The sequence below is a fragment of the Dermochelys coriacea genome, chromosome 14 (genome assembly GCF_009764565.3).
Source record: "Dermochelys coriacea isolate rDerCor1 chromosome 14, rDerCor1.pri.v4, whole genome shotgun sequence".
In the NCBI taxonomy this organism is placed as follows: Eukaryota; Metazoa; Chordata; order Testudines; family Dermochelyidae; genus Dermochelys; species Dermochelys coriacea.
This window is the reverse complement of record NC_050081.1, coordinates 30816411-30960589: the sequence shown is the minus strand read 5'-3', so window position 1 is coordinate 30960589 and position 144179 is coordinate 30816411. Positions and strand designations below refer to the sequence as shown.

Here is a 144179-nt window from a genome sequence, read left to right as displayed (position 1 = left end):
CATATCTGGTAACCAGTCCACACGCACTAAGGAGGAGGTGATGGACTTACTCCAAAGGTGGGGGTGAGAAGAAGCAGAGTGAAGAGGTGATCAGAGAGCCATCCCATGGCATTCCTCCTAGAGTCACTCCAACAACCACCTGGCTCTTTCCTGCCGTAGGCCGCAACCCCTAATTTCCACAGGGAATTTCTGAATTAACCCTCTAGAAAGCTGCCTCTGGCTTTCTACAAGCTCTCACACAGCCCTGTCACGAGAGGTAAGGAATAAGGTCCTGGCTCCCCCAACTGCTCGGGGGAATCCTCTCAGAGAAAACAGTGCAGGGCTTTATGCATCTCTACAAACATCACTTTGTGTGGTGTTGTCAAGCTGCACACTCCTTGGCCGCTCTTTTTAGAGCAGCATTAACTCCCACAGGGATTTCTGCTTTAAATGCTCCGGGCGTGAGGGAAGGATTCTGTGGAAAACAGGCCTTTCCCTTACTCCAATCCAGGCTCTGCTAGAGATCTTTGACAAGGTCTCTCCCCAAAGGCTCTGAAGCAAAATGGGATAAGATGGAAGGTCCTCTCTGGGATAGGTAACTGGTTCAAAGGCAAGAAAGAAAGGGTCTGACTAAGTGGTCAGTTTTCAGAATGGAGAGAGGTAAATAGTGGTGTCCCCTTGGGGTCTGTACTGGGACCAGTACTGTTCAACATATTCCTAAGTGATCTGGAAAAAGGGATAAACAGTGAGGTGGCAACATGTGCAGATGATACAAACCAACTCAATTAAGTCCAAAAGAGAGTGTGAAGTGTGACAAAGGTATCTCACCAAACTGAGTGACTGGGCAACTAAAAGGCAGATGAAAGTCAGTGTTGATAAAAGAAAAGGAGTACTTGTGGCACCTTAGAGACTAACAAATTTATTAGAGCATAAGCTTTCGTGAGCTACAGCTCACTTCATCGGATGCATTTGGCCAAATGCATCCGATGAAGTGAGCTGTAGCTCACGAAAGCTTATGCTCTAATAAATTTGTTAGTCTCTAAGGTGCCACAAGTACTCCTTTTCTTTTTGCGAATACAGACTAACACGGCTGCTACTCTGAAACCTGTCATTATGCAAAGTGTTGATAAATGCAAAGTAATGCACATTGAAAAACATGATCCCAAATCTACATCTAAAATGATGGGGTCTAAATTAGCTCTTACAACTTAAGAAAGAGATCTTGGAGTCATTGTGGACAGTTCTCTGAAAACGACCACTCAATGTGCATGGGCAGTCAAAAAAGTGAGCAAAATGTCATTAGGAAAGGGATAGATAGCAAGACAGAAATGTAATATTGCCTCTCTATAAATCCATGGTATGCCCACATCTTGAATACTGAAGCTGGTCCCCTCATCCAAAAAGATATATTGGAATTGGAAAAGGTACAGAAAAGGGCAACCAAATGATTAGGGGTATGGAACAGCTTCTGTATGAGGCGAGATTAATAAGAAGGGGGTGGGGAGAGGGAGTTTTCAGCTTGGAAAAGAGATGACTAAGGGGGAATAGGATAGAAGTCTATAAAATTATGATGGGTATGGAGAAAGTAAATTAAGGAAGTGTTATTTACTCCTTTTCATAACACAAGAACTAGGGGTCACCAAATGAAATTAATAGGCAGCAGTTTTAAAACAAACAAAAGGAAGTATTTCTTCACACAACACTCAGTCAACCTGAGGAAACTCTTTGCCAGAGGATGTTGTGAAGGCCAAGATTATAACAGGGTTCAACAAAGAACTAGATAAGTTCATGGAGCATAGGTCCATCATTGGCTATTAGCCAGGATGGGCAGGGATACAAAACCATGCTCTTGAAGTGTCCCTAGCCTCTGTTTGCCGGAAGCTGGGAATGGGCGACAGGGAATGGATTGCTTGATGACTACCTGTTCTGTTCGTTCCCTCTGGGGCACCTTGCATTGGCCACTATGGGAGAATAGGATTCTGGGCTTGATGGACCATTGATCTGATCCAGTGTGGCTGTTCTTATGACCAATAGAGGGCAATCCCAACCAGCAATATTTATATTTGGTGCACTAGGGCTAACTTTCCAAAGCTGACCAAAACGATTAGTGAAAGTGTTTTGGAGAAAAACACTAAACAGAACAACGTGAATGAAAATTGGGAGCTATTGTTTAAGGAGCTTGTTAGATAGGGCATACATCACATTGCATAATTAGCTGGGCTTGCAATGGCCTTCCACTCAACTTGCTGACATTTCTCCATCTGCAAATATGGTAATGGTTTTAAAATCTAGATCCAATCAATTACAACACGTCAGGGAAGATTCTAAGCATCAGTGATCTGATCATTGGGCTGATGGCGGTAAACAAGAGATTCCCATAAGGCTTCCTCTCTCCCTCTTCCCAAGAGCCACCATCATCCTCTCTCCCCTTTCTGCTCTCGCATCCTCTGCAAACTTTCAAAGACAGATGCCTCATGATGGACTTCACTTGTGGGGATGTTGCCTAGTGGTCAGGGTTTTGGCCCTTCACGTGGGAAGGGAGCGGCAGATGGTGGGAGAGCCAGAGCAACACAAGGGGGTGACACTTCCTACCACCCCGCTATTGTCCAAACTTCGCAGTTTATCACAGGAAGCTCTGAAGGGTGTCAACTCACTGCTTGGCACCTCTTTGCGGCCGGGCATGGCATGGCAGCTTTCTCCTTCGTGGGGTGGCAGCTGCCTCTGTAATGCTGACAGATCCCGGTCGTCGACTCGTCCTATATTCATTTGTATGTAAAAACTGTGCCAAGCACCAGATCATTAATATTTTCCCTCCAGATCTGTACACTTTGACAAGGCACAAAGCAAGGAGAGGACATACTTACCACGCTGGGGTCTGCCACACTGATTAAAGCATTATACAAGGCTTCTAACTTCTCTCAGGTCTTGCCATATAACACTAACCTAGCTCCTCCAGAGTGAAAGACTCGAGAGCATTCTGGAAAATAAATATATTAATAAGAAATAGTAAAAAGTCAGTTGTAGTAATTTCACTTTGAAATGATTGTTCTGCTGTTGATGAATTCAATGTTTTTTTTCAAACTTCATTAATTTTGGAAAAAGCAAACAAAAAATAACAAAGAAACATAAAACCCCTTCATGGTACAGGAAATGTATACATGAACAGTAAGTACAAAACTGATTAACATCTTTTACAATATTAAAAGCATGCAGAATGGTGCAGTCTAGCCCCATGATCTAATCAAACACTAAATAGCCAAAAAGAAAAGGAGTACTTGTAGCACCTTAGAGACTAACAAATTTATTTGAGCATAAGCATCACGGGACTCAGGGCAGGAGGTCGGGGTGCAGGGTGGGACAGGCTGCAGCGGGTGGCCCAGAGAAGGGGGTTTGGTGCAGGAGGGGTGCAGGGTGCAGCAGGGGGCTCAGGGCAGGGGGTTGGGGTGCAGGAGGGGTGCAGAGTGCGGCACGGAGCTCAGGGCAGGGGTTGGGATGCAGGAGGCATGCGGGGTGCATGAGGGGTTTGGTGCAGGAGCATGGTTTGGTGCAGGGGTTTGGTGCAGGAGGCATGCGGGGTGCACGAGGAGGCTCAGGGCAGGGGGTTGGGGTGCAGGTGGGGTGTAGGGTTTGGTTGGGGGCTCAGGGCAGGGGGTTGGGGTGCAGGGTGCAGCAGGGGGCTCAGGGCAGGGGTTTGGGGTTCAGGTGGGGTGTGGGGTGCAGCAGGGGGCTCAGGGCAGGGGGTTCAGCTACAGGAGGGGGCACAGGGATCTGTGTGTTGGCCTGGTCGCGCCTCCAGGTACCTCCCCCAAAGCTCCTATTGGCCGGAAAAGGGAAACTGCGGCCAATGGAAGCTTCGGGGGAGATACCTAGAGGAGCGGCAAGTAGGCCCGCCCAGGTTTCGGCCACTTCCCGGAGCGGCACAGGGGCAGGGAGCCTGCCCTGCCCTTGGTGTGCGCCGGGCTGGAGCCGCACTAGGTAAATGCTGGGGGGAGGCCCACGGGGAGCTGGCAGGCCTCAGAAAATAACCCCGTGGGCCGCATGCGGCCTGTGGGCCACATGTTTGAGACCCCTGCCCTAGGTTATCATTCACCTAAAGAGTCAAAAACCAAGTGTTTTGAATTCCATATGGTGGGGACTGGCTAAATCTATATAAACCAACCATGGTGAGAAATGCATCCGATGAAGTGAGCTGTAGCTCACGAAAGCTTATGCTCTAATAAATTTGTTAGTCTCTAAGGTGCCACAAGTACTCCTTTTCTTTTTGTGAATACAGACTAACACGGCTGCTACTCTGAAACATGGTGAGAAAAACATCTTTGAAGAAAAGACTTTAGTTTGTTGGGGGAGGGGGGGGTTCTTAGAAGCATATTTTTACTTTCATTTGTTTGTAACCATTACTTATTCCTGATGTAAGCAGAGTCAGGATGAGCTCTACCCTGACATCTGGTGGCGAGTCATGGTGGGTTGTGGAAAAGAACTTCAGGGACTGATCTCATTTGCATAGGCACACCCACCCTGCCTAGATGGTCACTTTGGCTGCTCTAGGAGCCCCAGTTTCTCTGTTATTGGGGCAGGAATAAACTGTTATTATCCTGATTATGTGAATCAAGGACAGTGGAACTGTACTTGGCCTTTTGTTATGATGGAGGGACTCACCATCAACTGAGCAGCACTCGCTAGGCAAGGGTCATGGGTTCCAAAACCCAGTGAATAGAGAGAGGCTAGGGAAAAGTATTAATGTCTGGTGGTGAGGGTCTTATATGTTAATTGCACTGACTCATCTCTCCACTGTGAAATATCAGAGCTAATTTTGATTTCTTTAGGAGTCTACTTATAGGCTGCTGAGCTGAATTCACTTTAGGCCAATAGTGCACTAGGACTGAGGCTCCCCTACTACAAGCTGAAATCACAAAAGAGCTAAACTTACTAAAAGCTGAAATCAGTGAGTGTTGTGTTAAGTAGTGTGGGAGCTTGAAAATATATTGTGGAGAAGTTTGCAGGATGGCTGGCAGAGCAGAGTGGCTGGTGGAGTGAAACAATTTGTGGGATGCCTGGAGCAGCTTATGGGGGCGGCTGGCAGAGTGGAGCGATTTGTGGGACAGCTGGTGGAGCAGAGTGGAGCCCCATGGAGAAGTGGGGCAATTGGCTTTTGACCACGTAAAGTGCCACTTAATACCCCACCTCCCATCTCCACCCAGGTTGGGAGGTAAAACTCTGCAGATAAACTTCTGAACTCTGGGGCTGCACTGAGGAGGGACAGAGACTTTTGGGTTGTTGGACTTTTGGGACTTTGGGTGATTTTGGGTTGCTGGACTCAAGAACCAAAGGGAAAGGACATGCCCCAACTTGCTTGGGGTGGGTTTTTTGCTCATTGGTTGTGTTATAAATCCCGTTGGTGATGTTTCCCCAACATAATGCCACATTGTTTCTCTCTGTTATTAAAAGGCTTTTGCTACAAGACTCTGTGCTTGCGAGAGGGGAAGTATTGCCTCTTGGAGGCACCCAGCAGGGGTGGAATATAGTTGTCCCAGGTCACTGGGTGGGGGCTTGAGCCGTTTTTGCATTATGTATTGAAATGGAACCCCTAAATACTGAACCCAGCCCTTGTTGCTGCCAACTCTGACGGGCAGAAGGGTTACATTTATATTTGGTATCACATAAACCTATGTCCTTTTGTGAATAAACTAAGTTAATAAACTGCTGTGAACTGTCTCTTTGAAGGCACAACAAATTTGATAAGGTTTGTGGATGCTAAAGTAAGAAGAGCTGAACAGTGCAGAGAAAGGCATCTATGAGGAACTGGGGAATTGAGGTTCACTGACTATTACATGCTAGGCAAGGTTATGACTGGCAAGCCCTGAAGAGTTTGCTGGCAAGGCAGACAGGCTAGAGAGTCAGGAAGCTGACAATATGCAGAGCTTAGCAGCAGCAAAGTTCTCACTTGCTGAAGCAGAGGGGGTAATACAGTTGTGGTAATCCTGACGGATCATCACACTCACTAAATTGCAGTGAGACTACAGTTCCCACAGCCTTCAGCTTGGGCTGCACAAGCCCACTGGCACCCCTGTCTATGTACTCACATACTAGTAGTTGAAATTATTCCTTCCAGTGTGGGAATATCTTGCATTTGTTGATATAGAATGTCATCTGCCCTCAAGTAGCCCATTCACTTGTCTTGAAAAAAGAAAAGGAGGACTTGTGACACCTTAGAGACTAACAAATTTATTTGAGCATAAGCTTTCGTGAGCTACAGCTCACTTCATTGGAAATGCATCCGATGAAGTGAGCTGTAGCTCACGAAAGCTTACGCTTAAATAAATTTGTTAGTCTCTAAGGTGCCACAAGTACTCCTTTTCTTTTTGCGAATACAGACTAACACGGCTGCTACTCTGAAACCTGTCACTTGTCTTGGTTATGTCCCTTTGAAATTTTTTGCAGTCTTCCTTAACCTTGACTAACTAAATAATTTTGTATGCAGTGTTGCTATAGCTGATCTCACACCCCTTGTTGTCACCTAACATCCCACACTGGAACCTATATGGGCTATCTCAAACAACTACAACCCATAGTCAATGAAAAGAAATCTTCTCTCCTATCCTGAAAGAAATCTTTCCTGAACCCTCTTTTCTGACCTTCAGACAACCCCCCAGTCTCTCCAAGCTCATCATCAGAAGCAAGTTCCCCACCGATCAGGACACACTAACTCAAAGTGGACTCTGCCAGAACAACAGACGCAAAACCTGCAGACATATCTCCACTGCTACAATGATCAAAACTCCCCGACAACACTCCTTTCAAGATCTATGGGTCCTACAAATGATTATCACGTGGTGAATCTCCTCCAGTGTACTCAATAACAACTAGCAGATAATCACTATGTTCTCAAATGAACACACACAGGAAAATGATATAAAACAAAAAAACACCCTATCTCCTGTGGGTGAACACTTTTCACAAAGCAATCACTCTCATTTTATCAGTCCTTATCCTCAAAGGAAACCTACAAACCACTTTTAAAAGACAAGCCCAGGAACTTACATTTACAACTTTGCTAGATACTAAAAATCATGGTCTTAATAAAGACAGGTTTCAGAGTAGCAGCTGTGTTAGTCTGTATTCGCAAAAAGAAAAGGAGTACTGGTGGCACCTTAGAGACTAACAAATTTATTAGAGCATAAGCTTTCGTGAGCTACAGCTCACTTCATCGGATGCATTTGGTGGAAAAAACAGAGGAGAGATTTATATACACACACACAGAGAACATGAAACAATGGGTTTATCATACACACTGTAAGGAGAGTGATCACTTAAGATAAGCCATCACCAGCAGCGGGGGGGGGGGGGGGGGAGGAGGAAAACCTTTCATGGTAACAAGCAAGGTAGGCTATTTCCAGCAGTTAACAAGAATATCTGAGGAACAGTGGGAGGTGGGGTGGGGGGGAGAAATGACATGGGGAAATAGTTTTACTTTGTGTAATGACTCATCCATTCCCAGTCTCTATTCAAGCCTAAGTTAATTGTATCCAGTTTGCAAATTAATTCCAATTCAGCAGTCTCTCGATGGAGTCTGTTTTTGAAGCTTTTTTGTTGAAGGATAGCCACCCTCAGGTCTGTAATCGAGTGACCAGAGAGATTGAAGTGTTCTCCAACTGGTTTTTGAATGTTATAATTCTTGATGTCTGATTTGTGTCCATTCATTCTTTTACGTAGAGACTGTCCAGTTTGGCCAATGTACATGGCAGAGGGGCATTGCTGGCACATGATGGCATATATCACATTGGTAGATGCGCAGGTGAACGAGCCTCTGATAGTGTGGCTGATGTGATTAGGCCCTATGCTGGTGTCCCCTGAATAGATATGTGGACAGAGTTGGCAACGGGCTTTGTTGCAAGGATAGGTTCCTGGGTTAGTGGTTCTGTTGTGTGGTGTGTGGTTGCTGGTGAGTATTTGCTTCAGATTGGGGGGCTGTCTGTAAGCAAGGACTGGCCTGTCTCCCAAGATTTGTGAGAGTGATAGGTCATCCTTCAGGATAGGTTGTAGATCCTTGATGATGCGTTGGAGAGGTTTTAGTTGGGGGCTGAAGGTGATGGCTAGTGGTGTTCTGTTGTTTTCTTTGTTGGGCCTGTCCTGTAGTAGGTGACTTCTGGGTACTCTTCTGGCTCTGTCAATCTGTTTCTTCACTTCAGCAGGTGGGCATTGTAGTTGTAGGAATGCATGATAGAGATCTTGTAGGTGTTTGTCTCTGTCTGAGGGGTTGGAGCAAATGCGGTTATATCGTAGAGCTTGGCTGTAGACAATGGATCGAGTGGTATGATCTGGATGAAAGCTAGAGGCATGTAGGTAGGAATAGCGGTCAGTAGGTTTCCGATATAGGGTGGTGTTTATGTGACCATCGCTTATTAGCACCGTAGTGTCCAGGAAGTGGATCTCTTGTGTGGACTGGTCCAGGCTGAGGTTGATGGTGTGATGGAAATTGTTGAAATCATGGTGGAATTCCTCAAGGGCTTCTTTTCCATGGGTCCAGATGATGAAGATGTCATCAATGTAGCGCAAGTAGAGTAGGGGCATTAGGAGATGAGAGCTGAGGAAGCGTTGTTCTAAGTCAGCCATAAAAATGTTGGCATACTGTGGGGCCATGCGGGTACCCATTGCAGTGCTGCTGATTTGAAGGTATACATTGTCCCCAAATGTGAAATAATTATGGGTGAGGACAAAGTCACAAAGTTCAGCCACCAGGTTAGCCGTGACAGTATCGGGGATACTGTTCCTGACGGCTTGTAGTCCATCTTTGTGTGGAATGTTGGTGTAGAGGCTTCTACATCCATAGTGGCTAGGATGGTGTTTTTAGGAAGATCACCGATGGACTGTAGTTTCCTCAGGAAGTCAGTGGTGTCTCGAAGATAGCTGGGAGTGCTGGTAACGTAGGGCCTGAGGAGGGAGTCTACATAGCCAGACAATCCTGCTGTCAGGGTGCCAATGCCTGAGATGATGGGGCGTCCAGGATTTCCAGGTTTATGGATCTTGGGTAGCAGATAGAATACCTCAGGTCGGGGTTCTAGGAGTGTGTCTGTGCGGATTTGTTCTTGTGCTTTTTCAGGGAGTTTCTTGAGCAAATGCTGTAGTTTCTTTTGGTAACTCTCAGTGGGATCAGAGGGTAATGGCTTGTAGAAGGTGTTGGTGTTGGAGAGCTGCCTAGTAGCCTCTTGTTCATACTCCGACCTATTCATGATGACGACAGCACCTCCTTTGTCAGCCTTTTTGATTATGATGTCAGAGTTGTTTCTGAGGCTGTGGATGGCACTGTGTTCTGCATGGCTGAGGTTATGGGGTAAGCGATGCTGCTTTTCCACAATTTCAGCTCGTGCACGTCGGCGGAAGCACTCTATGTAGAAGTCCAGGCTGCTGTTTCGACCTTCAGGAGGAGTCCACCCAGAATCCTTCTTTTTGTAGTGTTGGTAGGAAGGTCTCTGTGGGTTAATATGTTGGTCAGAGGTGTGTTGGAAATATTCCTTGAGTCGGAGACGTCGAAAATAGGATTCTAGGTCACCACAGAACTGTATCATGTTCGTGGGGGTGGAGGGGCAAAAGGAGAGGCCCCAAGATAGGACAGATTCTTCTGCTGGGCTAAGAGTATAGTTGGATAGATTAACAATATTGCTGGGTGGGTTATGGGAACCACTGTTGTGGCCCCTTGTGGCATGTAGTAGTTTAGATAGCTTAGTGTCCTTTTTCTTTTGTAGAGAAGCAAAGTGTGTGTTGTAAATGGCTTGTCTAGTTTTTGTAAAGTCCAGCCATGAGGAAGTTTTTGTGGAAGGCTGGTTCTTTATGAGAGTATCCAGTTTTGAGAGCTCATTCTTAATCTTTCCCTGTTTGCTGTAGAGGATGTTGATCAGGTGGTTCCGCAGTTTCTTTGAGAGTGTGTGGCACAAGCTGTCAGCATAGTCTGTGTGGTATGTAGATTGTAATGGATTTTTTACCTTCAGTCCTTTTGGTATGATGTCCATCTGTTTGCATTTCAAGAGGAAGATGATGTCTGTCTGTATCTGTATGAGTTTTTTCATGAAGTTGACAGATTTCCACTCTATACGGCTAAATTCAGTGCCTTGCATAATGACAGGTTTCAGAGTAGCAGCCGTGTTAGTCTGTATTCGCAAAAAGAAAAGGAGTACTTGTGGCACCTTAGAGACTAACAAATTTATTAGAGCATAAGCTTTCGTGAGCTACAGCTCACTTCATCAGATGCATTTGGTGGAAAAAACAGATGGGAGATTGATATACACACACAGAGAACATGAAACAATGGGTTTATCATACACACTGTAAGGAGAGTGATCACTTAAAATAAGCCATCACCAGCAGCGGGGGCGGGGGGGAGGAGGAAAACCTTTCATGGTGACAAGAAATGAGGCATTCTTCATATTTTTCAAGATATCTTTTCAAATGAATCCTTGTCTCCATTCATGGAAAAGATAAGCACAATGTATGGATTATGTTAGACAGCAGCAGCCACAGCATGTCACTGGTTTTTAACAGTTTCAATAGAAAACTTAGCTTGAAAATCAATGGTATAATATGGCCCTATTTTTATCAGATAGGCTTCATTTTCCTCCTCACTATTACACATTATAGTCAAAGCCTTTTGTCATTTTATTTGTGACAGTTCTCTTCTAGAAACAGAATTGCACAGTTGCAAGAGTAAATTCAGTTTAACCAAAGGGATGCAAAATTATGTTACATTAATCTCTGATACATTTTCCTATTCTATTGGAACTACATAGATAAAAGCTTTTTATTGTTATCAACAGATAAAGAATAAGAGAATATACACATTTCACATGTTACAGAAATACTGAGAAGACAATAACTTACTATGAATATGAAGCAGTCAAGGAGCAGATAAGTAACTAATTTATTCTAGGATTTTAATCAAATTCTTTCAGCATTTCTGGAAAGCAGTCTATGTACTGAGGCCACTTGTCTTGAAGGAGAACAGCTATGTATAGATCTCAGCTGCACAAGAGATTTAAAAAAAAATAAATATAGTATCCACTGCAGATCCACATGCCTGACCTATTTAGTTTCATGGGGCTGGAAAGTGTTTTTAGAGCCCTTTGCACTGTCCTAATTCAACTGCACAAAGAAGCTTCTATGTTTTTGTGTCTTGCCTTTATGATAAAATGGAAATATGTTCCTTGGATCACCTTGTTGTTTGGTTTAGGCCTTCAACTGATATGCATGAGAACAATTTGTACAAGGCCAATAACACTAGAAAGGTTCTGGTATCTTTTTCTTTTTCAAAAGTTGCAGTGGAAATAGTTTGTTCAATCTGCATATTCACTCATCTGTCTACTATCTAATCACCCAGCTAGCTGTCAGGAGAGAGTTCATTCAGAGCCACGCCTTTGGCTTCGAACAAAAATTCTTAATCATTACAACATCTGTCTCGCCACCAAATTGAAGATCTACAGTGCAGTGGTTTTAACATCTCTCCTATATGGATCTGAGACGTAGACTCTTTATAGACGCTACAAAACAATCCTGAGAAGGGAAAAGCTCAGGGGGCACCCATAGGAGAGGGGATAAATTCAGCTGAGAGAACTGGGCACCTGAGTTGGAATGAGCTGTGACATGGATTAGAGAAGAGTTAGGGAGAATCAGAGAACTAAACCAATGGAAAACAAGTGCTGGGAGCCGTGGGAAGCTCCGCAAGGACCCCGCACTCCGAACCCTCTCCTGCACCCCAACTCCCTGCCCCAGCCCAGAGTCCCCTCCCACACCCAAACTCCCTTCTGGAGCCCACACCCCCCCAACACCCTGCCCCAGCCCAAATGCCCCTTCTGCATCCCAAACAATTCATCCCTGATCTGCCTCCACAGCCCATACCCCTAGCCGGAGCCCTTACCCTCCTCCCACATCCCAACCCCCTGCCCCAGCATGATGAAAATGAGTGAGGGTTGGGGAGAGCAAGTGACAGAGAGAGGGGGGATGGAGCGAGTGGAGGTTGGGCCTCAGAGAAGGGGTGGGGCAAGGGTGGGACCTCGGTGAAGGGGAGGGGCAGGGGGTCCCTGAAAATTTTTAAATCAAAATAGGGGTCCTCAGCTTGCCAAAATTTGAGAACTGCTGGCTTATGCTAAAAATACCTGTGATAAAAATCTTGGGAGTGTCACTGGATGTGTGTGTGTGGGCCACTGTGGGGGGGGGGTACCTGGGGCCAACGGCAACAGCTGCCAGCGGCCGTGGATCACAGCTGCTCCGGCAGGCCAGCTGGGGACTGCTGCCTGGGGCTGCGGACCATGGCTGCTTTAGATGGTCATGAACTGCTGCTCGGGGTTGCAGACCATGGGTGCTATGGCCGACTGACTGGGGATCGCTGCCAGGGGCCACGCACTGCAGCTGCTTCGGCTGGCCAACCGGGTACCACTGCCGGGTGCCGCCAGAGCAGTAGGTGGTGTGGCTGTACTCAGGGCCATTCCAGCCGTGGCTTGTGTGGCTGTCCCGGGGGCCACCTGAGCAGCTAGCCCCAGAGCAACTCTGGGGTCGGCCACATTGGCCCCTGCAGAAGTCACGGAGGTCACAGAAAGTAATGGAATCTGTGAATTCCACAGCCTCCATGACAGACCCAAGTCCTATACATAAGACTTCAGATTCTATATATCAGTTCTTAGCAGAATTGGTGAGTTGGCTGGCTTGAAAGTCCCTCTGGAACACATCCAAAACTTGGATGGGTCATTCAGTCCTTTGTTTAATGCTTCAGTTTGTAGAGTAGTTGCTCCAGAGATAAGAAGCAGGATTGAAGACAAAATAGAGAAGATACAGCTGCCTTTTTATATTCTTTGCCATGTGGCTTGTACTTCCTTTGTCCCAAACACAAATTCACAGCATATGGGCATGGAAAAGCACTTGCAGTCCGCTGTCCACAGGCATGGAGAAAGTGGTTCGGGACTATTTAGAAAATCTGGACGAGCACAAGTCCATGGGGCCGGATGCGCTGCATCCGAAAGTGCTAAAGGAGTTGGCGGATGTGATTGCAGAGCCATTGGCCATTATCTTTGAAAACTCATGGCGATCGGGGGAAGTCCCGGACGCCTGGAAAAAGGCTAATGTAGTGCCCATCTTTAAAAAAGGGAAGGAGGATCCTGGAAACTACAGGCCAGTCAGCCTCACCTCAGTCCCTGGAAAAATCATGGAGCAGGTCCGCAAGGAATCAATTCTGAAGCACTTAGAGGAGAGAAAAGTGATCAGGAACAGTCAGCATGGATTCACCAAGGGCAAGTCACGTCTGACTAATCTAATTGCCTTCTATGACAAGATAACTGGCTCTGTGGATGAGGGGAAAGCAGTGGACGTGTTGTTCCTTGACTTTAGCAAAGCTTTTGACACAGTCTCCCACAGTATTCTTGCCAGCAAGTTAAAGAAATATGGGCTGGATGAATGGACTGTAAGGTGGATAGAAAGTTGGCTAGATTGTCGGGCTCAACAGGTAGTGATCAATGGCTCCATGTCTAGTTGGCAGCCGGTATCAAGTGGAGTGCCCCAAGGGTTGGTCCTGGGGCTGGTTTTGTTCAATATCTTCATAAATGATCTGGAGGATGGTGTGGATTGCACCCTCAGCAAGTTTGCAGAGGACACTAAACTGGGAGGAGAGGTAGATACACTGTAGGGTAGGGATAGGATACAGAGGGACCTAGACAAATTAGAGGACTGGGCCAAAAGAAATCTGATGAGGTTCAACAAGGACAAGTGCAGAATCCTGCACTTAGGACGGAAGAATCCCATGCACCGCTACAGACTAGGGACCGAATGGCTCGGCAGCAGTTCTGCAGAAAAGGACCTAGGGGTTACAGTGGACGCGAAGCTGGATATGAGTCAACAGTGTGCCCTTGTTGCCAAGAAGGCCATTGGCATTTTGGGATGCATAAGTAGGGGCATTGCCAGCAGATCAAGGGACATGATCATTCCCCTCTATTTGACATTGATGAGGCCTCATCTGGAGTACTCTGTCCAGTTTTGGGCCCCACACTACAAGAAGGATGTGGAAAAATTGGAAAGAGTCCAGCGGAGGGCAACAAAAATGATTAGGGGACTGGAACACATGACTTATGAGGAGAGGCTGAGGGAAATGGGATTGTTTAGTCTGCGGAAGAGAAGAATGAGGGGGGATTTGATAGCTGCTTTCAACTACCTGAAAGGGGGTTCCAAAGAGGATGGATCTAGACTGTTCTCAGTGGTAGCAGATGACAGAACAAGGAGTAATGGTCTCAAGTTGCAGTGGGGGAGGTTTAGGTTGGACATTAGGAAAAACTTTTTCACTAGGAGGGTGGTGAAACACTGGAATGCGTTACCTAGGGATGTGGTGGAATCTCCTTCCTTAGAAGTTTTTAAGGTCAGGCTTGACAAATCCCTGGCTGGGATGATTTAGTTGGGGATTGGTCCTGCTTTGAGCAGGGGGTTGGACTAGATGACCTCCTGAGGTCCCTTCCAACCCTGATATTCTATGATTCTATGTCCCTATATGTCCTGCTGACTTATAGGTGTAACCCCTGCCTTCTCTCAGTGGGATCATTGTATAGCTGATTGCCTTTGATATGCCATCAAGCAGGCTGGATAGCGCTGATGTCAATCTGTTTGGTGGTGTCACCAGAAACACAGCATAGGTTAGATACAGATATTCCACACATATTTATAACGCACAATACAAAGATGATACATTGACTTCATCTGATCTTAGGCAACTGATAACTCCTGAAGATGTGGCCAGTTACAGAGCAGCCTATGTAACTACCTGCATCCCCAAGAGCATCTCCAATCAGTGCTTCCTTCCCACGGGGTCAACTTCCTTTTCCTGGTCCCAGGAGGCTGCTCCCCAGGCTCCCTTAGTCAGTCCCCAGATTCCCTTTCTGCAACTAAATAGACAAGTGGCCAGAGAGCCATGAAGACTGGAGGTCTCTGTTCATCCTGGATCTTGTATAAGAGCAGGAGCCCCAGGGCTGGCTGCCCCCTGCAGAGTGCCAGGACTTTGCTAGAAGTGGGACCCTGGCAGTGGACCAGAAGTAGTACCCAGGACAAGAACAGGCACCAGAGAGAACCAGAGGCCAGGTGAGGAGGGGACAGTTGCAGTCAGCAGATGTAATTCTCCCCCTCTTCCCTATACTCCTCCATTTTGCCCCTTTTCATTTTCTTTGGTGGAGCTTTCAGCTCAGTAACTGCCCCAAACTTGTTTTCCTTTCTTCTGTGCATGGGATTCAGATCCCTTTCCCCTCCCATGCTGCTGCTGTTCAAAGCATTCTGGGAATCACTGTGTTTGCACCAATAGCTGCAAATGGCACAGACTGTGGCATTCATCTCTCCAGTCTCCTCCCCACTGTTCCCGGATGCCACAGAAAAGCAGGCAGAACTTCTCTGATAGGGACAGCAAAATAAAATAACTCTTGGGTCTGTTCCCCTTAGGCTGGGGGTGAAGCTGATCCTCCTGTCAATGAGACCCCCCAGATAGAATATCACTCTGTTTCTATGATAAAGGCTGTTATTCACCCTTCATACCAGCACCATCATATGTTAACTCTGAATATGATCTTTACTCTTTCACTTTCACACTCACCTCACCAGAAACAGTACAAAGGGGGCATTCACCTGCTGATGAAAGTCATTAGAGTTAAAATCCTGAGGACAGATGAACGCCGCACACTCAGAAGAGAAAATCTGTAGCTTAGAATAAAAGTTGAAAGACTTCACTAATAAGTTAACTTCTGGATTGACTTTAAATTCCAGGAGCCTGAAACTACTGAGGAGTTTCTAGTACATTCATGAGATCGCTAAAGAGTTCTCCCATCTTCCCCCTCCCTGAGACTTGTGAGCTGAGTCTGTGTTCTGTTCAGGAGGAATAGTACCATGTCAAGCTGAGCACAGGACAAAGGATCTCCCCGGTACTAGTCAGTGGAACTGGAACAGGGGAGGGAGGTGCAAGGACACAGGCCAGGGGCTGCTCTCAGCAGGTCCCCCGCATCACAGGCCGGTGGAGGGTCTGCCATGGCTCCCCACAGCTGCCAGCACAGCTTTTATCATGGCTGGGCTGCGGCTCTGAGTCGTCCCCCCAGCCAGAACCAGGTCGGGGAGAGACGTGCGGGCAGCTGTGGGGAGCCTGGGTCCCTCCACCTGCCCTGGGTGGGGCTGGGAAACAGGGATACAGGCAGGGGCTGCTTTCGCCCTCCACGGGAGAGGGCAGGCGGGTATGGGCGGCCTCCCCAGCCATGCTCCAGCTTCTGGCTTCTCTGTGGGCAGGGATCTCTGGGGGAAGAGGAGGGCCGGGACCTTGGGGGGAAAGGGGACAGGCCTCAGTGGTGCGGGGCCCCCTCACTTTTGGGAAGTCTCCAACACCCTTGGTGCTAATTTCTGTTCTGCCCCTCTGGGTGAAACCCACCCACAGACTGGAGAGCCACTGTAACCCCGACCCTGACAATCCTTAACCTGGGGCTGCAGGGAGGGGAAGTAGCTCCAGCACACCATGGAAGGGGAATCCAGCTCCACCGAATGGTGCAGAGGGGCTGCAGTCAATCTTCTAATGCTGGAGTCCTATGGCCTGGTCCCAGGATGGGGGTGGCTTTCACCTTCCGCTGGGTGCTGGGGAAATCAAGTATTAGGGATCATGGGATAAGAGAGGAGAGTACGGGGAAGTGTGGTGCTGCCTCCTATCACCCCCCCTGCCCCTTTTCCTTGCCCCCTCTGCATTCAGAAAGCACCACTGAGAGGGACTGATTTCCACAGGCTCTTCTGTGGGAGGCTTAAAGGCCTCAGGATCCCACCTCTGCCTCTTCAGCATCAGCCGCAAAGGGTCTGTCTGTGGTGGGAAATGTGGCTGGGATTAGCTAGCAAATCTCCCCCGACCCTCCCTCACTTTTCTTTGTCTAGACTCACCACAACCATCTTATGTATTCTGATCCCCCCATTAGCAGAGTGATTGTTAGAGTCACTGAGTTGCCCCTTTGGGGATAGATTGTCTCATTCCCACATAGTTTCACATTGCTCCAGGCTATGCCAAAAACATTTATTTTTTGTACATTGACTCCCTTAGAGACCAGAATTAAATAGATTGTAAAAGTGGTGGAGCAGGGATAGGAAAATGTGGTGTTTTGGGTTCTATGTTAGTAAAGGGTGATAGGGAGAGTTGGAGGGATTCCCTTCTCCTCCCTTCACTGTCATTCTCCACCCTGACACAACAGCCTCTGGCTGAGCCTTGGAGAGTTTATTCTCTCCCCATTCTACTGTCCACCTCCCAGCACGGCACTTCCACCAGTGTTCTTTGCTCTCCATGCTTAAGAATCACACTTTGATTTCTTTGATCCTGACTCAGAATCATGAAGGCTAGAGGTGAAAGTTTCCCAGACCTGGAAAGGGATTCAAGTGAACCCTAAAGCTTTGTTTCAGCTTTCTGAATTTAAATCCCCCTTTCCATCTATTGGTAAAGTGGCTTCAGAGCTTACATGAGCCAAGTCCAGAAGATTTGTAGATGAACAGATTTTGGCTTTCATTTGCTTTTGTTTCTTTTTTTCTTTTTTGCATTACGACGATGTTGCAACTTTTGTAAATGACACAATGAAATAATGAGAAGGTTCTGAGTACAACAGGTTTAGCCAGTTCAGAAGAAAAAGGATGATTCCCCCCCCCCCTTCTTTTGGGAGTTATGATTCTGTGGGATTTCACTTTATGAACCTGTAAAGGTCTTGTAACCCACCTTGTAGTGTTGGTTTGTCTCACTTCCTGAAGGCTGTTTGGTCACATACTTTGATATTAGTTTAGTTTGACAGGATCTAGCACAGCTTTATTGAGGACTTTATGATATAAATGACAACAGAAGAGTCCTTTTTAAATTTTATTTTAACGTTTCTTTACCCTTTGTCATGAAAATTTTGTGTTGTTTGAATAATGAAAATTATCAACATTTCTCAGCATGAAAACCAAGGGGGTGTGCTAGATTCACACTCTGAAAGGCCGAGCCTGAACAGGGGATGGAGTTATATACCCATATACCCAGGTCAATATATAACTCAGATCTTACCAAATAATCATGATTTTGCCAATCCTTTAGTAACTAATATCTAAAGGTTTATTTAGAAAGAGAAAAGAAAGAGGAGAGAGTTAAAACGGTCAAAGGAATCAAATACATACACTCATCGCCAAGATCTTGTATGAGGCTTGAATCAGTGATGTAATAAACTGCTGGCTTGTAAAGTCTCTGATAACTTCCAAAAGATTGGAAAGTCCTCAGTCCACTGGCTGGAATGCTCCTTTTAGTGTAAGTCCACAGTCCATGTGATGGGTTGGACCCTTTGGATGTCACCTGATGAGCTGAGATACCACTGAGCCCGCCTTTTCTACCAGCCTGGGTCCCCTTTACCTGGTCTTGCTGTGGTCCAGGCTCACAAGACTCTTCCAGCCAAGCACACAGGCAGGGCCGGATCCAGCTGCAGAACAATACAGACACTGAGATCAGCTTTGGGAAGACTCAGCTTAAGGGACCTGCCACAGCCCCAGGTGTTCACCTCCCTTGGTGTACAAACCCAAAATTATATGAAATTTGCCTCTTCCCTCAATGTGGAGGAAGGTATGCACAACTTCCTTCCCCCCCAATTAGAAATTATATAAACTGGGTTATAGTATAAACCAGAAATAAGTTTATTAACTACAAAAAAGGTGGATTTTAAGTGGTTAAAGAGGTTGCAAACAGAACAAAGCACATTACTAAGAAAATAATACAAAGCACGCCAACTAACTTAGATTCACTACAGAAATTGGTTACCAATAATAATTCCTCACCCTACATATTGTTTTAGGTAGAGTCCTTCACAGACCAAAGGTGTCTTTCTAGCCTGGGTCCAGCAGTTCTTCTCTCCCCCCAACCCAGTTCAAGTCCTTTTGTTTCCAGGTGTTTTCAAGTGTCCCTTTGGGTGGGGAGGCGGGGGAGAAGCAAACTGAAGACCTTGATTGTTTTCTTCCCCAGCCTTATATAGGATTTCCATAAGGTGGGAATCCTTTGTTTGATTCCCTCACCTCCCTGTGGAACAGTTCAGTAGTCCAAGATGCAGGTTAGTATCAGGTGACCAGGTCACCTGACTCTGTAGCATCACAGCATTCATGAGTCAGTAGCAGTATGGAGTGTCTGCAGGAAGGCCAAGCCTTTTCATAGTCTATTGTCCTTGCTGATGGGCCATCAGCCCTGTCTGGCTTTTTCATTGTTGTACCTGAAGTGTTAGCAGGGGGCATCACCCAAAGCAGCATAGTTGAAATATAGACACATTAGTCAATATTCCTAACTTCAGATACAAAAATGATACATTCATACAAATAACATAATCATATTCAGTAAATCATAACCTTTCCAATGATACCTTACATGAGCTATCTTGCCTAAAGCATATCTTAGTTATGTCATATTCATATCATAAGCATATTTACATAAAGAATATGGAGTGTAATGTCACAGTTCAGAGATCAGAGTAGGAAAGAAGGAAAATGTAGATTCTTCCAGGGCCTTTTATACTTTCTCCCATGTGGAGGGAAAGATCTTCGTCTTAGTTTGTGGAAAAGTACAGGCACAAGATGGATTTCAGGGTCACATGAGCAAGTCACATGTCCTTGCATACTTCTATGACTCATAGCAAGAGCCATTACTCATATTCTGGTTAAAACATACTCAGGAAGGCACATCGGTCAGATACTGCTTTGATATCCATTGTGGGAGCTAAGTGTTCTTTGATGGGCCATCAACTTGAACAGTCCATTTACAATGTGCTGGCTAGACTGTAAACTATCTGGTGGGTATTACCCCAGGAGCAAACACATTTCAAATACTGATACAAGGTCAATATTCATAACTTCAGATACAAAAATGATATATGCATACATACAGGATAATCATACTGAGCAAATGGCTATGTATACACTGGAACTTGAGCGACAAAACTTTTGTCGTTCAGAGGTGCTAAACCCTCCCCCACGCCGAATGATAAAAGTTTTGCCCTGGCAAGTGCTAGTGCAAACAGTGTATTGTCAGCAGAAGCACTCTCCTGTTGACAACGCAAACTCCGCTCGTTGGGGTGGAAGTATTTTGTCAGCAAAAGTGACGACAAACAGCATTTACACTGCCCGACTTTTCGTGACACGGCCATGTCGATACAGCCGTGTCGCTATAAGCGTTGTAGTTTAGACAAAGCCATCATAATTTTTCCATTGACACCTTACCTGATGTACTTTTGTATAAGATTTGCTGCAATTGGATAACAGTGGTAGCAACAATATACAGGGCTGAGCCTTGAAGCCAGGCTGACCCCCATCATTGATAGTGGAGATGAAGAGCCTGAGAACCCAGCTGGTCACCTCCACTCCATCTACCACAGTGTCCTGTGGGGATGATAGAAACTATTTTTGCCCCACTCACCCCACACTGCTCTATTGAGTGGCTGGCATAGGGCTTCAACCCACAACCTTGGTGTTATAGTACCATGCTGTAACCAGCTAAGCTAGTCAGCCCACAAACAGCAAGCTCACAAGTGGTCCTTTCGGAAAGAAGCCACGGGCAGACGCATGGATATTGCGCTTCCGGAATGAGATGGGCGGGTCAGGATAGCTAGTCACGGGCAGGGGAATTTGCTCAAGTGACAGAGTGCTTGCTTAGCATGCAAGAGGCAGTGGGACCGAAGCCCGCATTCTCCATTGACAGGGTGTTCCCATCCCATCTCTTCTCCTTCTTTTTGAAGGCACTGCCAACCAGGAGGCTGAGTGCCTCCAGTGGCCCCTTCCCTGTCCCTACTTGTCCTCCCAAAAAGCCAGCCCTTGCTGGGCAGAAAGCTGCGTGGCCCCAGCTCTTCTTTGCCTGGCAGTGGCAGAAAGAGAAGACACTTATCACAGGGTTCTAGTCTCACCCCCATTGTCCCCAGTGGGTTGACCTGATGGCTCTAATTCTTGCCACCTGCGGTGTCCACCCAAATGTACCTTACAGGGGGCAGGCTTTCCAGCCCAAGCCACAGAAGAAAACTTAATAATTGCCATCTAAAGCTAGGGGAGAGGTTTAAGAGTCAGCCTGGGCCAGGTGCATCTGGGGTTCCCCATGACCCCTGCCTCCCAATGCACAGAAAGGTAAGTACGATAAAGCACATGGGGTCTTAAAAACATACAGTTTGTAAACTGTCTTACATAGGATTTTGTAACACTAAGGATCCCTTCCATGCCTTTTTTGTTATGAATTATATTGTGGTTTTTTGTGTGCCACATTAACAACTTGCTTGAGAGTCAACAGGTACAAGTCATCTCATCAGTAGTTGCCACTAGCAATCTGTCAGGCAGAGCAAGACAAATGAAACTGGAGAAGATAAATGTTAACAAGCTTTCATGCCCAACATGGGCAAATCCCATTTTCAGAAAGGCAGTTAAGCACAGTCTTAAGAAACAGCAAAACAAGCTATGTTGGGGAATGACTAATCGTAAGCATGTCCTGAAATTGGGAAATACAATATATTCCACGCTGATTGCTTTGCTTCACAGGCAAGTATAACTGCATTTTTAATTCTTTTTTCAATGACTACAGAGTGGAATTCTTCAAAGTGATATATTATTGCTTCTTTCAATGCACCAAATCACTGGGTTATTGTGGTAAGATGTTTTCCATTGTTATACTTTGGGATTCTCTGCACTGAATGTATTATTACATAGGATTCAAATACAGCTGTGTACCAATGATATAATTTCCTGTACTGTGGGTTTTTAATAACTTTAATCCATGAAAATGAAAATGTAATGTAAGTCTTGAAATTCTGAGGACTGCAGTTTAGAAAATAAAACACTACTGTGAAGACTATGTTATACTATTGGCTATGTAAATATAAAGAATATGCAGTAAAGAAGTGGAAAATACAATTCGGAAGGCCAAAAAAGAATTTGAGGAACAGTTAGCCAAAGACTTAAAAAGTAATTGCCATTTTTTTAAAGTACATCAGAAGCAGAAAGCCTGCTAAACAACCAGTGGGGCTACTGGACAATTGAGGTGCTAAAGGAGCAGTCAAGGACGATAAGGCCATTGCAGAGAAACTAATTTAATTCTTTGCATCGGTCTTCACAGCTGGAGGGAGATTCCCAAACCTGAGCCATTCTTTTTAGGTGACAGATCTAAGGAACTGTCCCAGACTGAGGTATCATTAGAGGAGGTTTTGGAACAAACTGATAAATTAAACAGCAATAAGTCACCAGGACCAGATGGTATTCACTCAAGAGTTCTGAAGGAACTCAAGTGTGAAATTGAAGAACTACTAACTGTAGTCTGTAACCTATCATTTAAATCAGCTTCTGTACCAGATGACTGGAGGATAGCTAATGTGATGCCAATTTTTTAAAAGGGCTCCAGAGGTGATCCCGGCAATTACAGGCCTGTAAGTCTAACTTCAGTACCAGGCAAACTGGTTGAAACTATAATAAAGAACAATATTGTCAGACATATAGATGAGCATAATTTGTTGAGGAAGAGTTAACATGGTTTTAGTAAAGGAAAATCATGCCTCACCAATCTACTAGAATTCTTTGAGGGGGTCAACAAGCATGTGGACCAAGGGGATCCAGTGGATATAGTGTATTAGATGTTCAGAAAGCCTTTGATAAGGTCCCTCACCATAGGCTCTTATGCAAAGTAAGTTGCCATGGGATAAGAGAAAAGGTGTTCTCATGCATTGGTAACTGGTTAAAAGATAGGAAACAAAGGGTAGGTATAAATGGTCAGTTCTCAGAATGGAGAGAGGTAAATAGTGGTGTCCCCCAGGGGTCTGTTCTGGGACCAGTCCTATTCAACATATTCATAAATGATCTGGAAAAAGGGGTAAACAGTGAGGTGGCAAAATTTGCAGATGATACAAAATTACTAAAGATAGTTAAGACCCAGGCAGACTGCGAAGAGCTACAAAAGGATCTCTCAAAACTGGGTGACTGGGCAACAAAATGGCAGATGAAATTTAATGTTGATAAATGCAAAGTAATGCACATTGGAAAGTATAATCCCAACTATACATATAAAATGATGGGGTCTAAATTAGCTGTTAGCACTCAAGAAAGAGATCGTGGAGTCATTCTAGATAGTTCTCTGAAAACATCCACTCAATGTGCAGCGGCAGTCAAAAAAGCAAACAGAATGCTGGGAATAATTAAGAAAGAGATAGATAATAGGACAGAAAATATCATGTTGCCTCTCCATAAATCCATGGTATGCCCACATCTTGAATACTGTATGCAGATATTGTCACCCCATCTCAGAAAAGATATATCGGAATTGGAAAAGCTTCTGAAAAGGGCAAAAATAATTATTAGGAGTATGGAATGGTTTCCATATGAGGAGAGATTAATAAGACTGGGACTTTTCAGCTTGGAAAAAAGACGGCTAAGGGAGATATGACTGAGGTTTATAAAATCATGACTGGTGTAGAGAAAGTGTTGTTTACTACTTCTCATAATACAAGAACTAAGGGCTCTTGAAATTAATGGGCAGCAGGTTTAAAACAAATAAAAGGAAGTATTTCTTCACACAACACATATTTAACCTGTGGAACTCCTTGCCAGGGGACGTTGTGAAGGCCAAGACCATAACAGGGTTCAAAAAAGAACTAGATAAATTCATGGAGGATAGGTCCATCAACGGCTATTAACCAGGATGGGCAGAAATGGTGTCCCTAGCTTCTGTTTGCCAGAAGCTGTGAATGAGCGACAGGGGATGGATCACTTGATGACTACCTGTTTTGTTCATCCCTCTGGGGCACCTGGCACTGACCACTGTCAGAAGACAGGATACTGGCCTAGATGAACCTTTGGTCTGACCCAGTAGGGCCATTCTTATGTTCTAATATAGTCTGTACTGTGGTATTCAAGGAATTGACAATATGATGTTCTCTTGTGTGTTAGTGAGACATTGCAAATCATAAGATCTGCATGCAATGTTTAGAAAATCATTAGAAAATCGTTGAAATCATATTATCAATAACATATATTTATGCATGTACACTTACAGATAACATTAATGGTAACCAAAAAATTGTTAATAATTGACCCCTTGCGTAACAAGATGACATATGAAAGCAATTTCCTGAGGCACTGGAGGTGATTTTGAGATACTTACCTTCAGATTCACATGTAGTGTTATTGTAAAAGTTGTTTTAAAAAAACTGTAACAATGAGGAAAATATTTTCCAGATAGCTACAAAGAGAAATGGAAACACCATGCAGTAGTGCTGACTGTGCTTAATAATGGACATTGAGTAAACTTGAGCGATTTGAGCATGGCTAACTACTTCATTGAATGTGGGCACAAAACACTAGCATTTAACATGAGTCACAAGGTGTTAGTAGCAATCCTGGACACAGTAAATCAAGTAATATATGTAGTGTAAGACTCTGATACAATTATATGAAACCAAGTACATACAATTGAGCATTCAGTGGTTGCAAGTAAAAAAAAGAAAGGGTTACAAAACATGTACAGAATTGTAAGAAAAAGCAAAACCCTTGTATTCAGTTGGCTCCAGTACTCCCTTCACATTTCAGGTCTTTCATCTACCAAGGAACTTGAAAACTCACAGTGCATTGGAAAACCAAAATAGTGGAATACAAGAGACAAAGTGATGGGCACAACTGTGGACCACTAATCCTAAAAGTATTCAATGCCAAATGTTCAATAATGATCATTAATGATGCATGATTATGATGTTTGTGTCTAATTAGAAGTGTTGTTAGTTTACAGAAATTAGTTAAAAGAAAAGGAGTACTTGTAGAACCTTAGAGACTAACAAATTTATTTGAGCATAAGCTTTCATGAGCTACAGTTCACTTGAAGTGAGCTGTGGCTCACGAAAGCTTATGCTCAAAATACAGACTAACACAGCTGCTACTCAGAAATTAGTTGGTATAGCATAAAGACATTGGTACTGTAGAAACCACACAAGAGGCCCTAACTATGTTTAGAAGAAAAATAGCAATTCTTGTAATGAAAGAGTCAGATAATAACTTGGTTACACATACTTAGTGGGCCCATAGCATATGGGAAAATAACAGAAAGAGTGGAATAAAATCATATCACAAAGAGTTATCTTAATACACTTACAGTGGGATATGTCACAGATTTGGTTCTCTAAAGTGAATCTGCATGAATAATGTCTGTAAGTACACCGGACCCTCCCTAGAACGTGTGTCTATATAACACAAATTTGGATAAAACACGGTCACGGCCATGGATCCCAAATTTAAGTACAGTACAGTACAATTTTTTTGAGAATAGACATGATAAATCGACCGCTGAGCACTCTCCTGTCGACTCTAGTACTTCACCAGAACGAGGAGTGCAAGTGCAGTTGATGGGACAGCGTCAGCTATTCATGTAGCTGAAGTTGCATATCTCAGATTGACCCCATGCGGTAGTGTAGACAAGCCCTAAGATGATTGCTGTAGGCCTAGAATGCCATACAAATGTAATGTAATAAAAATGTACAGGTACAGTATTTATCTTTAGAAAGATGTCAAAAGGAAGGCTTACTCGGTGCAGGAGAAATTGGACGCTATCGAACGACTTAGAAATGGCAAAACCCAGGCAAAGATTAGCTGCGATATTGGCATTAACGAGTCCACCTTTCGTGGATGGCTAAAGAATGCTGACAAGCTTGGAATTTACATTTATAATCTGGATGAAGAGTTTGGCCTTCAAAGAAAACAAACCTGTTTAGCGAATTATGCCGACCTTGATTCTGCGGTGTACACGTGGTTTGTGCAAGAACAGCAGAAAGGCATTCTGATCTCTGGTCTGCTTATAGTCATGCAAGTGGAAAAATTTGACCGGGAACTTAATGGCGAATTCAGAAATTTTAAGGCGAGTTTGGGTTGGCTATGGCAATTTCAGAAAAGACACGGAATCTCTCAGATTGCAGTTTCTGGAGAAAAATGCTCTGCTGATGACAACGACGCACAATCGTACCCTGCGAAACTGAGGGAAATTTTACAGGCAAAGGGTTACTCGGAGGAACAGGTTTACAATGCAGATGAAAGAGGAATTTATTATAAAATGTTGCCCGATAAAACCCTGGCTGTCAGAACAGATGAACGTAAGAAAGAAGGATATAAACAGGCAAAAGATAGCCTTACTTTATTGTTTTGTGTGAATGCAATAGGCAAGCATAACTTAAAACCATTGTGCATTGAAAAGTCTCGCATGCCTAGATGCTTTCATCACGTAAATGTGAATTACCTGCCGTTTTTGTACAAAAACTCCAAAATTTCCTGGATAACAAGAGAGATTTTTGAACAATGGTTCTTCACCAAATTTGTCCCTTCTGTGCGAAAGCATTTACGGGCCAAATGCTTAGAAGACAAGGCTACTCTTTTGCTAGACAACTGTCCAAAAATCCTCTGGCTGAAAGACTCAGAACCCATGATGGTAAAATACAGGTTGAATACTTACCTAAAAACATGACTTCCAAAATCCAGCCACTTAAGGAAGATGCTATCGCCATTTTTAAGCAGCACTATCAACGGAACTTGGTAGGACAAATGATAGAAAGCAAGTTGACTATAAAAGACTTATTTTACATTGGCGGTGATTCCTGGAATTTATTATGTGCTGAAACGATAAATCACTGTTGGATGGTGGGACTGAGAGAGTCGTTTGGCCACCCGCTCCTGGAAGAAAATGAAAAAAGCAGATCACAGTCTGATGAGGAATTTGACTTTGAGAGATTTACAGAGGAGGAAGTTGGAAGAACAGACATGGAATGGATGCAGGAGCTGTGCCAGCAACCGTCCAGGCTCGGGGTAACTGTTCTGCCACAAAATATCGAGTCCTGGATAAGAGGTGCCGATGAAACAGAAGAATTTTGTCCCATTGCTGAAAGTCTAACGGATCACCAAATTCTTCAGGCAGTATGACCAAACAACATTCCAGAAGCTGAAGAATTGGTCTTCGCCATTGAAGAAGAAGACGAAGATGACGTGGATATCGTTCCAATGTCAACTGTAACCGTAGCCGGCTTAGAGACTGCTTTGAGATGGCTTGAGATGCAAGACGTTTGAGCCTATACAAATTATGCAGCTACGTAGTCTTTTGCAGTTTGCTAAGCAGAAGTGGTACAGCAGCAAGAAGCAAAAGCAACTCACCAACTTTTTAAAGAAAAACTAGACTAGTTTATTGCAATGTCTACTTTAACTCTCGAAAAAAGCAACACTTTTTTTCTCGTTTATTGTTTCCTTCAAGTAAGAGTTTATTTTCTAAGGTTTTCTATACTTTATGGATGTGACATTTACTGTATACAGTAATTGCATTTTAATGCAGTCCCCACTATAACACAGTACTTGGCATGGATCCCAAATCCCGCTTTCTAGCGAGGGTCCAGTGTAGTTAAAAATGTGGCAGGAGCAAATGGTTGCTATTGATAAAGCAGTGAAATCTATTTGGATATTGTTATATCCACCAGCAGTAAACCAAAATTTGGAGAAACATAGACTGGGGCTCCAAATATAATTTAAAATATAACCCCCCAAAAGAAAAAGTATTTGCAAACCAGTTCATTTTTTGGAGTAATTGATACTAATGAATAAATCAAGATTTCTATTTACAGTTTTGGTCACAATGTAACCATCATTTGACTATATTTTATTGATTTTTTTCAGAGAGCGACTGATCTTTTCAGGAGGACTACTGCTTATACTGCAATTATGTAACTTGCAAAAAAAAATAAAGATGGCATGATGGTAAGAAGCACAAAATGGTATGAGAAACACACACCATATGCTGGAGCAGATAAGTAAAGAGAATGTGATTATTTGCAGTACAAGAACAAAAGTCATGGGCGACGATATAGCCAGTTGCATATTGACCCAACATCATAACCTGCCTAAGGATCAGGATTCTTGTAATTATTCCACAATAGCAAGTATTTCCACCGCTGCTGATAGTCATATCTTGAGTAATGATTATATGTTCAAGGAATATTATTTTGTAAATTTTACCAGTTAATTGAAATTATCTGGACCATTGTTAGTTTTGTGATCTCATTTTCTCATCTATTACTTATCAAAGGTGCAGTGTGACTCTTGTAAGAGGTGGGCACATGTGCTCTGCCTTCCAGAGGGGACCAATGAAGAAAACCTGACTGATGAGAAGAAAGAGTACAGATGCAACAAGTGTGCATAGTTCAGATATTTAACTAAAATGTTCATTGTAGAATTATTTTTTTAAAAGGAGTATTTTGGTTTTCTTCAAATAACACTGCTGAAATATAAATGAGAAGTAGTGAAGTGTAATGTTACCGTACATTAAAGAAAAAAGGTGTTAATAACTGTAACTATAAATATGTCCAGATGCTTGTTTTTAAAAAACTGTTTAAATGAAAACTAAAATGTTCTTGTTTTTATATCTTGTTACAATAGTAAAAGTTTTATATTTTTAAAAATATCTCTCTATAATTGTGTCCACATTTACAATGGAGATTTCACAATGGTAACTGATTGTAACAGGGCATCAATCACCCATAAAGGTTTGCTGCCTCCAAACTTTCTCATGCTGTGCTCTGGAGTTGAAGCCCTGTCACATTCAAAGCAAATTGTGCTGGAGGTACCCCCCTCGCTCACACTTTGCTGCCCCTGGACCAGAGGAGGGGAAAGTTGAGAGGAGAAACTGGAGGCACAGGTGATGTGACTTGCCCAAGGTTACACAGCAAGTCAGTGGAAATCCTGGTTCGCAGTTCCCTGTACTTTTCTGCAAAATCCCAATTTATAAACTTCCCTTGTAAAGTCTCCCAAGGCCTGATTAGTTTAATCTGGTATACTCCCCTGCTGTATTTCCAGCAGCAGCAGCTATTAACGGGCAGATTCACTAACAAACTCTCATCTTTCCATATGTCATCTTGTGTGCATTTGGTTTTGTGCTGAGTGAGAGAAGCCAGATAAAAGTAGGGAGTGTGAATGGACTGGGCATGTGCAGAGCTCATAGGTGCCAATTCCAAGGCTGGAGCACCCATGGGGAAAAATTAGTGGGTGCTCTGCACCCAGCAGCAGCCAAGCTCCCCTCTCACCCCTCCTCCTCCCCTGAACACGCTGTATCCCCACTCCTCCGCCTACCTCCCAGCGTTTCCCACCCAGCCACTGCCAAACAGCTGTTTGGCAGCGTTAGGAAGCTCCGGGAAGGGGGAAAGAAGTGGGAATGTAGCACGCTCAGGGGAGGAGGTGGAGAAGAGACAGGGCCGAGGCAGGGATTTGGGGAAGGAGTTGGAATATTGACAAGGAGGGGGTGGAGTTGGGGCAGGGACTTTGGTGAAGGAATCTTGTGGGGGCGGGGCGGGGGGTGTCGAGCACCCACGGGAAAGAAGGGAAGTTGGTGCCTATGGCAGAGCTGAGCTGAAAACTCTGGGAACAGTAGAGAGCTCTGTGTGATACTTGTTTATATCACATTCAGTCAGCTGCAGGATTCAGCATCAATTATCCTCCTAATGTAAATAGAAGGGTAGGTTTGTTTATTTTGCTAGGCTGCTTCGCTGGATCATGTGTTTGTTCGTGGTTGAAGCCTGAACCTCTAAAGAGCTATTCACCTCACCAAAAATACCATGTCAATTTTTCAATAGAACTCTTTTCCTCCCCATTAAGGTTTGTCTGAGTTTGAGATCCTCATTAGCAGCATTTATAATCAACCTATGTCACGTTTTATAGAGATCATGAGCACTTTACCAACTGCAGGCTCAGTTATGGCTCTAAAGCTTGAGCAATGGTGAGGAGGAAGAGAAGGTGGTACATCTTGGGATAGCTCAGTGGTTTGAGCATTGGCCTGGGAACCCAGGGTTGTGAGTTCAATCCTTGAAGGGGCCATTTAGGGATCTGGGGCAGATGTTGGGGATTGGTCCTGCTTTGAGCAGGGGGTTGGACTAGATGATCTCCTGAGGTCCCTTCCACCCCGATATTCTATGATCTTTAAGCAATGGTGGTAGGAGCAGTGTTTGTGCTGGTAGAAGCCAGGGGAAGCCCTGGGGCTAGCAGGAGCATTGTGGAGTGAGGGTTGCCCTCATCAGTATAGAATAGGTGTAGTGGCATACAATCCACACAGTGCCTGGCTCCTCTGGGGTGCTCAGTACAGCTGGCAGTGCCTTCTGCCCCTACTCATTTGCCATCAGGGTACTTAGACTGCAGAAATATTGTGGCTCCCACATGCATGGGAGTGCTTCGGGAGGGAAAGGACTGCTTGGCCCTCTTCTCACCTCCACCAGCACTAATGCCTCTGTGTGATGGCAGCCATATTTTGACCCTGTAATAAATAAATAGGAACTGCTTCTGCCAGGAAAAATTTTAGGTGAGGATAGATGGCCCTCACTAAGGAAAACAGGAAATGAAAAATACTTCTCTCTCCTTTCTGCCCAGCCCCCAGAGAATAACATATACCTGCACTGAGACAAACCCATCTGGCTCATCTTTACCCTGCAGACTTCAAAATCTCTTTCTGCACAAGCCCTTTCATCTCCAGTGAAATATTACCCCAGGAGCTTGCTGGAATCTACACTCCCTTTGATCAGAAACTTTTCTCAGTGAAGGCAACAGGAGGAGTGCACAGCTGCCTCTGCCTGCCTGCTGAGTTGATGAACAGTAACGGTCAGAGATTGCACCAACCTAGAAGTATATTGAAGGCAAACCCTAAGGAAATAAAGAGTTTCAATTATCCTCCACGTCCCACTAAAATGAATCCAACCCACAGGTCACTTGGGCACAAGAATCGATGTGAGGATGCTACATTGTTAGCACAGTAAATAAAGCTGCAAATTAAATGACCTCACTCTATATTTTATAATCCTCTGTTAAGAGGTAATTGATACATATGTGCCCCAGGCAGGCTTGTTTGGAAGCCAAAGACTTTATGCTTCCATCCCACACTACCGGCAAGATTTAGCAAATTAGGACAAGTCAGCAAATAACAACCACCTTCCTTCCCTATGAGCAACTGTGCTACTGGTAACAATTCACTACCTCTCACTACTACTGATAGCAAATTACATCAGATAGCAGTTTTTTTACAATACCAGTTTTGTTTTGTTTTTTACAATCCCTTGTATATGAGTAACTGCTACAGGTAGCAAATTCCTACAGGCAGCCATTTCTCAGCTCCCACACCCCTATATCACCCAGGTTTTGCTGTTCCAGCCCTCCCCACGGCATGAGATGGCTTAACGCGCCCTGAAAACAATGGGAGCTGGTGGCAGCTTTCCTGGGCACAGGACAGGGAATCGCAGCCAACTCAGCTGGGAGCAGCCTGGGGCCAAACCCTCCCCCAGCAGCCAGGGTGGAACCAGGAGGCATCAGTCCCTGGGGCCAGACGTGGGGGAAGGTCTCTCTTACCTTCCCTCCCTGGGAACAGGGGCTGGGGCCCGGGAACGGGGGTCCTGGCCTGGCTGAGGTCTCTGCATTGGGAGAGGCTTTTCCTGCAGTTAATGAAGCTTTTACCACAGTCCAAGCATTTTCTCTTTTATGTGGATTCTCTGATGTGAAACAAGGTTTGTTCTTTGAATGAAACTTTTTCCACAGTTAAGGTATTTATAGATTCTATCCCATGTGAATCCTCGGATATTTAGGAAGGTATGAGTGGGGATTGAAGCTTTTCCCATTATCCAAGCATTTATGGGGTTTCTCTCGTGTGAATAGTCTGATGTCTAATAAAGTTTGAGTTCTGACTGAAACTTTTCCCACAGTCCAAGCATTTAAAGGGTTTCTCTTTCGTGTGGGTTCTCTGATGTACAATAAGGGCTGATGGTATATTGAAACTTCCCACACTCAAGGCATTTATGTAGTCCCTCTCCCATGTGGATTCTCCCATGACTAATAAGGCTTGAGCTCCAACTGAAACTTTTCCCACAGTCCAAGCATTTAAATAGTTTCTCTTCCATGTGGGTTCGCTGATGTACAGTAAGGGCTGATGGTACACTGAAACTTGTCCCACATCCAAAGCATTTATAGGGTTTCTCTCCTGTGTGGGTTCTCTGATGTTTAATCCGATCTGATGTCTGATTGAAGCTTTTCCCACTCTCACTGCATTTATAGGGTCTCTCTCCCGTGTGCGCTCTCCGATGAGTAATAAGGTGTGAGCTCACACTGAAGCTTTTCCCGCAGTCTAAGCATTTATAGGGTTTCTCTCCTGTGTGGGTTCTCTGATATATAATAAGAGCTGATGGTGCACTGAAACTTTTCCCACACTCAAGGCACGTACAGGGTTTCTCTCCCATGTGGATTCTCCTCTGGCTAATAAAGCCTGAGCTCACACTGAAGCTTTCCCCACAGTCCAAGCATTTACATGGTCTTTCTCCTGTGTGGATTCTCCTATGGTTAATAAGCTCTGAGTGATGACTGAAGCGTTTCCCACAGTCCAAGCTTTTATAGGGTTTATTTTCTTTGTGATTTGTCTGCTGGGCTGTGGTTTCACTGGGATCCTTTCCTCCTCCACATTTGCTGAATTCATCCAGTTTCTTAGTTTGGCAGTTCCTTAGCTTCCTCTCTGACTCATGGCAATTATTCCACACTTTTCTCTGTTCCAAGCACTGGGAAAAATTTCTTTCAGCTCTTCTCAAAAAGGTCCCTTGGAGTTCCACTTGATCAGGACCTTCCTGCTGTGGATTCCCCTCCTCATTCTCACTCACTGTCTCATCACCTGCTGGGGGATTGAGAGAGAATCCAGGCAGGAGTTCATGCCTGAGCTGGTAGAAAGGACAGAAAGAGGAACAGAAAAGAGTGAAAACACAGTAACTGTTGGGGAGACTGAGAAATTGGATTCTGTCTCCACATCCCATCCGAACACTCACGAAAGTGAAGTTGGGGAGAAAATTCTTGACAGCTAACAGGGTGGATGGGAAGGCATGAGCGATATCTGCCATGATGATGTGATATCTTCTGATCACAGCCTCACCTGTGTGAGATGAGGCAGAACAGAGGGGGGCTCACACAACATTTTGGGGATTTTCAGTTTTTTCCTCCATTTGCCATATAGTTTCTGTGTTAGTGTCACTGACTCCCTGACTCACTGACAAATCATGTATGCGGTTAGTTGCATTTTCTCTGTCTGTGTCACAAATTGTTTCTTTTCCTTCTGTTTGTGGTGTTGGAAACTTTAAAACTGGAATCCATTTTCTGGGGCTTTTCTGGACTGAGATGTGAAGTGCAGACTCAGAAATAATAAAATTACATTTCCCATGTTGAACAATAAACTCCCTCTTCATTTTAAGGCTCTGTCATGTCCTGGGTATAATCCAGACCGGAAGCAGACATGCCCACTCTCATGAACTGTTCACCAGATTCACAATTTCTAAGTGCCTGTTTATTTTCCTTTCCTGCCTGCAGTGGCCCTGAATTTCCTCAGAAGTCTCAATTTTTTTTCTCAGCTTTAAAATGTGGAATTTTCTTGGTGTTTGGTTTTAAATATTCTCCTGTGAGAACTATATCTCAGTCACTGTAGTGTTGTGTTTAAGAGCCTTCTGGAAAGTAACTAGCCAACTCTTATGATTTCATCATGAGTCTCATGATAATGATTGTTTTCCTTAAAGCCCCAGCTCCTGGAGTCAAGTGGATATGTGATGATTTCAGCCTTCATTCTTAAACAAAAATGAAGTTTCTAGCCTTTGTGGATATGGAGAAAGCTTCAAAATGTGACCTCAGTGCACCCTAAAGGCTCAAAAAGCAGACGGGAAATAAAAAGAACTCCAAAGCTATTATTTTTACATAATCTCATGATTTCAAAGCCAATCTCATGATTTTTGGTGGGCCTGATTCAGGATTTTTGAACATTTGGGGTTGGCAATACTGTAAAAGTGACTTGAAAGGGTCAGTTTCACTCCTTTTTAAGGTCAATTTATAGTTTATTATTTGCAGTGGGGTAACACCCCTAAAGCCCGAGACAGGTACAGTATAAACTCACAGGGCCTTGCCCTTGTAGAATGTTTCCAAAGGTTAAATGATCTGTTCCATGCTTGGTGAACTACAGGCATCTCTGGCCAATCACTCTGTACATACACCTCAAAATTCCAGTGGCTTTTCCTGATGCAGCTTCGTATACAGGCCATTTCTCCTCAGCAAGAGGGGCCCAGCTCGAGTCCCACCTGCTCTGTCCCAGGTCAGGCTCAAGTAGCCACCAAGCACAGCAGCCCTAGTCCCAAACGCTGTTGCTCAGCGTCAAACCTGCCCCACCAAGGCCATGCTCAGACCAGCTTAGTGGAGCTCATCCCTGTCGCCAAACCCTGACTCTGACTCCATGGGGCTGGGTGGCGACCCCAGACCCCCACTGCAGGGTCTGGCCAGCAGCCCTGGACTCCCAACACCCAGGGCAGGCCAGCAACCTTGGACCCCAGACTCCAGACCCCTGATGTGCTGGGCTGGGCACCTCAACCGCACCACGCCAAGCAGCCGCAAACCCGGACCCCGCCACATGGCCGGCAGCCTTTAGCAGAAAGCTGGGCTACAGCTGTGTGCTAATTGGGTTGCATGCAGCCCATGGCCCCGCGGGTTGAGAATCACTGGCATGGAGACATTCATGTTCCAACAACATTGTCTGGCCAATATGCTGGCCAAGCACAGCTACTTGGTTTTTTATTTAGCGTGTGCATAGTTGTCTAGCCAAGCGATGGCATCTTCAGTGGTATGATGCAGTTCTTCTAGGCCACAGCTGAACCTAGTCAGCAGGCATTCATCGACAATGTGCACGTGTTGTGCCACAGCTGCACAAAGGGCGGTCATGAAGGCCCCAGCGATACTGGTTGGCTGCACAGAGACCTTGCCCAGTCTGCAACCTGTTCAACAGGGACCACTGGTGACGGGGCAGGTCAAAACCAGGAGGGCAAATTGTGGGGTTGGCGACGAGGGACTCGTTGGAGATTATAACAGATATACATTCCTCTTGCCAGAGTGTTTCTGCCCTAACATGTTGGCATGGCAGATGAGACCATAATGAGCGACATGACAGCAAACGTGCAGCTGCTGGTTTAAAAAGGTCATTCTGCAGCATACTTTGGAGTTGGAGCATACTTTCTCCAATAACTTGCCAGTGGCAACCTCTTGTCTGATATGAGGAGAAGCAATATTGCTCAGAACTGGGAGCGATGGGAGTAGAGTCGGACATGAAGTGCCAGAGATGATACACATGGTGGCAAGTAACTGTGTACCCACCAGTTTGGTGTGTGACGATTGGCTCCATACTGTTGCACAGTACTCCACCACCGAATATGAGGCGGCAAGAACTGATGTCCGCAGAGTTGGAGCACAGGCTCCATGACAAACCTGCTAGTTTGCTAAGAAGATTGTTGCGTATCTTAACTTTAGCTGCTGTCTTCTTCAGGCAGGCATGGTAACTCAGTGTGTGGTCTAAGGTCACACCTAGATAGACCGGTTCTACTTCATGCTTCATCTTCTGACCATTTAGATAAACATTCAGTTCTCGGGTTGCACTGGTGTGATGAAGATGGAACAAACTGGAGACTGTTTTTATGATGCATTGCTAGAAGCCCCAAGTCTTACAGTAGTCAGCTAACTTTGTTATGTCCCGGTTTAAGGTGGCATCAAGCTCATGGAACATCTGGGCCTAGGTACCGCAACAGATGTCATCTGCGTAAATGAATTTTTGTGAATCCATTGTTGGCAGGTCATTGATGTAAAGGCTGAACAGGGTTGGCGAAAGCACAGAGCCCTGGGGTAACCACTTGGTTATAGGGCTGTTCAACCTCCCGAGCAATTTTCACCCTATCTGAGACCTTCTGATAGTCTACACTGTCAGTGCTTTAACGTGGCCTGTGTAGTCATGGCAGAGTGCTGGGAGAGCTCTAGCTGAAGAGGGTAAGCTCTCTCCCAGTGCTCTAAAAAACCATCTCCACGAGAGGTGTAGCTACCAGAGTTTGGCGCACAGTGTTTTTTCACCCCCCTGAGCGAGAAAGTTGCAGCGCTGTAAATTGCCAGAGTAGACAAGCCCTAAGTCATCCACACTGGATCTTTCTAAAGTGAGTTCATTGGATCCATACACATCTGAAAGACTCTGGCAATTAGGAACTGAAACGAGTCTCTCAACAAATAAACTATTGCTTTGTACAAACAGTGATTCATTCTGAGCTAACTCAATCAAAATCACTTCCACACCCCACAGTTGCAGCAAACTATTTGCAAAAACCATCATGAGGATTTTTGTCTTCAGGAACCTCTCTAAGCAACAATCCATCTTTCACATAAATTCTGCTCTTACCCTCTTCAGCTAGGGCTTGCTCTAAAGAAACATCTTCCTGAGCAACAACAGACTCTTTCTGGGTTTCAGTTAAATCCAGAACCAATTCTGGGACAACTGACAAGTCCTCAACCAGCATACGCTGAGAGGCACTTTCTGCTTATTCACAGCCTACCTTACGGTCACCAGTCAGGTTAACTTTCCTAACAGATAAACACTTGGAGAAATCCTCTCCCTTGTCTCAGCAGCCATGGCTGTCTACAGACAACTCCATGGATAATGGGATGGCTTCCTTAACAGGCAAGTTGCCACTCCCAACAGACAAACAGTTGGAGACAGTTTCTCCCTTGTCCCAGGACACCTAGCTGTTTACAGACAAATGTTTGGAGCCTCAAACAGATAAAGGCTTGGGAACATTCCCCTCCTTTCCACCATTCTCCACACTGCTAGCAGATAATACAGATGAAACACATTCATATTCTCCCTGTGGTTAGATCATGATATTAACTTGACTGAACGTAGCTTTACTATCATTCCCAATTAACACATCTGCAGGAATTGAATTGTTTACACCAACTACCATGAAATCATCACATTCCTCCTATTTAAGGTGGATTTTAGCTAAAAGCACATTTATAAAATACTCAGCTAGTGCTACAATAGTCACACTCTCATATGGCAAATAATCTTCCTCTCTGACAAGACTTTACCAAAGTAATATCGGCTGCAGTGTCCCTCCATGCCATACACTTTTTTTCATTAATTTCTGCACGGCTAATTAACTCCTTCTTCTTCCTATGGCTGCTACTCTGAAACTTAGCTTTAATATGGTTCCTAAGGCTAATTCCTTCAGAGACAACAGTAACAGCATTTACACACAAGGTGGCAGTGTTGGGCTTTATCTGGTCACTTTCTATGCTTAAAGAGTTATAGAGTTGATGTTGGGGGGCTTTATGGTATTTGGGGTTGCTGGTTTATTTTTTCAAATTTGGACACTCTGGCTTGATTATCAAGTCCACGTGTACCACCCAAATGATAGACCATTTGTCTCCCCTTAGAATAAGAGTTTTATGTTCTGGGCTCCTCTGTGCTTTTCTAATAGAAGTAGGGCTAGACCTATTTTTAAAACCGTCATTCCTTTTAAACTGGGGTTTAGACTTTTCATAATTTCTATTATGTAGATAAGCATCAGCAATTTCTGCAGCCATTTAGACTGAGGGTTCTCTCTCACAAACAGCTGCTCTAATATTTTCAGAAACAATGCCCAAAAATTGTTCCAAAGTGATTAAATCCAAAAATGTCTCAAACTTCCCCTGAGCCTTTGCTCCCACAACCCACTTTTTAACAAAACACACTAATTTATGAGCGCATTCCAAAAAAGTACAGTCATTAAACATTTTAAAATGATCTTTAAAGAGCACATAATCAAATGCTTCTTGCGCTCTTAATTCATTAAATACCACTCTGGCTTTTCCAGTCAACCTGGTTAGCAGGACAGGCATTCATTGTTCGTCTGAGTCTTTGTGAAAACTGGATAGGTATTCAAAGGTAGACAAAAATTCCTCCATGTCTTCAGTATCTTTGTAAATGGGACAAGTCCTTTCCCAATTTTTGCTATTGTGGAGGGCAGATGCAGTTTCAGACTGTGGCAGATTCTTTTCCTTTTCCAAGACTTGGAGCTGAAGGCTGGCAGCTTCTAGCTGTTTTTGATGAGCCCTTTCCTCAGCAGCCATCTGTTCCATCCACCTTTGATGAGCTTCTTATCTTTTGCTTTTCCTGCAATTGAAGATCTGCCCGTTTTTGTTCATATGCAAATTGTTGTTCATTTTCCACTGCTAGAATTCCCACTGCTTCTGCTTCAGCAGCTGCATTTTGGGCAGGTGAGAGTGGAGCCCCTGCTTTCTGATCACTGGCCATGAACAGACTTTTCAGTTCTTGATCAGTAACTTTCTTCCTAAAGGATAACCCCTTTTGTGAGCATAAATCTTCCAGGGTTTTTTATGTAAAGACCCTCATATGGTCATTGCTTACTCATTGAAATTACTCTCTAACCATTAAAACTCTCAGTATCTAATTTCAAATGTTTGAATAGCGTGGCATTCTGATCCAAAGCTTAATTGACCTGTTTCTGTGAATCATGCAAAAAATATGCCAAATGTCCCTGTCCTTCAGTGGGTCACAACTGAAAATACAAAATTCAGGACAAACTGCCGAGAAATGGGGCAGACCCACCCCAAACTGCTGATTATTTTTGTGACTGACTTGGCATATCCTATGGAAAAATAAACTTCTGTCTCATCACACTGGTTAACAAGAAGTTAGAAATACAATCTCTTTAGGTATCCAAACCCTTGTTTCATCACTCAGACACCAGACTTAATGATGAGTGGTTATTTAGAAACAATTTAATCAAATAAAAGGTTCTTCTGATCCCAAGATTTTAGTGCTGGCTAGACTTGATGCAAACTGCCTTGTAGGTGTTTCCCAAGAAACAAACACATTTAAAATACAGGTATATAGTCAATATTCAGATACAAAAATGATATGTGCATACAAACAGGATAGTGATATTTGATAGATTGTAACTTTTCCATTGATACCATACATGACATACTTTGTACAAGATTTGTTGCAATTGTATAATAGTGGCAATATTAATGATATAAATGGTAATGTTCCAATCATATGGCATCACAAGGAAAAGGAGCTAATTTAGATTCATCATTTTGCATAGCTGGGACTATGTTTTTCAATGTGTATTACTTTGTAGTTATCAACATTTATCCAGAAACAAAAAGTCATTCCCACCTTCTCCCTTTCCCAGATTCCTCTCTTCAAGACCTATCTACACCCCATTTTACTATCTCACCTTATTTCCCCTTGACTTTGGGATTACCTCTCCAGTCTTTAATTGAGTCTAAGGAGCTCTGTAGTGAAAGTCGAATGGTGTCTAGGACTCTTTAGGCAGCACCCATACCACCAGATATAACCACCTGTCCCCACCCTCTTTCCCTTTCACTAGGATTTAGCATTCCTACCCCTGTTTAGTTTGGGGGGGGTCACCCTAAATGAAACCTCAGTCAGGGCACGCTATGAACAGTTCTGCTGTCCTTTACCCATACAATCAGGATAACAACATTTCATTACCTCTGTATTCAAGTACTAAAGTTATTTATAACCCCAAACCAGCCATAATTGATCATTTTGGCAAAGAAGCTCAATCATGGTGTGGACCTAGGCAGAGTAGGGTGTCTTTGCAAACATGGTCTGTTCCTGACGTCTTTTCTGCCAGCCCCTCAATAGGAGAGGGGACAGGGGAGAGTTCATTCAGACCCTGTGTAGACTTGGTGTCAAGGCTGAATTCCCACTCTGGCACTTCGAGTGCAGAAGGTGGGCGCCCACAAGGATTCTAAAAGTTAATACTTGCCACTCCAGGCTTGTATTAAACTCCCAAGGTTACAGCTTGGTTACAAGGTTACAGCTTTTCTCTGACTTTGGCTTGGTAAACGCTGCCACCATCCAAATGCAAAAAAAAAAAAAAAAAATCCCTTGGATCCAGGAAGGAGCATTTGGGAATTCCCCACTATGGGGTACCCTCAAGCCCTTTCACCCCACCTCCGGGGAACAGCTGAGAAGAAAACAAAGGAAATTAGCCATTGCCACCAGCTAATCAAACAGCATAGGCACAAAGCTCTTAGGACCCAACAATCCAAATCCTGTTCTTAAAAGTAAACTTTATTAAAAAAGAAACAAAATACATCTGGAACTTAGGCTTTTGCTAGATTTTAAGAGGAATTCCAAAAATTAAGCACCAAAATAGGGTTCAGCTTAAAGATTACAAGCAAACAAAAGCATCTGGGGAGATCTACAAGCCAAAATAAAGAAATAAACCTGATTGCGTTTATCTAAACATTCCCTATCAAATGATTCCTTCTAGGTATGGAAGATAATTTTTCATACCTGGTTCAAACCTTACACAGCACTCCTGCTTATAGCATTTCTGCTCCGTGTCCCTGCAGCCCAGAGAATGACAAAGAGAAAGTTCTTTCCCAATTTTAAAAAGTTCTAGCCTTCCCAGTGGCTCTTTTGGTCAGGTGCCCACTCCTTTTCTTTTTCTTTACCTAGGGGACTTTTTAACCCTTTACAGGTAAAGCAAGCAGAGAACAGCTACCAAGAGGAATTTTACAGCTAACTGGCTGGCTGTGTGTTCATAAAAGGGAGCTCTCGCTCCCCGCCCCCACCCCCGTCCGCCTTCATTTTTCACACTTGGCCTCCAGAATACTAGATGTTAGAAAAATAGCTTGAGTAAATGCTGTGCCATTGTCATTTTCTCCTGAGCATTCATGCTTTCTAGTTTTGAAAGGTACAAAATTCTGGGCCCAGAGAAGTAATCTCTAAATTTTCATAAGTGCCCACTAATTTTGAGTGCGGGCACAAAAAATAATGGACACTTGAAAATGTAGGGCTACCTCTTTTCTCGGTCACACAGTTTGATATATTTTCCTGGAGTTCTCCAGACACAGAAGAAAGGAAAGATTTTCTCATCAGAGAAAGAGACCTCTTTGAAAGTGTATATTGCCACCATGTTATCAGTATCATAAAATGCTACATGGCGCTCTTCAAAGTTCAGAGAAACCCCAATTTTTCCAAGCCGCTCATTCAGGGGCAGATGAGTCACAGAGGAGTCAAGAGCCTGGTATTTACCCCAATCACACTCCACAACCCAGATCTTCTCCACTGGCCTAAAATTGAGCCATCCCTTCCTCCTTACAGACTCTCTGGCAACCCCTACAACCCACCAGTCACCACCATTCCCTACTTCCACCTCCCAGTAATGTATCCCTGATGTGAAACCTTCAGAACCCAGGACACACACAGAAGAATCAAATCTCTCAGGATTGTCTGGCACATTCTGTGCTGTGTCTCCTTTTGTTACACATTTCTGATCCTCAGACAGGATGAGATCAGGATGAGCAGTGATTGGATCCAGAATCACGCTGGCTGCAGAGAGAGAAAAATCAGAGCTTTAGAGGCAGATCTTGGCTCTATGCAAGGTTGTATTCATTTCTGTGACACAATCTGTCTGAGTTGTCAGCCAATTAGTGACTCTTCTTCCTCCAGTTTACCCAGCTCTGAACAAGGAGTAGATCAAAGAGCTCAGGAAAGTGTCAGAATGATTCATTCTACTGGCAGAGTAAAAGCATCAGCTGATTCAGGCCTGAGATTCAAAACCTTCCCTATCTGTCCCTCAGCCTTTCCAGAGAGATGAACCAGCTTTACTATGTTTTCCCATCAGATTATATAGAATGTGATAATAGGGAACAAAGGAAAAGAACCCCACTGCAGAGAAATGCCTCTTCCATGCCCTGAGAGGGTTTGTCTTCCTTACTAAATCAGTCACTGTTAGAGAATGTGCTAACATGCTAGCAGTATTGCCAGCCTCAAGACATCAAAAATCAGGTGCCAGACCCTCAACTCATGAGGCTTTCTTAAAATCAAGTATTGTTTTTAGTCTAGGGTTGTGTGTTTTTTATTTGGTTTGTTTTTCACTGTTGTGCTACCATGACCCAGCAGCAACACTTCTGTCTCCCACTGCCCTAGGACTGGAACCCAGCTGCACCAGTTCCTCTGAGGTCGCCACTCGCCTGCCCTGGGACTCCTCTCTCCAGGTGCCAGCAACACCACTACTCTGACTCCTCACTCCCCTCTTTCCTCTATGGCAAGGCAGTTCTGTGTCCTCAGCTCTTGCACAGAGCTCTGGCTGCATGCCTGCCCTGAAAATGACAGAACGAGAGGAACTTCTTGTGTCATCATAAAAGCTCCTCCTGCAGATGCCAAAATCCTGTGAGTCTTGATCAGTTGGCGAAAACTGGCAACACTATCTTCCTTGGCTGCTGGAAAGGGACTCTCCCCCCACCCCTCAGCTGCCATTCAATCCCCTCCATTTCCCTCCTTATCATAGTCCTCTGCACCCCGCCCCCAGCCTCCCTCTTGCCCCAATTACCTCCCCCCGGGTCCCACTCAGCCTACTCTCTGCCCCACCTTTATTTGATACTGTTGGGTCAAAGGAGTATGGGAGCAACACAGGTTGGCAGCTCGGAGGCAGTCTCATTGGGTTTAGAATTTTTTTTTTTTAAAAAAAGAGGGAGCCCAAAATAACTGTTCTGGGGAGACTCAAAAGAACTCCAAGGATTGCAGGGCAACTGAAAAGGGGTGAGCTGGAGCTGGGATGGGTTGTGGGGAAGGAAAAAGGGGGGGACGACGACAATGCTGAGTGCAGGCTAAATGGGCAGCAGCAAAAATGGCTGGTGGAGTCTGGAGGAAGCTGCCCAATACTGGGAGAAAGAGAGGCCAGTAGCAGAAGAGGCAGCAACCAACATCAGAAAAGAAGGAACCCAGTAAGTGGGGAGCCAGTGGATACAGACCCCAGTAGGCAAGTTGTGTCATCAGAGGGTTTCCAGGATCAGAGCTGAAAGGGAGAAAATCCAGTTCAGGGGGGACAGGACAGACAGAAATAGTAGGAACAGTGACAAAAGGGACAGTACTTTGAAAGAAAAAAGGTAGAAGGGGAAAAGTGGAAACGTTAAAGGAAGAATAGTGCAATTAAACAAGAGGCAAAATAACTAGAGTCTTGATGTAATCTAAGAAATTATTAGAAAAACATTGTTAGAAAACTATTAAGTAAAGCAAGAATGAAATGGGAATGAAATAAACTGCAATAAAAGATAAACTATAATTAAAGACTTAAGAAATAAAGAGGAAAAGAGTTGTAGTGAAAATGAAAAAATAGTAAGGACTGTAAAATAAAACATCTGGACAGCATCTTGAGGTATATTAGATGAAGTGAAAGGAATAGAAAAATTGTCAGAGAGCAAAGGAACTGTAAACCAAAAAAGGAGCAGAGGGATAAATGTTCAATCAAGAAGGCACCACATCACACCAAGGAATCCATATTGATATTTAAGCTGGAACTCAAAACAGTAAACAAAGACTGCACAAGAGGATTGCTCAAGAGTTAACTAAACATCCTAAAAAATTTTCCTCCAAACTCTGGGCTTACAGAGGCTGAAAACTGAGAAAATGAAAAGGGAATGCATAAAGGTGTGATTTATGTTCTAGTGGGTTGTATTTTCTCATTCCAAATTCTGTTATTTCATAAATGTAAATTGTTACCTATAAAGTGAGTTTAATTAAAATAATATTAGATAATATATAGTAGATGCTGTGATAGTCTGTACCACTATATTTCTCACTTGCACACTATTGAAATAATATTTGTACACAGTATGCCTTATGAGGTATTTTCTGAAAACTCATAAATTCTGGTCAATATTCTCCTGATAAAATTTGTGGGGCAACATAGTATGTAAAGATAGAAGGTTCCACTTTATGGTATTATTAACACATGTTCCAAACCACAGTCCTGACCAAACAGAAGTTGGCAAACAGGTCTGTCCTAAACAAAGCAATGTGTGATCTGCTTAATATGCACTTAAGCAGTAAACAGAGTCATCAAGCAGGAAGGGTAGACAAAGAAACCTCAAAGAGGTGACAAAAAATGAGCAGGAAACATCCTTGCCTATGGACACTCCGTCTCCTGAATCTCAGCGGGGAATGTTTTTCAAAGGAGGGACTGACACTACAAAAGACGGACAAACACCCCAAAACCCACCCCTCTTCTTCCTCTCTCATTCTCATCAGTTGACTGCACCAGAAGGAATAAAGGAAGCAGCCATTACACAGAAAAGGGGCTCATGGCTAAGAAGTTTGCCCAGTAAGATGAGAGAAACTTTGCTGTGAATGTAACACAGTTTGTTAAGTTAGGCATTAGTTGCATTTTATCTTTATTTTTCTTGTAACCATTTCTGATTTTTATGCCTCATTACTTGTACTCACTTAAAATCTATCTCTCTGTAGTTAACAAACTTGTTTTATCTAAACCAGTGTGTTTGAATTGAAGTGTTTGGGAACTCCATTTGGCATAACAAGAGTTGTGCATCTCATTTCTATTAATAAAATGACAGACTTTATATAAGCTTGCATTGTCCAGGAGAGAGCTGGACAGTATAAAATGTACATTTCTTGGGGAAGTTAGTCTGAGACTGGGAGCGGGCTGGGGTCACCCTGCCTGTAATTCACGATAGTGCAGGGGTGGCCAAACTTACTGACCCTCCAAGCCACATACAACAATCTTCAGAAGTTCAAAAGCTGGGGCGCACCTGCTGGGGCCGGGTCTTCAGCCCTGCAGGAGGTGCCTCACAGGGCTCAGGACTTCAGCACTGCTCCTGTTGAAGCCCTGAACCCAGGCAGGTGTGCCCCACTGGGCAGAAACCCCGAGACCCCCCTCCCTGCTGGGCTGAAGTCCCTACCCCACCACCCCACTGCAAGGCAAAGGTCCCGAGCTCTCCACCCACCCCCAGTCTGGTAAGTGGAGAATGGAGGGGAGGGCACATGCAGGGCTCTGTGAGCTGCACTTTAGCAGTAAAAGAGTCGCATGTGGCTCGCAAGTCACAGTTTGGCCACCCCTGGGCTAGTGAGAGTCTGAGTGTGACTGGCTGTTTGCAAGTGCACACAGACATAGGTGGGAATGACTTACGTGCTGGAGGCCACTTGTGAGTTGTCCAGACTAGAGGCTACAACAGCAAAGCAGTGTAAAGGGCACCCCAGGTGAGAGGGCATGAGTCACACAGCTACTTACTAGTCTAAAGATACACACAATAAACAAACAGGCACACACGCAAGCTCTGAAGTGCATGCACATCTGAACATACTGATGAATCTCATGCCCACCACGTACACATTTCAAGCTGTTAGCAGATAATTTAAAGATATGACACACTAAAATGGGAAGAAAACGAAAATCTGTATCAGAATAGGTTTCAGAACACAAGAAAGTATTCAAAATTTTAAAAAATAAAAACAGTAGGAAAGGATGAAGTTGAGCGTATGCACTGCAAATGGTGTGGCTCAATTATTAAATGTAAATATTTATAGGCTAATAGTTCTAAGTCTACAACAGTAAACTGTTTATTCAAATGAAAAGTTTTATTTGGGGATTAGAGATGTATTGTTTTCTTAAACTCCAAGGTGGCATTGTGTTTTGAGTTGTGTTTTAGGTCTGCAGCAAAGCACACTGAATTCCATTCATCAAAGCATTAACCTATCAAATACTCTTTTCCCCTGTCCTTCTGTCTACCAAAATAAACCCTGATATTTACCCAGAAAAATTATTAATAGTTTTTTCCACTAATTTTCACCTGTTTTTGTTGTTGTAGTACTAAACACCAATAAATTCCTGGGAAAAATTAAATAAAATAAAAACCAAAAATGAGGGGCCCTATGCATATAGTATCCAGGTGAGAGTGTAACCCACACACCTCCTGGGTGTGGTGTTCTGTCCCATGTAGTGGCACTGGGACCACTTAGAGAGAGAGAGATAAAATAAGTCTGCTCTACAAGCCTTTGCTAACAGCCAAGTGGCTTTTAGCTCATGCAGTAGACGCTCATGCACTAAGCACCAGAGGTCCCAGGTTCAATCCCCCCACCTATCAGCATCACAAAAGCATTCAATTGATTTATATAGTGGCTAAATATTTTTCATATTATTCTCCATTGCATATATATGCATGTGAACATTGTTTGCTTTTTGACCATTGCTGCACTTTAAAAAGAGATTTCCACTGAGCTACACACAATGATGCCCAGAACCCTTTCTCAAGTTGATAAAAGTAAGTTTAGTCCAGTATTAGTATGGAACATTGTAGTACACACTCAACTTCAAGTTGGTATCAAAATTGACCATTTTATCTCACAGTTTACTTTCTATCTGTTAGCCAGTTTGATTCAGTGCCAGAACTTTACATCTCTCCACATGGCTACTCAGTTTTCTTAATACCTTCTTGTAAGGGATTTTTGAAGGTACAAATAAACCAAGTCACCTAGTCCATCTTTATCCACTATGGGTATGATCCAAAGTCCACTGAAGTCAATAGAAAGAGTCCCACTGATTTCAACAAATCAGACGTCAAGAATTATAACATTCAAAAACCAGTTGGAGAACACTGGTCTCTAAGCACCAGGCTTCAGTACAACACAGGAGCAAACATACCAGTGATATCAGTGGCAATGCTCAGTGAGCAATGGGGAATGGCTTGTGCAGCTGCTGACTCTGAAACTACTCTCCATAGCACCAGGGTTAACAGTGAATTCAGTCTAGAACAGCCAGGATATAGGCAGCTGTAATACCTTTCACTTTACTGGAGTCTTCTGGCAGCCTTGTCCATAAAACAGAAAGGTTAGTGGCCAGTAATAAATGAGGGTCATGTAACTGCCAGCCATCAGGCACCTTGTAATGCCATGCTTGTCAGTTCATGCTCTACTCCATGTCACAGTTCATCGCTCTGATGGAACACAATGTAACCCCTCACATTGCTATGGGGCACTCTGAAATAGGGAAGTAATTACACAGGCCTTGCTGTAATAACTGCTAGGGCCATCCTATGGTGTGATTGTCGAGCTCACCTGGCTCACATCATTCCTGAAGTCTTTAAAGGGGTTTACTAACACAGATGCCTCATACAGCCATGACCTGCACTCACAGATAGTCTTTCTCACAAACTCCTCCTCTGGCATTCCACACATGTGGAAGGTGTCCAGAGTCAGGGGGCACCAATGGCCTATGCCCTACACCTGGCCTGGTCACCGAGAGCTCTTCTTAAACCAGTAAATGAGCTCAGAACCACCCAACTGATGGCAGCAATTGTTTTTAGAGCCCCTCCCACATGTAAATACTGGCTCTTGGTACTTATTCCAAGCCACCAGACCTGTCATAAATATAAAGGGAAGGGTAACTACCTTTCTGTATACAGTGCTATAAAATCCCTCCTGGCCAGAGGCAAAACCCTTTCACCTGTAAAGGGTTAAGAAGCTAAGATAACCTCGCTGGCACCTGACCAAAATGACCAATGAAGAGACAAGATACTTTCAAATCTGGAGGGGAGGGAACAAAGGGTTAGTCTGTCTGTGTGATGCTTTTGCTGGGAACAGATCAGGAATGCAGCCTCAGAACTTCTCTTAGTTAGTAACTAATCTAGCTAGAAATGCGTTAGATTTCCTTTTGTTTAATGGCTGGTGAAATAAGCTGTGCTGGGTGGAATGTATATTCCTGTTTTTGTGTCTTTTTGTAACTTAAGGTTTTGCCTAGAGGGATTCTCTATGTTTTGAATCTGATTACCCTGTAAGGTATTTACCATCCTGATTTTACAGAGCTGATTCTTTTATCTTTTCTTTAATTAAAATTCTTTTTTTAAGAACCTGATTGATTTTTCATTGTTCTTAAGATCCAAGAGTTTGGGTCTGTGTTCACTTGTTCAAATTGGTGAGGATTTCTATCAAGCCTTCCCCAGGAAAGGGGGTGTAGGGCGTGGGGGATATTTTGGGGGGAAGATGTCTCCAAGTTGGCTCTTTCCCTGTTCTTTGTGTAACATGCTTGATGGTGGCAGCATATGGTTCAAGGACAAGGCAAAGTTTGTACCTTGGGGAAGTTTTTAACCGAAGCTGGTAAGAATAAGCTTAGGGAGTCTTTCATGCAGGTCCCCACATCTGTACCCTAGAGTTCAGAGTGGGGAAGGAACCTTGACAGGCCCTGTCCCAGCTGGAGCACTCCCTGGTTTTCTGGCTCTTGGTCCTGGGCCCCAGGGAGTTCTGCTGGGGTCAAGCAGAGATTCACTGCTGCTCCCCACTCTCCCTGCCAGCATGGATATATCCTGTTCTATCTACTTATCACCATTTATGGTTTCTATCATCCACATTGTCTCACTCTTCCCTGTATCTCCCTCTAAGGGAAATTTTAACCCCTGAAAAGCAGCTAAAACCTTCCCCACTACATCCACACACTGCTTTACTACTTTCCCCTTTCATTGAGCTTCGAATCTGGCTGGTGGCTCAGTGTTAAAGGGCCCCAAGTCGCTGAAGGTGAAGCTCCCCCATCCCACTGCTGCTCTGGCTGCCACTGCCTCTCACTGCATTCCCAGGAGAGCCAGGCCCTTGTGGGCTCCAGCATGAGGAGAAGTCTGGTGGGTTGTGCCCAAGGTTCCCAGGTACCTGGCATGGGAATAGGGACGATAGTCTGTAGTCTGTCATGAATGAGTGACATGGGTGCATCATATGAGAAACAAATGAATGACACAGTAGCCACTTAAAATATTAGGACATTGTTTTTTTCCTATATTAGGGAGTGTCCCCAGTCACTCCATAAGTAAGGTTGAAACTGAATTTTTATTATAAGCCTGAGTCCACGCCGACCTCACTCCTGCTGCAAAATCCTCCCAAAGAGTTGTATTGGCCTCATCACTGATAGACAAGTTCTCACAGCACCATAGATTAATTCTAGAACATTTGTAGTGAATCCGACAAGGGGCTGTTTAATTCTGCCAGAACTGTCAAACAGAATCCTAAAAGTCTCCTGACATCTATTTACCACTTTGTACCATAAAATGAAAGAAGACGAAACCTCATCTACTGGACTCCTCTAGGAGGGATCTAATGCCCAGGACTAACATTTAGTGAATTAATGTGAAATTACACAAGTTGTTAATGTAGTAGTATTGCTAGGGAACATGTGCAGTGGATGTGTGTGAGTGAGTGACTGGGGCACCAAGACTTAAGTTTCATGGGAACAGGAAAATGAATTTCTTCCTGATTCTTTTCTTACTAAAGACCAGCTGGACCATTTTGCTGAAATCTTTATTTTATAAAAAGGTATCACCTTAGGACAGAGACGGGAATGGAAAATATCAGTCCTAGAGGTGAACATTTCATAAGCAACTGAATTCAGATGCTAGAATGGAAACACTTTGGCAACCTAGGCTAGAAGTGTTAGCAGTGATCTGGCTATAATTTATCAAATTTTTATGTCTTTAAAAATTAAAATCAACACCACAGGTTTTTTAGTTTCAGTTTTTTAAAAATACCACCCTTCACTGCCCTTTTCTGACCTGTCATTTATTCCTTACTTCCTTTTATTTCATAACCATGAGATGCTTTCCATCAAGATTAACTTTTTGCTTTCCCTCTCCAAAGACACCCCTTCTTGTAGGCAGATTGTTGAGTCCTTCCATTTCCATGATTGTGTGGATGGGGTCTTGACTGGAGGCTGAGGCATCTTGTGAGGTGTCATTTCAGAAGCCTCAGGTATATATTTTCTCTATGTCTCCATTTCATCCCTCTCTCTCTCTGGGTTTTCCACCATGTGTCATTTTACTTTATGACTGCCAGGTTTCCTTTTCCAGAATCATGATTTAAATTTAACCCTAAAGATGTGTTGCTTTCTGTGATGATAACAACTTAAACTGCATCTGAGAGCTCCACCCCCCTCTCCTTTTCTTCACTCACCCTCTCTTCTGAGCATGCTTGACACTCTGCTGACAGATACTGAGCCAGAGTGCTGCATGAATGTAGTTCTAGGAAGGAAAGAAGCATTTAAACACTGGCTGCTAAAGCTCTTTCCGTATTTATTGCCCATGTACAATACAGGTGGCAGCAGTACAAGTTTCTCCTACACTATCCTGCCAATCTGCCTCAAACCTGACACATGCAAAATTCATTTCCAAGGGTAATGGGCAGGCGAGTCTCTGTGGTGCGTTCAGCCATGAATATGAGTATTTCAGGATAATGAGCACAGCCATTAATTGTTTGTAACTGAACTATCACCAGCTATTCATTGCACAATGATCCCTAAAATCAGCCTCGCCTGGTGGCATTGAGAATAGTGGCCTATCAGTGAAAGGCTCCACATCTGATTAGCAATCTCGCAACCACTGTACATTGCAAATGTTTAAATATAAGGTAAAATAGATTACCATATTCCCTGGGACCCTCCACATCCCTTAGAGAGTTCAACTCCCCAACACCATGGATGACCAACATGTTCCTTTTTTCCTCATATTCCATTAGAAGGGAATGGAGAGTTAAATCAGGGAGTCTGGGAAATTGCTCTTCAGCAGAGTGTATTGAGCAGTGTAATGGAAATGATCTTGTCAGAACAGTTTAAACCCGGAAAGGTTGGAAATCCCCTCTCACTAATCACCACTTTACCCAAAGGAGAACATCTATCTCATCTCTCTGAAAATACTACTTGAATTTTGTCACTCTTGCTATGAGCCTGTTCATTGCAAAAGGAAAAGGGGCAAAGATCTCCCCAATTTTGACATGAATAAAATATCAGCTGAATTTACCTTGATATATTTGAGCTCTTCTCAATTCTGAAACAAAGTAGATACAGAGAGATGAGAGCTGTCCTGTGCACCAGACCCTCAGAAGGGGAAATAGTTTATAATAAAGTTTATATTAGGGGAAGGTGGGAATGGCACTTACGAAGTTCATTCTGGAGCTTCTCTAAAAACAAATCAATAGAAATAGATATATGGTAAGAAATGTTATTGAAACAAACATACATTTAAAGGGTGGTTTACATTATAAGAATTCCCATGATCTTATCACAAATTAAATCTTTTTTAACTATAAGGGACTATACTTAAATAAGACTAATAATAACAAGGCGTGTCAGAAAGGTTGGAAATGCTCAATTAAAAATTAATGAAATGAAAAAAATTACGCCTTATTTCCATAAACTTAACAGTGAGCGTAATTAACCACTGGAACAATTTACTGAGGATTGTTCTGCATTCTCCATCAATGAAAATTTTAAAATCAAGATGATATGTTTTTCCTGCACTAGGAATTATTTGGGCAGGTCTCTGGCCAGTGTTGTGCAGGTCAGAGTAGATGATCACAGTCGTCCCTTCTGGCATTGCAATTTATGAATTTTTCCAGTTACTCTATCTCTGGCCAGTGTGAACCTCATGGGAATTTTATAACTATTACTACAAGTGAAGAACATTTTCACAGTAGTGATTAAAGGACAGAGCAATACCTACACCTACCCTTCCTCCTGTTCACACAAACTTAAGGGAGGCTGCTTAGACCAGTGCCGTGGGGAGGAAGGGATGATGCTATTGAGCGGGGGACGATCACCAGGGATGGGGCATGGATGAGTGGTGGGGTGTCCCCTGGAGCTCCTCCCGGGCATGGGGAGGAATCTTAGCAGACAGGACGGCTGGCACAGCAGAGCTGGGGAGCCCAGCCCCTTCCTCTCGGGGAGGAGAGGCCTCTGCTGCTGAGCTGTGAGATTCTGCCCTGGCACCACCTCCAACTGCAGCTCCTTCCCTCCCTTCATGCCTGCCTGCTCCCATGACAGTGCTGCCTAGGCCTCACCGCTCTTTCTTGGGATGAAAGGGATATGTGGGGGAACATGCAAGGGGAACATAGGTTGGGGGACAGGGCTGGCTCCCCTGACTTGGTCCATGCTGTGTGGGGAGATGGCAAGAGCAGGGATGGGGAGAGTGGATGGGAGAGATAGTACAGGCAGGGGTCATAAGCAGAGATGGGGTGAGGCTGTGGAGACAGAACTGGCACATCCCTCAGTGCCTCCTTGGGCTCAGGCTGCGAGCTCCATTTCCCCTTCCCCAGGCAAGGAACCCCTCCCCCCGATTAATCCATTCTGCATTAGAATATAAAAGCTTAACTCCTGCCTCACCCTTTCCCCAGCATACACTGGGCCAGAGCAAGCACCTGCTAACTCTGCTGTGGGCAGGGCTAAGGGTTAGTGTGAGTCAGTCAGGGGACTGTGTCACACACAGGGTGTTTCCCTGTCCGTTAGAGGGGACAGGGGGCTACTAGAAAGAATGGGTACCATGATGCATCAGTGTTCAGAGAGTTCTCTGCACTTGTTGTGGGGGGTGGGGTGGGAGGGAGAAATACCATGGGGAAATAGTTTTACTTTGTGTAATGACTCATCCATTCCCAGTCTCTATTCAAGCCTAAATTAATTGTATCCAGTTTGCAAATTAATTCCAATTCAGCAGTCTCTCTTTGGAGTCTGTTTTTGAAGTTTTTTTGTTGAAGTATAGCCACTCTTAGGTCTGTGATCGAGTGACCAGAGAGATTGAAGTGTTCTCCAACTGGTTTATGAATGTTATAATTCTTGACGTCTGATTTGTGTCCATTCGTTCTTTTACGTAGAGACTGTCCAGTTTGGCCAATGTACATGGCAGAGGAATGGATGAGTCATTACACAAAGTAAAACTATTTCCCCATGGTATTTCTCCCTCCCACCCCCCACTGTTCCTCTGATATTCTTGTTAACTGCTGGAATTAGCCTACCTTGCTTGTCACCATGAAAGGTTTTCCTCCTTTCCCCCTCCCCCCCCCCCCCCCCCCCCGCTGCTGGTGATGGCTTATCTTAAGTGATCACTCTCCTTACAGTGTGTATGATAAACCCATTGTTTCATGTTCTCTGTGTGTGTGTATATAAATCTCTCCTCTGTTTTTTCCACCAAATGCATCCGATGAAGTGAGCTGTAGCTCACGAAAGCTTATGCTCTAATAAATTTGTTAGTCTCTAAGGTGCCACAAGTACTGCTTTTCTTTTTGCGAATACAGACTAACACGGCTGCTACTCTGAAACATGAAAGAGAGCAGCATGGCCAGGCCCCAGCCACCTGAGAGTCACAACAAAGCAGACTCACCAACAGCTCACACAACAAAACTGTGCACACACTGTGGTAAGACACAGCACCCAGAGGCTGCCCAGCCTTTGCAGTGATGTCTGCATCAGAAATATAAACAATTAATTCACTATTCTATGAGCAGAGCAACAAACTTTCCCAAAAGACCAAGTCACACGTCTCTGGCTGAACAAGAATATGAGCAATCTCTCTTCTAGATAAAAGAATAAATGGACACAAATCAGACGTCAATAATTATAACATTCAAAAACCAATCGGAGAACACTTCTATCTCTTTGGTCACTCGATTACAGACCTAAAAGTGGCAATTCTTCAACAAAAACACTTCAGAAACAGACTCCAACGAGAGACTGCTGAATTGGAATTAATTTGCAAACTGGATACAATTAACTTAGGCTTGAATAAAGACTGGGAGTGGATGCATCAAATAAATTTGTTAGTCTCTAAGGTCTCTAAGGTGCCACAAGTACTCCTTTTCTTTTTGCGGATGCAGACTAACATGGTTGCTTCTCTGAAACCTTCTAGATACTGTATTACAGGGTAATGGAAATCATACAGCGCATTCAAAACCATCTTGGTATTGTACACTGCATATGAGGAATGTGACTATAAAGCAGTGGTTTCCGACCTTTTCTCTGCTGCGGCACACCTGAATACTGTAGTAGAAAGAGAGATCCTGAAGCATGGGCCTGGTGCAAAGCCTGAGACCTGAACCAAAGTCATCAAAAGTTATGCTATGAGCAAAAATCGGGCCCTGTCAAAAGCAGATGCTTGCCTGCAAGTCAGTGTCTGGTACACAAACTTGGCAACAGTATTGCAGCATTGCTAACACACACTGAATATATAAACACATTCCAGCAGGCCAGCACAAGAACACCACAACCAAGCACACGATAAAATGGTTTCACAAGTCATGAATAGTGATATTTTGTCTGAAATATCAGGAGGAAAGTACAAGGGGAGATAACAAACATGTCAAAAAACACATAAGGTGATACATAAGTTATTTATCCCAGATTGTTTGTCTCAGTCTATAAATGTTGGGATACCTCACCTTAACCCTTCGTCTGGCCTAGGGGGCAGTGGAAAGTCCCGCCACTGACTGAGCAGGTACCATTGTCACGGCCATACATATGTTAGTGTACCTGTAAACATTGAGCTGGGGCATTAGCACGGTGCTTTGATGGCAATAAACCTGGCTTGGTGCCTTCACTACTAAATGGGTCTGTGATTATTGGGCAGTTTGATCGGAACCTGCTGCACGGGCTATCTGGCCAGTGCCAGGGCAGCATGCAGAGAGAACACACAAGCAGCCAACATCTGACCACAGATACATTTCATTATTTTGAGGCACGCCACCATATGTCTCCAAATGAGCTCGCCATTTTATTGCCTCAGTTTAAGCTGTTTACCATCCTTGCCATTCACAGTCTGTACAATAAAGTTAATGATGAGTAGAGCCTGCAGAGTGTGACTCTAACACTAATTAAAATACAAGGAAAAGATTTTTTGTTCTCACATGTAGTCTTTCAAAAAATTCCACAGCACATCTGTTTGGGCCTCACCACGGCACACCAGGTGGGAAACACTGCTATAAAGTTCAAGCTTGACACTAGGGCTGAGGCTAATGTCTTATCAATTCACCTTTTGAAAAGAGACTAGGTTCCATCCAGCTAGAGCAGCCTGAGGTTATACTTATAGCATATGGTAGTTCCAGAACAGACTCTGAAGATATCACCCTAACAGTGGCCCTGGCCAAGGATACGGTCAGTCTTCAGTTCTTCATCACTGAGACATCTACAACACCATTGTTAGGCATAAAAGCTTGCACACAGCTCAACCTAATATGCGGAACAGATATGCAGCACACCAACACACCCAGCAAGAAAGAATTGATTGCACAATACCCAGAAGTCTTCAGGGAGTCTTCGATGAGAAGCATCACTTATCTCGGGGCCCATGAGTCATCCCTGTCGTACATGGTTGCAGAGATATCTCCTTTGCGGTGACAGACAGATTCAGAGGGCCTGATCCTTAGGGAAGGGTTGGAATGACTGACACCAAGAGCCTTTGCATAAATGGAGCAGTGACCTTTGGTAAGCCTATTGGCATGCATAGAAGTTATTTTCTTGTTGTTAATATGTTTTTTCTGTAATACTTTTACCTTAGTGTGACGTATGACTAGAAAGAGTTAAACATCCTGCAAAATAAATAACTCTCAAAAGACATGTGTGGAGATGATGTTTGTGTTTTTGTGTATTTACATATGTATGAGTACAACAATATAATCAACAATCCCTGTCTATGCTGTATGCTGATATCATTTAAATGAATTGTAAACACAGGATATCCTGGTATTCATCTCTCTTTGAAATGTACTGTGAATGGTGGAGGAAAAAGTAAATGGCCTTATGTTAATTCGTATAACTAAGTACCGGTGATGGACCTCCTTCAAAGTCATCCTAATTACCTTTTGTTCCCCGAGGAAATCCCAACTTGTCAAAGAGGACATGAAATTGTATAAAAGATTCTTGAGCCCTGATTCTGTCATCTCAGATCTGCTTAGACTTTATAAGGGGAAATCTGAGTCACAAGACTGAGGTCCCAGTTATGCTGGTACACCCTGAATATGAGATTTGGACATTGGACTATGAACTATGAACTAAATTCTAAAGGAACTCTGCAACTACAAACCTCATCATCTCTGCTATGAATCTGCACCTCAATGAATTGAACTCATGTCTGTATGTATATTGATCTTTTAACTATACTCTCTTTTGTTTTTTAATAAATTTTAGTTTAGTTAATAAGAATTGACTGTAAGTGTGTATTTGGGTAAGATCTGAAACATTCATTAACCCGGGAGGTAATGTGTCCGATCCTTTGGGATTGGTAGAACCTTTTCTTTTATACGATGAAATAAGATTTACAGAAATTTTCATCATATTTGACATGGATATCAGGATGGAGGCTTGAGGCTGGACCACTTTAAGGGATCTGTGTTGTTTGGACTTCTGAGTATTACCAGTAAGGTAATAAAGAAGCTGTTTTATGCTGGCTTGATAAATCTAAGTATTGGAATATCCACCAGTTTGATGGGGATTGTCTGCCCCATTCTTTGCAGTTCACCCTAATTGAGTGACCACAGCAGGCTCCCCACTTGGACCCCAGTCACACTTAGTAATAAACTAGGCTTGCAAAGGAAGTGTTGTGTGGTAGCAGATAATGTACTGGCCCAGTACATCCCAATACACAGAACAACTTATACAAGGATGCAGGGTATGTCAGGAACATAGGTGAGTAACTAAAAAGAACCAATATGGTCTTATGAGATTCCTGATATCCCATGGAAAAAGATATCTGCAAACATTTTTTACTTTGGCAGACACTCATATCTACTCCTATAGGGCTACTTTTCCAAATTTCTAGAAGTTTTCCATTGGTCAGACAAATCAGCACATTCCGTTATTGCTAAACTCAGAGCTGTATTTACAAGACATGGAATCCCAAAAAAGTTAGTGATTGACCAAATTCTGTCTTCAAGCATAGAAGTGGGTAACTTGGCGTGATCTTGGGGCATGAAACACACTCACTTAGTCCTGGATAGCCGCAATCTAATGGAATGACTGAGAGAACCATTCAGATGATAAAATCCATGTTTTACAAAATGGCTGCTTTGGGTAGAGATTCCTACGTAGTTTTTCTGAAGTATGAAACACCACACTGAGAGGCATGGTTGCTGAAGGGAAAGATGTTAAGAACAACTCTTTCATCTTCACATACATTGCTACAACCCAAAATACTGCAGAGGGCTCACACCAGATTAAAACAACTACAAGAATGACAGAAGAAATATTATGACTGGACAGCTAAGCCACTATCTGTGTTCCATCATTGAGATCCACATGCATGGAAACATTACAAGGTTGGCAACCAACATGGGAAATAACTACAGGAGCCATAGTCATATCACATTGAAACACCTACAGGAGAAAGGGACAGATGTTTTTAAGGCCAGCTTGTCAAAGTCCTGGCTAGGATGATTTAGTTGGTGTTGGTCCTGCTTTGAGCAGAGGGTTGGACTAGATGACCGCCTGAGGTCTCTTCCAACCCTAATCTTCTATGATTCTATGTAAAAGAAGGCACCTAAGACTTCACCGTACAATGTCAACAACAAATATGCAACAGATATCTAAATCAGAAGATTCAATGAGCAGTATGCAGATCAGAATCGACACCAAATCTTCTGAGACACAGATTGCATCAGAACCACCAGAAAATAAATTCACAAGAAATTGATTGCAGGTGCTAACGCCAGCATGATACCAGGACTTGTATGACAATTGACTACAGAGACGACATGCAGAAGCAGACTGAGCCAATGGTAAAGATTGAGTGTCAGCAGGTTAAGGGTTAACTATCTCAGACCCACGCAGGTGAAGTTGACCTATCTACTGTCGCTTGGGAAGGTGGATTACCTACAGCAATGGAAAAACCCTTCCATCACTTTAGTCTGCGTCTGCACTATGGGGTTACAGTGGCATAGCTAGAGTGACATGGTTGTGCCACTGTAGCCCGCATAGTGTAGGAAAGCCGTAAGTCACATTCTGTCAGACTTGTGAAGAGGCGCCTTGAGCTGCTTGGGAGCTCTGCCTGAAAAGCTCATGGTGTATTTTTTGCCTCACTGAACATTATCGCACTCTGTGTTGAGCAGTGGAAGCTGAGACCAAAAGGGTGAAATCCAACAAGGTTTATTAAGGCAACAATCAAGCAACTTCAGAAACTATTGCTGCAGCAGCCCCTGGCCCCAACGTGACATGCAAATACTGTGACATTCTATACCTTGGGGGAGTGTGCTTTAACCCCCGTATTTCTCATTTTCATATAATCGTGATCTTACATATAAAGCATGACTTGCAAAGTACCAGGGGAAATGTTATGATCTGCTGAAAGCCATTTCTCTAGCCATATATGTATACCATCAACGCATATGAAGTTATGAGAATTGAGGTGTACGGTTGTCACTAAAACATGCTGTAAATTGGGGGAATCACCCAGATATTAGTTCCCCAGAGGCAACAGCAAGGAAACTAACCAATGCCCAGGCAGGGTGTCAAACAACCCATCAACAGCCATTGTCCAGCAAGGGAGCTACAATGCAATGACTCACCTGCATGAGGCCACACCAGGGGAATTGCTCAACCTTGCTTGGAGAGACTCAGTAATGGTCACCTGACTCTGTATGGGTGGGGGCAAAGCCAAGGTGGAGGAAAGAATATGTGTGATGGGTTCGGTTACAGAGACCCCCTTGGGACAGTTACCTGATGTGCTGAGACTACCTCTGAGCCCGTTTTCCCTGCCAGCTTGGGACTTCAGAACCCTGTCATGTTGAGCCAGACACGCTAGCCAGCTGCAAACACAGACCCAGGTCTGAACCACGTCAATTGTCCTAGTTGATGGGAGCCATCAAGACTCCAAACCACCATTAATAACCCACACTTTACATAACTACAATAGGACCTCAGAGTTATATTTTACATTTCTAGTTTCAGATACAAGAATGATACAGTCATACAAATAGGATGAACACACTTAGTAGATTATAAGCTTTGAATGATACCTTATAAGAGACCTTTTGCATTAAGCATATTCTGGTTACATTATATTCACACTCATTAGATATTTTCATAAAATCATATGAAGTGCAACATCACAACATGATAAAAGGAAGGGACGTTTGCCATGCTCTTCCTCTCTCTTCCACCTACATCTACAGAAACCACACAAAGCGACTGAAGCGCTGATCAAAGGGGAGAGCCGGGCTGAAGATCAACCAGCCAGCTTGTGGTGAGAAGCATCTAAGTTTGTAAGGGCATTGAAAGTGTTAAGATCAGCTCAGAATGTGTTTTGCTTTTATTTCATTTGACCAAATCTGACTTGTTATGCTTTGACTTATAATCACTTAAAATCTATGTTTATAGTTAATAAATTTGTTTGTTTATTCTACCTGAAACAGTGCGTTTTGTTTGAAGTGTGTCAGAGGCTCCCCTTGGGATAACAAGCCTGATACACATCAATTTCTTTGTTAAATTGATGAACTCATATAAGCTTCCAGCATCTGGCGGGCATAACCGGACACTGCAAGATGGAGGTTCCTAGGGTTGTGTCTGGGACCAGAGATATTAGCTAGTGTCATTCGGTTGTATGATCCAAGGAGCAACTTACATGCCAGAGGCTGTGCAAGAACAGCCCAGGAGTGGGGGTTTTCACAGCAGAGCAGGGTAAAGCTGGCTCCCAGAGTCAAGGACTGGAGTGACCTAGCAGATCACCGGTCTGGATAACACCAAAGGGGAACATCACAAACACATTTACACTTCCCATTTCCTGCTGATTTTCTAAATTCACAGACTACAGCTCTCAGCCGGATCTAGATCAGTGGTGGGCAACCTGCGGCCCCCGGGCCACACGTGGCCCTTCAGGGTAATCCGCTGCCAGGCCATGAGTCAGTTTGTTACATTGACTGTCCCCAGGCACAGCTGCCCGCAGTTCCCAGTGACAGCGGTTCACCGTTTCTGGACAATGGGAGTTGCAGGAAGTGGCAGCCAGCACCTCCCTGCAACCAGCGCCGCTTCTTGCCATCTGAAACATTGCACTTTGCTTTTAGTAAGCAGGGGTAAGATGAATAGTGCTCCAGACCAACCATCTGACAGCTTGTAAGTGTGAGGTCCTTGTGACGGGGTCCCTGGGGGGTGCAACCTGGACTGTGGGACCACTGAGCCCTCTGTCTGTCCAACATGGGGTGCCCCTCACACTGTTATGCTGTGTCAAGCCATAAACCCCTGGCAGGCACTACGCTTACACAGACATCCACAGGCAGGGACACACCCAATAGAGTTACATGAATGTTTCTCCCAGACACTCATGAACCGACAATAGAGCGGCTCCAGCCAATTCCCCCAGCTCTCTAGCCTTGCACCCCAGAGCTGTACCATTTTGCCTTTCCTTCTATGTGGAGAGGACACATTCAAGCCTTTCTAAACTGAGCTGAAATTTCCCAAGCACTCCAACCAAAACACTCTGTTTTAGGTAAAATATAAAACAGATTTATTTACTACCGAAAGATAGATTTTAAGTGATTATAAGTAGCAAATGTAGAGATCAAAGTTGGGTATATAAGAAATAAATGTATATTCACAATCGGAGTGAATACACAGGCTGGGACTCTCTTCCAGCCTGAACCCGCCCTCCCGCATACAAAGTCTTTGTCCTCCAAACATGTTTCCAGGTGTTGAGTTGTGGGGGGATTGAGGCCAAGGGATGATGTCACTTCCACTCTTTTATAGCTGCAGCGGCACAGGAGCCAGCAAACAGAGCTGTAAACAGGGGAGTTTGAGTGGGAGTTCTGCTGGAGGAGAAGGTTTTTGTATTTGGTTTTGTATTTGTAGTATTTGTATGTGTAGAGGCTTGTAGGGGCTTTGTGCTGGGAGAGAAGCTGAGCCCTGATTAGGGGGCGGGGCTTCTCTGACTAGGGGTCCTATAAAGATAGCCAGCCAGTCAGGCAGTGGCACAGACAGCTGCAGTGGCACTGAAGCCAGCAAACAGAGCTGCAAACAGGGGAGTTTCAGTGGGAGCTTGCAAGGGAAGTTTTTATTGTAGTGCTTGTTTGGGGTCTGTTTTTTCTGTGGGGGGTGGAGTTTTGGTGTGGTTTGTGTTTCCCAGATTAACAGGATTTAGGTGGGAAGGCTATGACAGATACAGAGGCAGCAGTGGGAGTGACTCATGTTGTGGAAGACACAATGAAGATGACTGGATGTGGAAGCTGTAGTATGTACATGATCCTGGAGGGGGTACCTGGTAAGAGTTTTGTCTGCATGAAATGCTGTCTGATAGAGCTGATGGAGGAAAACATCTGAGGTTTGGAGATGCAAGTGGAAAATCTGGTTGAGTTTAGGAAGGGGTTTGAGCAGATTATGGAGCAAAGACATGAGGTATCTGAATGGAAAAGCTCAGACTTGCAGATGGAAGCAGGACTGGGGAATTCTGAGGGGAGACTGGGCAAGGAAAGTGGTCAGTGGAAGCATGTGACTAAAAGAACCAGGCAGAGGAAAAGACGGGCTATTGAAGGAGAAATAGAGCCCAAGAACAGGTTTGCAGAGTTGGAAAATAAAGGGGCTCAGCAGATAGTCATTGAAGGTGGAAGGGCAAGGAAGAAGAGAAGAGCAGCTAGTCCTATAGGAAAAGGGGAAGAGTCAAGGGAGACTACACCAAATATGAGCCCCAGGAGGATACAGGATGGATGAAGAGGATTACAAGGGAGAATAGGAATGGAAAGAACTTGCAGCCAGAGGGAACAGGGGAGAGACTGGAGAATAGCACTGTCACCAGGAAAAGGCAGGTCTATGTGATTGGGGACTCTTTATTGAGAAGAATAGACAGGCCTGTAACCAGAGCTGATCCAGAGAATAGAAGGGTATGTTGTCTTCCAGGTGCTAAGATACCGGATGTAGACCTGAGGTTGAAAAGGATCCTAAAGGGAGCAGGAAAGAATCCCCTAATTATCCTTCATATGGGAACAAATGATACGGCTAGATTCTTGCTGGAAAGTATTAAGGGAGACTATGCTAGGCTGGGGAAGACGCTTAAGAAAATCGAGGCTCAGGTGATCTTTAGTGGGATTCTGCATCTTCCTAGAGAAGGGCAACAAAGGTTATGACTATCAACAGATGGCTTAGGCAATGGTGCTATAAGGAGGGCTTTGGGATGTATGGCCACTGGGAGGCATTCACGGACAGAGGACAGTTCTCTCGGGATGGACTTCATCTGAGTAGGGAAGGAAATAGACTTCTAGGATCAAGGCTGGCACAACTGATAAAGAGAGCTTTAAACTAGGAATTTGGGGGAGATGGTTGGGAGATGTCCAGGTAATCTCCACACCAGATTTTAGCATTGAGAGGGAAAAAAACAAAGTAAGAAAGGAGACAGCTGTGGGTAGGAGAATGTATATAAGGAGCGAGGGCAGTGTGGATACCAGTCTAATAGGTTATGCTGGCTGTAGAATGACTGTGCCTAATAGGGTACAGAATGTGAGCAAGGCCAAACAACAAAAATTAAGATGTTTGTACACCAATGCGAGGAGCCTAGGTAACAAAATGGAGGAACTAGAGCTACTGGTGCAGGAAGTGAAACCAGATATTATAGGGATAACAGAAACATGGTGGAATAGCAGTCATGATTGGACTACAGATATTGAAGGGTATGTGCTGTTTAGGAAAGACAGAAATAAAGGTAAAGGTGGTGGAGTAGCATTGTATATCAATGATGAGGTAGAATGTAAAGAAATAAGAAGCGATGCAATGGATAAGACAGAGTACGTCTGGGCAAAAATTACATTGGGGAATAAAACTATTAGAGCCTCTCCTACGATAGTGCTTCGGGTGTGCTATAGACCGCCGGGATCTAATTTGGATATGGATAGAGCCCTTTTTAATGTTTTTAATAAAGTAAATACTAATGGAAACTCTGTGATCATTGGAGACTTTAACTTCCCAGATATAGACTGGAGGACCAGTGCTAGTAATAATAATAGGGCTCAGATTTTCCTAGATGCGATAGCTGATTCCTTCATCAAGTAGCTGTTGAACCGACTAGAGGGGATGCCGTTTTAGATTTGGTTTCGGTGAGTAGTGAGGATCTCATAGAAAAAATGGTTGTAGGGGATAATCTTGGTTCAAGTGATCATGAGCTAATTCAGTTCAAACTGAATGGAAGGATTAACAAAAATAAATCTGCGACTAGGGTTTTTGATTTCAAAAGGGCTGACTTTCAAAAATTAAGGAAATTAGTTAGGGAAGTGGATTGAAGTGGAAGAACTTATGGATCTAAAGGTAGAGGAGGCCTGGGAGTACTTTAAATCAAAGCTGCAGAAGCTATCAGAAGCCTCCATCCCAAGAAAGGGGAAAAAATTCATAGGCAGGAGTTGTAGACCAAGCTGGATGAGCAAGCATCTCAGAGAGGTGATTAAGAAGAAGCAGAAAGCATACAGGGAGTGGAAGATGGGAGGGATCAGCAAGGAAAGCTACCTTATTGAGGTCAGAATATGTAGGGATAAAGTGAGACAGGCTAAAAGTCAAGTAGAGTTGGACCTTGCAAAGGGAATTAAAACTAATAGTAAAAGGTTCTATAGACATATAAATAAAAAGAAAACAAAGAAAGAAGAAGTGGGACCGCTAAACACTGAGGATGGAGTGGAGGTCAAGGATAATCTAGGCATGGCCCAATATCTAAACAAATACTTTGCCTCAGCCTTTAATAAGGCTAAAGAGGATCTTAGGGATAATGGTAGCATGACAAATGGGAATGAGCATATGGAGGTAGATATTACCATATCTGAGGTAGAAGCGAAACTCAAACAGCTTAATGGGACTAAATCGGGGGGCCCAGATAATCTTCATCCAAGAATATTAAAGGAATTGGCACCCAAAATTGCAAGCCCATTAGCAAGAATTTTTAATGAATCTGCAAACTCATGGGTTGTACCGTATGATTGGAGAATTGCTAACATAGTTCCTATTTTTAAGAAAGGGAAAAAATGTGATCCGGGTAACTATAGGCCTGTTAGATTGACATCTGTAGTATGCAAGGTCTTGGAAAAAATTTTGAAGGAGAAAGTAGTTAAGGACATTGAAGTCAATGGTAAATGGGACAAAATACAACATGGTTTTACAAAAGGTAGATTGTGCCAAACTAACCTGATCTCCTTCTTTGAGAAAGTAACAGATTTTTTTAGACAAAGGAAAAGCAGTAGATCTAATTTACCTAGATTTCAGTAAGGCGTTTGATACTGTGCCACATAGGGAATTATTAGTTAAATTGGAAAAGATGGGGATCAATATGAAAATTAAAAGGTGGATAAGGAATTGGTTAAAGGGGAGACTATAACAGGTCTTACTGAAAGGTGAACTGTCAGGTTGGAGGGAGGTTACCAGTGGAGTTCCTCAAGGATCAGTTTTGGAACCAATCTTATTTCATCTTTTTATTACTGACCTCGGCACAAAAAGTGGGAGTGTGCTAATAAAGTCTGCAGATGATACAAAACTGGGAGGTATTGCCAGTTTAGAGAAGGACCCGGATATCATACAGGAGGATCTGGATGACCTTGTAAACTGGAGTAATAGTAATAGGATGAAATTTAATAGTGAGAAGTGTAAGGTTATGCATTTAGGGATTAATAACAAGAATTTTAGTTATAAGCTGTGGATGCATCATTTAGAAGTAATGGAGGAGGAGAAGGACCTTGGAGTATGGTTGATCGTAGGATGACTATGAGCTACCAATGTGATATGGCTGTGAAAAAAGCTAATGCAGTCTTGGGATGCATCAGGAGAGGTATTTCCAGTAGGGATAAGGAAGTTTCAGTATCATTATACAAAGCATTGGTGAGACCTCACCTGGAATACTGTGTGCAGTTCTGATCTCCCATTTTTAAGACGGATGAATTCAAACTGGAGCAGGTACAGAGAAGGGCTACTAGGATGATCCGAGGAATGGAAAACTTGTCTTATGAAAGGAGACTTAAGGAGCTGGGCTTGTTTAGCCTAACTAAAAGAAGGTTGAGGGGAGATATGATTGCTTTCTATAAATATATCAGAGGGATAAATACAGGAGAGGGAGAGGAATTATTTCAGCTCAGTACCATTGTGGACACAAGAACAAATGGATATAAACTGGCCACCAGGAAGTTTAGACTTGAAATTAGATGAAGGTTTCTAACCATCAGAGGAGTGAAGTTTTGGAATAGCCTTCCAAGGGAAGCAATGAGGGCAAAAGATCTATCTGGCTTTAAGATTAAACTTGATACATTTATGGAGGAGATGGCATGATGGGATAACATGGTTTTGGTAATTTAAATATTCATGGTAAATAGGCCTAATGGCCTGTGATGGGGTGTTAGATGGGGTGGGATCTGAGTACCCAGGAAAGAATTTTCTGTAGTATCTGGCTGGTGAATCTTGCCCATATGCTCAGAGTTTAGCTGATCGCCATATTTGGGGTCGGGAAGGAATTTTCCTCCAAGGCAGATTGGCAGAAGCCCTGGAGGTTTTTTGCCTTCCTCTGTAGCATGGGGCACAGGTCACTTGCTGGAGGATTCTCTCCTCCTTGAAGTCTTTAAACCATGATTTGAGGACTTCAGCAGCTCAGACATAGGTGAGAGGTTTTTCGTAGGAGTGGGTGGGTGAGATTCTGTGGCCTGCGTTGTGCAGGAGATCAGACTAGATGATCATAATGGTCCCTTCTGACCTTAGTATCTATGAATCTATAGTTTCTTCCAGTTTTCTGGAAAGATTTTTTGCTGTGATGTGGGGCTCAGGTAGTCTCCATTGGTCAAGCACTCTCCATTGTCTACCTGTTCTCTCTGAGAAGTCTCCATTGTATACAGTTTCTGAGATAGTGGATCCTTTCCTTGATGGGTGTTGATGAGCCATTAACCACTGTTTGCCGCCTCCATTGTTGCACCTGAAAGGTTGGTTGTGGGTGTTTCCAACCTCACAACATATTTCAGTAACACACATATAACAAAACTTCACAACTTCCCATACCATGATAGCACATACACTCCAAGAGGATATTAATGTTCAACAGATCAAGACTTTTAAAATGATACCTCAGAAGGCATACTTTGTACAAAACATATCATAATTATATGAAAGTAGTGAATATGGAAGTTCCAGGGTGTTACTCTGAGGTACAGAATGTCACAATCCTTTTTAGCAATAATTTTCTGTGGAGAAGTGAACCTGGGTTCTCCTTTTCATAACATTACAGATTTCCATACTCTTACAAACAAACCACATTTGAATTTCAGTTCTCTGGCCTCACATTTATCTATATCTTAAACAGACTCCAACGAGAGACTGCTGAATTGGAATTAATTTGCAAACTAGATACAATTAACTTAGGCTTGAATAGAGACTGGGAATGGATGAGTCATTACACAAAGTAAAACTATTTCCCCATGTTATTCTCCCCCCCCACCCCACCCCCCACTGTTCCTCAGATGTTCTTGTTAACTGCTGGAAATAGCCTACCTTGCTTGTCACCATGAAAGGTCCCCCCCCCCCGCTGGTGATGGCTCATCTTAAGTGATCACTCTCCTTACAGTTTTCAGAGTAGCAGCCGTGTTAGTCTGTATTCGCAAAAAGAAAAGGAGTACTTGTGGCACCTTAGAGACTAACAAATTTATTAGAGCATAAGCTTTCGTGAGCTACAGCTCACTGTAACCCATTGTTTCATGTTCTCTGTGTATGTATATAAATCTCCCCTCTGTATTTTCCACCAAATGCATCTGATGAAGTGAGCTGTAGCTCACAAAAGCTTATGCTCAAATAAATTTGTTAGTCTCTAAGGTGCCACAAGTCCTCCTTTTCTTTTTGCGAATACAGACTAACACAGCTGCTACTCTGAAACTTATCTTTTTGTTGTTTCCATTGAACTGTTTGTTGGATATCCAGCAGCAATGATATAGCAGATGTAGGCCCATGTAATCCAGCAATGTTTAATTTAGTATGCATCTCTCAACAGATGACTTTTGCGTTGTGGCATGACATGTAGTCCTGTAGATTTATAAGTAATCTGTAGTGAAGGTCGTCCACACTTTTCTTTCCAGCGTAGCTGTCTGCAGACTGTCTTTCAAACTTCTATGGAATTGTTCAATTTCTCCATCAATTTGAGGGTAATACATGATGATTGTGAATTGGGAGTTCTTTGTTCCAGGTGGGCCTTGAGTGCTTAATTGGAGGAAAGGCTTTGAACCAGAGCAACTGTTTTGAGCCAGCAGTCTTATAAAAAGGCAGCCAGTTGCGAACTGAATGAGCTGCAAACAGAGGGGAAGCAAATGGAGTGAGTTTGCCTGGGAGCTCCCCTTGGGGGAGATCCCACAGAGTTTTTTGCCTCTCAGGTTTCTGTGAGCAGTAAATACAACATCTGAAGAGGCTCTTAGAAGGAAAACAATATGGATAGTGAGCAATCAGCTGTTGTGACCTGCACAGGATGTGCCATGTTTCTTTCTCCCACAGGGTAGAAGCAACTTCGTCTGTATGAAGTGCAAGCTGGTCTCCATATTGGAAGAGAAGGTTAAAGGATTATCAGGTTAAAGGTTAAAGGATTATCAATTACCAAATATCAACCCTGCATTGCATCAGAGAAAATGAAGACTTTTTGGATAGAAGTCAGTGTTTCGTACTGCAGGCGCAGCATTCTGAAGAATCAGAGAGGGCAGTGGAGAACGGGGAAGAAAATTGGGAGCAAGTTACCTCCAGAAGAAGAAAGAGGAGTACCCATGTACCCCCAGTGCAGATAGAAGTAAGAAACTGTTTTCAGGCTCTGTGCACAGGTACTATGGTGAAGAATGGTTTGGAAGAGTCATCTGAGGGCAGGGATCAGAAGAAGACCCCATCAACCGGAAGACATGGGATGCATTCATAGGCAGCAAGTTATATGGGCCCGTGGTGCCTGGGCTCCAGCAATATTCAGAGCCCAGGGGCTCTTCCCCCGGCCCCGCCTGCCACCCCCCCTGCACCTTCCCTGAGGGTCCCCCAGCCTCCCCTTGCTGCCCCAAGCTCAATGCTGCCTCCCTGCATCAACTGCTGCCGCAGGGTCCTAGTGCCCCCCACCTCCACTGCCAGGGCAGGCTGACCCTGAACCTGCCTTTCCCCCTCAGGCACTTTCATTTTCCAAAGGGACCCTCCACTAGCACAGAGGGCCCCTCCACCCACAGTCACCACTCCGGCCCCATGCTGGACAAGGGGCAGCCCCACCCCCAGTGAAGCTACAGTGAAGGGCAGCAGCAGGGGAGGAAGTGCACATGTGATGGCAGTCCCCCACCCCCACGGCATCCACTGCAGGGGAAGCGAGGGGGCTTCCTGTACCTGAAAGGGGCCCTAGGAGCATGTGCAATGGCAGTGGTGCGAGGTGAGTGTGGTGCAGGGGGGAAGTGAGGAGGCCCTCCCCTGGAGCTCACTGCTGCCTGTGGGGAGAGGGCTGGGGGGGAATCCTCCTCTCTGGCCCTTGCCCCAGGGCAGCCTGTCTACACCCCAAACACCTCATCCCCAGCCCTGTCCCACCCCAGAGCCCTCACCCCCTGGACTCCAACCCTCTGCCCCAGCCCTGAGCCCCCTCCCACACACCAAACCCCTCATCTACAGCCCTCACCCCAGCCCTCTGCCTGAGCCCCCCACACACCCCCCAAACCCCTCATCACCAGTCCCACCCCAGAGCCCTCACATTTTTACACTATTTTAAAAAATATACAGTAATTCCTCGCTTAATGTTGTAGTTATGTTCCTGAAAAAATGCTACTTTAAGTGAAACGATGTTAAGCAAACCCAATTTCCCCATAAGAATTAATGTAAATGGGGGGTTAGGTTCCAGGGAATTTTTTTTTTGCCAGATAAGACTCATACACACAGTATAAGTTTTAAACAAACAATGTAATACTGTACACAGCAATGATGATTATGAAGCTTGGTTGAGGTGTGAAGTCAGAGGGTGGGATATTTCCCAGGGAATGCCTTACTGCTAAATGATGAACTAGCACTCGGCTGAGCCCCCAAGGTTTTACACATTGCTGTTAATGCAGCCTCACTCTATAAGGCAGCAGGAATGGAGGGGGGAAGACAGCATGTCAGAGAGAGAGACAGAGACACACACCCTGTGTGTGAGAGAGAGACTTTGAGACAGCAGCTGCTGCCAGCAAGTTCCCCCCATTCTGAGCCCTGCCGTGACCCCCCTTGCTCTGTGGAGATGGGGGGGCAGGAACAGGGGAGGGGGACACCCTGACAACAACACCCCTCTTCCTCCTCCCCACCTGCACATAGGGTGACCAGACAGCAAGTTTGAAAAATCAGGATGGGAGTGGGGTTTTATAGGAGCCTATATATGAAAAAGACCAAAAAATCAGGACTGTCCCTATAAAATAGGGACATCTGGTCAATCTACTTGCACAGCAAGCAGGAGGCTCCCAGAGCAGCTCCAAGGCAGAGGGCAGGAGCCGCACAGGGCAGTGCAGGAGGGACACCTGAACTGCCCAGCAATTGGTAGCCTGCTGGGCAGCAGCTGCACAGGGAACTTAGGGGAGCTGATGGGGAGGCTGTCGGCCCACCATGGTTCCAAGCCCTCACCACTAGCGCTCCAATGGGCTGCTCTTTCTGCAAGCAATGGGCAAAGCAGGCGGCTGCCAAACAACACTGTAAGGGAGCATCGGGCAACTTTAAACGAGCATGTTCTCTAATTCAGAGGTTCTCAAACTGTGGTCCGCAGACCACCTGTGGTCTGCAAGCTCCATTCAGGTGGTCTGCACATAGTTTCCTCTAAGGTGCACTCCTGGGTGACTGCACGTGAGAGAATGAAGGGCCACCCACTTAATTAGTGGAACTGCGCAGGTGTGGTTCCTCTCGTTAGGTACCTGGACCCTGGACAAGATGCACATGTAAGGGGAGGTGGTGGCCTTGGGGGGAATAAGGGGTAGGTAGGAGGGGGCAGTGGTGTGAGAAGAGGGGGTGGGGGGAATTTGGGACGTGCAGGGCTACGGCGGCCAGAGAAAGAGGCTCCAGAGCTTCGGCTGCGGGGGAGACACCCCCCCTTCCTTCCCAGCTTCAGCTCAGTGGCTGCTGTGGTAAGGTAGAGAACCCCCTCTCCTTTCCTGCCAGAGCTCAGGGGCTGCTGCAGTGGGGGAGAGAGGGAGAGACCCCCCCTTCTTCCCCAGCTTGGGGGTTGCTGTGGTGGGGGAGAGAGGGCATATCCATCACATTAGAAAGGTAAGACTACTGATATTAAAATGAGTTGTGTGCTTTTATGTGTAGAACAAATAAAGTTTATTATTTAGGGGTTTTTTAATCCAAAGTGCTTTACAATAGTTAGCTAACGGTACAAACAACCTTTGGAAAGATCATTAAGTGGTCCGCCAAGACTCTCAGCAATTTTCAAGTGGTCCGCGGGAAAAAAAGTTTGAGAGCCACTGCTCTAATTGATCAGCAAAGTAACAACAAAACAACGTTAACCGGGATGACTTTAAGTGAGGAGTTACTGTATATTGGCTTACAAGGCAGGTGTGGGGGGTGGGACTTGGACCTGTTCTGGGCACCATCAAAAATTATACAAACCTGCCGCCCCGGATGCATTGTCCTAGGGATGCGAGTTCCACGACCACCACTCCCAAGAGAAGGAGGCAGGTGGTGGTGGTCAGGGACTCCCTCCTAAAGGGGATGGAGTCATCCATCTGCTGTCCAGACTAGGAAACTCAAAGTGTGCTGGTTGCCTGGAGCTAGAATTCAGGATGTGATGGAATGTCTGCTGAGACTGATCAAGCCCTCAGCCCGCTACCCATTCCTACTTCTCCACGTGGGCACCAATGATACTGCCAAGAATGACTTCGAGTGGGTCACTGCAGACTATGTGGCTCTGGGAAGAAGGATAAAGGAGTTTGACACACAAGTCATTTTCTCGTCCATCCTCCTTGTTGAAGGAAAAGGCCCAGGTAGGGACCATTGAATTGTGGAGGTAAATGTGTGGTTGCAGAGGTGGTGTCAGAGAGAGGGCTTTGGATTATTCAACCATGGGATGTTCTTCCAGGAAGAAGGATTGCTAGGAAGAGATGGGATCCACCTAACAAAGAGAGGGAACAGCATCTACACAGGCAGGTTTGCTAACCTAGTGAGGAGGGCTTTAAACTAGGTTCACCAGAGGATGGAGACCTAAGCCCTGAGGTAAGTGAGGAAGTGGGATACCAGGAGGAAACACAAGAACGAGAGTGCAACCAGGGGAGGCCTCCTGATTCATACTGAGAAAGTAGGGCAATTGGCTAGTTATCTTAGGTGCCTGTACACGAACGCAACAAGCCTAGGAAACAAGCAGGAAGAATTGGAAGTCCTGGCACAGTCAAGGAATTATGATGTGATTGGAATAACAGATACTTGGTGCTGTAACTCACATGACTGGTGCACAGTCATGGATGGGTATAAACTGTTCAGGAAGGACAGGTCAGGGAGAAAAGGTGGAGGAGTTGCACTGTTTGTAAGAGAGGAGTATGATTGCTCAGAGCTCAATATGAAACTGGAGAAAAGCCTGTTGAGAGTCTTTGGGTTAAGTTTCGAGGCAAAAGTAAGAATGGTGATATCGTGGTGGGCATCTGCTATAGACCACCAGACCAGGAGGATGAAGTAGATGAGGCTTTCTTTGGACAACTTCAGAAGTTTCCAGATCACAGGCCCTGGTTCTCATGGGGGACTTCAATCACCCTGTCATCTGCTGGGAAAGCGATACAGCAGTGCACAGACAATCCAGGAAGTTTTCAGAGAGTGTTGGGGACAGCTTCCTGGTGCAAGTGCTGGAGGAATCAACTAGGGACTGTACTCCTCTTGACCTCCTGCTCACAAACAGGTAAGAATTGGTAGGGGAAGTAGAAGTGGGTGGCAACCTGGGCAGCAGTGACAGTGAGATGGTCGAATTCAGGATCCTGACAAAAGGAAGAAAGGAGAGCAGCAGAATACGGACCCTCAACTTCAGAAAAGCAGACTTTGACTCCCTCAGGGACCTGATGGGCAGGATCCCCTGGGAGGCTAATATGAGAGGGAAAGGAGTCCAGGAGAGCTGGCTGTATTTTAAGAAGCCTTATTGAGGGAACAGGAACAAATCATCCCAATGTGCAGAAAGAACAGCAAATATGGCAGGCAACCAGCTTGGATTAACAGAGAAATCTTCGGTGAGCTTAAACACAAAAAGGAAGCTTACAAGAAGTGGAAACTTGGACAGATGACTAAGAAGGAGTATAAAAATATTGCTCGAGCATGCAGAGGTGTAATCAGGAAGGCCAAAGCACAATTGGTGTTGCAGCTAGCAAGGGATGTGAAGGGTAACAAGAAGGGTTTCTATAGGTATGTTAGCAACAAGAAGAAGGTCAGGGAAAGTGTGGGTCCCTTACTGAATGGGGGAGGCAACCTAGTGACAGATGATGTGGAAAAAGCTGAAGAACTCAATGCTTTTTTTTGCCTCAGTCTTCACAGACCAGGTCAGTTCCCAGACTGCTGCACTGGGCATAACAGTATGGGGAGGAGGTGAGCAGCCCTCACTGGTAAAAGAACAGGTTAAGAACTATTTAGAAAAGCTAGACATACACAAGTCCATGGGGCTGAAATCGGTTACCTAGGCAGGTGGTGGAATCTCCATCCTTAGAGGTTTTTAAGGCCCAGCCTGACAAAGCCCTGGCTGGGATGATTTTGTTGGGGTTAGTCCTGCTTTGAGCAGGGGGTTGGACTAGATGACCTCCTGAGGTCTCTTCCAACCCTAGTCTTCTATGATTCTATGATCTTCTATTTCTAACGATCCCCTCTGCCAGAAAAGTTTCAAATTCCAGTCAGGTAAATTTTGTTCCATTGTCCAACACTAATTTGGAAAAGACAGTAGGCAAGAACCTGATGAGTGTAGCAGAAGTGACCTGTGACATGTACACCACTTCTGGCTGTTTACTGAAGTAGTTGACCAGGGTGATAGCATAATGATAAAAAGAAAAGGAGTACTTGTGGCACCTTAGAGACTAACAAATTTATTAGAGCATAAGCTTTCGTGAGCTACAGCTCACTTCATCTGATGCATTTGGTGGAAAAAACAGAGGAGAGATTTATATACACACACACAGAGAACATGAAACAATGGGTTTATCATACACACTGTAAGGAGAGTGATCACTTAAGATAAGCCATCACCCACAGCAGGGGGGGGAAAGGAGGAAAACCTTCCATGGTGACAAGCAGGTAGGCTAATTCCAGCAGTTAACAAGAATATCAGAGGAACAGTGGGGGGTGGGGTGGGGGGGAGAAATACCATGGGGAAATAGTTTTACTTTGTGTAATGACTCATCCATTCCCAGTCTCTATTCAAGCCTAAGTTAATTGTATCCAGTTTGCAAATTAATTCCACATATCTATTCAGGGGATACCATCATAGGGCCTAATCACATCAGCCACACTATCAGAGGCTCGTTCACCTGCGCATCTACCAATGTGATATATGCCATCATGTGCCAGCAATGCCCCTCTGCCATGTACATTGGTCAAACTGGACAGTCTCTACGTAAAAGAATGAATGGACACAAATCAGACGTCAAGAATTATAACATTCAAAAACCAGTTGGAGAACACTTCAATCTCTCTGGTCACTCGATCACAGACCTAAGAGTGGCTATACTTCAACAAAAAAGCTTCAAAAACAGACTCCAACGAGAGACTGCTGAATTGGAATTAATTTGCAAACTGGATACAATTAACTTAGGCTTGAATAGAGACTGGGAATGGATGAGTCATTACACAAAGTAAAACTATTTCCCCATGGTATTTCTCCCCCCCACCCCACCCCCCACTGTTCCTCTGATATTCTTGTTAACTGCTGGAATTAGCCTACCTGCTTGTCACCATGGAAGGTTTTCCTCCTTTCCCCCCCCTGCTGTGGGTGATGGCTTATCTTAAGTGATCACTCTCCTTACAGTGTGTATGATAAACCCATTGTTTCATGTTCTCTGTGTGTGTGTATATAAATCTCTCCTCTGTTTTTTCCACCAAATGCATCCGATGAAGTGAGCTGTAGCTCACGAAAGCTTATGCTCTAATAAATTTGTTAGTCTCTAAGGTGCCACAAGTACTCCTTTTCTTTTTGCGAATACAGACTAACACGGCTGCTACTCTGAAACCTAGCATAATGATAGTCACTTGGTGTATTGTTGAATGGACTTATAATATAAATGGCAAGCTTTTCCCATGCTGCATCCGGAAGAGGAACAGGCTGTAATGGTGGCACATGCATCACCATCATCTTGTCATGTAACTGGCTAGTAATGCATGTTTTTACAGCTGCTTCAACCTGAGCATCTATTCCCAGCCCCAATACAGGTCACATAGACACTGTTTCATTGTGTCAATCCTTTGATAGGTGTCACGTGCCAGATGTATGAATGTTGTCTGCAGTGTGTCTGGTACAATCAGCCAGTCAGTACCTCATAATACCCATCCATCTTGTATAGAAACTTTTTGAGTACTCTACAGTAAAGTTGCAAAGCTGGATCAAAAATTTGGGGTCATGTGGCCATTTTGTTATCAGCTGTTCCTGCAATTTTTGTTGAATGGGGCATGCTAAGCAAGCAGCTTTGAATTGTTCTTGTATAACAGCTGTGAGAGTGCCTGTTATAACTGCAACTACATTGTCATCATCTGTCTGTCACGTGAAGGCAAGGGCAGGCAGGATCAGCAATCAGCCATCCCATTTTAAATTCCTAGCTTTTACTCTGTGACATACGTGGAAAAACAGTCGTCTTGCTGACCATCTGACAATTTGGCCTTCCACTTGTCTGAGTCTGCTAGAAGTTAACAGTGTCATCAAAGAGCTATGATGGGTATGCGATTTGAAAGTATGGCCCCAGAAGTAAGTTCTCCATTTTTCCACAGCCGATAGGCAAGCAAGTGCTTTCTTTTCAACAGATGAATACTCCGTCTCAGTTTCTGCAAGTGTTCTTGATGCAAATGCACTGGTCTCCTCCATGTTGTCATGTATTTGAGTAAGTGTTGCTTCCAATCCATATTCTGAGGCAGGATCAAACAGTGTAAGTACTGGACTATTTGCAATCAAATCTTTCACTGTTGCGAAACAATTTCTGCAATAGCCATCCAGGCCACGGTCGAGATTCCCTGAAATATGTTTGTAACGGTGACTGAGGTGTTGTTCAGAATAAACTTGGCATACCATGATGTAAAATCTATGAAAATATGTAAGGTTTATAAGTATCTTGGAGGTGGGTCTTTTGTAACCACCATGATGTGGTCCAAGCCAGGGTTTCAGTCTAGTTTGGAAAATTATGTGCCCCAGAAATAACTCTGTTTGTCTGAACTGGCATTTGGCCAAATTCAGTTTCAGCCCTGCTGTTCTGATGTGGTGTAGTATTGCATGGAAATGTTTTTCATGTTTCTCACAAGTCTTCCCAAACACAATAATTTCATCCAAATAACACTGGACTCCAGGCTGATTCTTCAGAATCACTGATGTCATTCTTTGGAAAGTGCTGGGTTCCAATACAAGTCTGCATGGTGCATGTTTCAAGTGGAATAGGTCCTCAAGCATAATAAATGCTATGAGATCTCTCACTCTTCCTCTAGTATAACTTGGTGATATGCATTCTGTAGATTGAGAGTAGAAAATATCTTTGTGCCACAAAGATCCGCCAATGTTTCTTCTATGTGTGAGTTGATAGCTGTCAATCACAATGGCTTTATTAGGCTCCCTTATGTCTATGCAAAGACAAATACCTCCAGTCTTTCTCTTTGTCACCACTATTGGTGAGACCCATGCACATGTTGCAATCTCTTCAATAACACCATTCTGTACTAATTTTTTAACCTCATGTGATACAGCATCCCTGACTGAGAATGGTAGAGGGGGTAAATTCTGTTGTGTAGGTGTCACCTGAGCGCAAAGTTTAATTTCGTGAGCAAATCCAAACGCACAGCCAAGGCGCTCCTCTGTACCATCCTTGTTAAGAGCAGAGACTGGAGTTTGTATGGTAGTGGTGGCAGGTGGGGTAAAAGCAATGTGCCCGTTGACTGCCTACATGTTTAGTGAGGGAAACAAATCACTGTTTAGCATAGCAGAACCCCTAGGCATAAGATATAATGCATACCGGTAGAATTCTGTATCAAAAGTCATGGTTGCACGCAGTCAACCAAGCACAGGGATGCAGTTCATCAAGTTTCAGAGTAGCAGCCGTGTTAGTTTGTATTCGCAAAAAAGAAAAGGAGTACTTGTGGCACTTTAGAGACTAACAAATTTATTTGAGCATAAGCCTCACTTCATCGGATGCACTCACGAAAGCTTATGCTTAAATAAATTTGTTAGTCTCTAAGGTGCCACAAGTACTCCTTTTCTTTTTTGCGAATACAGACTAACACAGCTGCTACTCTGAAAACTGTTATTATGCAAGGCACTGAATTTAGCCATATGGAGTGGAAATCTATCAACTTCATAAAAAAACTCATACAGATACAGATAGACATCATCTTCCTCTCCAAATGCAAACAGATGGACATCATACCAAAAGGACTGAAGGTAAAAAATCCATTACAATCTACATACCACACAGACTATGCTGACAGCTTGTGCCACACACTCTCAAAGAAACTGCGGAACCACCTGATCAACATCCTCTACAGCAAACAGGGAAAGATTAAGAATGAGCTCTCAAAACTGGATACTCTCATAAAGAACCAGCCTTCCACAAAAACTTCCTCGTGGCTGGACTTTACAAAAACTAGACAAGCCATCTACAACACACACTTTGCTTCTTTACAAAAGAAAAAGGACACTAAACTCTCGAAACTACTACATGCCACAAGGGGCCACAACAGTGGTTCCCTTAACCTACCCAGCAATATTGTTAATCTGTCCAACTATACTCTTAGCCCAGCAGAAAAATCTGTACTATCTCAGGGCCTCTCCTTTTGCCCCTCCACCCCCACGAACATGATACAGTTCTGTGGTGACCTAGAATCTTTTTTCGACGTCTCCGACTCAAGGAATATTTCCAACACACCTCTAACCAACGTATGAACCCACAGGGACCTTCCTACCAACACTACAAAAAGAAGGATTCTGGGTGGACTCCTCCTGAAGGTCGAAATAACAGGAATGCATCCGAAGAAGTGAGCTGTAGCTCACGAAAGCTTATGCTCAAATAAATTTGTTAGTCTCTAAGGTGCCACAAGTTCATCAAGTAACACACCAGGTGTAAGCGCAGTTCTGTAAGTGGCACATGTCCTAAGTATTGCAGACAAATCGATTCAGGTAGTATAGAAACTGCTGAGCCAGTGTCCAACATTCATTCCACCACCTGGGGCTTCACGCCTGCTGCAGCAGAGACATGAACAGCACATGCTATTTTATCTACAATGTATGTGGATCTGCGTTCATCCACACACAATGTACTAACCTCGGGCACAGTAACTGCATGTACTTGTTGATTAGGCTGGTTTGCTTCAGCATACCTTAGCAAAATGTCCCCTCTTTTTGCAGTGCACTAAGCTCCCACTGGAAGCTTTCCTGTGTAGTTTGTAGTGTGGTGTGTACATTCACAGTGGTGACATTCTTTTCCTTGTGTTGTTTTGAAATCATTGGGCCTGTGACTTCTCATTTACATTGTGATTTTTCAACTGTCTTGTTGTAGTCCACATCTGTAGTGGTTGCATGGCTTACATCACACCTGCTGTACTTGAACTCATTATTTTCACCTCCACGATAGCTGCCTCGATATGATTAGCAACAGTTATCATAGAATATCAGGGTTGGAAGAGACCTCAGAAGGTCATCTAGTCCAACCCCCTGCTCAAAGCTGGACTAACCCCAACGAAATCATCGCAGCCAGGGCTTTGTCAAGACGGGCCTTAAAACCCTCTAACGATGGTGTGATAAATGAAGGGGGGGGCATAGCTCCCTTTTATGAACACCCAGCCAGCCGGTTAGCTGTAAAATCCCTCTTGCTAGCTGTTCTCTGCTTGCTTTACCTGTAAAGGGCTAAAAAGTCCCCGAGGTTTTTTAAAAAAAAAAAAAGCGGGGGGGGAATGGGAACCTGACCAAAAAAGCCAATGGGAGGGCTAGAACTTTTTAAAGTTGGAGAAAAAAACTTTCCTTTGTCTGTTGTTGGTTGTTCTCCAGAGAGAGGGGACAGAGCAGGACAGGGCTGAAGTTATGCTGTAAGCAATTTTAAAACCAGGTACGAAAAAACACCAGTTCATACCTCAAACCTACTTATCTGAAACCCAGATGTATAAGTAGTTCAGAAATGTTTGGAAAGAAGTGATTAGGTTATTTTCTTTTATTTCTTATTTTGGCTTGTGGATCTCCTCTGTGCTAAACCCTGATGCTTTTGTTTGCTTGTAACCTTTAAGCTGAACTCCCAAGAAAGCTATTTTGGGTGCTTAATTTTTGGAATTGCTGTTTTAAAATACAGCAAAAGCCTAAGTTCCAGATGTATTTTCTTTCTTTTTGTTTTTAATAAAATTTACCTTTTTAAAGAACACGATTGGATTTTTTTGGTGTCTTAAGAGGTTTGTGCATGTTGTTTTGATTAGCTGGTAGCAACAGCTAATTTCCTTTGTTTTCCTTCTCCCCTCTTCCCCAGGGGAGGTGTGAAAGGGCTTAAGGGTACCCCACAGGGAGGAATTCTCAAGTGCTCCTTCCTGAGTCCAAACGGGTTTTCGCTTTTGGGTGGTAGCAGTGTTTACCAAGCCAAGGTCAGAGAAAAGCTGTAACCTTAGGAGTTTAATTCAAGCCTGGAGTAGCAAGTATTCATTTTTTTTTAAATCCTTGTGGGCCACTACCTTCTCCACTTGAAGTGCCAGAGTGGGGATTCAGCCTTGACATGGTGGCAGAGTGGTGAGATCATTTTGAACCAGAAGCACAGATGTCAGGATTTTAAAAGGACACATTTTTCCTTCTGGCTGCTTGAAAGACAGGGAGAGGTTTCTTTTCTGTTCTTTTCTTTTCTTTTCTTTTCTTTTCTTTTCTTTTCTTTTCTTTTCTTTTCTTTTCTTCCTGAGGGGGAACAGGCATGCCAAAGGATTAGCCTGCAAAGCCAGGGAGTCCAACAAGCAATATATATATATATTTTTCTTTTCTAGCTTTGTGGCAATGAAATAGTTAGGCTGGAGTAGGGCAGCCTGTGCATGAGGTTGAGGTCAGGCACCAAAACCATAGAAAATCCAGTCTTCCCAAAGTGGCATGCCACGGAGAAGACAGACCCAGATCAAGCCCAGACATCCAGCTCCATGATGGAAATCCAGGGAAGGGATGGGGGACCGGAGACTTCCCAGGGGGGAAGGGTCAGCCCTCCCCAATCTGAGATCAGGGAGCCAAGCTGGAGGGATGCCCTTAATCCAGATCACGTTCTGATTGCGGAAGACAGGAATTTCTTCCTAGAGATGAAGTGCTTGGAGGCGGAGGCAGAGGAGAGGAGAAGCGCATGGAAATGAAGCGCTTGGAGGCGGAGGCGAAGCGCTTGGAAATGGAGCTGAAGCGCTTAGAGCTGGAAAGGGCTAAGCTGAACCAACCATAACCTTAACAGTCCTTCTCCAGGTACTGCTCCCCAGTCCAAGAAATTCCCCACATACAAGGTAGGCAATGATACAGAGGCCTTCCTAGAAAATTTTGAACGGGCCTGCCTTGGGTACAACACCCCTACAGACCAGTATATCGTGGAGCTGAGCCCGCAACTCAGTGGACCCTTAGCTGAGATGGCAGCTGAAATGCCTAAAGAACACATGAACGAGTATGAACTTTTTAAACAAAAGGCCAGAATTAGAATGGGGCTCACACCCTAGCATGCCCGTCGGCAGTTCAGAGCCCTAAGGTAGCAACCAGACATGGCATTTTCCCAACACACCTACCAGATTGTGAAAAATTGGGATGCCTGGATATGAGGAGTAAGTGTTAAATCTCGGGAAGATCTGTCTCTCCTCTTGTAAACGGAGCAATTCTTAGAGGGTGTTCCTGAGGAAATAGAAAGGTACGTCCTAGATAGGAAGCCCCAAACTGTAATCGAGGCGGTGGAGATTGGAGCCAAATGGGTGGAGGTGGCAGAGAAGAAGAAAGCTAGTAGCAGTTGGAGAGGATACCAGAAAGGGCAACCTGAAACAACACCCTACTATTGGGGTCAGCCCAAGGCCCCACCACACAAGGAGGAGCCTTCCACACAGCCAGGGAGATGCTCTCTCATTCCATCTCTCCACTCTCCAACCACCCACCTCGCCCCAGCCCACAGTCAGCTGGGTGATGCTTTAAATGTAATGAGCTGAGGCACGTGAAGGCCAACTGCCCCTCTTGTGATGCACTGCACCTGGATCACCAGTGAGTATCAGCCATCCTACTCCTGCACATGCCCTTAGAAGTTGTGCAGCAAGAAACAAGAGCTGATTTTAAAGTATTTTTCTTCACCTTTTTATCTCCTCTTGCTCTTTTCTCTAAGATTAAAGATCTAATAGTCTTTAAAAAAGCTTTCATAGGTTTATTCATAGATTCCAAGGCCAGAAGGGATCGCTGTGATCATCTGGTCTGGCCTCCTGCATAACACAGGCCAGAGAACTGCCCCCAAAATGATTCTGAGAGCAGATCTTTTAGAAAAACAGCCAATCTTTATTTTAAAATTGCAAGGGATGGAGAATCCACCACAAGTCTTGGTAAATTGTTCCAATGGTTAATTACTCTCACTATTAAAAAATTATGCCTTATTTCTGGTCTGAATTTCTCTAGGTTCAACTTCCAGCCACTAGCTTGTATTGTACCTTTCTTTGCTAGACAGATAGAAGGGAATTCTGGATACTGACATGAAAATGAGACACATTAAATTACACCTCAAAATAAATTCTTCTTCTTCTTCTTCTGGGAATTCAAATTAGCAGCCAAGTTACTGACCTGTCACCTTCAGTTCCAGAGTGGCTTCCCCATAAAAGCTGGGTGATCGGAAGAAACAGATAAATTGTCCTTGGTCAGAGGGGGTAATGTTGCGTATATGCAGGGCAACTCTTCCATCCATGATACCGTCCTTCAGCAGCTCTGTTCTGCCCCGATACTTTGATGTTTGCAGCTCAGTCTGATCTTTTCCATGCTGATACAGATAGACAAGTTCAGAGAACTTGGATTGGAACCAGCGCACCTCCATCTCCTGAGCATTCATGCTGGGGGAGAGGTGACAGGGTAACAGGGCATCTTCCCCTGCAGAGACCGTGATGGGATGATCAGGTCCAATCACCTCAAAATTCACTGTTAAGGGAAGCGAGACACACAGAAAGTTAGACCAGAGGGGAGCTGGATTGCTTTCATAGGTAATGCATGCTGATCTCTCACTACCACTTAGACTGCAACTTGACCAGCTAAAACTGAACTCATGGTATCTCACTGTATCTGCACTGGAAAACAGGTGAAGTTAGGACAGGCTTAGCTAGCACGTGTTAGCTGACCCTGCACTAAACTCAGACACTTTTCCTAGTCAAGACCAATCCAGAGAGGATTAAAAAATGAGTGAGCTCTGTCTCTAAATTTTGTGACCTGGCTAATGCCTGCAACCAGAACAATTAACCTGTGGAAGACTGTTTGCTAGACTTGAACCTGTAGTAGGAAGAGAGCCTGAGACATAAGCCCTTGTATCAGAGACCTGGTACAAGGCAGGACCTGCTCACAGAATCTGGCGAGAACAGGGCTAATATTGCAAAAATACACATTCCTAAGAAGTGCTAAGATTGCAAGGGAGAACAAAAGACAAGAGGACTTGCAGCCAGAAGGAAAAGGAGGAAGGCTGGAAAATCACACCAACACCAGGAAAAGGCAGGTCTATATGATTGGGGACTCCCTACTAAGAAGAACAGACAAGGCCTGTGTTGGGACAGTGCTGAATTATTATGAATTGCTGTGACTGATATGAATAAATGTGGCAAGCATGAGTTTGATATGGCTTGGTATGTCTGAATTTGCTAGAGGATTCTGGGAGAAGCATTTGCATTTGCTATATAGATGGTGTGGAAAATGTACTGGAAGTGCTGAAACTGTACTTAAATAGTTAATAAAAGCTCTAGCTGCATATATGTGTCAACATCAAACTTTGGAATATATCAGCTGGGGCAACCAGCTCACCAAAGTAAAGACGACATAAAATCATGTGATCAGTGGACTTGGTACAGGCTGACATAGGGTCAAAATGACCCTTTTTGGATGGCATCATGCTAAAAGCTTAAGTGAATGATTGATGAGAGGATAAAAATTGATTGATCTTTGGTCTGTACCTATTTTGCAGTCCCTTCTAAAATATTAATTAGAGAAAACCGGTAATGAACGCCCACAGAGCATATTTCTGGGAAATGTGACTCCTTTGAGAACAAAAGTTATAAATGCCAAGCAAAGTAAATTAGTTAAGTTAGTTCTCCAATTAACATCTGAAGAGGTTCATGATGCTGTGAGACAGAAAACCTCGGGGTAACCATGACGCTATTTCGAGGGACTTTTGTGGGACTTTTGAACCAGAGGGCCGTGGGGTAACCAAGACCCTGCTTCCGGGGGACATTTGACAGACCAAGTACCTGAGGGGGAAAGAACAGAAGAAAAGAAGTCTCCATCTAGAATCAGTAGCTATACCTGCTTTGTTTGATAATCAGGATACTGTGTAAGGCCAACATAGTTACTGAACATTTATGCTTGGGGAATTGAAGCTTATTAAGGAGAGGTGCATTATGTAACCCTTACTGCTTGTGTGATTCTTTCTCAAATAAATTACTATGCATTAAGCATATTGTTTTCTGAATTTCTACTGGTGCTGGTAGCAATCTGCCCAGCTGTGGGCTATTAAAGATCCGTTTCAACGATCTGTCACCAGAACTGATCCAGAGAATAGAAAGGTGTGCTGTCTGCCAGGAGCTAAGATACAGAATGTGGATCTGAGGCTGAAGAGGATTCTAATAGGAGCAGGAAAGAATTCACTGATTGTCCTTCATGTGGGAACAAATGAAACAGCTAGATTCTCACTGGAACGCGTCAAAGGAGACTATGCCAAGCTGGGGAAGATGCTTAAAGAAATGGAGGCTCAGATGATCTTCAGTGAGATTCTGTCTGTCCCTAGAGGAGGAGAGGGAAGGCAAGACAAAATTATGATGATCAATAGATGGCTCACGCAGTGGTGCAATAAGGAGGGCTTTGGGATATTTCATGAATGAGAGGCATTCATGGACAGAGGACTGTTCTCATGGGATGGACTCCACCTGAGTAGGGAGGAAAACAGACTTCTGGGATGGAAGATGGCACAACTGATTAACAGAGCATTAAACTAGGAACTTGTGGGTAGACAGCTGGGAGAAGCTCATGTAATCCCCACACCTTATCCTAATATTGACTGGGAAGAAAATCAAGAGAGAATACACCAATGGAGAAAGGAAGAGCAGTAGGTAGGAGAATAGACAGTAAGAGGAAAGATAGTGCCAATACCAATGAAGCTAACAGTCAGGTAGGCAATACTGTAAGTAAAATAATTGTACTCAATCAGGTGAGGAATCTGAGTGAAGCCAAGCAGCAACAGTTAAGATGTTTGTACACCAATGCAAGGAGCCTGTGTAACAAAAGAGAGCAACTAGCACTAGAACTACCTGTTCAAAGTTGAAGAAGCTATCTGAAGCCTGAATCCCAAGCAAGGAGAAAAATTTGTAGGGAAGGGTTACAGACCAAGCTGGATGAGCAAGCATCTCAAACAGGCTATTAAGAGAAAGCAGAAAGCCTACAAGGAATGGAAGAGGGGATGAATCATTGTGACACTCTGTACTTCAAATTAGCACCCTGGAACCTCTATATTCACCACTGCCATATGATTATGGTTTGTTTTGTACAAGTATGCCTTGTGAGGTATCATTTTAAAAGTCTGGATCTGTTAGTACATAAAATCCAACAACATATTAAGGTCCATCATTGGATGTGAAGTTATGAAGCATTACTATATGTGTTACTGAAATATATTGTGAGGTTAGGAGATGCCCACTGCTGGCCTTTCAGAAGGGACAAAAGAGCCTCCAATCACTGGCCAGACAGATTTTTAATGGTTCATCAACACCCAACCCACTATCCCAGAGAGTTCTCAGAGAAGGCATGTATGCAATGGGGCAGCCTAACCCATGTCACAGCAAGGATCTGTGTAGCAGCTGGAAAAAAGAGAGACAGTGACATCATTACTTGACCTCTCTCCCCGCCATCTCCATCTCAACTCCTGGAAGATCATCTGGAAGACAAAAGACTTTGAACTAGGGAGATTGGTCCCAGGTTGGAAGGGTGTCCAGTCCATGTATTGAGGAACTGTGAGCTGCCTGTAACATCAGGGTGAGAGACTGCTTGATTCAAATCTTATTTAGTGTTTTAAAGTTAAAATTTAGACTGTGTTTCTATTTTTATTACTTAGGTAAACAACTTTGATCTCTGTGCCTGCTACTTATAATCACTTAAAAGCTATCTTTCTGTAGGTAATAAATGTTTTATACTTTACCTAAAACAGTGTGTTTTTGGTTGAAGTGCTTTGGAAATCTCAGCTCAGACTACAAAGGCTGGTGCACGTCCACTTTCCTACGAGGAAGTGGGGAATTTATTAGTGAGCTTGCACTGCCCAAGGGAGCCTTAAGCAGTGTAACAGTATATTTCTGGGGTGAAAGGCTAGGGGGCTGAGGTGATTGACTGGCGCCTCTCTCTGTATGATTCATGAGTAGCTCAGGGAGCATTCATGTAATACATCTGGGTGTAGGGCTTCACATGTTGATAGCTGAATGATCACAGTGCCCGGAGGTGTGTTGCTGCTTCTCACTAGCATAGCTTTATGAGAGACAACTCAGGCTAAATAGTTAAGGTGGCACAGCAGTCCCACAGTTCCAAGTTGTACCCCAGGGATCTCTGTCACAATCAGCAACGAGGTCAGAAAGTGTAGGGGAAAAGTAGGAACTGCCAAAATCCAAGCAGAGTTGGGCTTGCAAAGGCAATTAAAACCAATAGTAAAATATTCTATAGTCAAATAAATAAAAAGAAAACAAGGAAAGAACAAATTGAACCACTAAGCACTGAAGATGGGGTGAAGATTAAAGATAATCTAGGCATAGCCTAACACAAACAAATACTTTGCCTCAGTTTTTAATAAAAGTAATGAGAAGTAATGAGGGGTAGCGGCAGGGTGGCTAATTGAAAAGAGGATATGAAAGTAGAAATGACCACATCTGAGGTGGAAGTCAAACTCAAACAGTTTAATGGGACTAAACTGGGGGACCTGGATAATCTCCATCCAACAATATTAAAGGAACCGAACATGAAATTGAAAGACCAATAGCAAGGATTTTTAATGAATCTGTAAACTTGGGGATCATACCCTTTGACTGGAGAATTGGAGAAAAAAGTGATCTGGGAAACTACAGGCCTGTTAGTTTGACCCTCAATTGTATGCAAGGTCTTGGAAAAAACTGTGAAAGAGAAAGTAGTTAAGAACATAGAAGTAAACAGTAATTGGGATAAAATACAACATGGTTTTATAAAAGGCAGATTGTGCCAGACCAACCTGATCTCCTCCTTTGAGAAGATAACTGATTTTTTAGACAAAGAAAATGCAGTAGATCTAATCTACCTAGATTTCAATAAAGCATTTGATACAATTCCTCATTGGAAATTATTAGTTAAATTGGAGAAGATGGGGATTAACATGAGAACTGAAAGGTAGATAAAGAACTGGTTAAAGGGGAGGCTACAGTGGGTCATACTCAAAGGTGAACTGTCAGGCTGGAGGGAGGTTACTAGTGGAGTTCCTCGGGGATCAGTCTTGGGATCAATCCTGTTTAACATTTTTATTGCTGACCTTGGCACAAAAAGTGAGAGTGTGCTAATAAAATTTTTGGATGACACAAAGTTGGGAGGTATTGCCAATATGTAGGAGGACCGGAATATCATATGAAAAGATCTGGATGACCTGGTAAACTGGAGTAATAGAAATGGGATGAAATTTAATAGTGCAAAGTGCAAGGTCATGCACTTTGGGATTTTAGGGACTAACAACAAGAATTTTTGCTATAAGTTGGGGACTTTTCAGTTGGAAGTGACAAAGGAGGAGAAAGATCTAATTGGCTGATCACAGAATGACCTTGAGCCGCCAATGTGATGTGGCCATGAAAAAAGCTAATGCAATCCTTGGATGCATCAGGCGAGGTATTTCCAGTAGAGACAGGGAAGTGTTATTACCATTATACAGGGCACTGGTGAGACCCCAGCTGGAATACTGTGTGTAATGGTACCCATGTTTAAGAAAGATTAATTCAAAGTGTAATGGGGCAGAGAAGGACTACTAGGATAATCAGAGGAATGGGAAACCTACCTTATGAGAGGAGACTCAAAGACCTCGGCTTGTTTAGCCTAACCAAAAGAAGGCCGAAGGGAGATATGATTGCTCTCCATAAATACATCACAGGGATAAATACCAGAGATGAAGAGAAGTTATTTAAGTTAAGTGCTAATGTGGACACAAGAACAAATGGATATAAACTGGCCATCAACAAGTTTAGGCGTGAAATTAGATGAAGTTTTCTAACCAGCAGAGGAGTGAAGTTCTGGAACAGTCTTTCAAGGGGAGCAGGGGGGGCAAAAAGCCTAACTGGTACCAAGACTGAGCTAGATAAGTTCATGGAGGGGATGGTATGATGAGAATGCCTACAATGGCATGTAGTTGATTTGCGACTGCTAGTAGCAAATATCGCCAGCGGCCAGTATGGGACACTAGATGGGGAAGGCTCTGAGTTACTACAGAGAATTCTTTCCCTGGTGTCTAGCTGGTGGGTCTTGCCCTCATGCTCAGGGTCTAACGGATCACCATATTTGGGGTTCGGAAGGAATTTCTCCCCAGGTCAGATTGGCAGAGACCCTGGGGTTTTTTTTGCCTTTCTCTGCAGCAGGGGCATGGGCCACTTGCAGGTTTAAACTAGTGTAAATTGTGGATTTTCTGTAACTTGAAGTCTTAAAACCATGATTTGAGGACTTCAGTAACTCAGCCAAAGGCTATGGGTCTATTACTGGAGAAGGTGGGCAAGGTTCTGTGGCCTGTGATGTGCAGGAAGGAAGATTCGACGATCATGATTATCCCTTCTCGCCTTAAAGTTTATGAGTCTGTGATTCTATGTCTATGAGTTGAAGGTAGACAAATTCAGACCAGAAATAAGGTGTACATTTTTAACAGTGAGAGTAATTAACCATTGGAACAATTTACCAACAGGTATTGTGGATTCTCCATTACTAGGAATCTTTAAATCAATATCAGATTATTTTTTTTTAAAAAAGGGTATGTTGTTTTTAAGGAATTTGGGGAAGTTCTCTGGCCTGTATTTTACAGAGGATTACAAGCCTTGGAATTTAGAAATCTATGAAGCTATGAATTAATTCTTGTGGCTTTTAGATATCTCTTCCAATGGTCTATTTTCTTGAATTGCAGCTGTATATATAAATGGGAAGCATACATTTTGTTACTTGTGTGTGATATATCACAGATTTATCAATGGCTATTAGCCAAGATGGTCAGGGATGCAACTGCATGCTATGAGTGTCCCTAGCCGCTGACTGCCAGAAGCTGGGACTGGATGACAGAGGATGGATCACTCGATGATTGCCTGTTCTGTTCATTTGCTCTGAAGCACCTGGCATTGGCCACAGTTGGAAGACAGGATACTGATCTACATAGACCATTGGTTTGACCCAGTATGGCCATTCTTATGTTCTTATATATAATTTTGAAGAAGTTTTGTAAAATATATAGAATTTGCCCAGCCTTTAGACTGGAAATAAAGTGCAAATTTTTAACAGTGAGGGAATTAATCATTGGAAGAGTTTATGAAGGGTCATGGTGGATTCTCCAATACTGGCAATTTTTTAAATCAAGACTTGATGTTTTTCTAAAAGATCGGCTCTAGTTCAAACAAGAATTAATTCAGGGAAGTTCTTTGGCCTGTGTTATACAGGAGGTCAGATTAAATGATCACAATGGTCCCTTTGGTCTTATCATCTATGAATGTATGAATAACCATATTTTCTGTTCTTTCTGAGTTCTCTTTTTGTATCTCTCCAATTCTTTAAGTAAAAAGTAGATTTGTATACAGATCTGTGGAACAGTGACATACAAGCTCAATTTTGAAAAAAATCATAGAATCAGAGAAATATAGGGCTTGGAAGGAACCTCTAGAGGGTATCAAGTTCAATCCCTGTGCTGAGGTAGGACCAAGTAAACATAGAACATCCCTGACAAGTGTTTCAACCAGTTCTTAAAATCCTCCAGTGATGGGGATTCCACAACCTCCTTTAGAAGTCCATTCCAGAACTTATAGTTACAAAGTTTTTCCTAATACATAACCTAAATCTCCATTGCTGACGATTAAGACTGTTACTTCTTGTCCTGCTATAACGGAATACATCCCTGTATTTAAACCCTACACATTATTGTAATAATCTTGGTGCAGGGTATGCCTTGTGAGGTATAATTAAAGACTCAATTTGCTGATCAATATCATGGCAAAATACACGTGGGAGCGTTACATGTGAAATTATAAACATAAGCTGAAATCATAACTTCCAGTTAAGTCTGGGGAGTGACTAAGCTAGTTCCTCAGAGACAAAGAGAAAGTTGATGCCTCAGTCAGGTAAAAACAAAGCTGATGGACCATTACCCGCTAAGTGGCCATTCTTTGGTAGGAAAGGGGGCGGGACAAAAATCTACATCTTAGCAAAGAAACATTGTGGAAAAAGAAAAGGAGTACTTGTGGCACCTTAGAGACTAACAAATTTATTAGAGCATAAGCTTTCGTGAGCTACAGCTCACTTCATCTGATGAAATTTGTTAGTCTCTAAGGAGCCACAAGTACTCCTTTTCTTTTTGCGAATACAGACTAACACGGCTACTACTCTGAAACCAAACATTGTGGAGTTTCCTTTCTTCATTAGACTGCCTGTTGCTTTGCTCCCAGCTGAAAATACTTCTCAAAGTGGGGGAGAGGCAGACACCCCAAGAGACCCCTATCTCTCTCCCTGCCCATCACATTCTTTACACCTGAAAATGCAAAGGAAGCAGCCATTAGACTCTAGGGAATGGGTCCTGACCTGAAGAGTTTGGTCATTAAGACTGCTGAAAGCATGTGATGAAAAATCTTTGCTTTGAATCTAACATAGTTTGATAAGTTAGGCACTGCTGAGTACTTTCTCTTTATTTTTCTTGTAACCATTTCTGACCTTTATGCCTCAATAATTATACTCAATGAAGAGCTATCTCTTTGTAGTTAATAAACTTCTTTTATTGTGTTATCTAACCTGGTGTGATTGAGTTGAAGTGTCTGGGTATCTCTATGTGGGGTAACAAGTTGTGTGTATATTATTCCCTTTAAGGAATAACAAACAATATTTTAGGACATACATTTCTGAAGGAAAATCTGGGACTGGGAGTGTGTTGGGGTCACCCTGTAGCAATCTTTAAGGCTGGTAAGAGCCAATCTTTAAATCTGCACACGCTGGGAGTGACCTACATGCTGGAGGCTGTTTGTGAGCAGTCCAGGTTGGGGGCTACAGCAGCAAAGCATTGTAATGGCACCCCAGGTTACAGGGCAGGGGTGACACTGCTACTCATTTGTCTGGATGGTACCCTGATATGTCACACCTACCTTGGACATCGAGAAAAATTTATCATAGTCCTTTTATAACAGAATTTAACATATTTTAAGACTATTACATCCTCCTCAGTCTTCTTTTATCACGACTGAAAACGCCCAGTTTCTTTAACCTTTCCTCACAGGTCAGGGTTTTTAAACCATGTATCATTTTTGTTGCTCTCCTCGGGACTTTCTCCAATTTGTCCACATTTTTCCTAATATGTGGCACCCAGAACTGGACACAGTACTCAGGCTGTGCCCTCACCAGTGCCAGCCAGAGAAGGACAATTACCTCCTGTGTCTTACATGCAACACTCCTGCTGACACACCCAAGATTGATATTAGCCTTTTTTTTGCAATCTCCATCACATTGTTGACTCATATTTAAGACTAAGATTTTGCTATGGATATTTTTAATAAAAGTCACGGGCAGGACATGGGCAATAAACAATAAATCATGGAAGCCCAAGCCTCGCCATGAGGGGCTGGAGCCTGAGCTCCACTTCCCAGGGCTGAAACTTTAGCTCTTCCTGAGCTGAATCATAATTTTCAGGAAGTCATGGAGGTCTCATAAAATCATGGAAGCTGTGACCTCCATCACTGATTCATAGCCTTACTCATATTCAACTGATGATCCACCATAAGCCCAGATCCTTTTCAGCCCCCAATCCTTTACTAGCATTACCACCTAGTCATTTATTCACCATTTTGTAGTTGTGCACTGGATTTTTCCTTCCTTAGTGAAGTGCTTTGCACTTGTCCTTATTGAATTCCATCCTGTTGATTTTGGACCAATTCTCCAATTTGTGCAGATCATTTGGAATTCTAATCCTGTCTTCCAAAGTGCTACCAACCTCTCCCAGCTTAGTGTCATCTGCAAATTTTATCAACTTACTCTCCAGTCCATTATCCAAGTCATTAATGAAAATATTGAATAGTGATAGGCAGAGTTGCAGAAGTTTAAGATGAGGCAGGAGGAAAGTTTAAGGTGAAATACGATGTAAAAGTCCACTGAGTACAAGTTACACTGAGACCAAGGGGAGTAAAAAGGGAGAAAAATCAATATCTTTCCCCTTCCTCCCCTCCAAAAATAGGATTTTATTGCTCAAATTTACATAAAATGCTCTTATTACGAATTGTTTCAAAATAACAAAAGATCAATGGTATTAAAACTATTGAGAGAAAGCAGAATACACTCTGTGACAAGAGGCTTCCTACCTGATTCCAGTGTAGGAACATGGAGCGTAAAAAAGAAAATGAGGTAACTGCACAGAGAGGGGTTGCTCATGGCACAGTGGGAGTGGAAGGAAATCCTCATCTTGATTGTAACTGGATCCAGACATCAGAAAGAAAAAGAAAAAACAAATCCCGAGTGAGCAACGTGCTATAATTTGGGCAAAATTCATTGAGCACAACATGAACCCTAGGACTCGTGCTAGTTAATAATTGCATCAAAATGTGCATGTTTGCTACTGTTTTTGTCATAAGACGTTACAAGGCAAAGCAAAACTTGGGCTTCCCCGTTCACCATCTCAAATTATAGTCCAATATTCTGGGCAAAGGCCTTAATACTAGCATTTTCAAAATTCATTGAAAAATATTATCACAAAAATCACTAACTTTTGTAGAGTAACAGTCTGGTTGTAAAATGACAAAGAGAAAGTTGCCAAGAAGAAAAAAGAAAAGGAGTACTTGTGGCACCATAGAGACTAACAAATTTATTTGAGCATAAGCTTTCGTGAGCTACAGCTCACTTCGCTTATGCTCAAATAAATTTGTTAGTCTCTAATGTGCCACAAGTACTCCTTTTCTTTTTGCAAATACAGACTAACACGGCTGCTACTCTGAAACCTGTCAAGAAGAAAAAAAAACCCTTAATGTACTTTGTATCTATTTTTATACTGCAGTGTGAGAAAAGGCATTGCAATTTCTGGGTCTGTGTCACTTGGATAAATACAGATCATCTAAAGTCATTAATGCACCCTTTCAAGTAGAAAAATTAGCATTTTAAAAACAAATGAAAGGATGAGAACTTCCTACCACCTACCTCATGAGCCCAGGAGAAACTTCTCAGCAATTACAGGATCACTGGGACATTTCCAGCTTCTCTACAGTCAGTGAAATGGACCCTTAGTCCAGGAGATGCCTTACAATGAAAGAATTAAAGTTACGGTATAAAGCAAAAATCATTTAGGAAAAGAGATTCAGTTCAGTATCGTCTGTCCTTGTGCGATTTTATGATAATGCTTTTTAAATAGCAGCAGAATTTACTCTTTTCTCCTGCATGTAGCAAGATTGAAGATGCAAGTGAAATTGTAAAGCAGAAAGCCAACATTATCATTTAGATGGTGATATGAAATTAAAGAGCCTTATGGAAACCTGCACTCAAGAATGTGCTTATTCTCTTAAACCCAGCAGGTTTAGCCTCATGCACATCCCAGTTTGAGCAGAGTCATTCCCACTTTGGAAGAGGCTGCTCCACCCTGGAATGATGGTAGTCATTCCATAGTTAAGACTGTAATAGTTTTCTTTATAACCCTGGTTTTTGACTCTACATCTATAAACTACAGGAAGATCCTATCAGCCTCAAAATTGGAACATTAGGTCTGGGGCTGAGGCAAATTATTTCTACCAAATTTGATGTGAATTGGACAAGTGGTTGCTGAATTATAACAACCTGGAAGAGTTTTAAAAACATCTTTTTTTGCTGCTTTATAGCATAAAAACAAACACAAACCCCATTTTTTATGGCTGCCTGGCCCCTCTACTCCCCGCATGCTCAACATCAGAGGTTCAAGGCCTGCCCCACATACCCCATCCCTGGCACAGCACCAACCCTCCCCCCATTAGTCTAACCCTCTGAACATTCTGGTTTATGAGACTTGCCCAATGTTTGGCTCTTCCTGCAGCTTCTTGCCTCGTTCACATGGTTGGGCAGATATTGTACAGACAGCATAGCTAAGCACATAGATTTAGCTCACTCATTCCAAAAGGCAGTATGGCTAAGTGGGAGTGACTTGGGTCTGCCCCAGGAGAGACCTGCGTTCTTTTCCAGAGCCCCAAACATGCCGCTTCTTTTCTGCTAGAACTGACCTTAGGTAATATCTCAGGTCCTCAGTTACTGCCTCTATTAGAAGGGGGGGAATGACATTTGTTGGCATCCGAGAATAAGGACATGGGGTGGTATTCACAAAAGTACTTAGGTGCCTGAGTCCCATTTTTAGGCACTGCTGTGACCCACGAAACCGCTGCTTGGCTGCTGCCCAACCCTCTAGGTGCCTTAACTCACTTGGCTGCTCAGCACCTAAGTTTTTGCAGCACAAATTCCCCAGGTGCCTAAGTTTCTGCCTCTGTTCATGTGCACTACTGACTCCCTCAAGGTTTCCAGATGTCTATCTCCTTGCTAACCCCCAAAACAATCCACAACCTGGGGAAGATAAGCAGAGGAGCACCTATCTTGTGTATTAGACCTGATCTGGGAGGCATGCTGAGAGGCTGCCTAGCTCCACACAAAGCAATTGTGGAATGGGGGGGAAGCTCATTTCCTTCACAATGTTTAGCCCCTAGTTAGGGCATACATCATGGGTATGGGAGACCTCCAATTCAAATCCCCCCTCTGCCAGAAGAGTAGAGATTTGACCAAGTCTCCGATAACAGCCTCAGGCTATAGTATATTCTAGTTTAAGCTGTTCCACTTAAATATTAATGGGGCCAGAGGAAAGTGTGACAATCACTCTATGGTGGTTAGAGCATGCCCTGAGAGATGGCAGAGCCACATTCAATCCCTGCTCCTCCTCCAGGAGAGAGGGGGATATAAACCAGGGATTTCCCACATTCCAGGCGTGTCTTCCGAGCTCCTGGGCTAATGATTGTTTTGTGTGGCACTAGCAGCCTCTGAGCCCAGATTAGCCCCATACCCAAGTTAGGCGGGGAAGCACTTATCTTCCCTCAGCTGAGAATCACTAGCAGAGATAAACACATCTTGTTCTTGTTAACTGCTGGAAATAGCCTACCTTGCTTGTCACCATGAAAGGTTTTCCTCCCTCCTCCCCACCCCGCTGCTGGTGGTGGCTTATCTTAAGTGATCACTCTCCTTACAGTGTGTATGATAAAACCCATTGTTTCATGTTCTCTGTGTCTGTATATAAATCTCCCCTCTGTATTTTCCACCAAATGCATCCGATGAAGTGAGCTGTAGCTCACGAAAGCTTATGCTCAAATAAATTTGTTAGTCTCTAAGGTGCCACAAGTACTCCTTTTCTGGTTGAAATAGGGTGCTTTTCTTAAGGGGACATTCAGAGGTGCCCGTTCCTGCTGGGCTGTTTGCCTGTGGCTGAACAGAAATGTTCCCCGCTGTTAGCCACGTGGTGGGGGGAGGCAAAATGCGACCTTGTAACGAAAGCGCATGTGCTACATATGTAATGTTAATGGCAAGGTTTATCGTGAAAGAGTGTACCCATTGTTCTATAAAATGTGTCTTTTTAAATACCACTGTCCCTTTTTTTTCTCCACCAGCTGCATGTGTTTCAAGGATCACAGGATCTTCTCCTTCCCACAGGCTAGAGAAGATTAGAAGGCGAAAAAAACGCACTTGCGATGAAATGTTCTCTGAGCTCATGCTGTCCTCCCACACTGACAGAGAACAGACAAATGCATGGAGGCAGACAATGTCAGAGTGCAGGAAAGCACAAAATGACCGGGAGGAGAGGTGGCAGGCTGAAGAGAGTAAGTGGTGAGCTGAAGAGAGGGCTGAAGCTGAAAGGTGGCGGCGGCGTGATGAGAGGAGGCAAGATTCAATGCTGAGGCTGCTGGAGGATCAAACTAATATGCTCCAGTGTATGGTTGAGCTGCAGGAAAGGCAGCAGGAGCACAGACTGCCGCTACAGCCCCTGTGTAACCAACTGTCCTCCTCCCCAAGTTCCATAGCCTCCCCTCACCCAGATGCTCAAGAATGCGGTGTGGGGGCCTCTGGCCATCCAGCCACTCCACCCCAGAGGATTGCCCAAGTAACAGAAGGCTGGCATTCAATAAGTTTTAAACTTTTAAACTTTTAAAGTGCTGTGTGGCCTTGTCCTTCCCTCCTCCACCACCCCTCCTGGGCTACCTTGGTAATTATCCCCCTATTTGTGTGATGAATTATTAAAGAATGTATGAATGTGAAGCAACAATGACTTTATTGCCTCTGCAAATGGTGATCAAAGGGAGGTGGGGAGGGGGTTAGCTTACAGGGAAGTAGAGTGAACCAAGGGGCGGGGGGTTTCATCAAAGAGAAACAAACAGAACTTTCACACCGTAGTCTGGCCAGTCATTAAACTGGTTTTCAAAGCTTCTCTGATGCGTACCGCACCCTCCTGTGCTCTTCTAACCACCCTGGTATCTGGCTGTGCGTAACCAGCAGCCAGGCGATTTGCCTCAACCTCCCCCCCGCCATAAACGTGTCCCCCTTACTCTCACAGATATTGTGGAGCGCACAGCAAGCAGTGATAACAGTGGGAATATTGATTTTGCTGAGGTCTAACCGAGTCAATAAACTGCACCAGCGCGCTTTTAAACATCCAAATGCACATTCTACCACCATTCTGCACTTGCTCAGCCTGTAGTTGAATAGCTCCTGACTACTCTCCAGGCTGCCTATGTATGGCTTCATGAGCCATGGCATTAAGAGGTAAGCTGGGTCCCCAAGGATAAGTATAGGCATTTCAACATCCCCAACGGTTATTTTCTGGTCTGGGAAGAAAGTCCCTTCCTGCAGCTTTTGAAACAGACCAGAATTCCTGAAGATGCGAGCGTCATGTACCTTTCCCGGCCATCCCAAGTTGATGTTGGTGAAACATCCCTTGTGATCCACCAGTGCTTGCAGCACTATTGAAAAGTACCCCTTGCGGTTTATGTACTCGCTGGCTTGGTGCTCCGGTGCCAAGATAGGGATATGGGTTCCGTCTATGGCCCCACCACAGTTAGGGAATCCCATTGCAGCAAAGCCATCCAGTATGACCTGCACATTTCCCAGGGTCATTACTCTTGATATCAGCAGATCTTTGATTGTGTTGGCTACTTGCATCACAGCACCCCCCACAGTAAATTTGCCCACTCCAATTTGATTCCCAACTGACTGATAGCTGTCTGGCATTGCAAGCTTCCACAGGGCTATTGCCACTCACTTCTCAACTGTGAGGGCTGCTCTCATCTTGGTACTCTTGCACCTCAGGGCAGGGGAAAGCAAGTCACAAAGTTCCATGCAAAGTTTTGCAGCCACTGGAAATCATCCCAGACCTGCAACACTATGTGGTCCCACCAGTCTGTGCTTGTTTCCCGGGCCCAGAATCGGTGTTCCACCACATGAGCCTGCCCCATTAGCATCATGATGCCCACATTGCCAGGGCATGTGCTTTGAGAGAAGTCTGTGTCCATGTCCTCATCACTCTTGTAACCGCGCTGACATCGCCTACTCGCCCGGTTTTGCTTTGCCAGGTTCTGGTGCTGCATATACTGCTGGATAATATGTGTGGTGTTTAATGTGCTCCTAATAGCAAAAGTGATCTGAGCAGGCTCCATGCATGCCGTGATATGACGTCTGCACAGAAAAAAGGCGTGGAACAATTGTCTGCTGTTGCCCTGACGGAGGGAGGGGCAACTGATGACATGGCTTACAGGGTTGGCTTACAGGGAATTAAAATCAACAAAGGGGGTGGCTTTGCGAGAAACTGAATGGCCGCCTCAAGGATAGAACTCAAAACCTCAATGACAGAACTTAAAACTGAGTTTAACATGCTGTTGATTTCACAGAGGGAGGAGAAAATGAATACAAAACAAATCTCGTCTATTTCTTGTTTTGAGCCACTTCATCTATCTTTATACATCTTGCTGGCAGCAGACTGTGCAGTACGACCGCTAGCCATCGTCACCTCCTGGGTGCTTGGCAGAAGACGGTGCAGTATGACTACTGGCCATCATCTTCTGCTGGCTGCAGATTAAAAGACAGTGCACTGCCGGTAGGACTCAATCGCCATGAGATGAAACAAGGGAAATGACCTGGCTGAGTCACTCCCATGTTTGCCCAGGCGCCCGGTTAAAAGAGCACCCAGGACTACGTCAACGACGGCTACCAGTCATACTGGACTGTCTGCTGCCAAAAGGCAATAAACTGCTGCTGTGTAGCAATGCAGTACCATGTCCGCCAGCACCCAGGAGACATACGGTGACGGTTAGCTGAGCGGGCTCCATGCTTGCCATGGTATGGAGTCTGCACAGGTAACTCAAGAAAAAAGGCGCAAAACGATTGTCTGCCCTTGCTTTTACGGAGGGAGGGAGGGAGGGAATGGAGGCCTGACGATATGTACCCAGAACCACCCGCGACAATGTTTTAGCCCCATCAGGCACTGGGATTTCTGCCCAGAATTCAAATGGGCGGTGGAGACTGCGGGAACTGTGGGATAGCTACCCACAGTACAAAGCTCTGGAAGTCGTCGGTTGCCTCGGTACTGTGAACACACTCCGCCGACTACATGCACTTAGAGCATTTGTGTGGGGACACACACGTTCGACTGTATAAAAACGCTTTCTACAAAACCGACTTCTATAAATTCGATCTAATTTCGTAGTGTAGACATACCCTAAGTGCCTTTGTGAATCTAGCCCATGCAGCCTTGATCAATACTCAGACTGTGAAGTGTAGAGGACTATTAACACCAGGCATGAGACTGGACCACATGGTCTCCTGGCTCCCAGCCCAGTACACCTCCCTCTAGCCTGGGGTGTTAAACTCATTCTGTGCAGTTAGCCAAATTCCATTTTTATTATGATCTCTGGGCCAGGGCATCCATTTAGGACTCACCAGTCTCCTCCTTCCAAAGTGGTGCCCTCACCAACCCCAAAGAGATATTAAGAACAGAATGCAGCCTTTATAGAGTAAATTCACTTTTCATTATCATCACAGTGTGGTACTTCTTCAGGGCCTTGTTATCATGCTCAGCATCACGCAGTGGGGAAAATGGTCCCAATTGTGACCACCATTCTCTCTGTCTGTTGTTCCTCTTCCTTCCCCAGCCTCCCTTTTCTTTTTTTCTTTCTCTTTCTCTTCCCTTACTTTTTATGTCTCCTCCTGTCCTTGCTCAGCATTATTTCCAGTCAGCTACCACCATTTCACCTCCACAGCTTCCAACCCACCCCCTTCCCTATCCCAGTGGCTAAAATGGACAGTGGTGAAATAGTTAATGCTAAGGTAATGACAAAAATCATTCAGATTTTTGTCCAGATTCACACCCTACACACCATTGCAATAATGTTTGTACAAGGCATGCCTTCTGAAGTATCGTTTAAAAACTCATCATTTGCTGACCAATCACATCATGGCAAAATACAGCACATAGGAGCATTACATGTGAAGTTCTCAGCATAAACTAAAATCATAACTAAAAGTTCATTTTCCAGGTAAGTCTGGGGAGTGGACAAACCAGTTCCTCAGAGACAAAGGGCAAGCTGATGCCTTGGCCAGATGAAAACAAGGCTGATGGACAATTACCTGCTAAGTGGCCATTCTTTGGCAGGCAAAGGGGCAGGACAAAAATCTACATCCTGGCAAAGAAAAAGCATGCAGTTACATCCACAGACTGCCTGTTGCCTTGCTCCCAGCTGGAAATGCTTCGCAAAGGGGAGACAGGATTATAAAGAGGAGGGGTAGACACCCCTAGGGTCCCTCCACTCTCTCTTCCCCCACCAATCACATTCTCTATACCTGAAAAGACATAGGAAGCAACAGTTGGACTCTGGGGGAGGGGTCCTGACTTAAAGAGTTTGGTCTGTAAGACCGCTGAAAGTATCAATGAAAAACTTGGCTTGAATCTAATATAGTTTGTTAAATTAGACACTAGTAAGCTTTCTGTCTTTATTTTTCTTGTAACCATTTTTGACTTTTATGCCTCATTACTTGCACTCACTAAAAATCTATTTCTTTGTAGCTAATAAGCTTGTTTTAATGTTTTACCTAATCCAGTGTGTTTAAATTGAAGTGTCTGGATAACTCTATTTAAAGTAATAAACTGCTATATTATTCCCTTAAAGGAATAATGGACTTAGTATATTTGTACTCTCCAGGAGAGGGCTGGGCATTACTTTTCTGGGAGGCAGCCTGGGACTGAGAGAATGCTGGGATCACCCGATGGTAAATTTTAAGGCCAGTAAGAGCCAAGGTCTGGCTGGCTGTCTGCAGCACACACAGACATAGCTGGGAGTGACTTACACACTGGAGGCTGTTTGTGAGCAGTCCAGGTTGGAGGCTACAGCAGCAAGGCATTCCAGAGGGCCCCCAGGTTACAGGGCAGGGGTGATGCTGCTGCTCATTGATCTGGATTGTACCCTGATATATCACAAAGGTTTAAAACAGAATTATTGAAAACAAAAGCTGAGATTCTGTACTATTTAAGGATTAGCACTGGGCCGTCTCATTCTGTGGTTTGAAAAATAAGGCATAATGGCTTCTTATTTTAATTATGGTCCTTGGTTCAGGTCCAATTGGCACAGTCTAGGATGCAGTCCATACCAGTGAGATGTGTCACTGCCTGCTCTGCAACCTGGGGTACTTCACAATGCCTTTCCGCTGTAGATCCCAATCTGGGCTGCTCACAATCAGTTTGCCAACATACAGGTCACACCCTGAATGTCTGTGTATCACCACAGCCCTGGTCCAACAACTGTGACCCTAGCAGCCTGGCAGCAACACTCCAGCTACACGCTGGCTTCCATCAGCCTCGGTTACTACCTGCAGAGTGACCCCAACATACTTCCAGTCCCAAATTTTCCCAAAAATGTGTGTTCGGCACTGCCCACCCCTCTCCTGGGCAGTGCAGATATTAAAGATTCATGGCCCTTGTAAGGGGTCAGTGCACAACATTTTATAACTTTAACTGGAGTTACCAAACAGCTCAGTTTAAACACAACACTGGATTAGTTTAAATTAAAAATAAAATAAGTTTATTTAACTATAAAGAGATACATTTTAAGTGAGTACAAATATAAGGATTAAAGTCAGAAATGGTTATAAGAAAAATAAAGATAAAATGCTTACTAGTAGTTAAATTTAACAAGCTAGACTTGGTTCAAGGTAAAATCCTACCACATATTCTCAGCAACAGGAATGAACAAAATCACACGTCAGGCTCTACCTGGAAAGTCAAAGGGCTAGTTCCTCTGTTTTCTTAGGTGGGAGAGAGAGACACGAACTGGGATGGTTTTGCCTCTTTTATAGTCCAGACAATCTTTGAAGTGGATTCTTCAAAGCAAAACAAAGTTTGGTCAAACAGTAAAGAAGGCAACATAGAGTCTGGGGTGAAGTAGGCGCCATGCTTCTTCTTCTCACCCGTGTTTGCTGAAATGCAGATTTGGCTTGTCTCCTGCCATCCCCCCCCTCGGTCTTGAGGACCCTTTTTACTAGTGTACCTATTAGTAAATATTAACCCTTTCAGTTCTTTATTTATAGATAGAAGTAATGGGATTAATCTGCAGCAAGGGAGATTTAGGTTAGATATTAGAAAAGCTTTCTAACTACAAGGGTAGCTAAATTGTGGAATAGGCTTCCAAGGGAGGTTGTGGAGTCCCTATCATTAGAAGCTTTTAAAAACAAGTTGGACAAGCAGCTGTCAGAGATGGTCTAGGTTTACTTTGGTCCTGCCACAGTGCAAGGGGCTGGACTTTATGACTTCCCAAGGTCCCTTCCAGTCTCACATTTCTATTATTCTATTATTAGAATCTTTAGAATCTTTGTCTTCAACAGAGTATGTCCGAACTCTAAGGTCCAGCATACTGGTCCTTCTCTGATAAGTAACCATATTCAGGAATGTTATACATTATGCTATATTTTAACAATCTTGGGCACTTTCATGTCTATAAAACTTCAGATATTCTTGGAAATCATCTCCATTATAAATAAATATAGATATAGATAATTGTTATATAAGCATATATAAACTTGGGAAACTAATAAGGGATGATTGTTACAGCAGATGTTTTCTGTTGGGGAATCCCCAGGGAAGAATGACTGCAGAGTAAGAATGACCCACTGAGAGATGTTATCTTGAAGAATTGTTAGTCCCCTCAGATGTAAATAATCATGCCTTCACACATAAATCAGGTAAAATAAAAATGTATAGAAATGACATCAAAACATATTTTTCTGGGAGTCTTGGCAAAGAGAGTTTCTTTGTCTACAACCCTATACAATGATACTGGAGTGATGAAGTGGGGATTCTCTTAATGTTTTGTTTGAATACTTTGTGTGTGCCTCAGTTTCCCCTATGTGTTGCACAAATATCTAGGTGGTGGAATAAGGGTGTGTGATTATTGCAGAGAATGTAGAGGGCAGGTGTGGCTTCTGCCTTGCTCCCTGGCCCCAGGCAATAGCTGGACACTCTGTATCCCGGCAACTGATGGCCAGGCCCCATATTTTGCAAGGAACCAGCCGAAGGAGTTGGAGAACAAAGCAAGAGGTGAAGATTAGGTGACCAGTTTGCCCAGGAAAGAGACAAAGGACAGAGGAGGGGCAACAGAGCATGACTGAGGGTGGGCTGCTGGAAGCTGGACAGGCTCTTGGTTTGGGACTTGGGGAGAGAGCCCAGGGCTCTGAGCTCTGGATCCCCTCAAGATGGACTTTGCTGAATCTTCCTACTTTCTGCGCTAACAAGAACTGTTCTATGCTGTGTTTCCAACAACTAATAAACCTTCTGTTTTACAACACTGGCTGAGAGTCACTGCTGACTGCAGAATTGGGGTGCAGGGCCCCTTTGGGGGGAGTGTAAGGCTTCCCCAGGTGGACTCACTATGGAAAGCTCACAGAGTGAAACGGGTGCTGAACGCTCCGAGGTCAGATCCAGGAGGCACTGAAGGAGGCTTGTCCTAGTGAGAGTGTGTCCTGAGGGGAGTCACACTACAAGAAGTCCCTGTCTGAACTTCATTCAGAGTGTTCCAGAGCACCGTGCCTGTGCACTCCATGACAAATGGTATGGGAACTTGGAGAGTGAAAACTGAGCCTCCCACCAGATACAGTGAAGCAGAGACACAGATCCAGCTCTTGGTCTAACAACAACAAAGAGTGGTAATGTATTTCTTTCTTTCTGAATTCTGTATAATGCTGTACTAATCTCTGATTGATAATCTTAGATTAAATAATTCCAACTGAGCCTGTTTTTCGACAGTCTTGAGTCATTAACTCAGACATGCAACACTACTTTGTAAATTGACATAATCACACATTCCTTTGTTTAAGATAGACCTCTTGAACAACTTTTGTATAGGCTGATCTCTATGGTTTTGAATATGTGCTAATCCAGAGGGATGTCATAACTTTACATATAATGTTGCAACATACATTTCACCATGATATTATTGACCATTGAGTTGTTTTTAAATGATACCTCACAAGACATATTTTGTACAAAGATTATTACAATAGTGTGTAGGGTGTAAACACAGGGTGCATTGTCTCACACCCACACAGTAGATCTCAGCAGTGGGAGTCCAGTGGCGTGAGTTTAAGTGCCTCCTCTCTTTTAGCATGTAGTACACTTGCCAGACAAACAAATGGGGGAGCACTAGGAAACGAGACAATATTGGCCAGCATGCACCTTGACACAAGATGGAGGCACCACATGCAAAGAACTCAGGGCCCATTGGTCCTACCTTGAGTCACAGAGCTCCTGCAGCAGGAGGAATAAGGGGCTGTCCCTCTCTTGGGGATCAGGGGGGTCCCAGGAGGGGTCTACATTTTTTCCTATGATGTAGGTAAAAAAGCATTCAAAGACTTGTGGGTTGTTGAAATCAGCTCACTTGTAAGGTGCCCTAGCTCAATTAACTCCAGATTTTCCCACAAACTTGATCTCACTTCCCTCCCTACTTCCTCCCCCCCCCCCGGTCCATCCCCCCACGACCATCAGGCTGAGCTGACTTATCTTTTGAAATTTAGAGAGGATGTAAAAGTTGGCTTTAAACAAAAACTGCTTATGTCTCCAGCTGTCCTCCAGGGCTCACGCTGATTTATGCCATCTGATATCCTGGTAAGGGTTTCTGATGGTGGAGGTTTTACCAGGAATCCAGTTTACAGTGGCACTTCTTGTGTTGACAGCACACACACAGAGAAGTTAAATAAAAATGTAAGTTTTTTTCTTAGACTTCAGAACACACAAGAACCCAGCACTAAGAAGAGAGACAAAGCAGTCTGCTCCCTAAAACAGAGAGCTGCAGTTCTCCCCACTTTACTTTAAGCTGTCTGTCTGCAAAGTGACTGCTGGCACAGTCACATGCTTAGCTGCAGAGCCCTCTAGCCTGCAAATGGGACCATGGAATTCCTCCCTCTCCCGCCACCCCCCCTCCATGGCCCTTAAAATGATAGCTGGCAATTCCAACACAGTTGGACCTCAGTCCGCCCCAGCACTGAGGATCTCTAATTTCTCCTGCATTCAGGCAGCCATTGAGGGTCAGTGCTGCTGAGGGAAGTGGGTACAACCAGGGCTGCCAGGGAATGCAGTGGCTTAACCCCTGCACTCAGTGACTCCTGCTGATGGGGCTCTAGCAGTTGTTAAATCTGAACCCTCTCCTGGGAGAACCCTAAGGACAGCAGCAGAAGTAACACCATCAGCCTTCTGCCTGGGTAACTCCCCCCTCTCCCTGGCATAGAAAGGTCCTCATGGCCCAACCCCTCTCTGCAGCAGCCATATTTAATCTGGCCTACGCTGTTTCCCTTCTTCTAATCTCTTAGAGTAGAACTTCAGTGGCATGAGCTGATGGCAAATACACACAGTCAATGGAGAAGGAGAACGAGAGACCACAAACTCCTCCGACCACAGCTTGCAGGGAAGTCACCAGAGCAGAAGTGCTGGAGTGTAAATGTAATTCCAGGATATCATGCAGAAGAGCGAATAAACAGACACTATTTCAGTCTGTGTTACAGGGTAACGGAAAAGGGCTGCAAAGATCTCTGAGCATTTTAGACATTTCTGCAGCAATATTTAAAGTAGGAAAGTGAGAGCCCTGGATGGACTCCCTGCCATAGGAACAGTTCCTGTGAAGAATAATAGAGCCTCACTCAGAGCAACTGAGGGCTGACACTCACCTACCCGATGGATCCTACAGGCAAGTGCACAGGCTAGCGGCAGAGGAAGGGTTCCCAGCTTCAGAACTGCCAGGTCTGCATTACAAGCAAACTTCTCTGTATTTATAGCTGCATTTCCCACTAGGTACGTCTGACTCCAGTCTGTTCATACAGCTATTGCTGGTTAATTTACAGCAATTTTGTCAGCTTTCGAATGAAAGTGAAACCAAAGTTACAGAAAGCCCATTTATGGTATGCAGAGATAAAAGACTTAAACACACACACGGTCCCAGGGAGGTGACAATTTCATGGAGAGCAGATGCAATTTTCCCTGGTTTGGAGGGTGACAGTTTTAGTTTTTAAGGCTTTTCCCTGCTCCCTCAGAGTCACTGTCATAACAATCAATTGTATTTCTGTTGTACACACATGCCAAGGCTTTCTGCCACCACAAGCACTACACTTTTCTGACTGAAGCAGTGTGCCAGGGTGCAGAGTTAATAATCATACCTCTGTAATAGTCCTTGGCCAAGGCAGGAAAGGCCTCCCTGGAGTTCCAAGTAATTCACAAGTTTTCTGGTGCAAAATAAAACAAACTCTGAGAGATAGGCCACATTCTCCTTTCACAGTGGAGCAATAAACACCAAGAGCCATATTCTGCCTGGCCTTCATGCAGGTGTTTAATGTGAGCTCAGAGGGCACAGAGAAGCTTTCCCTCCCTCCTTGCATGGCCTACATAAAATCCCCCCGCACCCTGTACTGGTAAGACTAGGGCAGGGCAGCCTACAAAGGGGTGCAGCAGCTGGCATGCTCCCACTGCATGTGCTGTAACCCAACCAATATCTTCATACCTCCAGAGCTGGCTTCTAAGCAGAAAGGCCCTCTCTATCTCCAGGGTACGCGAGAAGGGACCAGCCTCTTCAGCTGAGCCTAACAGGACCTTCTTTATGTGATAGACTTACGGGGGGAAGGTTGAGGGTTGTTCCTGGGGGACTAACAGGGCTCCTCTGATTCATTGGCTGGCTGACTTCATTCATCATTTGTGTGGGATAATGTTTTCCTGCTGGGTGGGCGTCATGAGCTGTTGTGACCCTTATGAATTGTTCAGGCATCCAGAGCATTTTGGAGGGGTATTTTATTGGTATTTTACTCTAAAAAAAGGCTAATAGTAAATAACAGAACTGGTCTTGCATGTTTTCCTCTAGGGGAGGTGTCAGAATTGCCAGGGGGCACCAGTTATTTTAACTCCTGCCTCATCTCCCCCAGCCAGAAGTGTCCCATGACTCAGTCAGCCTGCCCAGGAGATTGGATTCCCCCAAGGAGGCTCCTTTGCTCCCCTCTCAAAAGTGGGGGGCAATGGCCCTTTGCCCCCCTCCCAGTGCCTATGGAAGAAACCCATTTCAATGGCTCCTTGGGAAGGAGAGGAGCCAAGGGGCCAGCTAGGCCCTGGCTGGGACTACATGGACAGATCTCCCAGAGCCCCTCCTGTTGCAGCAAGCAGGGGTCATTGCATAGAGCTGCCCTTATGTCCCCTCTCCTCCTCTCATGAATCCATATAGGATTGGTGCCATGCTCCAGCTTTGGAACAGTCTCTCAGAGGAAGCCCTTTGATGTGCCAGACCCCTAGAGATCTCACTCTTCTCCCAGGATAAGACACGCGGCTTCACTGCCTCCTAAGACTGGACCTGTGGACCTTCAGCACTCCTGCTTCACATCAGGAGCCCTGTTCAGGGAATCCAGCTGAGATAGACTCCTGATGGAGACTTGTCCACTTTTCAGGGATTAAGGCACCTCACCAAGCATTTGCAGTAACATTCAAAGAGCATTGACTAATAAAGTAGGGTGACCACCCATCCCGAACTGGATGGGACAGTCCTGACATACAGAGTTCAAGTCCCAGTCCTGGGCTGAATGACTCCAGGACAGCATTTGTCCTGGATTCCCTATGGCACTGCTGTGTGCCTGCCCAAGGCTCAGGGGCTGCACCAGCCTCTTCCTGGGGGTGGGTGGGCTGAGGTGGGCCTCACTACAAGGCCCTGCCCCATGCTCCTCCTCTCCCTCCTGAGGTCCCCTCCCCAGGCCAGGTCAGAAGCTGGAGCTGGGCTACTGTGGGGAACCCCAAACTCTGTACCTGCCCTGGGCAGCATGCCATGGGGGGCAGGACATGGACCAGGATATAGGCCTGGGATCCGATCAACCCCCCTCCCCATAGTAAACCAGCCTTGGGTGAAATTCAGGGAGTTCACCACTAAAATTGAAAAAAAGAATATTCTGCTGCTGATAAAGCACCCCCACCTCAGGAATGTCCCTAATGGGAGTTATAACCATCAAGGTTGTAAAGTAGAGACACGCAGGCTCTGGGAAAATTTTAGGGCGTATACAGAGACTCAACAAATGGTAAGATAGGTTTAGTAGATTTGAAGGAGGTAGCTAGTTCTATCTATATAATGTAAATGAAAAACAATGCTCTTTGGAAATCAACTCCAGACTGCAGTACAATAACAAACTGCAAAACACCGTATTCCCTGCACGATTGTGATGTGTAAGGGCACATGCTGGGTACGTCAGGGGTAGCAGAGAACAGCAAGAGGGAGGGAGGGAAGAAGAGGAGGAGTTCAGCGGGGAGCCCAACAGGTACATGTGGTGCTGGGCACACAGGCATTATTGCTGAGCTATAACGTGTGTCTATAACGCAGCTGCCACATTCGATAGGAGCAAGGCAGAGCAGAGTCCGGGGGAAGAGGTGTGGAGGCAGCCAGAGTGGGTGTACCAGGCTGTGTTGTCACCATGTGTGTTTTCTCTGTGACCTTGCTAGAAAAGAGCTAGGCAGAGACAGCAGGCCCAGTGGTTAGAGCAGGAAATCTCTGCCCTATTTACAACTGAGCTAATGGCTCCCTGCCCTCTCCTGTTCTCCACAATATGCTGAGCTGGACGTGTCTGTCCCCGGGAGCTCAGTAAATCCCTCCAATACCTTCCCTTTGCCCAACCCAGCTCCCCTGTCCACATCTGTGCCAGTGGCCCCTGGGGCCCCTCTCTGGGGAGTTCAGGAGCTGGGGGGGGTGCTGTATTACTCTGAGGTGAGTTAATGATGAATGAACCAGCCTGGCCATAGTACAGTAAGCACATTTGTTTATTGCCCTGTTTGCTGTTAATGGTTATCAGTATCAGTGATGGTGTGTTAGTGCCTAGGAACCCCAGTCACAGATGTGTAATAAAGAGACATCCCTGGCCCAGAAGCTCACAATCTACACAGAGACTCCCAGCACAGGTGTGGGCAGGGAGGGTGAGGAAACACTGAACCGAACTTGGCTGTGACCACTGACCACACTTATTTGTCTGTTTTTAGGAGCAGGAAAACCAGGCCCCAGCACTACTGAATAACAGAATGTTCTTGTTGGTTCAGGTCATGGTGCAATGATCAATATTTTATTCTAAATGTGAACACAAAATCACAACTGGATGGAAACTGAATGTAAACAGAGGCCAGTGAACATTCATTGTCCCCTTGGAAGCACTGTGCTAGTCTCAAACCCTCAAACTCATGCGTTTTCTTCCCTAGCTTCTGCCTGCATTTTCAAGGACCTGCAGGATAGCTCCTAGGGATGGGCACACTTTACCCACAACCTACTTAGTGTGGTATTATTATTCATGCTGTTTCTCTAGGACTGAGGCCTCGGGTGATCTCAGCCCAGCCAGAATTCATAGATTCATATATTTTAAACCTGAAGGGACCATTGGATTTAGTCTGACCTTTATAACACAGGCCAGTGAATTTCACCTGGTTACTGAGCCCAAAGACTTGTGTTTGACTAAAACATCCTTTCAGAAAGGCCCCAGTTTGGATCAGGAGACATAAAGGGATAGAGAATCTAGCCCCTTGGGAGTTCGTTAATCACCGGCACTGTTAAAAAATGGTGCCTTATTTCTAATTTGAATGTGTCTGGCTTCAGGTTCCAGCCATTGTTTCTTGTCCAGCCTTTGTCTGCTAGATTACAGAGCCCTTGAATGCCCAGGATTTTCTCCCCGTGAAGGCACATAAACACCATGATCAAGTCACCTCTCACTCTTCTTTCTGATAAACTGAACAGATCGAGCTCTTTCAGTCTCTTCCCATAGGGCATTTTCTCCAGCCCTCGAATCACATTTGTAGTTCTTTTCTGTACCCTCACCACCTTTTTTGAACATCCTTTTCCGAATGTGGATATCAGAATTGGGCGCTGTGTTCCAGATTCTCTCACCAGTGTTGAATACGGAGCTAAAACCTCTCCCTGCTCCTGCTCACTGCTGAGGGGGCATCTGGCAGAGCTGCTTTCCCCCCCTTTCTAACTGTTATTCCTCCTCCTGTCCCAGTCAGTTCCTCCTCCCCTTTCTTCTGTTTTCCCTTCTCCTCTTCCCCCTCCCTTCCCTCCACTTCACCCTGCACCGAGCAGGGCAGAGGCCAGCAGCAGGCACCTCCCACCAGTGACACCAGAACACACAGTGCAGGGGAAGGAGACAGACAGACTGAGAGCCCAGCAGTCATGGGAACACCTGCTCCACCAGGGAATGGGAAACGTAAGGCTGAGGGTCTGGAACCCCCAGCCCCAACATCTTTAGCTGGGAAAGGGCTAGAAGATGCCATTTCTTACATCTGTTAGGATTATTTGACAGACCCGGTGATGATACAGTGCAGGCACAACTTCTGCCGGTGCTACATCACCCAGCGCTGTCAGGGAGTGGATAGACACTCCTGTCCTCAGTGTGAAGAAACATTCCAGAAAAGACCCTTCAGGTCTAACACGCAGCTGGGCAGCATAGTACCATCCATCGCACAACTGTCCTTAAAGCCAGGACAACGGGGAAGGAAAGGGAATGTCAGTGAATAACATGGGAAGGGGCTCACATGATTCTGTAAGGAGGATACCAAAGCTCTTTGTGAGGTTTGCAAAGAATCCCACTTCTCTCACACTGTGATTCCCATGTCAAAGGCTACCGATGAGTCTAAGGTAGGGTGTTATTGTTGGCTAATTAAATCCCTTCAGGGCTCTGTGTCACACCCTCTCTGGGCAGATCCACTCTGTTGTGAGTGGGCCTAACCACAAGATCCCAGGTGCTTCTGGGCCTCTCAGATACACTCCCAGCTGCAGACCCCATGTCTGCCACCCTTCTTTGGCATGTGTGCTTTGCACCCCAGCTGGCTTAGCCCCCAGAACCAGCACCTCAGCCCTCCCAAGCTCCCAGTTGTTTATACACGCTCTGGCAGATTTCCAGCTCGCTCTGCGCGCACAGGTGAGCTGGGAACACTGGCTAAGCAAAGGACATGGTGGCATGTAACTTTGGCATTTGGGGAGGCTGGGTGCGAGGCCCTGCCCACACTCCACCTAGCTCCACCCCAGACCCCGCTCCCACTAGACCCCCTTCCCCAAGGCCCCCCACCCACTACATGCCACTTGCTCTTCTCCTCTGCCTCTTCCCCCGAAGACCCCACTACCGTTGCTTCCTCCTCTCCTTTGTCCCCTCCCCCAAAGCCCTCACCGCTCACTGGAGGAAGGGGGAGAGGAGAGGAGCAAGCGGCAAATGGTGGGGACCTTGTGGGAGGGGGCAAAGCAGAGGAGTGAATAGTGAGCGGCAGGTGATGGGAGCCTTGGGGGAAGGGGTGGAGTGGGGGAGGGAAGAGGAGGAGTGGGGTCCGGGGGCAAAGCATAGGTGGGGCCATGGCCCAGGCATGCTTTCAGTGGCAGCGCTACAAAGGCAGTGGATTAGCAGCACGCCTCAAAAGGGACGTGCACAGCATCCTGTTTGGGGAGGCTTAGCCTCCCCGGCATATTATACCTGCCACCCATGGCATTTGTACTTGTGAAAAGTACTGGAGAGTTATAGACCTTCGCAAAATGACAAACTGCCCCAAACCTCCTATGTCTGACCTCACCCCTTCAGTGACTCTGAGGTCTGGTCAGCGTTTCAGGCAAGGCAGAGACCCTCCTGCTTTCTCTCTCTCCTGCCTTGTCTTCTGGCATATGGTGATCAATGGCCCCTCTTGCTCTGAGAGCAGCACCCTTCAATACAGTCTCTGTCCTGGTTTGCCATATACCATGTTGGAGTGTCTGAGTTCTCTGGATCTCCCTCATTTGTCAAAGTGAATTCTTCACTGAGCCCAGACTCAGAGCTGCCGGTTTTAGTTACTAAGAGATGTTTTTTTCTGCCTTTTGATCCTATGAGCCCTGCAGAGGGAAGGCAGGTCTGGGAGAGGCTCTTTAATCCAGCGGAAGAGTGAGATCTAATGGCTGGAAGTTAAAGCTAGACAGGTTTAGGCTCGAAATAAGGTTCACATGTTTTACTATGAGAAGGATTTACCATTGGATCAACCTACCAAGGGTTGTGATGGGTTTCCCATCACTTGGAGTCTTTAAATCATTGCTGGGTATCTCTCAGAGATCTGCTCTAATTCAGCCACAAGTGTATGATGCGGGAATCTCTGGGGGAGGTTCTCTGACTTGTGCTCAAAAACATGAGGCCAGACTAGATTATCAGAATGGGAATATTTTCTAAATACATCAGGAGCAGGAAGCCTGCTAAACAATCAGTGGGGCCACTGGACGATAGAGATGCTAAAGGAGCATTCAAGAACGATAAGGCCATTGCGGAGAAACTAAATGAATTCTTTGCATCGGTCTTCTCTTCAGAGGATGTGAGGGAGATTACCACACCTGAGCCATGCTTTTTAGGTGACAAATCTGAGGAATTTGAGGTGTCATTATAGGAGGATTAAGATGTCGTTATAGGAGGTTTTGGAACAAACTGATAAACTAAACAGTAATAAGTCAGCAGGACCAGATGTTATTCACCCAAGAGTTCTGAAGGAACTCAAATGCGAAATTGAAGAACTGCTATGATATGTAATTTATCATTTAAATCAGTTTCTGTACCAGTTGACTGGAGGATAACTAATGTGACACCATTTTTTTAAAGGCTCCAGAGGTGATTCTGGCAATTACAGGCCAGTAAACCGAACTTCAGTAGCAGGCAAATTCATTGAAATTATGATAAAGAACAGAATTATCAGACACATAAATGAACACAATTTTGGGGGGAACAGTCAACATAGTTTTTGTAAAGGGAAATCATGCCTCACCAATCTATGAGAACTCTTGGAGGGGGTCAACAAACATGTGGACAAGGGTGATCCAGTGGATATAGTAGACTTTCAGAAAGCCTTTGACAAGGTCCCTCATCAAAGGCTCTTTAGCAAAGTAAGCAGTCATGGGATAATAGGGAAGTTCCTCTCATGGCTCAGTAACTGGTTAAAAGACAGGGTACAAAGGGTAGGAATAAATGGTCAGTTTTCAGGATGGAGCGAGGTAAATAGTGATTACCCAGGGGTCAGTACTGTTCACTCCAGTACTGTTCATTCATAAATGCTCTGGAAAAAAGGGTAAACAGTGAGTTGACAAAATATGCAGTCAATACAAAATTACTCAAGCTAGTTAAATCCAAAGCAGACTGGAAGGAGTTACAAATGGATCTCACAAAACTGGCTAACTGGGCAACAAAATGGCAGATGAAATTCAATGTTAAGGATCATTACTTTGTTGTGGTGGAGGGACTTGCGTGTTCCAGCAAACACCAGGGCTATGTTGTCTGGAGACTAGTGCTCCTGGTAGAGTCACCTTAGGTGAATAGCTCTGGGGGGAGGTTGCAGACTAAAACCAATCCACCTCAAGAAAGCCCAAAAATGACCATGCGAACCTCATCTGGACTAGGAATACTGGGACCTACTCCTGGTGGTGGTGTCTGGTGAGCATCTGGTGATTGAGCTACCCATGTAACTGAGCCAGGCTCAGCCCAAAAAGATGACGTGGACCCATCTTGTGGGCTCACCACCCGCAAGGCAAAGGTTGAGGGTCAGGTACAATGCCAGAATGGCAGCAGGAGGGATGGACCATGATGAACTGGCCCTCTATAATGGAAACTGGGTCTAGGGACATGGAACGTCACGTCACTGGTGAAAAGAAAAGGCGTACTTGTGGCACCTTACAGACTAACAAATTTATTTGAGCATAAGCTTTCGTGAACTACAGCTCACTTCATCGGAGCCAGAGTTGGTGGAATGGGTGGAAAGATACTGACTAGATATAATTGTCCTCGCCTCCACACATAGCATTGCCTCTGGAAACAAACTTCTCAATTAAGGATGGTCTCTTTCCTACTCAGGAGTGGTCCCACGTGAGAGGCCCTGGGCAGATGTGGGGATACTCACAAGTCCCTGGCTGGGTGCTGTGCAGTTGGAGATTGTCCCAGTTGACAAGAGGCTCACCTTGATGAGACTTCGGGTATCAGAGAGGAAAACCCTGACTACTGTTTGTGCCTATGCACCTAACAGCAATTCAGAGTACTCGGCCTTTCTGGAAACGGTGGGATCGGTGCTCAATAGAGTGGCACCTAGCGAAGCTGTAGTTCTACTGGGGGACTTCAACTCTCATGTGGGGAACAATGGAGATACCTGGAGGGGAGTGATTATGAGGAACAGCCTTCCTGGTCTGGACCCAAGAGGTGAGTTGTTATTGGACTTCTGTGCTACTCATGGGTAGTCCATAATGAATATCATGTTTGAACACAAGATTCCTCATAAATGTACTTGGTACCAAAGCACCTTGGGCTGAAGAGCAATGATCCACTTCATAGTCATCTCATTGGACCTAAGGCCATATGTTCTGGACACTTGGGTAAAGAGAGGGGCAGAGCTGACAACCGATCACCACTTGGTGGTGAGTTGGATCCGATGCATGGGATGCCAGCCGGATAGACATGGGAGCCCAAATGAACAGTGCGAGTCGGCTGGGAACATCTGGTGGAGGAGCCTGTGTGGAAAGAATTCAATTCTCACCTCCAGAAGAACTCTGCCTGCATTCCGGGTGAGGTCTTGGACATTAAGTCTGAGTGGACCACATTCAGGGCCTCAATCATTGAGGCAGCCACATAAAGCTGTGGCCTGAAGGTTGTTGGTGCCTGTCATGGTGGCAACCCTAGGATCCGCTGGTGGACTACAGTGGTGAGGGAAGCTGTCAAGTCAAAGAAGGAGGCCTTCCAAGCAGTGCTCGCAAACTGGACTCCTGACACAGCTGAGAGGTATCGGATAGCTAAGAAGGCTGCGGCTGTGGCAGTTGTTGAAGAGAAAGCCCAGGCTTGGGAGCATTTTGGAGAGTCCATGGAGAAAGACTTCCAGATGACTTCAAAGGTATTCTGGCAAACCATTCATCACCTTAGGAGGGGTTGGTGGGATGTTGCCCAGGCTGTACTCAGTAAAGGTGATGAAATGCTGAGCTCAACTGAGGAGATTGTTGAGATGTGGAAGGAGCACTTTGAGGAACTCCTCAACCCGATGGACATGTCCCCCTTCCAGAAGGCAGCACTGGAAACCTCCAGTGACATCAGATCTATTTCTGATGTTGAGGTCGATACTGCAGTAAACTGTCTTCATAGTGGTAAGGCAGCAGGCAGAGACATCTCTATGGGAGTGTGGAGCCTGTGATATAGGCGCGAGTTTCTGATCTGCCGGGGGGTGCTCTCCACCCCTTCCTGCCCCTGCCCCACCTCTTCCCCGCCCAGTTCCACCCCTTTCCCCAAGCATGCTGCACTCTCCCTCCTCTCCCCTCCCTCCCAGCGCCTCCTGACACTGCAAAACCTGATCCGCACCAGGTGGTAGGTGCTGAGAGGGAGGAGGAGGAGCTGATTGGCAGGGCCCACTGGCAGGCAGGAGGTGCTGGGGGGAGGGGGAGGTTCTAGTAGGGGGGCTTGCCCCCCTGCCTGCCTGCCTGCCTGCCTGCCACTTGCCTCCCTGTTCGGCTCCTCACCCCACTCACTCGCCCACCCACCCGTCTCCCATCTCACCTCCCCGACTGAAGCGCGGGGCCTCCTAAAGCATGAGGCACAGGTGATGGCCCCGATTTGCTGTACCCTAGGAACGGCTCTGGCAGCAGGGGTGAATGAGATTCGCCAAGAGATGTTGAAAGCACTGGACAATGTTGGGATGTTGTGGTTAACGCGCCTCTTCAATGTTGCATGGAAGGCAGGTGCAGTACCTCTGGACTTGCAAACCAGGGTAGTGGTCCCAATCTTTAAGAAAGGAAACCAGAGAGTGTGTTCCAGCTATAGGGGGATCATACTCCTCAGCCTCCCCTGCAAAGCCTATGCAAGGGTGCTGGAGAGGAGGTTACACTCTTTAGTTGAACCTCAGATTCAGGAGGAACAATGAGGATTCTGTCCTGATTGTGGAACAACAGACCAGCTCTTTTCTTTCTCGTAAATATTCAAGTGGTCGTGGGAGTTTGCTAATCTGGTTTTGTAGACCTGGAGAAGGCATATGACCGCATTCCCTGAGATGCCTTGTGGGAAGTGCTGCAGGAGCATGAGGTGCCGGTGTCTCTTTTTCCTGCTTTTCAGTCCCTCTATTCTTGAAGTGAGAGTTGCATTCATATTCTTGGCATTAAGTTAAGTTCATTCAAGTTGGACGTTGGACTCTGCCAATGGTGTGTCTTGTCCCCACCCGTTTGTGATTATCATGGACAGGATATCAAGGCGCAGCTGAGATGTGGAGTGCATATGGTATTGGGTCTCGGAGGTGGCATCTCTGCTGTTTGCAGATGATGTTGTCCTTGCTTTTTCAGACTGCAATCTCCGACACACCCTCGAAGTCGTGCTCCTCTCCTGGAAGAAAGTGGACTGCTCTCTCCAAGTGAGGGGTAAGCAGCTGCCTTTAGTGGATGCGTTCAAGTATCTAGGGGTCTTGTTCATGAGTTATGACAAGTGGGAGTGTGAGATCAATCAGTGGATTGATGCGGCAGCGGCAGTGATGCAGGCACAGTACCGATCCGGGTGATGAAGCGGGAGCTGAGTTCTCGGACAAAGCTCTCTGTTTACAGGTCGCTATACATCCCCATCCTCATATATGGTCATGAAGTTTGGGTAATGACCGAAAGGACAAGATCACAGGTACAAGCAGCAGAAATGAGGTTTCTCCGCGGGGTGGCTGGGCTTACTCTTCAAGATAGGGTGAAGAGCTTGGCTTTTCGGGAGGGCCTCAGAGTAGAGCCGCTAATCCTCTGGACCAAGAGGAGCCAGTTGAGGTGGTTCAGGCAGCTGATAAGGATTCCCCCTGGGAGGCTTCCATTGGAACTCTCCCGAGCATGTCCCACTGGGCGCAGGCAACAAGGCCAACCCAGGATATGCTAGAGGGATTATATCTTCTGGCTGGCCTTGGAATGCTGAGGAATCCCCCAGGAGGAGCTCAAATGTGTTGCAGAGGAAAAGAAGGTCTGGTCCTCCCTACTCTCCATGCTGCTGCCATGACACTTACCAGGAGAAGCAACATAAAGGAAAAAGAAGAAGAAATGCAAAGTAATGCACATTAGAAAACATAATTCCAACTATACATTCAAAATGATGGGGTCTAAATTAACTGTTATCACTCAAGAGAGACATCTTGGAGTCATTTTGGATAGTTCTCTGAAAACATCTGCTCAATGTGCAGCGGCAGTCAAAAAAGCAAACAGAATGGTGGGAATCATTAGGAAAGGAATAGACAACAAGACAGAAAAATATCATAATGCCTCTAAATATATCCATGGTATTCCCACATATGGAATACTATGTGCAGATCTGGTTGCCCCATCTCAAAAATGATATATTTTAATTGGAAAAGATACAGAGAAGGGCAACTAAAATGATTAGGGGTATGGAACAGCTTCCATATGAGAAGAGATTAATAAGACTGGGACTTTCCAGCTTGGAAAAGAGACAACTAAGGGTGTACGGGGAGATCTTGGCAAACAAGTGACAATGCCTGAATCACAATTGCTTATTGCTAACAGTAGCCAAGCCAGCAGGCTGTACTGAACCACTATTGCTTATTGCTAAAAGCAGCCAAGTCAGCAGGCCATAAAATGGCCATGAAGCAGCCTTAGTATAACCAAGGCAGGAAGGGAGGGGATTTTGGGTGCCACAGAAAGGGCAGTTTGACCCCACATCCTTCCTGATAAGAATGTTGAAATTGCTGATATATGTATTTTAGAAAAAACAGGAAGTTTGTCTATATGTGCACTCAAGAGCCACACTCAGCTTCAGTAATTATTGAGGGTTAGGGGTGTTTTACTAACCTGTTGCAGACGTGTGTATAAGTGCTTGAGACTAAGTAAAGTTTAGCTTTAAGTGAAAGAACTCTTGTGCTGTCCTGTTTGTGCCAGCCATCTAGCTGTCTGATGGCCATGTCTCCCCTGATTTATTTCCTGACACCACCTCACACAGAGTAAAAGTTACCAAGAGCTTTGGATTGAAAGAACCCTGAGTAACAAGGGGGGGATATTATAGAGGTCTATAATATCTTGACTGGTGTGGAGAAAGTGAATAAGGAAATGTTATTTACTCCTTCATATAACACAAGAACTAGGGGTCACCCAATGAAATTAATAGGCAGCAGGTTTAAAATAAACACAAGGAAGTAATCTTCACACAATGCACAATCAGCCTGTGGAACTCTTTGCCAGAGGATGTTGTGAAGGCCAAAACTATAACAGGGTTCAAAAAAGAACTAGATAAATTCATGAAGGATAGGTCTATCAGTGGCTATTAGCCAGGGCTAGCAGGGATGCAACCCCATTCTCTGAGTGTCCCTAGCCTTTGTTTGCCAGAAGCTGGGAGTGGACAACAGGGGATGTATCACCTGATGATTACCTGTTCTGTTCATTCCCTCTGGGACACCTGGCATTGGCCACTGTCGGAAAACAGAATTCTGGGCTGGATGGACCATTGGTCAGTCCCAGTATAGCCATTTTATGTTCTTATACCTTCTGGCCTTATCAGCTGTGAATCTATTTCTCTAACTTATTCTGGGTAATGCTGGTCCACACAGAAACAGTCATTTATGGTTGACAAAGGTGCATGGCAGTGTGTTTAGGAAGCTGTAGCCACAGTGGGGAGAATAGGTTAGCTAAATTATTTGCTCAAATGAATGAAATTCATAAATACATAGAGGGGAAGCAGGGATGGCTGGAAATTTACCATCCTGCAATAGGATTGCCCTGATGGGAAGAGGATTTTTGTGCCTGAAAGTGTGTGGCTCACTGTCATATTCCAGGGTGCAACCCAGATCAGTGGGGGGGGGGAGGTGTCACCACCTGCACCCAACCAACGGTACCTCACAATGCTTTGCTGCTGTAACTCAGATCCTGGGCCCCTCACAAACAGCCAGACTTTCTGCAGGTCACACCCTGAGTGTCTGTGTGTAGCTGCAGCCTGCCAGCAACACTGTAGTCACACTCTGGCTTCCACCAGCCTGGGTTACCACTTGCAGGGTGACCACAACACACGCTCAGTCCTAAATTTTCCAAAACACCTGTGTTCTGTGCTGCCCAGCCCTCTCCTGGACATTTCAGATATTAAAGATCCGTTGACCCTGTAAAATTCAACAGTTGGCTACTTTAAGTGGAGTTACCAAACCATTCAATTTAAACACAATATTGGATTACTTTAGATTAAAAATAAAAAGAAAAGTTTAATAAGAAAAGAAGATAGGATTTTAAGTGAGTACATGGCAGGTATTAAAGGCAGAAATGATTACAAGAGAGATAAAGTAATAATGCTGTCAAGTAGCTAAAATTTAACCAGCTAGACTTGGTTCAATGTAAAATCCCACCACATATTCCTAGCAACAGGGTTGACCAAATTCTCAGGTCAGGATCTCCACCCAAAATAAAAGGGCTGGTTCCTTTGTCTTCTTAGGTGTGTGTGTGAGAGAGAGAGAGATGATATGGGGTGTTGTTTTGCCCCTCACTTTTATAGTCCAGTCACTCTTTGAAATGCAGTTTCATGAGGGTTACCCCTAGATCAAGTTCATCCCAGCTGTGAGGAAGGAGACATGGAGTCCCATGGTGAAAGAGGTTCCATGCTGTTGTTTGCTAAAATGCATATTGATCTGTTCCTGTCCCACTTTATTGCCAAAGAATGGACACTTCACAGGTGATTGCCCACCAGCTTTGATGACACCTGGCTAGTGGCATCAGCTTGTCCTTTGTCTTTGAGAAACTGGTTTACCCCCTCCCCAGACTTGCCTGGTAAGTATATTGTAGTCATAATTTCAGTTTATGTTCATAACTCCTAATACAAATTTTGTACATACGTTATACAGGAATATTGATGATCAGTATGTTATTAGTTTTTAAATGATACCCCCCCCCATCCACAAGTCTTGTTACCCCGTCAAAGAAAGCTATTAGGTTGGTTTGAAATTATTTGTTCTTGACAAATCCATACTGGCTGTTACTTATCACCTTATTTTCTTCTAGATGTTTGCAAATTGATTGCTTAATTATTTGCTCCTTTATCTTTCCAGGTACACAAATTAAGCTGACTGGTCTGTAATTCCCCAGGTTGACTTTATTTCCCTTTATATAGATGGGCACTATATTTGCCCTTTTTCAGTCTTCTGGAATCTCTCCTGTCTTCCATGACTTTTCAGAGATAATTTCTCATGGCTCAGATATCTACTCAGTCAACTCCTTGCGTATTCTAGGACACATTTCATCAGGCCCTGGTGACTTGAATACATCTAATTTATCTAAGTAATTTTTAACTTCTTCTTTTCCTATTTTTGCCTCTAGTCCCACCTCATTTTCACTAAAAAAGAAGAGTACTTGTGGCACCTTAGAGACTAACAAATTTATTCGTTAGTCTCAAAGGTGCCACAAGTACTCCTTTTCTTTTTTGCGAATACAGACTAACACAGCTGCTACTCTGAAACCTCATTTTCACTGGCATTCACTATGTTAGGTGTCCAATTGCCACCAACCTTCTTGGAGAAAACAGAAACAAAGAAATCATTTAGCACCTCTTCCATTTCCACGTTTTCTGTTATTGTTTTCCCTCCTCGTTGAGTAATGGGCCTACCCTGTCCTTGGTCTTCCTCTTGCTTCTAATGTATTTGCAGAATGTTTTCTTGTTACCCTTTATGTCTCTAGCTAGTTTGATCTCGTTTTGCACTTTGGCCTTTCTAATTTTATCCCTACATACTTGTGTTATTTGTTTATATTCGGCCTTTGTAATTTGATCTAATTTCCACTTTTTGTAGGACTCTTTTGATTTTTAGATAATTGAAGATATTATCTATCTTGTCAGACTTCCTATCTTTCCTATGCAGTGGTATACTTTGCTCTTGCACCCTTAATAATGTCTCTTTGAAAAACTGCCAATGGTCTTCAATTGCTTTTCCCCTTAGACTTGCTTCCCATGGGATTTTACCTTCCAACTCCTGGAGTTTGCTAAAGTCTGCCTTCTTGAAATCCATCATTTTTATTCTGCTGTTCTCCCTCCTACCATTCCCTAGAATCATGAATTCTATCATTTCATGATCACTTTCACCCCAACTGCCTTCCACTTTCAAATTCTCAACCAGTTCCTCCCTTTTTGTCAAAATCAAATCTAGAACAGCCTCTCCCCTAGTAGCTTTCACCACCTTCTGAAATAAAAAATTGTCTCCAATACATTCCAAAAACTTGTTGGATAATCTGTGCCCTGCTGTGTTATTTTCCCAACAGATATCTGTGTAGTTGAAGTCCCCCATCACCACCAAGAACATAAGGTTGTTCTTATTTGCTGTTGTCCTAATTTGATAAAAACTGCTATCTGATGTAGCTAATTCCTACAGAGAACAGTTTCACACATCCTATGGTGTAAGAACAGCTCTCTGTAGGAATTTGCTACCTGTAGCAGGGACAGGTCCCACTTTGCTAAAAACTACAATCTGATGTAGCTGATTCCTACAGAGAGCAGTTTCTTACACCATAGGGTGTAATCCAAAAGGCATAAAAAGGCGTAAAGAGGCCATTCTAGTTTATTGGTACGATTAATTTTTCTTGAAATAAAAGACAAGTGGACTTGCAATGTACTACAATTTTGAAGCAGTTTGTAGCTGTCATAGTGTATTCTCCTTGCTATTAATTCTCAAATTTTCTCAGCCATAAAATTACCTTTTGATGGATTATTTTGTGTGTTTTCAGCCAATCCATTGGTTTGTGGGTGATTTGGACTGGTGAAGCTACACTGTATCCCCATTTTTTGCAAATGTTTAGGTTATACTGAAAGAAAAAATGTTATGCCATAAACTTTCCTTTGTACAGGTTTGGTGGGTAAAAAGAAACCAAAGAATAAAATGTTATGTCAACCCGGATGGGGTGACCAGCAGTAATCCTTGCCATAGCTGAGTAGGAGTTCATAGAAACTTGTCAGTAAAAATGCCCGTAAAGAAAAACTCACCAGAGCAATGAAGCCCATGTTCACTGTCAACTATCTGTGATCTGAAAGTGTGGTTGAGGACATTGTCAAAAACAGCCTCAGAAAAAAGTATTTACCTCATTATTGAATTCTGGCCCATGATCTGTCAGTATATGCTGTGGACATCCAAGTCGCTATATAATTTCATACAATTTTTTTTAAACCTCACATGCCAGCTTATTTCGAAGTGGAAATGCTTCAACCCATCTTGTAAAATAGACTGTGGCTGTCAGTATATACCAATATCCCTCCTTTGTTGCCAGTAATGGCCCTATTAAATCCATTTCCACCAATTCAAAGGGCCAACTGACCTGTATGTAAGGGAACCGGTTGGAGTCATACTTTGGATTTCTCTTATTTCATATTCTCAGTTAGCCCAGGAAAAGGATGAGGGTAGACTAAGATTCATTCAGGTGTTTAGGCTCCAGCTTTGGTGGAACTGGCCATACTGCACCCTAAAGGCTCAGGAACGAAGAGGCACATAAGAACAAAATATCATGTCTTTATTAAAATGTCTTGACTTCAGGCTGTATAACTCATGTTTTTAGAATTCTTGTGGTTGTCAAGGTATCTTGGGGTTGTAGTTGTGTGTTCATTATGTTTTGAAGGCCAGAACTATGAATGGGTTCAACAAAGAATTAGATCAGTCCCTCAGGATAGGTGCATCAGCTATTAACCAAGATAATCAGGGATGCAACTTCATGCTCTGCATGTCCCTAAACCATCCTCTGACTGCCAGATGCTGGGAGTGGACAATGGGATGGTTCACTCAGTGATTTCCTGTTCTGTTCATTCCCTTAGAAGCACCTGGCACTGGCCACAGTCAGAAGACAGGATACTGGACTAGACGGACTATTTGTCTGACCCACTATGGCAGTTCTGATGTTCAGCAAAAATTATAATAGATTTTTGCCTTTGAGAAAGATGTCATAGGAGATAGTATACTGCCTTTATTGAATATTTGAGAATCAAGTGGTACACACAAGCAATGGCATGCAGAAAAACACTAAGGATTGGATTGAGAAGCAAAATAACAGTTGCAAAAATGCAATCCCCATTGGTGGATTGAATCAAAACAAAACTTTGACACTAGGCCAGAAATTCAGTCAGAGTGGAAGTCAGATGATCCAACAGAATAAACATCTGCTCTAAAAATAAGAAGAAAAAATTAGAGTTAAAAATGTAGGGAATTCAGGGAATCCCAGCAGCAGAGAAGACAACTTGGGAAACTGTTAGGCAATTTATGCAATCAGATGCAGTGACAAGGGATTCTTTGTTTCTGAGGGGGTATATGTAAAATGTTTCACTGTATTAACTCTCAGGGATTATCTACACTGGCAAGTTAAAACGCTCTAACTTGCTGCCTCAGAGGTGTGAAAAATCACCCCCCGAGCGCAGCAAGTTTGATCGCTTTAAAGCGCTAGTGTGGACAGGCTCAGCTCCCAGTGCTTGGAGCTAATCCCCTAGTCGAGGTGGATTACCAGGAGCACTGGCACCCATGGCAGCGCTTTGAACTTTGTAGTGAAGGCCAGCCCACAATTTTGGCACCTGAGGCAGGGAGCTCAAATGACGCCCCCGTGCCCCCTCACTTGGGCCAAAACTTTGAAAGGTCTCAATTCTACCTTTTTCCTGTTCTACTCCTTTCATGGTACTGCTCTGCTACCGACCCCAATAAAGGAGAACTAACAACTTAAAATGCCTTGTTCAAAAATTTTAAGTTACACTTAACTTTCAGGTTTCAGAGTAGCAGCCATGTTAGTCTGTATTCGTAAAAAGAAAAGGAGTACTTGTGGCACCTTAGAGACTAACAGATTTATTAGAGCATAAGCTTTCATGAGCTACAGCTCACTTCAAGCTTATGCTCTAATAAATTTGTTAGTCTCTAAGGTGCCACAAGTACTCCTTTTCTTTTTACTTAACTTTCAAAAGCCTGAGCAGCAAATGTAACTTTTCTTGCCTGCATAGTAAACACTGGCATTTTTATCTGTTTGAATAATCAAAGTGGTGCTTTCCGTGTCTTCTTGGGTGCCAAGATTTGAACTGCTTTCTGAAGGTCCACAGTCTGAACCAGCTCATGCTCTATTGAGATGGTTGCAATGCCAACCAGCCTCTCCTGTGTCATTGTGGAGCGTAGATGTATTTTTATGAACTTCAGCTTAGAGAAGCTGCATTCTTCACTGGCAACTGTTACAGGAAATGTTAGAAGTATGTGCAGAGCAACAAAAGCATTTGGAAAAAGGGTGGTCATCTTATTTGTGCACATATATTCCAGAACAGCCTTTGGAGTTGATCCTGCTGAAATGTATCTTGAGAGGGCTTTCAGTTCATCACCTAAATCACTCGCATCAAAATCGCGCATGTCATCATGTATCAACACTATCTCTAGTGCCCTGCATTGCTGGTTTAGGTCTTCTTCAGGTATAGTGAGGAGTTTGGGAATATCATACAACATCCCAAATATACTGCTGTGTTCCTTGAGCTGTATGAAACGTTCTTCAACTGACTGTATTGCACAATCTAGCACCTGGTTAAAGAATTCAACTTTGAATTGTTGTTTGGGGTCTCTTATGGGATTATCCCATGCCTCGTAATCAAAATGTCTTCTTCTTCGGTGACTCTTGTATTCTTGAATGGGTAGGAAAATAGCTTCAGTGTGAAGTTCCTCTGCCAACTTCTGTGCACTCTTCAGAACGTTTTGAAATCCCTCATCTGACCAGTAAGACTGTAGGTATGACTTTGCTTTGTCCAGTTGTTCCATTGCTCCAGATATATCAAGGTCACTACCTTGGAATCTTTTGCTTACAACATTTATTTCAAGTATGTCATGCCACAACATGAAGCCACACAGAAATTTGAAGTTATGTATGTTTCTGGTGATTCCATTTCCCTCTGCCACTGTTCTCCCACAAACGGTTCCTGTCATAGCATTATCCTCCATAATGGCAACTATGGCATCACCTATCTTCCCAATTTGATGTTTGATAGGCTTTATCGCCTCCACTTGACTTTCCCATCATGTGGCACTCAGTGGTTTCAGTGTCAGAGAGGATGTTCCCAGAGGTTGCTTCAAAATTCGCCATCAATGAGTTGATGCAGAGAAAAATACATAGATGCTTTGAATTACATTAAAAAATTCAGCAACCTCACTAGAAGCTGATGCTGCATCACTGACTACCAAGTTCAATGAATGAAAACTGCATGGGACAAAAAAAGCTCGAGGGTTTAACTCTCGGATCCGTGTCTGCACTCCTCTGTTCTTTCCTCTCACATTGGCACCATTATCGTAGCCCTGACCTCTTATCGCAATTCCCATATCTTCCAGCTTTTTAAGAAGCACATTTGTCATACCAGCTCCTGTAGTATCATCAATGTCCATAAATTCCAGAAAATGCTCTCTGACAGTCACCATTGCAGGGACATTTTCACTGGGTTCTGTTGTTGTTACAAAACCACCATTAAAGTCATTTGTCCATATGGCTGATGTCAGGTGTGCAGTCCAGAATAACAGAGTAATATCTTGCTGACTTCAGATCTGCCACAATCTTCTGTTTGACTTTTGTTGCCAGTAACTGTATGATCTCATTTTGAATTGTTTTTCCAAGGTAGTGGTGTGTGTACATTTCTTGGGTGGTGACTCTTCTTAGATGCTCCTGGAGTACAGCATCAAACTCAGCCATCAGCTCTACAATTTTAAGGAAGTTTCCATTGTTTGGCACATACAGCTGATCTGAAGTGCCACGCAGTGCTAGATTTTGGATAGCAAGCATTCTCACAGTGGCAATGAGCCTTTTCAGAGCATTTTGCCAGTAAAGAGACTCTGATGCAATCTTCTCTTGGTGCTGATCATCTATGGTGGCCTTTAACCTTAGCCCTGGTCTACACTACAAGTTTAGATCAAATTTAGCAGCATTAGATCAATTTAACCCTGCACCTGTCCACACAACAAAGCTATTTTTGTAGACTTAATGGGCTCTTAAAATTGATTTCTGTATTCCTCTCAGACGAGGGGATTAGTGCTGAAATCGACATTGCCGGGTCGAATTTGGGTTAGTGTGGATGCAATTCGACGGTATTGGCCTCCGGGAGCTATCCCACAGTGTTCCATTGTGACCACTCTGGACAGCACTCTGAACTCGGATGCACTGGCCAGGTAGACAAGAAAAGCCCCACGAACTTTTGAATTTCATTTCCTGTTTGGTCAGTGTGGTGAGCTGATCAGCAGAGGTGACCATGCAGAGCTCATTGTTAGGATATAGATATTCAGGCCTGTCTGTAAAGGCCTATAGTCTAATTTAGGTGTATTCTTATCACTTAGCTAGTTACAGAGGTGTAAAAGAATCAAAATCACTGTCTGCCGGTGTAAGGGCCTTCTCTTACTGTGACAGTCTGAGGCCCTGTTCTTACGCTAAGGTCTTTGGTTAAGCAGCAGAGGCAGCCATAAGCTGGGAAGCGACCAGTCACCTCCTCACATTCCAAACTAGTCACATTGAAATAAGGTGCTATTGGGCTGTTAGGATACAATCCTGTCCTGATCATGCCTATCACCTCCAGAGAAAGGGAAGTGCCTAGAAGATGTGAAAGGAAATTTAGTTTTATAGCATCCTGTCTGGCAAGAACTCACTTATCAATAGCTGGGATGTGAAATCCTCATTTCTTTGTTGTTCTATCCATTTCCCTATTGTTTGTCTGGATAATCTCTGTCTGGTTCTGTGATTGTTCCTGTCTGCTGTATAATTAATTTTGTTGGGTGTAAACTAATTAAGGTGGTGGGATATAATTGGTTAAATAATCATGTTACAATATGTTAGGATTGGTTAGTTAAATTTCAGTAAAATGACTGGTTAAGGTATAGCTAAGCAGAACTCAAGTTTTACTATATAGTCTGCAGTCAATCAGGAAGTAATTGGGGGGGCAATGGGAACAGGGAATGGGGGTGGGGAAATTGGAATCATGTTTTGCTAAGCAGGGGAATGGGAACAGGAACACAGGTAAGGCTCTGTGGTGTCAGAGCTGGGAAGGGGGACACTAAAGAAGGAAACTGGAATCATGCTTGCTGGAAGTTCACCCCAATAAACATCAAATTGTTTGCACCTTTGGCCTTCGGGTATTGTTGCTCTCTGTTCATGCGAGAAGGACCAGGGAAGTAGGTGGGTGAAGGAATAAGCCCCCTAACACTCATCAGCAGAGGGGAGTCCCAGAATCGCAAAAGAGCTCCAGCATGGACCAAACAGGAGGTACTGGATCTGATCGCTCTATGGGGAGGCGAATCTGTGCTATCAGAACTCCGTTCCAAAAGATGAAATGCCAAAATATTTGAAAAAATCTCCAAGGGCATGAAGGACAGAGGCTATCACAAGGACCCACAGCAGTGCTGCATGAAACTTAAGGAGCTTAGACGCGCCTACCAAAAAACCCAAGAGGCAAACGCTCAATCAGGGTCAGAGCCCCAGATATGCCGCTTCTATGATGAGCTGCATGCAATTCTAGGGGGTGCCCCTACCACTGCCCCACCCTTGTACATGGAGTCTTGCAAGGAGTCTCATGCAACAGGAATAAGGATTTTGGGGACAAGGAAGATGATGAGGAGGGAGAGGTTGAAGATAGCACATACCAGGGAAGTGGAGAAACCATTCTCCCCGACAGCCAAGAACTGTTTATCACCTTGGAGCCAATACCCTCCCAAACCTCCCAACCCGGGTTCCCAGACTTTGAAGGTGGAGAAGGCAGCTATGGTGAGTGTACTTTTGTAAATATAATACATGGTTTAAAAGCAAGCGTGTTTAATGATTAATTTGCCCTGAAGACTTGGGATGCATTCGCGGCCAGTACAGCTACTGGAAAAGTCTGTTAACTTGTCTGGGGATGGAGCAGAAATCCTCCAGGGACATCTCAATGAAGCTTTCCTGGAGATACTCCCAAAGCCTTTGCAAAAGGTTTCTAGGGAGGGCAGCCTTATTGCATCCTCCATGGTAGGACACTTTACCATGCCAGGCCAGTAGCACGTAGTCTGGAATCATTACATAAGAAAGCATGGCAGCGTGTGGTCCCAGTGTTTGCTGGCATTCAAGCAACATCTGTTCTTTATCTCTCTGTATTATCCTCAGGAGAGTGATATAATTCATGGTCACCTGGTTGAAATAGGGGAATTTTATTCAAGGGACATTCAGAGGTGGCCTGCTGGGCTGTTTGCCTGTGGCTGAAAAGAAATCATCCCTGCTGTGAGCCACACGGTGCGGGAAGGGGTGAAGTGATCATCCCAGAGAATTGGGGGGGGGGGTTAGTTGGGTTTGTGCTGCACATTAACCTGAAAACCTCAGCCTGAAATTTCAGGCTGCTCTGGGGGCTGGAGGGGAGCAGAGCATCCCCCAGTGTAATTTAAGGTAGTCAGGGGAGATACCCTAAGTCACAGGAGCCCAGTGTGGGCTGCCTATGAGAGACCGCACTGTCAAAAATGTCCATAGTGCTAATAGTACGGACCTACTCCCTCTACCTGCAGCACATTCCCTCCCAGCCCCACTAGTCCCCAGCTGCACTCCCAGCACATCCCTTATGGTGGGGTTAGGGTGACCAGACAGCAAATGTGAAAAATCGGGACGGGGGGGTAATAGGAGCCTATATAAGAAAAAGACCCCAAAATCGGGACTGTCCCTATAAAATCGGGAAATCTGGTCACCCTAGGTGGGGCTTCCAAAGGGCCATTTGATGCAGAGCCTACCACTGTGTTGCACAGAGCTTGTATGGTGGAAATTCTTCCCCAGCAAGATATAGATTTTAACGGCCCCTGTACAGTGCCACAGTGGGCTGGGCCAAGAGCTTAGATTCTGGATGCCAGGGGCACAGCCGCGGTGAATTTGCTGGCCGTGAAATCATCAGGCCCTGGCCTTGCTGCCTTTCTGCAGAATGTCAGTGCGAGTTTGGAACGTGAAACTATTTCATGGGTTACCAAAGAATTGTGGTGACCGAGGCTCATACGCAGATCCAGCAGGTGAGGCGTGACCTTTGGAATGGCTTCCCTGTGTGTCTGAAAGAGGACACATCTGTGTGTAACTTTCTCTGTTTGTATTTGATTCTGTTTGCTCTGTGTGCACTTGGAGTCTATGCATGCTCTGGGGGTTGAGTCCATGGATAGAAAAAGTTTCTAAAAACAAAATTTCTGTGTTGTTAATTAATTGACTGCTTCAGGTACGGTAATAATACTAAATACTTATGAGTGAAGCATTTTGGAGCTCTGAAGTCTTAGGGGAAATATTTATTTGTATGCACTTCTACTCAGCTTTTTATAATTCTTCGCAAACCACTCAGACCAGATCTCTGGGCTGTGAGTCAGACATCGACAATGGCTTGTTGGTTACAGTCAGGATCCTTTAAGCAGGTATCTGAAGAGATCTGCAACTTTCTGATTCATTGCCTAATCTGACCAAAGCCTTTGACTCTGTCAATTCTGTCAGGCTCTGTGGAAAATCATGTCAAAGTTTGGCTGCCCAAACAAATTTATCACCATTGTAAGACTCCTCCATGACCAATGACTGCCTCCATCCTGTGCAGTGGCTCTCCCTCTGAGGAGCAGCAAGTGAAGCTTGTTAGTCAGAGCCAGGGCTGGGAATAGAGTCCAGGACACCTGATTGTTAGTGCTGTGTCCTATCCACTAGCGCACACGGCCTACCCTTTCCCTCAGGGGTCGCTGTGAGGAGCTGCTGTGCAGAGCTGGGCCAGGCAATTTGCTCTAACAGTGGTTAGGTTTCAGAGACTAACAAATTTATTTGAGCATAAGCTTTTGTGAGCTACAGCTCACTTCATCAGATGCATTCAGTGGAAAATACAGTGGTTAGGTTTGTGTATTTGCTCCAAGGCCGTTGTGTGGGGTGGGGGAGGAAGGGGATTCCAGAGCTGGGCACCTGTCACTGAGCAGGCCCTGTCCCCAATTCAGTCGTCCCAGCTGCTGTGGCAGGTCAGGTGCATGGGGAGAGAAGGGAGTTCTGAGAATTGGTGCCTAGTGGGAGTCAGGCAGGGGTGGGAATGGCAGGGTAATGGGGTCACATCCCCAGTGTTGGGTAGAAGATGGGCTGCCACATGCTGCATCATCTGAAGTTTTCTCATTGTATTTACTGGGTAGAGTCACCAGAATTGGGGCGTCTTTCCCATCTCTGATCTGCATTCCCTGCATGCTGTGGGCATCTGCTGGAGTCCGCTTCGTTAGGGCAGAATGTAGCACCCTGCTTCGGTATGGATGGGGGGTTCCTGCCTGCTGGTCCCAATACAGGGACAGGAAGTAAAAGTTCTTTTCCAACTACTAGAAAACCCAAAGCAAAGAGGTGACTCCTCTGAGCATTTCAGGTCAGTTGGAGGTATTTACATTGTAGGCAATGAATCAGAAAGTTGCAGATCTCTTCAGATACCTGCTTAAAGGATCCTGACTGTAACCAACAAGCCATTGTCGATGTCTGACTCACAGCCCAGAGATCTGGTCTGAGTGGTTTGCGAAGAATTATAAAAAGCTGAGTAGAAGTGCATACAAATAAATATTTCCCCTAAGACTTCAGAGCTCCAAAATGCTTCACTCATAAGTATTTAGTATTATTACCGTACCTGAAGCAGTCAATTAATTAACAACACAGAAATTTTGTTTTTAGAAACTTTTTCTATCCATGGACTCAACCCCCAGAGCATGCATAGACTCCAAGTGCACACAGAGCAAACAGAATCAAATACAAACAGAGAAAGTTACACACAGATGTGTCCTCTTTCAGACACACAGGGAAGCCATTCCAAAGGTCACGCCTCACCTGCTGGATCTGCGTATGAGCCTCGGTCACCACAATTCTTTGGTAACCCATGAAATAGTTTCACGTTCCAAACTCGCACTGACATTCTGCAGAAAGGCAGCAAGGCCAGGGCCTGATGATTTCACGGCCAGCAAATTCACCGCGGCTGTGCCCCTGGCATCCAGAATCTAAGCTCTTGGCCCAGCCCACTGTGGCACTGTACAGGGGCCGTTAAAATCTATATCTTGCTGGGGAAGAATTTCCACCATACAAGCTCTGTGCAACACAGTGGTAGGCTCTGCATCAAATGGCCCTTTGGAAGCCCCACCTAGGGTGACCAGATTTCCCGATTTTATAGGGACAGTCCCGATTTTGGGGTCTTTTTCTTATATAGGCTCCTATTACCCCCCCATCCCGATTTTTCACATTTGCTGTCTGGTCACCCTAACCCCACCATAAGGGATGTGCTGGGAGTGCAGCTGGGGACTAGTGGGGCTGGGAGAGAATGTGCTGCAGGTAGAGGGAGTAGGTCCGTACTATTAGCACTATGGACATTTTTGACAGTGCGGTCTCTCATAGGCAGCCCACACTGGGCTCCTGTGACTTAGGGTATCTCCCCTGACTACCTTAAATTACACTGGGGGATGCTCTGCTCCCCTCCTGCCCCCAGAGCAGCCTGAAATTTCTGTAGTATCTGGCTGGTGAATCTTGCCCATATGCTCAGGGTTTAGCTGATCGCCATATTTGGGATTGGGAAGGAATTTTCCTCCAGGGCAGATTGGAGAGGCCCTGGAGGTTTTTCGCCTTCCTCTGTAGCATGGGGCACGGGTCACTTGAGGGAGGATTCTCTGCTCCTTGAAGTCTTTAAACCACGATTTGAGAACTTCAATAGCTCAGACATAGGTGAGGTTTTTCGTAGGAGTGGGTGGGTGAGATTCTGTGGCCTGCGTTGTGCAGGAAGTCAGACTAGATGATCAGAATGGTCCCTTCTGACCTTAGTATCTATGAATCTATGAAATCCCAAGGATGCAAAAGTGGTGTCAAGCGACCTTTGCCATTCTCCTCCAGAGCTGTGAGTTATGTGCTGCAAATCCCAGAGACCCAGCACAGTTTTGCACCCTGTTTCTAGCCCTTGTGTTGCAGAGATAACCTTGAAAAGGAACTGAGTGTAAGTGATGCAGTGACATCTGCCTGAGTCTGCAGACAGCCTGAAATGATGCCACAAAGAAATGGGAATATCTCCATTCCTCACAGTTCGGTGGACTTGCGATGCCACGGAATTCAGCATGTCTGCCACAGAATTCACAGTGTTGCTGGGGCACGCTGCCCAATGTTTTATCTTCTGTGTCCCTGCCCTGCTGCAAACAGCAGTGCGGGAAGCCACTCCTCACCTAAACATCCAAGGCTTCAGTCTGAGAAGGAATCTTCTCTCCCTCTTTCAGACATGTAATAGTCCAACCAACACTGAGCAAACACACCATGGATGCTTCAGTTCTAACCAACTATCACCCACTGTCAGACCTCCTATTCCTGAGCAAGATGAGGCCAGGAATGGCCCATCACACACAAATGGCTCATCACAAGCTCATCTAGCTGAAGCTCAAACTCTAGCCATGGTTCACTCGGAATTGAGGCCAGGCCATGCAACTGCAACTGCTTTAGAGGCACTGATGGACGATCTCCTTCTGTCACTGGACAGGTGGTTAGAAACTGTCCAAGTAGCTATAAACTCCTGCTGACAGGATGCTGTAAACTCCCTGCTCCAAACAAAGTCTACACATGCTGTGTGGGTTCAAACTCACCCCTTCCCTGGGACTTTGCTATTCACAAGGTAACTCAAAATAATGCAACATTATGCAACAATAAACTCCATCCACAGCTTTCCTCCCAGTCTGGCTTTTCCTAGGGCCTCCTGTGGTGCCAGAAAGAACAAGCACAGCAGGTCCTGAGGTCGCAGGCAACGGGACGTGCTCACTGAGATAGAGAGCTCACAGAGGGCGAGGTCCGCGGCTGGCCACTGGCTGCCCAGAAGGAAGGGCCTGTGCTCTCACAGAGCTGGGCACAGGAAGCACAGAGGGGTCTAGGTCTAACAGAAGCAGACATCCCGACCAGTTTGGCCCATGAAATTTCACAACGGGCCAGAGTTACAAAGGTACGGCAGTGCCTGAAGAGGCACACAGATGCCTAGGGGGGTTCTCAAAAGCACCTAACCAAGTAATGCACCCAATAATGCTATTGAAATCAATAGGTGTTAGGCACCTAAGGGTCATTAAAACCAATGGGAGTTAGGTGCCCAAAGGCTATTGAAACCCTTGGATGTTAGGCACTTAAGGGCTATTGAAACCAATGGGAGTTATGTGGCTAACCAGTGTTAGTACTTTTGAAAATCCTGCGAGGTACCTATCTGCATCTTTAGGCTCCTAAATACCTCTGAAAATCTGCCCTTGCATCCCTGCCTGCTTGGCTAGAGAGGGAATTACACAAACCAAACCAAACACAGGCACCTAAAAAATCATCCAGAAATCCTCCTCTGTAATTCCATGCAGAGATCTGCCCCAAGCCAACTTTCTCAACACGTGTCTCATGCACAGGGATTCCTGTCACTTTGCATTGGAAATGGCAGTCTGGACCAGAGGAGGGAGCTCCTGATCTCAGCCCAAGAACTGGGACTTTCTGATTTGCCCTCTAGAATATTTCTGGTGAGAGCTGAAGGCTTTGGTAACCTGGAATGCTGGACTGTCCCAATGAATATGTGATTGGATCTAATACAGCCTAGAAAATACCTGACATCCCTGGCTGTGAGTCCCTGGGGCACAACTGCTGAGCAACACCTGCTTCCTGCCCGAAGGTTCTGAGCCCCTGAGTCAAAAGACAAGATCTGCCCAAGGGGTCAAATCAGCAATGGGCATTAACACACTTTATCAATACAACATAATCAAATCAAATCAAATAGTAATAATTAATAATTAATAAATAGCAAAGGAGATGGGACTATAATCTGCAAGAAAACACTCTGCCACCTCAGGGAAAGCTGCACACACTGGGTCCCTCTCAGCATTGGAGCTGGGAGGTGAATGGAGTTTTTGGTCCTCTGGCAATTCCAAAATATTTTTTTTAAAATTGGTCGGGGTGAACCAAAAATGAAACTGTTCAGAATTTTTGGCAAATTGAAAAAGAGTCATCTCAGGTTGAATAAACTGTTTTGTTTCGTTTCTGGGCATTTTAACAGCCTGTATTAAAATGTGAAGGAAAAGAAGGGCTACCATGGCCAGAGGAGGAGGAACTACATCTTAGAATCATAGAATATCAGGGTTGGAAGGGACCTCAGGAGGTCATCTAGTCCAACCCCCTACTCAAAGCAGGACCAATCCCCAACTAAATCATCCCAGCCAGGGCTTTGTCAAGCCTGATCTTAAAAACCTCAAAGAAAGAAGATTCCACCACCTCCCTAGGGAACGCATTCCAGTGCTTCACCACCCTCCTAGTGAAAAAGTTTTTCCTAATATCCAACCTAAACCTCCCCCACTGCAACTTGAGACTATTACTCCTCGTTCTGTCACTGAGGACAGAGAACCACTGAGAACAGGTTTCAGAGTAGCAGCCGTGTTAGTCTGTATTCGCAAAAGGAAAAGGTGTACTTGTGGCACCTTAGAGACTAACAAATTTATTAGAGCATAAGCTTTCGTGAGCTACAGCTCACTTCATCGGATGCATTTGGTGGAAAAAACAGAGGAGAGATTTATATACACACACACACACACAGAGAACATGAAACAATGGGTTTATCATAGACACTGTAAGGAGAGTGATCACTTAAGATAAGCCATCACCAGCAGCGGGGGGGGGGGGTGGCTGAACTTTGTGACTTTGTCCTCACCCATAACTATTTCACATTTGGTGACAATGCATACCTTCAAATCAGCGGCACTGTGATGGGTACCCGCATGGCCCCACAGTATGCCAACATTTTTATGGCTGACTTAGAACAACGCTTCCTCAGCTCTCGTCCCCTAATGCCCCTACTCTACTTGCGCTACATTGATGACATCTTCATCATCTGGACCCATGGAAAAGAAGCTCTTGAGGAATTCCACCATGATTTCAACAATTTCCATCCCACCATCAACCTCAGCCTGGACCAGTCCACACAAGAGATCCACTTCCTGGACACTACGGTGCTAATAAGCGATGGTCACATAAACACCACCCTATATCGGAAATCTACTGACCGCTATTCCTACCTTCATGCCTCTAGCTTTCATCCAGATCATACCACTCAATCCATTGTCTACAGCCAAGTGCTACGATATAACCGCATTTGCTCCAACCCCTCAGACAGAGACAAACACCTACAAGATCTCTATCATGCATTCCTACAACTACAATACCCACCTGCTGAAGTGAAGAAACAGATTGACAGAGCCAGAAGAGTACCCAGAAGTCACCTACTACAGGACAGGCCCAACAAAGAAAACAACAGAACGCCACTAGCCATCACCTTCAGCCCCCAACTAAAACCTCTCCAACGCATCATCAAGGATCTACAACCTATCCTGAAGGACGACCCATCACTCTCACAGATCTTGGGAGACAGACCAGTCCTTGCTTACAGACAGCCCCCCAATCTGAAGCAAATACTCACCAGCAACCACACACCACACAACAGAACCACTAACCCAGGAACCTATCCTTGCAACAAAGCCCGTTGCCAACTCTGTCCACATATCTATTCGGGGGATACCATCATAGGGCCTAATCACATCAGCCACACTATCAGAGGCTCGTTCACCTGCGCATCTACCAATGTGATATATGCCATCATGTGCCAGCAATGCCCCTCTGCCATGTACATTGGCCAAACTGGACAGTCTCTACGTAAAAGAATGAATGGACACAAATCAGACGTCAAGAATTATAACATTCAAAAACCAGTTGGAGAACACTTCAATCTCTCTGGTCACTCGATCACAGACCTAAGAGTGGCTATCCTTCAACAAAAAAGCTTCAAAAACAGACTCCAACGAGAGACTGCTGAATTGGAATTAATTTGCAAACTGGATACAATTAACTTAGGCTTGAATAGAGACTGGGAATGGATGAGTCATTACACAAAGGAAAACTATTTCCCCATGTTATTTCTCCCTCCCACCCCACCCCCCACTGTTCCTCTGATATTCTTGTTAACTGCTGGAATTAGCCTACCTTGCTTGTCACCATGAAAGGTTTTCCTCCTTCCCCCCCCCCCCCGCTGCTGGTGATGGCTTATCTTAAGTGATCACTCTCCTTACAGTGTCTATGATAAACCCATTGTTTCATGTTCTCTGTGTGTCTGTGTGTATATAAATCTCTCCTCTGTTTTTTCCACCAAATGCATCCGATGAAGTGAGCTGTAGCTCACGAAAGCTTATGCTCTAATAAATTTGTCAGTCTCTAAGGTGCCACAAGTACTCCTTTTCTCACTGAGAACAGTCTAGATCCATCCTCTTTGGAACCCCCTTTCAGGTAGTTGAAAGCAGCTATCAAATCCCCCATCATTCTTCTCTTCTGCAGATTAAACAATCCCAGTTCCCTCAGCCTCTCCTCATAAGTCATGTGTTCCAGTCCCCTAATCATTTTTGTTGCCCTCCACCGGACACTTTCCAATTTTTCCACATCCTTCTTGTAGTGTGGGGCCCAAAACTGGACAGAGTACTCCAGATGAGGCCTTACCAATGTCAAACAGAGGGGAATGATCACGTCCCTCGATCTACTGGCAATGCCCCTACTTATACAGCCCAAAATGCCGTTAGCCTTCTTGGCAACAAGGGCACACTGTTGACTCATATCCAGCTTCTCATCCACTGTAACCCCTAGGTCCTTTTCTGCAGAACTGCTGCCTAGCCATTCGGTCCCTAGTCTGTAGCGGTGCATGGGATTCTTCCTTCCTAAGTGCAGGACTCTGCACTTGTCCTTGTTGAACCTCATCAGATTTCTTTTGGACCAATCCCCTAATTTGTCTAGGTCCCTCTGTATCCTATCCCTACCCTCCAGCATATCTACCACTCCTCCCAGTTTAATGTCATCATTAAACTAGCTGAGGGTGCAGTCCATGCCATCGTGCAGATCATTAATGAAGATATTAAACAAAACTGGCCCCAGGACTGACCCTTGGGGCACTCTGCTTGATACTGGCTGCCAACTAGACATGAAGCCATTGATCACTACCTATTGAGCCCGACAATCTAGCCAGCTTTCTATCCACCTTATAGTCCATTCATCCAGCCCATACTTCTTTAACTTGCTGGCAAGAATACTGTGGGAAATTGTTTCAAAAGCTTTGCTAAAGTCAAGGAATAACACATCAACTGCTTTTCCCTCATCCACAGAGCCAGTTATCTCGTCATAGAAGGCAATTAGATTAGTCAGGCATGACTTGCCCTTGGTGAATCCATGCTGACTGTTCCTGATCACTTTCCTCTCCTCTAAGCGCTTCAGAATTGATTCCTTGAGGACCTGCTCCATGATTTTTCCAGGGAATGAGGTGAGACTGACTGGCCTGTAGTTCCCTGGATCCTCCTTCTTCCCTTTTGTAAAGATGGGCACTACATTAGCCTTTTTCCAGTCGTCCAGGACTTCCCCCGATCGCCATGAGTTTTCAAAGATAATGGCCAGCGGCTCTGCAATCACATCCACCGACTCCTTTAGCACTCTCAGATGCAGCGCATCTGGCCCCATGGACTTGTGCTCGTCCAGCTTTTCTAAATAGTCCCGAACCATTTCTTTCTCCACAGATGGCTGGTCACCTCCTCCCCATGCTGTGCTGCCCAGTGCAGTAGTCTGGGAGCTGACCTTGTTTGTGAAGACAGAGGCAAAAAAAGCATTGAGTACATTAGCTTTTTCCACATCCTCTGTCACTAGGTTGCCTCCCTCATTCAGTAAGGGGCCCTATACTTTCTAAAAACTTCCTGGATTGTCTGTGCACCACTGTATTGCTCTCCCAGCAGATATTGGGGTGAAGTCTCCCATGAGGGAGGGAGGGCCTGCGATCTAGTAACTTCCTTTAGTTGCCAGAAAAAAGCCTCGTCCACCTCGTCCCCCTGGTCTCGTGGTCAAAAGTGAACTTCCACCACGGCATCACCCTTGTTGCTCACACTTCTAAACTTAATCCAGAGACTCTCAGGTTTTTCTGCAGGTTCATACTGGAGCTCTGAGCAGTCATATTGCTCTCTTACATACAATGCAACTCCCCCACCTTTTCTGCCCTGCCTGTCCTTCCTGAATAGTTTATATCCATCCATGACAGTACTCCAATCATGTGTGTTATCCCACCAAGATGTGAGTTATCCCATCTCTCCATTTGTCTGCCATAGCCCAGTGGTGAGATCACTCACCTGGGATGTGGGAGGTCCAGGTTTAAAGCCCTCCTCTGCCTGATTTAGATCAGGGACTTGACCTTGGGTATCCCCCATCCCTAGGGAATGGTGTGGTGTTTAAAACTCACTCCCAGTCCGTCTACACAGCAGCCGCTGGGAGGTGTCATTCCCAGCTCAGGTAGACATACACACGCTAGCTCTGCTCCAGCTAGTGCCTAAAAATAGCAGTGTGGCCACAGCAGCTCAGGCAAACCACCTGCGGTTTGTTCCTAGGCGGTCCAGCGGGATGTGACTTGGGCGGCTAGCCTGAGCTGCTGCCTATGCACTACAACCCCACTGCTGCTCTCAGTGACCCATCTGGAGCAGAGCTACAACATGTACGTCTGCCCATGCTGGGAACCACATCTCCCAGCTGCTGTGTAGATGCCCCTGGTAGCCAGGGAGTCTGGCGGAGCGCTCCTCCAGTCAGTGTTTGAGCTCTGACTGATCATCATGGCCTGACAAGCCTCTGTATCCTGTAACAACCAGCTCCAACTGACTAAGCCAGAGCCTCTCAAAGGTGCAGTTCCCCCCTCTTCCTGCCTCAGCCAAACTTTTCAATGAAAACAGTTAACAATCAGCATTAACATAACACAGAATTTCAAATACTTACAGATAGAACGCCTGGACATTCTCTTTATTTTTGCAGTTTTGGGGGGGGAGGTTGTGGGCTGGGGGGAATTTTCTGTTATTCATTTCATCCATGCAGCAGGAGGTTAATGGGGTAGTAAGTCGTGCCCTGGCGGGAGGGAGGCCTGGAGTCCTGTGAAGCATGTCTGCCCCTCACTCACCCTGCAGTGGCAGCTCCTGTCCCATGGGGCTGAGCTCTACTCCACACTCCGGCTGTTGCAACATGGCACAAGGGGTCACAACACCACTCAGGTTGGGCCCAGCTGCCCTTCCATCATGAATAGAGAGGGTAGCCAGGCCAAATGTGATAGAGTGGTGCTTCAAACCTGTTCATCAGGTCACAATGCCACTAACTCAGATCTGACCAGCCCCCACTGTCATGATCATGTCTCGGTTGGTTGGATGCAAACAACAGAGGTGAGCCTAGTTGAGCTGGCCAGGGTGGGCAACCAGGAAAGGGCATTTCAAAAACATGGGGACTTTTCAAGATGGGTTCCGTCGGGTTCAACAACCAACAACCGGGGACCTCTGGAGTTTAGTGCATGGGCCTCTACAGCATGAACTAAAAGCCATCTGGCTGTTACCTAAGGCTGTAGAGAAGACTCGTTTTCTCTCTCCCTCTAAGTGGTCTTGGTGCCCTAGCTGGGACACACCACCACACCCAGAAGGTGAGTGGGTTACATACTTCCCCTAGCTGAGGAAGTGCATCCTGAGCTTCAGATACTTCCCAGTTGTAATCCCAGACCACCCCTGTAATAATGCGGCCTCTGGTGGGACAGTATTGAGAGTATCAATTCAGGACAAATTGCTTGGAGCCGGGCAGTCACAGCCCAAGGCTGGGTGTCCTTTACTATTAAAGCACACGAAACCAGCCATACAGAGAGGACTTTGGTTTTACCCCACTGGCTAATCAGAAGTCATACAAGTAATTCCCTCAGATATTTCAGTTCCCTTGTATCACCACCAGCACCACTCCTTATGGGGATGAATGGTTATGAAAACCAGTACCCCAGTAAAAGAAAAAAGGTTCTCTCAAAGGACCAAGCCCCAGATCCAGGTCAATAGACAAGTCAGATCTTACCCACAAATCATGCTGTTGCAAATCCTTTAGCATCTAAAATCTAAAGGTTTATTCATAAATAGAAAGAAATATAGATGAGAGTTAAAATTGTTAAAGGAATCAATTACATACAGCAATGGCAAAGTTCTTGGTTCAGGCTTGTAGCAGTGATGGAATAAACTGCAGACACAAATCAAGTCTCTGGAGTACAACCACAGATATGGATGGGTCATTCAGTCCATTGTTCAGAGCTTCAGTTTGTAGCAAAGTTCCTCCAGAGGTAAGAAGTAGGATTGAAGACAAAATGGAGGGGTTTCCAGGACCTTTTATATCCTCTGCCGAGTGGAAGGACCCCTTTGTTCTTACTGTGGAAAATCACAGCAGCAAGGTGAGGTTTGGAGTCACATGGGCAAGTCACATGTCCATACTTGACTCAGTTCTTTACAGGTAGAGCAGCCATTGCTCACATGCTACCTTGAACATTCCCAGGAAGGTTTCTCATACGTGGATTGGAGTCTCCCACGGTCCATTGTGAGTTAAGTGATTCTTGATTGGGCACTTAATCTGAAAATTCCTTTCTCAAGAAACTGACCAAATGCTTCACTAATGCTACTTAGAATCAACACATTGAGATACAAGTACATATCCAATATGCATAACTTCAAATACAAAAACGATACATACATACAGACAGCATAATCATAACCAGCAAATTACAACCTTTTCATAGACACTTCACATGGCCTCCTTCATACAAGATTTGGTGCAGCACCTTGGTTGCAGCAATGATCTATATGGTCAAAGTTCATGTCAATAACGTCACAACCTCCCACTTATAACACCGATAGACCCCGGTCGTCAGCGGGCAGGATCGAGCCTTTGATTGGGCTGGCTCTTCTGTTTGAAGAGTGGCCAGCATTAGGTTGGTATTTTTATTAGGGACTTTTAAAAACACGCCATCTGGCATGCAATAGATAGTGCAGCCCAATTTGCACAAAAGATTTCATTTCAGCAAGTTAACAGGAGAGGACGGGCTGAGTAAAAAGGTATGTTAATTTGAAATGGGTCCCAAGGAAACAGAAAGGGCTTTAGTAATAGGATGGGACCCATTTCAAATTAACATGCCTTTTTACTCAGCCACAAAAAAAACCATTCGTTTCAGTCATTGCTCCCAATGCTCAGAACACCCCCCAGAGGTTGACACATGGACTAACTACATGAGGAGGTTTCAGAGTAGCTGCCGTGTTAGTCTGTATCCGCAAAAAGAAAAGGAGTACTTGTGGCACCATAGACACTAACAAATTTATTTGAGCATAAGCTTTCGTGAGCTATAGCTCACTTCATCAGAGGCATGTTGTTATACCAGATTGACCCTAGGGACTGTTAATTTATATTAATTCCACTTTAAAAAATAAATCTTTCCCTTCCATCAGAATCCCAACTGTGAGATTAAGCATAGCGCATGTTGGGTACCGTAACCCTTACAATGCCGTGTCTGTGCTATAGCTAGAGAAACTGGTCTCCCCCACACACCCCCAAAGACTAGGGGCAGAAAATTTGGATCCAAATAAGGTGGCCAGATATCCCGATTTTATAGGGATGGTCCCGATTATTTGGGGCGTTGTCCCTCCCCCCATCCCCCGCTCACCTCCTCCGCCATCCCAATTTTTCACACTTGCTATCCAGTCACACTAGATCCAAATGGCATTTGTTACCAATACCAGGACCAGAAACCAATCCAGCTATGGGACAGAAAACACCCCCAGGAATGGGACAATATGTCTCCCAACCAGAAAGGGAGGGTAGAGAGGAAAGAAAGAAGACAGAGAGACTGGAAGGGGCAGCAGGAGCAATCGGGGTGGGGGGAGGCGTTCCCGGCTCCCAGCCCTGCCCAGCCCCATTCCCCGCAGCACCCCGGGGCAGATTGACTTTCTTGGGGACAAGGTGAGGAGCAGGGAGAGGAAAAGCCAGTTTCTGCCTCTGCCTGGTCCCTGCGCTCCTGGGGGGATGCGCTGCCCTTCCTCTTCTGGCTCCTGCTATCACAGGCTGCCCCCTCGCCCCACGTGTTCTCCTGGTGCGTCCCCTGCCCCGCACCCACACACACAGATGCTCTCCCTCTGGGCAGAATGTGTGTATCGGGGGGGATGTTCTGGGTCATGCTGCTGGCTACCTCTGTTGTGGTGCTGGGGTGATTTCAGCCAGTCCTCGCTGGGGACTAGTCACCCAGACCTTCATCATGGGATAAGAGGGAAGATCCTTTCATGGACTGAGAACTGGTTAAAAGACAGGGAATAAAGGGTAAGAATAAATGGTAAATTTTCAGAATGGAGAGTGGTAACTAGTGGTGTTCCCCAAGGGTCAGTCCTAGGATCAATCCTTTTCAACTTATTCATAAATGATCTGGAGAAAGGGGTAAACAGTGAGGTGGCAAAGTTTGCAGATGATACTAAACTGCTCAAGATAGTTAAGACAAAAGCAGACTGTAAAGAACTTCAAAAAGATCTCACAAAACTAAGTAACTGGGCAACAAAATGGCAAATGAAATTTAATGTGGATAAATGTAAAGTAATGCACATTGGAAAAAATAACCCCAACAATACATACAATATGATGGGGCCTAATTTAGCTACAACAAATCAGGAGAAAGATCTTGGAGTCATTGTGGAGAGTTCTCTGAAGACATCCACACAGTGTGCAGTGGCAGTCAAAAAAGCAAACAGGATGTTAGGAATCATTAAAAAAGTGATAGAGAATAAGACGGAGAATATCTTATTGCCCTTATATAAATCCATGGTACGCCCACATCTTGAATACTGGGTACGGATCTCAAAAAAGATATACTGGCATTAGAAAAGGTTCAGAAAAGGGCAACAAAAATTATTAGGGATTTGGAACGGGTCCCATATGAGGAGAGATGAAAGAGGCTTGGACTTTTCAGCTTGGAAAGAAGAGACTAAGGGGGGATATGATAAAGGTATATAAAATCATGAGTGGTGTAGAGAAAGTGAATAAGGAAAAGTCATTTACTTGTTCCCATAATATAAGAACGAGGAGCCACCAAATGAAATGAATGGGTAGCAGGTTTAAAACAATTAATAGGAAGTTCTTCTTCACTCAGCACACAGTCAACCTGTGGAACTCCTTGCCTGAGGAGGTTGTGAAGGCTAGGACTATAACAGGGTTTAAAAGAGAACTGGATAAATTCATGGACGTTAAATCCATTAATGGCTATTAGCCAGGATAGATAAGTAATGGTGTCCCTAGCCTCTGTTTGTCAGAGGGTGGAGATGGATGGCAGGAAAGAGATCACTTCATAGAATCATAGAATATCAGGGTTGGAAGGGACCTCAGGAGCTCATCTAGTCCAACCCCCTGCTCAAAGCAGGACCAATCACCAATTTTGCCCCAGATCCCTAAATGGCCCCCTCAAGGATTGAACTCACAACCCTGGGTTTAGCAGGCCAATGCTCAAACCACGGAGCTATCCTTCCGCCCTTGATCATTACCTGTTAGGGTCACTCCCTCTGGGGCACCTGGCATTGACGACTGTCGGTAGACAGGATACTGGGCTGGATGGACCTTTGGTCTGACCCTGTATGGCCATTCTTATGTTCTTATGTCCCCTAATGCTGCATAGGGGCCTGCAGCCCTGTGCAATGAGGCAAGCCCTTCTGCTGCTTTCTTAGAGCTGCTAAGCCAGGGCAGACCCATGGGGAGAAGAGATGGGGCAAGGTGCAGAGCCACTTTCCTGCCTGGCCTCAGCCCTTTCCCCCAGGTTTCTCTCCTCACCTGCAGGCTCCGGCTCAGGGGTTGCCCACGGGCTGGTTCCAGCCACCGCAGGAAGTCCCCCTGGGCTAGGCACAAACAGGGGTTAATGCAGGTCTCTCCCCACACAGACCCCACTGGGGAGCAGCAGTGGCTCAGCCCAAGCTCCTGGATGACCAAGAATGGAGCAGGAGCCAGCAGCAGCATCTCAGTATCTGACCCAGGAACTAAAGACCCCAGAAAACCTGTGTCTCTCCTCCCTGTATAATAACCAGAGCCCTCCAGTGGCAGAAGCAAATGAAATAGCCTCCTTCCTCTTCCCCACCTCAGGATGGACACAGATCTCATCTCCTCCAGATCTGGAGTCAGCCCCTGTCCTTCCTTGCCATGAATCTGGTTTGACACCAGTGTTTTACTGAGACCAGAATCTGACCTGGACATGTTTCAAAGTAGCAGCCGTGTTAGTCTGTATTCGCAAAAAGAAAAGGAGTACTTGTGGCACCTTAGAGACTAACAAATTTATTAGAGCATAAGCTTTCGTGAGCTACAGCTCACTTCATCGGACGCATCCGATGAAGTGAGCTGTAGCTCACGAAAGCTTATGCTCTAATAAATTTGTTAGTCTCTAAGGTGCCACAAGTACTCCTTTTCTTTTGACTTGGACATGTGGCCCAGGGGGGATGAGGCCAAGACCTTTTTTAATGTTGCCCACCCCGGATATTTAGCATTCAGTCCTCAAAATCATGAATTTGGCTTGAACCATAATAATTTGGAAGAGAGGCCGGGATAGGGGGTGGCAATTTGCCTTCTAGTTTTTGAGACTTTGGAGGGAAGCTGCCCACCCACAAAGCATGTCTGAGCATTCAGGTTCAAAATTTCCCAATGGTTGTTTGCAGGGCACATCCCTTAGTTCACAGGTCCCAAATTTGGGGTGCACCCCCCTAGGGGAGCACAGAGGAATATTCAGGGGGACGCAGCAGGGCCTGTGCCAGCCCACACTGGAGGGGGAAGGGGAGCAGGAGCGCCACCCAGCCCCACTCCACCACCAGCTGTGCTCCAGTCCCAGCCCCGACTCCTGGCCCCAGGCCCAGCCTCAACCCCCAACAGTGGCCCAGCTAAGGCTTCCACTCCTCCTGGCTCCAACCCCACCCCCAGCCTAGGCCCCCAGCCGCAGCTCCGCTCCCAGCCCCAGCCCCATTCCTGCCACCAGCCTTGGCTCCCAGTCCTGGCTCTGTTCCCAGCCCCTGACCTCCCCCAGCTGTGTCCTTAACCTCTGTGTCCTTACCCCTGTCTGGGCCCCCCACCCCCAGACATGTCCCAGCTCTCTGGGGAGGGGGGGAGCGGGTTGCAGACAGGGGTAAGGGGGGTGCAACTGTGAAAAGTTTAGGGACCACTGCCTTAACCTCTCCTATCCCCTGGGGTGGGGGAGCTGCCATGGTATCCCTCCCCACTTTCTTCACTTATCACTACCCTGTCTCTCTACCTTCCCCATCTGGTATCCTTCCACACTCAGTCTCCTCTTCCCCCATTTTCCTGCCATTTCCCTTCACAGCATCCTACCCCTCATTTTCCCTGTCTGCCAACCTGATTTCTGTGGCCACCTCATCTTCCTCTGCCCCTCCCCTGCAAATTCATGTTGCCCCACCTTATCCTCCTGCACTCTGATTCCCTTTACTCTGTCAAAAAAAAAAAAACCCAAAAACGAGGAGTCCTTGTGGCACCTTAGAGACTAACAAATTTATTTGGGCATAAGCTTGCTTGGGCTAGAACCCACTTCAGATGCATGAAGTGAAAAATACAGTAGCAGGTATAAATACATGAAAGGATGAGGGTTGCTTTACCAAGTGTGAGGTCAGTCTAATGAGATAAATCAATTAACAGCAGTGTCCCTTCTGTATCCCCTACTTCCCCAGGCCTCTCTCAGCCTCTTCCTGCCTGACATCTTTATATGCCCCTTCAGCCTACTGCACCTCTTCAATTTTCTTCCTGCTCCCCATCCTTACACATAGAAATGCAGCCACCTCTCCTTGGGGCAGGTTGGCTTCAGCTTTTATTACATGAATGGGAAATGAGAGTCATGTTGAATAGGGGGAAACGTACAAATTAGTTTCCAGGCAATGTGAGATCCTGGGGCGCTCACAGCCGCCAGAAATAGGAACATAAGAACGGCCATACTGGGTCAGACCAAAGGTCCGTCTAGCCCAGGATCCTGTCTTCCAACAGTGGCCAATGCCCGGTACCCCAGAGGGAACGAACAGAACAGGTGATCATCAAGTGATCCATCCTGTCGCCCAATCCCAGCTTCTGGTAAACAGAGGCTAAGGACACCATCCCTGCCCATCCTGGCTAATAGCTATTAATGGACCCATCCTCCATGAATTTATCTACTTCTTTTTAGAAGTACAGGACTATATTATATGTTTTAACACTGCTGTCTATTCATTTCATTCTGTAATTTTCACTCCATGCATCTGAAGAAGTGGGTTTTTTACCCATGAAAGCTTATGCGCAGATAAATCTGTGAGTCTTTAAGGTGCCACTGGACTCCTTGTAGTTTTCAAATGGTTATTTATAGGAGTCTGTGGCCTTTTGTACTTCTCTGGAGTCTAGAGTGGAGACATAGCTGCACCTCACAATCTTTAATGTAGTTATCCTCACAACTCTTTCTCTCCTAAAAAACACAAATTCTGCTTGCTTTCTCCATCAAATATGTATGGTTTCCCTGAAACCCCTCTGCCATCTCCTCTCTGGTTTTGTTCCTGGAGCAGACAGTACTGGCAACCTCAAACTTTGAAAACTCACTAGTCGGGACAAAAATAATAATAAATAAAATAAATAATAACAAATAATGAGATAGGCTTATAAACATGGGGGGAGGGGTGTTTAATAATAACTTTGTTTTGCTTTCTGGTTACACTCAGGTCATGTTTTCAAACCTGGGGGCTAGAAGCCCTTTTTTAAATGACAGCTGAGATGCTCACCAAAATCACAAGACTTGGCAGCAACAACAAGCAGATTCTGAGATGCGCGGAGGAAATTGGCTCACTTGCTGTTCAGGCAGCTCATATCCCTCCCCCGGGTGCATTCACAACCAGGGAGTCGATTCCCAGGGGCTGCAAGGTCTGAGGCTCCCCGGGGATCCTTTGTACAGAG

The 144179-nt window shown here is 44.8% G+C and overlaps 1 protein-coding gene across 3 annotated transcripts; it reads right to left on the bottom strand.

Annotated features, from left to right (window-relative positions):
• Positions 1-38591: 38591 nt before the first annotated feature.
• Positions 38592-103344, bottom strand: LOC119842498 (butyrophilin subfamily 1 member A1-like). Of its 3 annotated transcripts, none has more exons than XM_043496995.1 (7): positions 103117-103344; positions 91093-91191; positions 90264-90374; positions 80287-80634; positions 50582-50602; positions 50443-50469; positions 38592-41209 (listed from the first exon to the last, which is right to left on the bottom strand). In XM_043496995.1, exons 3-7 carry the CDS (start codon positions 90361-90363, stop codon positions 40674-40676), a joined length of 1032 nt encoding a protein of 343 aa, XP_043352930.1. In that variant the 5' UTR covers positions 90364-90374; positions 91093-91191; positions 103117-103344; the 3' UTR covers positions 38592-40673. The 3 variants fall into 3 exon arrangements, with proteins under 3 accessions (XP_043352930.1, XP_038226670.1, XP_038226675.1); XM_038370742.2 differs by having other exon boundaries at positions 103144-103344; XM_038370747.2 differs by lacking the exons at positions 50443-50469; positions 50582-50602 and having other exon boundaries at positions 103144-103344.
• Positions 103345-144179: the final 40835 nt, after the last annotated feature.

Excerpts from the sequence above, each read along its gene's own strand:
- LOC119842498 (XM_043496995.1), bottom strand. The coding sequence starts at position 90,363 with ATGAGGATTTCCTTCCACTCCCACTGTGCCATGAGCAACCCCTCTCTG. Across the intron at positions 80,635-90,263 it reads TGTTCCTACACTGGAATCAG|TGAATTTTGAGGTGATTGGA; the intron begins GTAGGAAGCCTC and ends TTCCCTTAACAG. Across the intron at positions 50,603-80,286 it reads TCTGGAACTGAAGGTGACAG|AGAAGCTCCAGAATGAACTT; the intron begins GTCAGTAACTTG and ends ATTTGTTTTTAG.